Source organism: Chenopodium album, chromosome 16 (genome assembly GCF_948465745.1).
Source record: "Chenopodium album chromosome 16, dcCheAlbu1.1, whole genome shotgun sequence".
NCBI classification, from domain to species: domain Eukaryota; kingdom Viridiplantae; phylum Streptophyta; class Magnoliopsida; order Caryophyllales; family Amaranthaceae; genus Chenopodium; species Chenopodium album.
Window position 1 is genome coordinate 38635229 of NC_137849.1, and position 144179 is coordinate 38779407.

At 35.4% G+C, this 144179-nt stretch overlaps 12 protein-coding genes, 1 long non-coding RNA gene and 1 pseudogene across 16 annotated transcripts; 4 read left to right on the forward strand and 10 right to left on the reverse strand.

Moving 5' to 3' along the window:
• Nucleotides 1-431: 431 nt before the first annotated feature.
• LOC145586466 (putative methyltransferase PMT10) lies at nucleotides 432-5242 on the reverse strand. Its single transcript, XM_081643307.1, has 9 exons — nucleotides 4673-5242; nucleotides 3272-3421; nucleotides 2909-3179; nucleotides 2463-2573; nucleotides 2062-2221; nucleotides 1564-1821; nucleotides 1264-1386; nucleotides 980-1057; nucleotides 432-841 (listed from the first exon to the last, which is right to left on the reverse strand). The coding sequence occupies exons 1-9, from the start codon at nucleotides 5222-5224 to the stop codon at nucleotides 643-645; spliced, it is 1902 nt and encodes a 633-aa protein (XP_081499433.1). The 5' UTR covers nucleotides 5225-5242; the 3' UTR covers nucleotides 432-642.
• A 4585-nt stretch (nucleotides 5243-9827) lies between these two features.
• LOC145586467 (putative calcium-binding protein CML44) lies at nucleotides 9828-10503 on the reverse strand. The gene has a single exon (XM_081643308.1). The coding sequence runs from the start codon at nucleotides 10341-10343 to the stop codon at nucleotides 9870-9872; it is 474 nt and encodes a 157-aa protein (XP_081499434.1). The 5' UTR covers nucleotides 10344-10503; the 3' UTR covers nucleotides 9828-9869.
• A 7245-nt stretch (nucleotides 10504-17748) lies between these two features.
• On the reverse strand, nucleotides 17749-20033 carry LOC145585248 (F-box protein SKIP2-like). Its single transcript, XM_081641966.1, has one exon. The coding sequence runs from the start codon at nucleotides 19769-19771 to the stop codon at nucleotides 18038-18040; it is 1734 nt and encodes a 577-aa protein (XP_081498092.1). The 5' UTR covers nucleotides 19772-20033; the 3' UTR covers nucleotides 17749-18037.
• A 1948-nt stretch (nucleotides 20034-21981) lies between these two features.
• On the reverse strand, nucleotides 21982-35472 carry LOC145586469 (UDP-sugar pyrophosphorylase-like). Its single transcript, XM_081643309.1, has 17 exons — nucleotides 35101-35472; nucleotides 34889-34993; nucleotides 32540-32656; nucleotides 31160-31300; nucleotides 30669-30768; nucleotides 28410-28537; nucleotides 28264-28335; nucleotides 28101-28165; nucleotides 27818-27878; nucleotides 25540-25657; nucleotides 24568-24692; nucleotides 24185-24261; nucleotides 23869-23974; nucleotides 23719-23778; nucleotides 23027-23107; nucleotides 22673-22912; nucleotides 21982-22455 (listed from the first exon to the last, which is right to left on the reverse strand). The coding sequence occupies exons 1-17, from the start codon at nucleotides 35197-35199 to the stop codon at nucleotides 22288-22290; spliced, it is 1863 nt and encodes a 620-aa protein (XP_081499435.1). The 5' UTR covers nucleotides 35200-35472; the 3' UTR covers nucleotides 21982-22287.
• Nucleotides 35473-38663: 3191 nt separating this feature from the next.
• Nucleotides 38664-40301, forward strand: LOC145584232 (polyphenol oxidase, chloroplastic-like). The gene has a single exon (XM_081641128.1). The coding sequence runs from the start codon at nucleotides 38664-38666 to the stop codon at nucleotides 40299-40301; it is 1638 nt and encodes a 545-aa protein (XP_081497254.1).
• A 953-nt stretch (nucleotides 40302-41254) lies between these two features.
• On the forward strand, nucleotides 41255-47254 carry LOC145586470 (uncharacterized). Of its 2 annotated transcripts, none has more exons than XM_081643311.1 (5): nucleotides 41255-41458; nucleotides 42252-43389; nucleotides 43495-43717; nucleotides 45201-45283; nucleotides 46921-47254. In XM_081643311.1, the coding sequence occupies exons 2-5, from the start codon at nucleotides 42292-42294 to the stop codon at nucleotides 46999-47001; spliced, it is 1485 nt and encodes a 494-aa protein (XP_081499437.1). In that variant the 5' UTR covers nucleotides 41255-41458; nucleotides 42252-42291; the 3' UTR covers nucleotides 47002-47254. The 2 variants fall into 2 exon arrangements, with proteins under 2 accessions (XP_081499437.1, XP_081499436.1); XM_081643310.1 differs by having other exon boundaries at nucleotides 41256-41458; nucleotides 42184-43389.
• Nucleotides 44429-48532, reverse strand: LOC145586471 (NAD(P)H-quinone oxidoreductase subunit M, chloroplastic-like). The gene is made up of 3 exons (XM_081643312.1): nucleotides 48029-48532; nucleotides 47246-47455; nucleotides 44429-44664 (listed from the first exon to the last, which is right to left on the reverse strand). The coding sequence occupies exons 1-2, from the start codon at nucleotides 48479-48481 to the stop codon at nucleotides 47279-47281; spliced, it is 630 nt and encodes a 209-aa protein (XP_081499438.1). The 5' UTR covers nucleotides 48482-48532; the 3' UTR covers nucleotides 44429-44664; nucleotides 47246-47278.
• An 809-nt stretch (nucleotides 48533-49341) lies between these two features.
• On the reverse strand, nucleotides 49342-59314 carry LOC145586472 (uncharacterized). 2 transcript variants are annotated; one of them, XM_081643314.1, is made up of 10 exons: nucleotides 54216-59313; nucleotides 53836-53965; nucleotides 53548-53698; nucleotides 53344-53416; nucleotides 53087-53161; nucleotides 51987-52077; nucleotides 51615-51885; nucleotides 51497-51539; nucleotides 51323-51426; nucleotides 49342-50295 (listed from the first exon to the last, which is right to left on the reverse strand). In XM_081643314.1, the coding sequence occupies exons 1-10, from the start codon at nucleotides 59224-59226 to the stop codon at nucleotides 49882-49884; spliced, it is 6363 nt and encodes a 2120-aa protein (XP_081499440.1). In that variant the 5' UTR covers nucleotides 59227-59313; the 3' UTR covers nucleotides 49342-49881. The 2 variants fall into 2 exon arrangements, with proteins under 2 accessions (XP_081499440.1, XP_081499439.1); XM_081643313.1 differs by having other exon boundaries at nucleotides 51497-51885; nucleotides 54216-59314.
• Nucleotides 59315-60914: 1600 nt separating this feature from the next.
• On the reverse strand, nucleotides 60915-66235 carry LOC145585249 (protein kinase STUNTED-like; annotated as a pseudogene). Its single transcript, XR_014100610.1, has 10 exons — nucleotides 65816-66235; nucleotides 65016-65113; nucleotides 64490-64748; nucleotides 63412-64137; nucleotides 63076-63324; nucleotides 62815-62978; nucleotides 62651-62727; nucleotides 62334-62481; nucleotides 62091-62240; nucleotides 60915-61574 (listed from the first exon to the last, which is right to left on the reverse strand). The product of XR_014100610.1 is annotated as a protein kinase STUNTED-like (transcript).
• Nucleotides 66236-74707: 8472 nt separating this feature from the next.
• On the forward strand, nucleotides 74708-84968 carry LOC145584233 (uncharacterized). The gene is made up of 4 exons (XM_081641129.1): nucleotides 74708-75196; nucleotides 75281-76275; nucleotides 79733-79995; nucleotides 84838-84968. Exons 1-4 carry the CDS (start codon nucleotides 74708-74710, stop codon nucleotides 84966-84968), a joined length of 1878 nt encoding a protein of 625 aa, XP_081497255.1.
• Nucleotides 83771-86875, forward strand: LOC145586473 (glutathione S-transferase TCHQD-like). The gene is made up of 3 exons (XM_081643315.1): nucleotides 83771-83883; nucleotides 84972-85262; nucleotides 86034-86875. The coding sequence occupies exons 2-3, from the start codon at nucleotides 85054-85056 to the stop codon at nucleotides 86626-86628; spliced, it is 804 nt and encodes a 267-aa protein (XP_081499441.1). The 5' UTR covers nucleotides 83771-83883; nucleotides 84972-85053; the 3' UTR covers nucleotides 86629-86875.
• A 2544-nt stretch (nucleotides 86876-89419) lies between these two features.
• On the reverse strand, nucleotides 89420-93067 carry LOC145585250 (wax ester synthase/diacylglycerol acyltransferase 4-like). Its single transcript, XM_081641967.1, has 5 exons — nucleotides 92709-93067; nucleotides 92045-92620; nucleotides 90958-91308; nucleotides 90211-90348; nucleotides 89420-89970 (listed from the first exon to the last, which is right to left on the reverse strand). Exons 1-5 carry the CDS (start codon nucleotides 92925-92927, stop codon nucleotides 89824-89826), a joined length of 1431 nt encoding a protein of 476 aa, XP_081498093.1. The 5' UTR covers nucleotides 92928-93067; the 3' UTR covers nucleotides 89420-89823.
• A 3206-nt stretch (nucleotides 93068-96273) lies between these two features.
• LOC145585251 (wax ester synthase/diacylglycerol acyltransferase 4-like) lies at nucleotides 96274-109241 on the reverse strand. The gene is made up of 4 exons (XM_081641968.1): nucleotides 109149-109241; nucleotides 98478-98828; nucleotides 97861-97998; nucleotides 96274-96726 (listed from the first exon to the last, which is right to left on the reverse strand). Exons 1-4 carry the CDS (start codon nucleotides 109239-109241, stop codon nucleotides 96559-96561), a joined length of 750 nt encoding a protein of 249 aa, XP_081498094.1. The 3' UTR covers nucleotides 96274-96558.
• Nucleotides 109242-131217: 21976 nt separating this feature from the next.
• Nucleotides 131218-136249, reverse strand: LOC145585252 (uncharacterized). The gene is made up of 4 exons (XR_014100611.1): nucleotides 135928-136249; nucleotides 135279-135326; nucleotides 133865-133981; nucleotides 131218-132708 (listed from the first exon to the last, which is right to left on the reverse strand). It is a non-coding gene; the product is annotated as an uncharacterized LOC145585252 (long non-coding RNA).
• Between the last annotated feature and the right edge of the window lie 7930 nt (nucleotides 136250-144179).

A 144179-nucleotide genomic window follows, 5' to 3' on the forward strand; every position in this document is an offset into this window, starting at 1 on the left:
TTATCTTTTTAAAGAAATCACAATTTGCATTCACTTTTTAATAATATACATTTCCACCTTACACGTGATATATATATATATTTTTTTTCATCATTATGGGTAATACGAGGAGTTTCAATTTATTTTGCTAAAATAAAGAAAATGACTTGTTATTTTGGAACAACCTAAAATAGAAATGCAACCCCCATCTGGGGGTGCAATCTCGGGAGTAAATTTGACAACTCCTGTCTATTTGGTTAGTTATTTTTCTAATTACTGTGAAAAAGAGCATAGAAGTAAGCATCAAGGATTAAAGAAAGGCTGATAGTCTAAATGCTGAACATTATAGATCAATAACATAACTACACAACAAACTTTTCTTGGTTGAATGTTTACAAGGTACTGAATTTGTTTTGCCTTGATTAAGGCTACAGTTCAGTAAGTGTAATCTTTCTATGCTCCAATCTTTGGAGGTGTGATCTCAAAATTCAAAGTATTAGTATGATACGATTATGCCTATTCAAATAAAAACTATGATACAGGTGTACTACAGTGGGGTTAAGCTATGCTATATTGACCCCTAGCTCGTTAACAACAATTTATGTGATAAATTGAGGAGAGAAAAAGTTGCAAGATGTTTCAACAATTATTAGCTAAAAGGGGTTATCGTTTCTTGCTGCATCTCAAGATCTTCCAACTAGCATGAGGACCCTCGCCTGTGTCATGAAGAAAGCATACCCAGCTCATTGCAGCTGCAAGCTCTTGAAGCTCATCCAAAACAGAGATTGAGTCTCGTACATAAATTTTGCCATCTGGTCTTAGTATACGATCCATTTCAAGCATGATGGTGGATATATTGCATCTGCACAAACGGAATAGAAAAGGAACAACCATTATTCTGTGTGTTTTTCCTGACTTCACCAACATTTACCAGAAAGGGGTAAAAGAATAAGCCAAAATTCCTTCTTGTAAGTAACACATGCTCTGCTAAAATTCTAACCTTTTCCTCTCAATGGAAAAGAGTCCAGATGCATGCAGCAAGTCATATGTCCTTGGGTAAGTATCAAATGCCTCGCACCTAAAAAGCACAGCACAAGCATCAAAAAACATCAATCAGATATAATCAAGTTGCAATGACAATCTTAAGATGGAGGGAGTAATACATTATAGACAACATGAGCATTGAGCATATAACCATGAAATTTCAAGTACCTATAAGTAAAGGACTTGGAAGATTTAGATTACAATAATAAGCTTTGTTAAACCAAAATTCAGGCAACATACCAGTCATGCATAACTCCAAGGAGACCACGATCATATATTACTGGCAAGGTATTGAACCCACTGACTGGGACCACATTCATAACCCAGCAATTAAGATCAAATTCATGTAATGCCGCAGCAAACCTATCAAAAACACATTACACAAGTTGCAAAATCTGCAGACTACAGCATCCAGCAATTATATGTGCAAGTTAACAGAATTAAATTTGGTGATTTTTAAGCTCTGTTTTAATACTCTGTATATCAGAAAGTGCTATGAAGCTTTAAGAAAAGAAAAGAAATACAGAGAGGAAACTATACCCTCCAAATCCAGCCCTCATATCCATTACATTCCGTATCTTCAACTCCCTCCAGCGAAAGGCACTAATATAATTTTGTATAATTTCCTTCCAATATTTTGACTCTGCCTTCATGAGTTCCTTTCTGGCAGCGAAGGCATCCATCTGAATTGTCTGCAGTCTATCTGGGGGGTGATGTAGGCGCTCAGGCCAAGTGGACACATTAGCTCCAGATCCATTATTAGGTATCTTTGTAATGCAGGCCTTCAGGCCTACATACCTGTCAATTTTTGAGTTGAATTTATTGAGGTAGTTGCAGTTTCAAAGTAGAATAACATAACATTGGACAGTGAACAGTGGAAAAGCAGAAGAAAGGATTAAATAATCAGAATCTTGCTCCATGCATCCTGGACAGCTCTCCTTGTTTGTATAATATGGCTCAGGAGAAGTCACAGGTTGCTTCTCCTCCACTCTCATCATATATGCAAAAATGTGAGGGTCAATAATAAAGCAAAGTTACCAAACATTGTCTGGATCATCTTTCGGGTCACAAAGTGGAGGTTGTGCTCCAGCTTCACGATTCAGGTAACAGCTGTTATTCAAAGGCTTCCTCCATATAGCAATATAACCTTCCTTTTTTATCAGTTCCCAGCAAATGCGCAATGTAAGATTCTCCATTTCTGTAGATATGATAAGGGAAAAACAAAGGCATTCTTACCTTGAAAAGTACCGACTTCAAGAAATCTCAACTAACAACTCAAATATTGACCCAACTGAAATTTTGTTTTGAAATGAAAGGTTTCAATCACACTCAGCCTTAACAGCAGAGAGGAGAGGGGGTGCAACTTTGAGATAAGATTAACAGTGGTACTTATGACTTATGAGGCATGACATCTAGGTGCAACTACATAATACAGGTACCTTTCCACTGTTCTTGCAATTTAACTTCATGCTTATAGACTGGCTGTGCTGCCCAAGCAAAATATCCTCCAGCTCTCAACATTCTATTAACTTCAAGAAGCAAGATTCCATCTGCCAAATTAATGAGCAGATTTAAACTTACATTGAGAGGGGGGGGGGGGGGGGGGGGGAAAGCACTGCACACCTACAGGCATTCAATTATCAGTTCATCACAATACAAAATAAAAACAACTGTAAACCTATTTAGCATCAAGGACAGCCTGTCATGGTCACAAATCTCACAATTATACATTCCAAATTTAGAAACTAATCAGAGAGCATATAATGATTGTGGCACATAGCTTTAATAACTAAAAAAAAAAAAAAAATCTTATATGCCTTAAGAGAGTGTCATCTCAATGAAGGTGTGAATAAAAAACAAAGTTTAGATGACAAAAAAAAAATACCATCACGTGTCCAATTTATTCTGCACCTTGAACAGTGAATCAAATCAAAAGCTTGACTTGGATACAACAGACGGTGTGTAGCAAAAACTGATACCATAGCTGGCACACCACGCTCAAGTGCAAATTGAATCTGGTTCTCATGAACATCTTTTGGAGCTATAGAAAGAGTGCTAACATTACGCTGCAGCAAAAATGCACCAAAACTAGCCACCCCACAACCAATATCCAAGACAACTCTGGTATTATGGCCAAATTTTATGTCAGGAATCATCTGCAAATCCAGCACCCACCAGACGGGGTCAACAGCAGATAATTCCATATGGATAAGTAAAAACTTTACTATGTATTGACAAAACGTTCAACCTGTGAAATTTGATCCAAGTACTGATCAGCACCGTGAATAAATTGTGTGCCACCACCAGGAAACACAAATTTCTCTCCCTTAATTAATATCCAATTCTGGCCTCCTTTATCTTCAACCAGCCGTGTGTGAGGTATATTATCAAACCATACCTACTTTAGAGTAATGTTAGATGGAAGATATTCCTCAGGCCAAGAAAAGAAGCAAAAATAAAACAAAAGAACTTCCTCTGTTATTTTAATCGAAAATACGCAAAGTAATCCTTTTTGAGAAGTTACAAATATTTTGCAACATTGCATCACTCTGCTAATGGTTCTCTCTATCTACTTATCACATGGATCCCTCTATCACTCTCCTCTCCTTCACGTTGAAGTGAAAAGGGAATGCATTAAGTACATAATAGTATCCCTTGGAGATGCTTTGGCCACTACCCATTTCAGAATCTACTGTTCGAAAAAGGAGTATCTAGTGTGTTTAAAAGGGAACATAAGGAAGTTGTGTTGATGTAACTGGGCATATAAAAAATAGAATAGAGAATATTAAAGGATAAAGAATTCCCTTGAATTGTTCTGCTCAATGATAAATTCTCTCAAAAGAACATCTTCCAATCATTTTGTATTCCAAATTTTTAATGGCTCAACCAAACTACTGACTACACCTTCTATTATACACTACTTCCTAATCTTACTGATGTGGGTCGAGCATAATGTTACTAAGGCAGCCAACAGCATAAAACTTAAATCACAGATCATGTGACAGCAACAATTACACAGCATTGTAATGAATGGTGCCATCAAAGGCTCTGGAATCTAATACATGCATTCTGTTGGTCTGACATATAAGGAAATTGACATAGCATAGTATGAAAGCAGGAAACAGGTACACACACTGAACCACTCCGTACAACTGAAACGTTTGGTAGAACCATAGAGCTAGTTATTGAAATAATTCAAGATTGTAATGTTAAATTAATGGACATGTTTAGTTAAATTGATAATCCTTATCAGATTATCAAATTTTGGATGACAGAAAATTGGATAAAATACTACACTTTAGCTAGCTCATCATTATATATTCATTTCAGCACCTCCCCAAACAGCTCTAAAATACGTCCTCAATTCGACAAAACACAACTTCATCAATGCAACAAACTATAAGAGTTTAGAGTAGCAACAAACTCAAATTGATCATTCTTTTCTTTTGGAGTATCAGGAGCCACTAAGGACAGTGATGTAGCCTAGACGGCGAATAACACAGGGATCACAGGATACAATCCGAGTACCTCCCGCATAGACTTTAACCAATTAAGCTAGTTTACATTCGTAACCAAATTGATCACTCAAACACCCAAACATCATAATCAAAATTAAAGAACATTAAGGAAAATCATAAATTCAATATACCTCATCACGGCTTTGAGGCCACGGAATCGGAGACCGGTATTTCGGAGAAGCAGGAACCAAACAATCCAAACCTTTCCCAATCTCAGGACAATGCCGCTCAAATTTCTCCCCTCTTTCCGTCGAATTCAAACGACGAATCGCATCAACATTATCCAAACAAGGAATAAATTCCCTCATACTCTCATTACACACCTTATACTTCTCCAAAACCCTAACCCTAACCCTAATTTCCTTCTTCTCGTTTTCTCTCTCCTCGTATTTCCGAGTGATATTAGCAAGCATTTCATCGGCGGATAAAGGGTTGATCTCCCCGACATTGAAGGTATCAACCATGGCGCCATTTTCGTCGACAATGCCTGTTCTCTCGAGCACTGGAAATGGCGGCAATGGCGGTGAAGGAGTGAGAGTTTTTAGGGGGAAAGGGGAGGAAGAGAAGGAGGAGAAGAGGAAGAAGAGGGAGATTGAGAGGAGAGAGAAAAGAGTGATTTTGATGAAGGTAGGAGATTTGAGAAGGTCCTTCAATGGAGGTGGGTTGAAGGTGTTCGTCGTCATCAGTGGACAGTGGTTTCGTTGTCCTTCAGGTGGTGATGGTGAAGTAGATTTAGTAGGTGGGTCCTGGTGAATACCTAATTGTAGGGTCCATAAGTCCATAACTGATTAACTATAGTTTGTTAACATGTTTTTATTTTTTTTTAAAAAAAAAAAAAAACTATCACTTAGGTCCCGTTCTTTAGAGCTGCTTTGCTGAAATCTGTTCCGCTCCAATCTGCTTAAAATTAATACTTAGGGCCTGTTCATATTTACTGAATTGAGCTGAACTGAACTGAACTGAACTGATTGGAGCTGAACTAAACTGATTGGAACTGAACTGAACTGAACTGAACTGAATTGAGCTGAAATAAATATTTTATGTGAGAGGGAAATTAAGAGCTGAACTGAACTGAACTGATTGGAACTGAACTGAACTGAACTGAACTGATTGGAGCTGAACTGAATTGAAATTAAGTAAATGTGAACAGGCCCTTAATATTGAATTATTATAATAATAATAAATATTTAATAATAATAATTAATATTTAATAAGAATAATAATAATAAATAATTAATATTTAATAATAATTAATAATAATAATAATTAATACTTAATAATAATAACAATAATTAATTATTGATATTTAATAAAAATAATAATAATAATTAATTATTAATATTTAATATTTAATAATAATAATAATAAATAATTAATATTTAATAATAATAATAGTAATAATAATAGTAATTATACTAATAGTAATAATAATACTTTCCCTAAAAAAAATAGTAATAATAATACTTATAACTAATAATATTAATTATAATTACAATAATTGATTTTTATAATAACAATTAATATTAAGATAATAACTAATATTTAAAGATAATACTAATTTTTAATTTTTAATAATAATAATAATTAAATAATATTTAATAATAATAATTAATATAATGATAATAATAATTAATATTTAACTTTAAAAATTTAATGATTATAATAATAATGCGATAATATTAGTAGTAGTAGTAACAATAATAATAATAATAATAATTATTATTATAATAATTATAATAATAATTATTATAATAATAATAAATAAATAAATACTAATAATGCGAGAAAAGAGGTTGACATTGGATTGGCCGGAGGGAACGACGAGGCCCTCAGACCCGCGGATGTGTTACTTTATTCCTAGGATCGTGGTCGCGATGTCTGTGTTGATTTGACAGGGTCTTCTCCTTTGACACAGTCAGGGCTATTTGACTTCATTCCTGGGCGGGTTGTGGCTGATGCAGCTCATCGGAAGCGGGTTAAGTATGAAGCTCGATGTCAGACGATTGGATATGGTTTCATTCCCTTCTCCTTTTCTTCGCTTGGGGAATTAGAGAAAGAGGTTGTTGCGTTACTGAAGCGGATTGAGAGCTTCTCGACGACGCAAGACATTGGGGCTCGTGCTGCAGCTCATATCTTCACTAGGGTAGGATTTGCAATAGCTAGAGGAGTGGGGGCCCAGATTGTATCTCGGCTTCCCACTAATTTATTGTAGGTTGTATGACTTTTGTTTTTTAGATAATAATAATAATAATAATAATAATAATAATAATAATAATAATATAATAATAATTAATATTTAATAATAATAATAAATAAATAAATACTAATAATAATAATAATTAATATTTAATAATAATAATAATAATTAATATTTAATAATAATAATAATAATAATTAATATTTAATAATAATAATAATAATTAATATTTAATAATAATAATAATAATAATGATGATGAAATCTGCTATGCTCTTCTCGGCTCGGCTCTGCTGAAATCTGTTATGCTCTGCTCTGCTTTGCTCTGCTGAAATCTGCTTTGCTCTGCCCAGAAGCTCAAAAGAGCAGGGCCTTAACCCGCTATTTTTATAAATTCTATGCCATGTCCTTAGTTTTTGAAATTTCTATAAAATAACCCGCAAGTTCATTTACGAGGCGTTTGGTTGGAAGGATGGGAATAAGAGGGATAAGAAGGGAGGATTGATTGGTGGGACATGGATAAATAATCTTTATCCCATGTTTGGTAAGTAGGAGAAAGAAATTAGGAATAAGTAATAAATTTATAAAAAATACCCTTACTAACTTCTACCCTTCTCCTTACCTTTTCAATTTCATTAAGGGTAATTTAGTCTTTTAAAACTCATTTTAATCCCTTCCCCTTATACCACCCCCCCTAGTTATAGAAATGGAGGGATAAGTGGGTGATTTAATCCCTATCCCTAACCCCCTTATAATCCCCATCCCTCTAAACAGACACTACATTCCTTCCATCCCTAATTTTATCCTTGTCCCACCCCTTTTATCCCCCTAAACAAACACCCTCTTAGTAACTAACTATACAATATCCTTACTCCAAAAAAACTATACAATATCCTTGTCCTTATCCCACCATTAACAAATTCTTTTAGTAGGGCTCACTCTCAATTTTTTTTAATCAATCTGCGTGTTAGACTGTTTAGTAATTGTTCCATAAAAAGTTGAAGGGCTATTTTGGCTCTAAAAGGTTCAATTGAGCTCAGATTTGACAAATATGAGACGTAAATACCTCGTATTGAGTATTAAGAAATGTCTCAATTTGCGTGTTTACATTTTAATATGTAAAACGAGGTATTTAAATTTGTTTTTTTCGGCAAATCTAAGCTCGATTTGGATTCTTAAGGACCTAAATAGCCCCTAAAACCTTTAACGGAACATTTTACAAAGCGCAAAAATCAATTAAAAATATTAAAAATTTGAGAGTGGGCCCCACTAACGAAATTTATTAACGGTTTGGATAATGGCAAGGTTACTATATAGCCACTAAATGAACTTGCGGGTTACTATATATATAAAAGTTTTAAAAAGTAAGGGCACATGTACAATGTAGAATTTCTAAAAGTAGCAGGTTATATTGTATAATTTCCCCCTTTTTTTTTGACAAGCTATACTCTGTACTTCCGTAATTTATTGCCAATATAAATTGAAAATCTTGCACAAGTTGATTCGGTTTAGGTTAGCCAGCAAGGTTTAGAATGAGAGAAATGAGTAAGGGCTTGTTTAGTTTATTTTATTTTTGCTCATCTAAACTAGTAAATTTTGAGCTTTACGATAATCAATATAATAAGGAAAAAATATCGCATGTGTTTGGTAACTACTAACTAACTTATTTGAGCAAAATTATCTTATTTGACCAATATTAACTTATTGACTATTAAATAAGCTAATTCAAGGTGTTTAGTGGGAACCTTAATTATTTAATGAGCTTATTCCACTAAATAAGCTTTTTTTCAAAAGGAAAATTGCCCGAAATAATCCGACCTTTTACCCGTCCGCTGAAAATAATCCCACCTTTGGATTATTCCGACCTTTATACCCTATCCGCTTAAAATGGTCCTAGGTGACCAGCAACCGGTTGAAGAGGTAATTTTTTTTTAATTAGGTTTAATTTACACGTGTCACTACTTAATTTGTCCAAAATTAACAAAAACAATTTTTTTTTAAAAAAAGTAAAATTAAATTTTTTTTTTTAAAAAAAAACCATTACCTTTCAGCACCACCATCCCCACCACTACCCAAAACCAAGATCCCAGAACCACCGCCATTGATTCGCCGACCCGAAACCACCGCCACTGACACACCAACTCGAAACCACCTCCACTGACGCGCTTACCGGAACCCCAACCCACCCCAAAACCCCTTTCGAAAAATCGAAAACCCACGACAAATCAAAAAATCTGGGATCGGGATTGGGGTTGGAGAGGTCGGAGCGATTGGAAAAGGGACGGTGGACGGGGGAGGGGCTGGGATTGGGCCAGGAAAAGGATTTTCGAGGGTTAAGGGTTGCCGGTGTTTCCATTTTCGTGGGGGGGGGGGGAGGATTGGTGGTTCTGGGGGAGGGGGAGTGGGGTCAGTCTCGCGTCGGATCGAGGGGGGTGGTAGGGGCTGACTGGCCGGAGCCGCGTGGCATATAACTACGAGTATGTCAAAAGAAAAATGGAGAGTTTAACTATTTATCAATTTATTTTACAGCGGAGTAAAGTTTGACTTTTGCAGAATATATTTTCGCCGTTATTTATTTATTTTTATTATATATATGTATTTGTATTAATAAACTTATTTTAAAAAAAGGAGGAAATATATTACCTCTTATGCGCAATTTTGAGGTATTATTTATGTAATATAAAATATTCCAAAGTTCCACGTAACATTTAGCGGAAGTAGTATACGAGTATATTCCATGCGTAGAAATTTGGATGATTTTCTTTTTGTATGATGTCCAACTGATCATGTCATCATTGCTTGGTCAATATTGACTTATTCATTTCAATTTCTTCTTCCGCCTGTTCTCAGCAGCTAGTTTCAGCTAAGAAAGAAAACGTCCATTGTTTATTATTGCCATCCTTATGAACTCCACAATATATGATCTTAACAAATACATACATAACTAATTTAAGCAATTGAAACAACACCACCTAAATGAAAGAAGCCTAAGCTAGATTGTATTTCATAATAAGACAAGAATATCCACTAATTAAGCTTCAATGTATGACAACAAATCACAAATTCATACCAAACAATGATATGAAATGGATGGATTTCATTTTTAGCCCATATTATTATTGTTACACAAGTTCAATGTGCAAGCATCATTGATTTAAACTCACTAAAATCTACAAAACCATCACTATTAACATCATATTTACTCATAATTCTATCACAATCTAAGTTATCCCACATTCCTAATTTCCAAAGCACACTTTGAAGCTCTTGAGGAGAAATAAGTCCATCACCATTCAAATCAAACACCTTAAATGCCTTATACAAATCTTTATCCACTTCTTCTTCCTTCACTTCATCATTCTTCTCATTTCCAACATTATTATTGCCCAACAATATCATGTCATAAAAGTACGAAAACTCATCAAAGTCCAAACCTTCCTTACCCACCAAAGAGGCAAGCTCGTCTTCACTAACGTGTACACCGGTCTTATCTAGTAGCCAAACAAGCTCGTCTAGGCTTAACAAGCCGTCTTTGTTTTGGTCGAGGGAGTTGAACATTTGTTGGACGTCGGATGTGCTTAGAGAAGCCATGGTAACACAAAACATCTATGAGAATGCTAGGAAGATTATAATGTATGGTATTTTTTTCAAGTTGTTATGACTTGTGTTTAGATTAGATAGACGAACATGTATTTATATATACAAAGAGAAATGAAGGATATGAATGACATAGCTAGAAACGTACAAAACGTTAGCCAATATTGATGAAATCGTTAGAAGGTATGCAACCACAACGAAGCTCACTAGGAAATTTCTAGGAAGACGATGAAAACCGTGGGAAAACAAATACAAATTTCTTTCTATTTTTATCTCTTAAATTATATAGTAAAATTTATTATTACTTTGATGAATATTTATTTAATTGTATTGTAAAAAGGAAATTGAACTTTCAATATTATAGTTTTATGCCTAATAAAACAAATGAAAATAATCAATATAATCTTCCTCGTTGAGCTGAATATTAAGCTTTTAGCTCTCTTGATCGATTACGACTATTACGACTTACGAGTATAACATGGATAAATTTTGCAAAATTACAAATATAACCCTATAATTTAATTAACCACTATACAAGTTTTTTATTTTTTGAAAAGCAATCGGGATCGGGATTTTATTAATTAAACCACTATACAAGTTTAGATAAACAATATGTGGCCCTACCACATTGGAGGAAACTTTGTAGTGTGTGTTAGGCACACTCCATGAAATATCATTTGTAGAGGATCATGGAGGGATGGTGGTCCCTCCATCTTCCCCCGATAAGACCGGAGTTCAATCCTCAGTTCCTAACCCCCAACACTTCTCCTGTGATAGAAGGGGCATTTCATATCTTACCGTTTTATAAAAATTTCTCCGTACTATTGATGTTCTAAACATGTTTATATATGTTTTATATCCTTTCTACATAAATTTGCTAGGTAATTAAGAAGAACACTTTATTTAATCAGTACTTGTAGATTGATAAAAATTTACAAGAAATTTTCACGAGGTATCTTTGGATTTAAAAGAATCCAATAAATGTATAGACAACACGTACTCTACGAATATCATTATTATTTAATAAATACATAACATAATATAATAGCACACCCATATTTGGCATCCGTAGAGAACTCTACTTAATTCTTGATTGTGCTTAATATCGAGTTCTCTACGGATACCTTTATACTTTATTAAATGCATATACAATTCTTATGTGTCAAAGTAATACACTTAAAGAAAAAAAAAAGGAAGAAGTAATGAGTTTGACCTACAAATTCAAAAATAAAATACGATATAAAATAAATGTATAATACTCCCTACAAATTACCACCACCAAAAAAAAAAAAAAAAAAAAATCGTATGCTATGCTTACAGCATTAGACGTCAGGAAAAATAAAAAACACCGACCACATGTCCACATCTTTCTTTATCGTCCAAAATTGGGTAATCTACATCACAAAGACGCTAAGTATGATTTCCAGCCTAAATTGAATGTGGTCTACTCATTATCATACCATCAACAGTTTCATGAAACCGTCTATTTGTGTTAAAAACACAGTTTCATGAGATTTTTTCGACTATACATAACGTACCGTTGAGTATTTAAATCCAGCCATGACAATTACAAACCTTCTCGAAGCTTTAAACAAACCGCCCATATTAGTTTGAAAACTATTTCCTCATCTACATTGTACACATGACATATCATAATACTTTATACTCCGTATATTATTGTTTGGTACATCTAGATTTACCATCTAATATATATATATATATATATATATATATATATATATATATATATATATAAAGGGGAGTTTTTTCCCAAGTTTTTAGAGAGACACGTTAGATTTAATTTTTTCAGCGAGCTATAATAGGGATGACAACGGGTCGGACTCGGAGCGGATTATGCTAAATCCGACTCCGACCCGACAGGAAGTCGGAGGTTAAATCCGACTCCGACTCTGACATCCGAGTCCGACTTCAATATCCAACCTCCGACTCCGATCCGACCCGACTTCGAGTTTTTTTTTCATTATTCAATATACTTTGAGATGTTGGGCTATTTGGGTCTTTACAACCCACACCCAATGCCACCATGACCCACACAAAAATCCACTATCTATTAGAGTCGGTGTCGGATAATCCGTTAAAGTCGGACATTTGTCGGAGTCGGATTTTTTTCTCGGATTTTTTGTAGGATCCGGCTCCGACCCTCCTCCGACTCGGAGTCGGATTATTTTAACGGAGTCGAACTTGGATTAATTTTTTCTCGGCGGATATTTTACCTCGGATCGGGGCGGAGTAGGGTCGGATCCAGACTAGATTGTCATCCCTAGCCATGAAAGATGATACTCCCTTCGTTTTTAAATACTTGCTCCATTTCTCCATGCGCGGAGTTTTAGTAGAAATTGAATAAAGTAATAAAATATGGAGGTAGTGGGGTAGTTGAAAAAATAAAAAATTGTAAAAAGCAAAAGTAGCGAAAGAATAGGAGGAGAAAGAGTATTATGTTGAGTTCACTAAGTATGAGAAATGAATTAAATATTGTAAAAGCTTTCCAAAAAAGGAAATGGAGCAAGTATTTAAAAACGGCCGAAAAAGGAAAGTGGAGCAAGTATTTAAAAATGGAAGAAGTACATTTTAGAGGTAGCCAATTAAATACGAGATTATTAATTTCTTTTAGAATTAAATAACTTAAATGACACGTAAGCAAAATTGGCGAATGAGATTTCCCAGATTAAATTAATTAAATATACAATATTATCTTTTGATATCAAATTTTTATCTAAATATATAACAAATATTAGCGCACGCGCGCGCACACACACATATTTTTTAAAATAATTCAAACAAACCGTGCAATGCACGAGCTTCATATAGTATAGTCATATACATAACATTTTTTACCAAGCCAAACTTAGTCTAGTGAAAAGGAGAGTACCTTCCAACCATGAGGTTGTGGGTCCAATCCCCACTAGTGATAATTTGTCGAAGTGAGATTTCCTAATCTTCCCCTCACTCTTTTAAATTGTCTACCTTGCTAACTTGGGACGGAAGGACTTGTGAGAGGTTCCGGCCCGATAGGGCCCTTCTCCTTACCAACCACAAGGGCCCTTCTCCTTACCAACCAAAAAAGAAAAAAAGGTGACACTTATACAACGTTTCTTTTCATTTTTTTAATGCACATTTTATTAATTGGGTTTACCATACTATACGTTCTGTTACATTAAGTATATTATTTATTTTTTTTTTTAATTTTATTTTTTATTTTAAGACATACCAATTACATACTGATGAATTGATGATGACTTACATTTTCTTTACCAGCATAAAACCGCTACTGATATTTTAACGGTCAATATACGTAAAATTGCTAACACCAATACAATATTTAATTACTTCATAGGTCTTTAGTAACTAGAAACAATAAAGCGTGAATGGATTTCTACAAGCTAAAGAAACTACGACCTCATACTTCTTTTATACAAGCAAAGAGAAAAAAGGACTCAATCTAATACTTCGTAATAACTTATCATAGTATCGTCACAATTTTCTTTTACATAAAAGAGGCATATTTAAAGTACGAATTTTGGAGAATATTTGGCCTTCCAAGAAGCGAAAGGCGTATGATAACAAAATCATATATTGTGGATGTCGATGTGACAAACGCAAGATGAGGCAAGTTTATTGTAGTTCTAGGAAGAAGAGATACAAATTACGTGATTCAATTTGTAGTCCAAAATAGAATCACGAGTGTTAGGATTGAGGAAATAGGGATGGAAGCTGCAGCATGCCTGCAATAGATAAAGACGTCCATGAACTAGCTTAGTTTGTTGCTTGGTACAACAAACCCACTTGGCTACTCAATTTTGTCATTTACTCCGTACTAGATTAACAACAACATTTGCTAACTAATTTAGACCTCGACTGTCATGGAAAATAACGCACAAGAGTACATACGACAACATTATTTTAAGGCGTTGTAAAGCCAGTGAAATACTACCTCCGTTTCATATTATTTGCAACGATTTGACATAAAGTAGAGGGGAAAAATGTCAAATCGTTGCAAATAATATGAAACGGATGTAGTAATCGAATTAATCCGTAAAAAATAATTAGTTTTCAACTTAAACAATCTGACCGATCCGTGATCCGAACACAAAATTGACCCATACCCGACCTGAAGTGGAGTTAACCTGAACTTGACCCGATACCTGAATTGACTCGACCTGAATTAACCCGACCCGAAGTTGACCTGATACTCGAATTAACCCGACCCGAAATTGACCCGAACCCGAAGTGACCCGACCCGAAGTTGACATTGATTGACCCGAACGGACCTGAAACCCGAAGCGACTCGAACTATACTCGAAATGACCCGATCCAAAAATAACAAATGCTCAAAATGATCTAACTGATTTAGGGCTTGCTTAATTACTTTACCCAAATAACCACCTATTGAAATTAACCTAAATTAAGTAGTATAATATTGTGTGTATAATACTGTTAAAATGTGTGTGTAATTTAGTACTCGTAATTCATAAAGAGTTCCATTTGATTAAAAACACTAGTTATTGTTATTATTAGGAAAATTTGTCAGAAACAACCTTTTAAAGTGTCCATTTTATTTAAAACAACCTTTTAGATTTTTTTTTGCAATTTCAGACCACATTATAAATTTTTTTTATCAAAGACAACCAAATGCTACTTTCTGGCGTTTGACTCTATTTGTCCCGATGTTAACCACTAGTGTGCAACGCACATGAACTCGTATATTGCTTAATACACCAATTTTCACTCCAATTCACTCGTACTAAAAGAGGGATGAAAGAGAAGCAGAAGTTTTAATAGGAGTTAATTGGAGGAAAAAAGGGGTATATTAAGCAATGTAGGAGGTCACGTGACTCGCACACTCGTGGTCAACATCGGCAAAAATTGAGTCAACGCCGGAAAGTAACATTTGGTTGTCTTTGATAAAAAAATTTTATAATGTGGTCTTAAATTGCAAAAAAAAATTTAAAAGATTGTTTTAAATAAAGTGGACACTTTAAAAGGTTGTTTTTGACAAATTTTCCTTATTATTACTATTACTCTTAACTTCTTCTTTTAAGTGTTACATTCACTTTATCTAATTTGAATTTTGAAACAATCCAGTCTTGTGTATATAGTACTGTTGGAATTGTCTAATGAATATATTATTAATATTCAATTGTTATACTTTATACTTATTGATAATCATAATATATCATTGGTCAAATTTCTACATCGACGACATAGACGAAGATTAATCAGACCTGAATTGACCCAACCCGAATTTTACCCGACTTAAACTTGATCCAACCCGAACTTGACCCAATAATTGAACCCATAAACTGACCTGACCCGAACTCGACCCGAATTACCATTGACTCGAAACTGACCCAAAACCCAAATTGACCCGACTCAAACCCGACCCGAATATTGATTGAGCCGAATTAACCCAACCCAAACTGGCCCAACCCGAATGACCCGTTTGATAATTCTCTTGCTTATACCTTTTGTATAAATCTAGGAATGGCAACGGATCGGATTCGGGTCAGATGTGGCTAAATCCAAATCCGATCCGTTTAGTAAACGGACCCAGGACTCGGATCCGAATCTGAATCCGAAAAATTCGAGTCCGATGATCCGACTCGTAATTTTCGGATCCGAACCTGGTCCATTTATATGAACCTCCGAAATGATCCGAATATTTTTTTTTTTAATTTTTTTTTTGGTAATGTCATATACCTATAATTGTTTGTATTGTCATACCAAGTAAAGTATAAACATACCATATTTAAATTATGAACTAAGTTACAAAATAAAATTTTACTACAAGACAAGCAAACAATTGTCCCAAGTTATAAAGCATATGCTCATACTCTCGGACGAACTCGGATCGGACTTCGTCGGACTTTGAGCCGTGTCCAAGTCCGATCCACCTCCTATTCGTATTCGGATCTATTTTTATCGGATTCGGACTTATTTTAAACGGATTCGGTTCGGATCGGAACGGATTCGAATCGAACTCTAATTAAATTGCCATCCCTATGTATAACACTTGTATGTACAATTGTATATTTAGCTAATCCGGATTGGTTTGGAGCTTTGGACTGTGTGAGGTTCCAAATTGATAGAACAGTTCTTCCCACCCAAAAAAAAAAACCCCAAAATTATTTGCCACAATAGAGCTACCCCAATAAGTCTTTCTTTCGACGTTCTTACTCTGCAAGCATCTGAAGAAGTATTTTGAGACTCCTGCATGCATCTTTAGAGATCACCTGCAGTGTTCCATGAAAAGCTATATGCTGCTATCAAATATGAGAAGTGGTGATATGTGATCTTTTTTTGCTGAGAGCTTTTACCATATTTGGTTGCAAAGAAATCAGAATGTTTTCAGCAACAATTACCATAAGCTGATGCTGTCGTAAGGGAGATAAAACCCTAAGATGCTTGTCGAGCAATTGAGCAGCAAAAGCAATTAATGCTTATTTAAGCCTATTAGAAATTATGGTTATAATGTTGCTCCCAGCCCTTCCTAGAAGGTAGGGAAAAGTTTATGCTGATGCTTTTGCTAAGAACTTCACTCTTTTTGCGGTTGAGGTTTCGAGTTATTTCTGTACTATACTTGTTTCTCAAAAAAAAAAAAAAAAAAAAAAAAAAAAAAAATTCTGTACTATACTAAACTAAAGACTAGGTTGAGGTTTTGAGCTATTTCTGTACTATACTATACTAAACTAATGACTAGATTATCATATCATGACACAAGTTCGAAAAAGGCCAACCTGATTCAAGACTTATTCACACAGCCTGAATTCTTCCCAGTTTGAGTCCCCTAAGGCCCAAAATATATTCATTGGTTGCACCTCCTTGAAAGCGGATCACATCAGAAGTGACAGCATCCTCTAATCGATTGCAGCATATATGGTCTCGAAACTTAACTGCAGGAATCCTCTCCTATATCGAATTACCATGTTCATCAATAATAAAGTCAAGTAGTCCAGTATCTTGGCTACTTAGGTCAGACCCGTACATTGAACTAGTACATAGCTCATAGCTGGACCTTGGAAAAAGAATTCAACCCATCTAATTGAAGAGCTGAAAGTATTTTTACATTTAATCCCCATAGAGTTCAGCTCTTTGATGGGCAAAGGTCGTCTAGGCTTTGCATATTCCTGAAAGTCTTGGCAAAAACTTATTCTGATTTGAAAATCGGAAAGACCAACAACACAATGCAATGTAAAAGTAATGTCCACAGGGGGTGAAAGAAGATCAACTGAACTGCCCCACTTGAACTGCCCCATTTGACACATCTCATAAAAAAAAGGGGTCAAATAGGGCAATTCCACAGGGATGGAGGGAGGAAATTTTGAATACCTTAAAATAGTAATATGAGTTCTCATATGAGCCACATAAAGACCTTCCACATTGACAAAGCTTTGACTTGAAAAAAATCAGTTGGGATTGATATGATGGCATTACATAACATTCTTCCAAAATCATCACAAATTACTTGAGCAAAGTAATCAGTAAACAAGATTGAGCAACAGACCTTGTCGTCCAATGGAAAATTTGCAATTACAAGCCTTCATACGGCGTGTATATACTTCCACAAATCATAAACTTTTACTCATAGATGTAATGCTTATGTACAGCAACCCGGATAATATAGACAATTAGATAGCATTATAGCTAAAAAACATTTAAGTAACAGAAAACTTCAGAATTGCTACTTAGCCTTCACCTACCAGACATCCATGGCGCAGGAATAAGCTCTTCTCATAATCAGTTGGAACAAATCCATATGGAGGCACTATTTTCCTCAGCGAAGGCCTTGAGAACACCATCCAAGCAACAATGTCACGACTCATTTCACGACACCAATTCAAGTTGATTTCCTTCAACCTTACACAATGATAGACCACTTCTTTCACTCCTTTGGAGGTTACTCCGGAGCACCCCATAATATCCAAATACACAAGAGCAGGACACTTCTTTGCAATCATCATCAACCCTTCATCATTGAGCCCTGACCCGGATGCTCTGAGAAATTCTAATTTACGAAGTTTTGCATCCATGCCGAGACTTTTAATTGCCCCACATCCATTCATATGTAAATGCTTCAAACTAAGGCAGTTGCGTAAAATTTCACCAATGCCTTTCCGTGTAATACTAGGACAATCACTCACATCTAGTAGCTCCAGGTTTGGGCAGGAGTATGCAATTTTTTCTAGACATTCATTGCTCAAAGTCTTGTTGGAATTCAAAATAAGAGCTCGAGTCTGTGGGTTGGTAGCATTACTGACAGCAAATTCTTGCTTTCCCATGTCTGTTTTCTCCATTTCCAGATTGTCCAACAACGGGCAATTTTTAAGCATGGTAAAAAAGCCAGAACTCGTCACCCTTGAGCAGAAATTAAGCTTAACAGTATTAGCCTTACGAAGGAATTTCGATAGATCAATTATGGTTCTATCTGTGATCCAGTAAACACCTTCCAACGCCAAATATTCAAGGGAGTGATAAGTACGCAAAAGCGACAAAATCCCAGAAAAGGTAAAGTCCTTACAATGGTACAAAGTAAACTTCCTCAAAGGAATGGAAGCTTTGACAATCGAAAACAGCAATCCATCCGAAACAGCCATATACGAAAAATCAAGCACAGACAAGTTCTGAGCACAAGCAAACGAATGAGCAATCTCAGGAACACCCAAGTCCATCCCTAAAAGACCAACAGATTTCAAATTCCTACAATTTTTGAATGCAAATGCCATCCCAACTTGAGTAACAAAAGTGCAATTCTTAACTACAATCTCCTCCAAATTCAAGCATTTCTCTGAAAGACTGATCACAGATTTATCAGAAACAAAGTAATTTCCAGACAAATTAACCTTCCTTAACTTAGTTAACTTCGAAGCAATCAGATCAATTCCATCATCAGTAATCCCTAAACCACCCCCAGAAACATCCATATCCCCATCCCCAGTTACACAATAATCATCCTTAGGATCACTAACATCCAACTCTTCCAAATTAGCCATAAACTGCGAAACAACCCCCAAATCGGAATCATTCATAATCGAAAGATTACGCAACACGAGTGATTTTATAGAGCTGAGAGATGATCTGGGAAGTTGTTGAATCGCATTACAAGGGAAATAAGTGTGATTAGATAGATCAAGGGATTGAAGTGGAAAGTGGGCAAGTGAAATTAATTGAAGAATCGAACTGGGTTCGCCATTAAATTGAGAAAGAGAGATAATTTTGAGATTTGGAAATCGATGAAAGAGTTTAGGGAGGAAATTTGAAGTGGGGTTTGAGATAATTAGGGTTTGTTTAAGACGATTTGTGATTGAAAGAAAGGATTTTGAAACAAGGGATAAAGGTTCTAAATATAAATCATGGTCTAACAGTGAGATTATTTGTTCCCAGATTTCTTCTGGGACATCAACCATATTTCGATCTTGCATATTTTTTTTTAATGAAATTTCAATCAATACTTAAAAATTTTAAAGAGAAAAACTGAAATAACCTGGAATTTGATCTGGGGTTTTGATTCGAATTGTAAGATGAATTCGAGAAAAGTTGAAGATCTGGGTATTTCAGCATAATCTATCGGAGTGAGATCATATTCTGTAGTACAGAAGATGAAGAAATGAAGGGGAAGAACTGGAGAACCAGCCAAGCAAGTGTGAGTGTGACGAAAATTGTACTGCAGAATGCAGTACTATAGTGTTGTACACTTGTACAGTATTTTTCATTTTTCTAGGATATGAATTATGGACACGTGGTGGGTCTTATTCGTGATTTTACAAACCCAATTGCAATTGTTTATACGGTACATATTTTTGGAAAACAACGAAAGTATGGAGTACTGACATTACTATAGAGTAGACCTGACAATTGGGTCATTCGGGTCGGATATGGATCGAGTCATTTCAGATCGGGTCTAGTACAGGTCAAAAATTTATCGGGTTAAGTTCAGGTCGGGTTATTTCGGTTTTTGGGTTGATTTTGGGTCATCTGATAATCGGGTTGGGTCGGGTTTTGGGTCAACATTTTGGGTCGAGTTCGGGTCGGGTCAAGTTTGGGTCGGGTTAAGTCAGTTCGAGTCGGGTCAATCTTCGGGTCCAATTTTCGGGTCAACTTCGGGTCGATGCATTGGGTTAAATTCAACTCTATATACATAGTATATATTTATATATTTTTTGACGAGAAACTCACTATATTTATTAAGTCTACTTTTTCATGGAATACAGTAATTGTTTGACTTTAGATTATTTTGTAATTTCATTTGGTATTGAAATTATGTTATGTACGCATTATTATTGTACTATTTTTTTTTCTAGACTTGTGAGAATTGTGACTTTTATTTCGAGCTTTAGTTAATTTTTTTAATCTTATGGACAAACTCCGTAGAATAGTCGTTAAATTTCAATCTTTTTACAATTTTTTAATAACTTACAGAGATAAAAGGCCAAAGAAATCAAGAAAAGTAATGCTCAAAATATGTAAATTACTTACACTGTTACACATTACAAATTAAGAAAAAAAATTAAGTCAGTTTGATTATGGTTTTTTTCTATTTCAGTTTGCTCAGCTCAAGTCTTTAGCTTAAATAGATTCTGGTCATTTAAGGTATAAGATAATTTTGGTTCGGGTAACTTTGGATTTCGAGTCTATTTGGGTCAATTAATTCAAGTTAAAAGTCGGGTCACTTTGGGTATCGGGTCAACTTGGGGTCTCGGATCACTTCTGGTCGGGTCAATTCGGGTCTCGGGTCAACTTCGGGTCGGGTCATCTCGGGTTAAGGTCGGGTCAATTCCACATCGGGTCGGGTATGGGTTGGGTCGGGTTGATTCGGGTTTTGGGTCAATTTCGGGTCACTATTTTCGGGTCGATTTCGGGTCATGGGTCGGGTCATTCGGGTCGGGTCATCGAGTCTGGGTCAAAATTGCCAGGTCTACTATAGAGTTGTCAATTTGGCTCGATGGATGGGTTTTGGGTTGAGTCAGGACTCGGGATAGAGTTGTTAGTTTGGCTCGATGGAGGGGGATTGGGTCGAGTCGGGTTTAGATTATGTTAAATTATTATGTACCGTATTTATAGATTGAATATCAAATTGTGTAAAATATCAAGTTAGATGGTATCTAATTACGTAGTATGTTGAATTGATTTTTAACATCTATAGATCTTTAACTACTCCGTAATACTTTCTCTATTCCATAATGTTTTTTCCATTGTGAAATTTTATGGAAATAAAGAAATTTGGGACATTACATGATTTGCAATTAATGTAGATTTCATGGAGGGCGTTTTCCACCCTTTCTTTTTTTTTTTAAAAAAAAAGTAAGAAGAAAGACCCTATTGAGCCGGCACCTCTCACAGGTTAAGTCAGCCCAGTTCCGTAGGTCATCGCTTGAGAGTAGAGGGGGGAGGTAAGGGAATCCCCCTACTCCCAAGCCTTTTGTAGTTGGTAGGCTTCGAACTCGTGACCTCAAAGTCACAAGGTGAGTTCCCCACCAACTCCACCAAGCTTTGCTTGGTACCCTAGTTTATTAAGGAGTTCATAATTCAATATAAGGGGCAGATATAATACTAGTAACAATGTTTTTGTTGTATTCAGCTTGTGTGTCATGCTAATACTTACGGTGTAGTTGTCATCTTATGAGGTACACCATTTGTCAAAAAAATGTACTAGTATAAAGAATGAACTATATGGTTCCACGAAATTGAAAAAATAAATACGAAGTATATATCGTCATGTTTGTATCAATTGTATGTGTACTTGGCAAAAACCTATGATGAATGAACTATGATGAATGAACCACAAGCTGAGTATTCATCTACAAAAACAATTTTTAAGCACCCTTTTGACCAATATTTAAGGTGGCGTACAATGAATGAATAAATGTACAATTGAAGGCTGCTATGGGAACTTCACACACTAAACTAAAATTCTCTTTATTTAGTAAAAGAAAATACATCAAGGCTTCAAGGAGTATTTTCCAGGTTCATGGAAATTTCCTTCAAGTTGCTCCAACTTATTTATTTTAAACCCTCTGATCCTAATTTCTTCAGGAATGGAAGTGTTCTTATAATCAACATTTTCTAAGATCCAACTTGAGTTTTGCACCGAACCTTCCACTTTCACCTGAAAAGAGATTAGAATAATGACCAAAAGTGAGAATATAACCAAAGAGAACAAAATTGGAAATTTGTTTTCCCATCTTTATTCTTCTATCTAGAGTGCAGGTAGATTTGGGTGCTTAAATCATACTTATTCTAAAAGAGAGCTCACATTGTAATGGGTTTTTGGAGTAACCTAGACTAACAATGCAACTTGCCAAGAATTATGAATAAGTCCATACCTCGGCACCATCAATTGAGTCTACAACAAGAGCTCCATCTAAGGAAAGTTTTTCAATGAAAATATTTTTGCCCTTGAGAACCATGGTAGACTTCTGTGAAATGGAGCAATTTTCTTTAATTTTTCTTTTCACGTCTGAAAATGTAAGTGCCCATTTTGGCTTCCACACAATGCGAGGCCAGACCTCCACTTCTTGTCCACTAAACACATGCATTATTGGGTCACCGATTTGGACACCCGCCTAACAAAGAAAGCAGTTGATTAAAAGCCGGATCTAATAGAGTTTTCATAAATTACTTGTGAGATATCACACCCTCATGGTGGTAACGATTAGCATGATCAACAAAATAGATACCTTTCTCAATATAAGGCTGTGTGCCCTGTAGATAGCCATTTCACCAGAAGTTGCACTATGGTATGGATTACCCTTTGGAACCTTCACCAATAAGAGAACAATCAAAATCGCATCGGTCTTCATGATAACAAATTGACACTCCCTCAGTTCTTTTTTTTTATCTACCCATTTACTATTTATTTGGTCAATTTTTTAACCTTTGGCCACTTAGATTTTAGTCCTATTGCATAATTTCTGACATTCATTAAAGATGATGCAAAATTTGGAATATGAATTAAAAGTGCTTTCACTGAATAAAACCACACAAACCATTTCTATTGAGGTTTCATAATTCATCATCAGAGGGCCTAATATTTATATTGGAAAAGCTATCAAGCATTCAATCATGCAGACCATGTGGAATTGTGGATGAAGTTTTAATAGATCCATTTAGTATTTAATTCCATGCTCACTCTACTCTTATTTTGTTCCCTCTCTGAGTCTCTTCTTAAATTAGGTTCACAGGTATTTTTCACTGTGAATCACTAGCACATAAGCAAACCATGGATTCCCTTATATGAAACTTCATGCTCACTCCACTCTCTTCGGCTTACTTCTCAAATTCGAAATCTATTTGGGGAAGTAGAAGCAGCTAATTTTTCATCATCTTAATTCCTTATATCACTTCAATTGTACAAGTAAATACAATTTACCTTCGCGGCATCCTCAGGATTGTTCTTCACAGGTGCATAAGCAAGCCATATATCCATCACCTAAGCAAAAATGAATGAAACAAGCAAATTTGTGTCAAGATAATCCCAATAACAAGGATGATTATTACATATAGAAAGGCTGCAACTTACTGTAAACCCAACCCTTGCAGTTGGAGGCAAAGTCTTAGGGTAATCTTGCATCATGCACTCCAATCTCGTAGAAGACTTGAAGGAAGTTTTTGTAGCGTCCTTATACCTACACAAGGATAGACTTTGGCGATTAAAACCTCACCATCATATTAACTGGAAACAAAACAGTGTAGTAACAAGAAAAGTGAGAGTATATAGAACTTCTATTTCATGGGCAAACAAATTTTAGTGAAATAAGTAAACAGCAGTGAGATGTGTGACAGTCTGGAATAGAATTGAATGACATATTGGCAAATTTCAGGAAACAGAAGATTACTTGGGGTTTACAAATTCTTTGATGGCACCTCCTGTCTTCTGAAGTTCCTCAATGTATGATTCAAGTTCCAATATTAGCTGCAGAGTAATGTCACAACCTCATTGGTCAAAATTATTAGAAAAGAAAGCAAAGCAACCAATATATGTAGGCACACAACATATTCCAGCCCTCCCCCCCCCCCCCCCCCCCCCCCCCCCCCGCTCCCTCCCTCAGCAAGTTAACAAATCTCTACCAACAGCATAGAATACCATTTAACCACCATCCTATGTATCTAAAATCATTCAGTAAATGCACATGCGCCTTACCTAAATGCAGGAAGAGGCAGAAAATAACACTTTGGGAGGGGGCATGAGGATAGGAAAGAAATTCGGTTCAGACTTTACCTGATTAATATTTCCGGGAAAAGGTGAAAACCCATTCTCAGAGTTGACATCTCCTTCAGGATTGATAGTTGCTCGGAGCAGAGGGTCAAGTTGATTGTACTCAACATTAATCACCATTGTTCTCCCTGAAGTTCACCTTACACAGTCAAAAATTGTAACATAGGAACATACTGAGTACTGCATCTACAAGTACATTAATCACATATATGTGATTTAATCTTTATTTTAGAATACATGCCAATATCACAATACACTTGTAGTGAATGGCCAATATCTTTATTGTAACACAATGGCAATAGCCTTGGCATCGCCATGGAGCATTAATAAACTTATTTGGTCATGAAAAGCACGGAAAATACATGAGGAATGTTAGAACATAATAAGGTCATTGTCTTATAAATAAATACTATTCAGCTTTAAGCACAACAAAACCAAAGGAGAACAGACACTGAGAGATTATTGAACTCAAAGATGTGACAATGTGACATCATACATGCTTTAGTGGGAATGGAAAGAGTACTTATCAAGTCACTTTTGGCAAAATAAATGCTATATTCTTTACCAAAACGAAGAAAGGTACAATTATCTCTTTCAACATCCCATTCAATATGAATCCAATGCTTAGTCAATAGGAAAAGATAAGCATGTACACTGGTCACCCATCACTTGTAACACCTATTAATATTACTGCATCCCAATATCCCATATTAGTTTGCACACTTGCTTTCTTTGATTGTCCTAAATTAATAGCACAAAGGTCTTTTCAAGTGCACTTTTACTTTCTTCATCTCTCTGCAACCATACTGCATAAGCTCCGTGCCAAATTCAAGTGTGCAAATTAATTCCGGATGTAGTATTTAGGAAGAGTGTTAAATTGTAGGAGTTAAAACTTATGCACCAGATTACTATAAGATGAATGGAATGATATTGTGATAAATATGTTAAATCTAATCCAATAAATTAACTAAATACCATCAGCATGTGTAAGCTTAGCAATGCCTCCAATAGCTTCTTTTGCTTTTCGTGGAACTGCAAGAGAATTAACCTGGTACTGTCTAATGGCACTGACTCCCAGTGATGCTGGAATTGCCTACAATAGCAAAATTATAAAGAAAAGGAATGAGCCGACAAAAAAGAAAGTGAAAAAAAATGTGCAATCAATGTTTTTCTGGCTCTTCATTAGCAGTTCACAGACTTCACACTTATGTTGATGCAAGGGTGTGAAACTGTGAACTATAGAATAACACATAAGGTCAGGGTTCAATGCCGTTGGGATTTAGGAGTGAATCGGAATCAAACCAAACAAATTTTTGACAGGAAAATGAGAAAATGAAGTAATGAGCATTTAATATGGAAAATAGCAGGCCACTAGGGCTGGAAACATGACCCCTAAAAAAAGTTATATTAAGTGAAAATACTGTCCCACAAAATTTCCTCAAGCTCTTCATTTCCTGAGCAAACTTGCATAACTTTTTTTTTTTAAAAAAAAAGCACACAAGGACAAGGTCAATGTCTAATGCTGTTGGGAATGACTTGACCTCAAATAAGATATATTCTCGTCAGGGAAATAGAAGAAACAAACATTTAAAAAGAAGGTCAGCTGGAGACATGCTGAGTGGAATATTTTGACTAATTCACGAACTAACCAAGACTCAGTTAGAAGTACCTCTTAAAGCACAAACACCCTAATCTTTAATTTATAAGATAAATAAAATATCGCACGTATTGAAAGTCAAGAAACAACTACAGTATAAGATTTACCACTTTATAACATTAACCTAAATCCACAACAGGAACCTATCCTAAAATATGCCGAAAATGTGAAAACACCCTATATCATCATATTAATATAACATTATACTCCCCGTGTCTCAAATGCTTGTTAGTATTCTAGAAAGATCAAAATCAATATACTTCCTCCGTTAATGGTTAATTGCAACATATACTAAAAACGGATGCTAAACATTAATTGCAACATTTCCAAATTATTCCATTTATAGTAACTTTTTTTAAACAAAATTACAAAAACACCATTACTCAAAATTTTATAAACTCAATTACCTACTTAAATCATAATTAATTAAAAACTAATCTAATCTAATTTAAGATCTAAAATTTAACATATCATCAAATTTCTCTCTCCTCCAACATCTTACCCACGAATATCATCTTCCTCCTTCATCATCTTCACCATAGATCTTTCTTTCTCCTCCTATATCACCACCATAGGTCTTTCTCTCTCCACCTTCATCATCTTCTCAATTATCTTTCTCTCTCCTCCATAGATCTAATAGAACAAATTTTCGTTTGGATTGAAGTAGTTTAGCTAAATTGGGGTGGGTTCTTGAGTGGTTTGTTGGTGATTCTGGGGTTGGTTCTTGGGTTGTTTGTGGAATAGTGGGTTGGGTTCTTGGATGATTTGTGGGTGGTTTTGGGGTGGGTTCTTGGATGGTTATCGTGGCGGTTCGTGGGATGTGGTGGTTCGTCGAATCGTCGGTGATTTTGGTGGTTAATGGAGGTGGTTTTGGTGGTTCATGGAAGGGTTTCGGTGGTTCATCGGAGGATTTGCTAGGTTCGTGGGTGGATTTTAGTGGTTCTGGTGGTGGTTGTTTTGGGTTTGGTGATGGTCGTTCTGAGTTTCGGTGGTGGTGGTTTTGGGTTCGTGGGTGGATTTCAGTGGTTGGTGGTTGTTCGGAGTTTCGGTGCTGGTTCTGGGTTAGGTGGTTGTTCTTGGTTTCTGATTTTTTTTTTTTTTTTTTTGGGGTAGGATTAATGTTTAATTACATGTCCTTATTTTTAATTTGTCAAGCTTAAAAGTTTTGCCTTGGAGTCCGCGCACAACCCCTTTGTTGCAATTAACCGTTAACGGAGGAAGTACAAGGAAATAACAGTTATAATTGTTTTCCCCAATTTTTATTCATTGATCTTTATTCTGCACTAGTTAGGTTGTCATTGAAGCAGGAATCTACAATTGATATAATTTTTATTCTTTTATCTTAAAGTATAATCCGTCAACAAATCAAATTAGCAATTATTCCAGTGATGCATACCAATTTCCTTTAGGGAATTGGCAATTGGAGTAGGGATTGAGACGCTAGAATTTGTCCCTGTACCTATATAGTCACTACAGATTAACTCCCGGTGCCAATCAATTTTACAATACACAATCAAGCACCTATATCAATCTAAGAAACACTGCTTCCTGTCAGACCAAAGAACAAGGGGGGAGGGACCAATGAGCTAAGCTAACCTTGAAGAGAAGTCCATTTGTATCTTGGAAGAACAAAACCCATTTTACACCAGCATCATGCCTAATTACAAGGCATTCCAAAAACAAAAAACAGAATTCAGGCTTCCTCAAGTTAACAAATCAGAATTAAATGTGAGTAAATTCTTAAAATAACACAAAAATTAAATGCCTTGGGGAAAGGAAATAGGTTAGAAAATCAAGCAATTGATATAACAAGAAATTTATAGCTTCTCTAACTGGTAATACAAAAATGTATGAACCCCACAATAAGAGGAATATATACCATTTTTTTAGAAGGCCACTTGAATACAAAAGTGAATGTACATCACCATGACCATGAGGTTTTGTCTGCCACAACCAGCAGCAAGAAAAATTTAGTCCAGAAGAGGTTACATAACTTATGGTTATATACAATTGATTCCTATACGTGACAATATATTTAGCACCTGAATTCTGTACTTATTTTGTGGGTCCACAGCAAGCCTGGCATCATTATCAGCCAAACAAGCAACTTTTTCCTGAAAGAGTTCCCATATGAGCTTCTTATAAAATCAATATTCAAATAGTTCAAACCCAAAATGTTTAGCATTACCTGCTTGATAAGTGTGACTTGTGATGGTTTCATTCCAAAATAAGCATTAGACTCCAACAGCTCCAATGTACGTGCATGAGTGTCATCAGAAGTCATAATAGCAAAAGGAATCTCCTTTTGAGGTTCACCTACAAATTTAAGGAAAACTTTCAGTATTAACTAGGAGTATACAAAATTATTACAGAACAAATTGGTTCACTTGGCCCCAAGACATTAGTCGTACATAAATAAAATACAAATGCTTCTAAACAGATATTAGCCCATCTGTCACTACTTATATCTCAGACAAGCTCATTCTGCTTATCAACTTTGTTGTCCCATAATCTATATACAGTATCGTCTGAATTTATCATTGTCCTCTCAGGCAAATAAACATCTCAGCAGTGGGATAAATCAGGAGCATTACAATGTAAGAGGACAAGGCGACCCCACTCAGACAAGAACGACTAAGGGTGGGAAACCTTCTAGTCTTAATTTGTATCAGCTACACAAATGAGATAAAAAAAAATGGAAAAAAAAAACTTCAGCGGCACTAGATGACAAGGAGACCTTAAAAATTGCTTTGTTCCTATATCTGGTTGACTGGTTCCTCCCTCTCAGTATGTAAGAAGTCTTGGAACTCAAAACTTCTTTCATGATTTCTAACAAATTTAACAAAAACAAAAACATTGGCGTTGCCACCACACATTTCATTTGCCTTTTCTACCTAAATCCCAGATACTTCATCTAAGAACCAGACATACTGTACAGCCCAGCATATATAGATTCCCTTGCTCAACAAATCACTGAGCAGTGATATGGGTCATTGATTTCTGAAAGGAAATTATGATTTACTACGTATTTTTCATTATGGCCTTGGAGATTGGACACACTTTTTATTGAAAAACTAGCTGGCATCAGAAACTGCAAGTGTAATTAGGCCCTGTTCACTTCACTTTATTTTTGCTCAACTGAAATTATTTTTACTGAACTTAAATTAATTTTACTGAACTTAAATTAATTTTGCTGAACTAAATTTTTTTTTACTGAATTGCTATTATATTACTTCTTTAAGATTACTGATTTTTACTAAACTGAAATTATTTTTACTGAACTGAACTTATTTTTGCTAAGCTGAACTTCCTATTTTTTTTTTTTAGGAAAGAAAAGAACTTACTTTTACTGAACTGAAATTACTTTTACTGAACTGAAATTATTTTTACTGAATATTATATTTTTAAGGTGATGTGAATAGGGCCTTAGTGATCTTGTAAAGAAGTTGTCCAAGAAATGCCTTCATTGAGGCGGAAGTTCAGTTTTGAAATGAATACATATAGTGGGAATGAAACATGGTCAGGGGGAAGTAATTAGCTATTAGGTTGTCATAGACAGAATCACAAGAAAATACAAATGATGAATTGCCTCTTCAATATGGCAGATGGACAAGTGTAAGAGAGTAAGGTACATATGTGACCTGCAAGGTGAGATAATATTTGATGAGGATTTGGTTCCCACTATGCCTATTAAAGTTGTTACTGATGTATACTTGGCTTCACATTTGTTTTGGCACTCAGATACTTAGATTTTTAAGAATCTGAGATCTAAACAATAGCTTCACAAATTCAAGGTGAGAGATGTCTGTTCATAGTACAAGTGAAACAGGGAAGGAAAATAGTCTACTGATCTACCCCCTCGTCAGCCTGTCTAGCAGTTTGGTAGTATTTCTTTAGTTTCTTTCAATTAATTAATATCATCCCCTTAGCTCAAGAAGGATATTACATAAGCATAATACCCAAAGATATTGCTTGGCCCTCGGATAAATCCAGATCCTAACATTGGAATAATGGCTTGCTAGTCTTCACTCTGAAAGTTCCTATTTCAATGTGATAATTAGAAGTGCTACAACACCAACAGACCGGCAGAATGAAGAAACAGGATAAAAACCATCTCACATTGGAAGAGAACATCAGCTCCTGTTGGAGCATGCAGAAATTAATAATATACACAACCTGAAGCAGTTAATCATGGAAAGTGTTTATCTCTATCTAGATACCAAAGTGCATTTTTTACTTCCCAACTTGCATTATCAAGGTTAGTATGATAATGTTCAAGGATCTGTTAGAAAACCTAAAGCTAGAAAGAGTCATCACGCATGCAAGAGAAACAAATGGACTCACTGTCAAAAACATGGAAATCGACTTTTACCAAATATATAACTCTGCCTGCAAAAGACTAGAACAGACTTTAAATTAATAGTAGAGAGTATTTTGCAGCACCAACCTTCGGATAGTTTGCAACTAGCTTCTTGAAGAGCAAGAATAGACTCTATGTACAGTTGTAAGAAGCATGTTCCAGTGGAGGTTTCAGAAGGAAGAGCAACCTGCAAGTGCACAGAGAGCAATAGATTCTAAATTAATGTGACTGAGATTTTACATAAGAACACATCTATGCAACAAATTTGCTTTCCAACAACAATAGCAAAAGAAAAAGTCCAAAATTTTCATGCACCCAAAAAAATTTGTTGTTGGACATAACAGACTAGATACCACAGTATAAAGGAGATGTAATGAAAGTGGAAAAAGGAACATATAAAGTACATATCCAGGAGGAAATGGTGAAAGAGGGTTGTTAGTGTCTTCCAAATGTAAATCGCCATTATATAGGTTGCGTAAGAAAATTCTGAAGCAAACTCTTCTAGAACCACACTTGCTTGCTTATCATATTTCCTTAGGGGGGTGGGGGGGAGTTGAAATTTGCAGAATATTTATCACCTTGATTCCGTTGTATCCAAGACGTTCTCCAAGTCCCCCAGCAACAAGAACAAATGCAGCGTTTTTTGCTTCCTTGACGCCAGCCTCCTCATATTTGATGAAGTTCTCGTCAGCAAAAGTCAGATTTTCACCTGTTGGAACCTATATGAATTTTTTTTTAAAAAAAATGTTAAGAAAAAGAAGGATTATACGTAGTATTAACAGCTCAGAAAAAGGAGAACAAGTAAAAGAGGATAAGCAGTTCTCTAAAACGGAAAAAGTAACTAACAGATACAGATTAATCCAGTTTTGATAAACTTATCAACATATCAATCAGCTACTTCCACCAACAAGCCACACAAAGCAACTCTACATATTTCCTATCCAATCAAAACAAAGAACATCAATTGTCCCTTCTCAGCACATCAAATCTTTATAGTAAACAGATGCATGTTGGACTGTACAAAGTACCAAGTTCAATCCTAGGAGGTAGTACAGCTATAATCGAGAAAGTAGTGACCCAGAAAAGAAAAGAGAAATTTATAAAGCAAATGAGTCCTTTCCCTTCAAAATAGTCTTTATCTTTTCCCTTCGTATGACTCTTCAGTGACATTGTGTAATTTTGTAGTACCTAACTTAGACTGAAAACATTGTATTACACGAGTACAGTTGCTGTAATGGCTATGTTGTTTGCAGTTGAGACAAATTCCATGCATCTCACTGTGGCTACTGAGGCAGCGATCTCCCTTCTTTGACTTCCTTTTTACCACATGATATTACATACATCAGATTATTATTTAAACCCAATTTCTGATTGATACACTATGGTCTCTGCAACTCTGCCTCGCTCAGTGGCTCTTTCCCTCTCATTTTGTACTCTTAAATGCTTCTTCTTCAGATCTACTCCAGCAATTTATCTTCAGATAATCGAGATCTGATGGTGATTTTTTTTTTTTTTTAACTTTGTAGTAAATTTCTATTTCTTTCACTATGTTACACATAGAATCCCTGATTGAAACTTCTGGTCACTAGAATGTTCAGCCACTGAAAGATTTCAGCTAGCTTTTATTAATGGCCTTATGGGAATGTCTGGATTCTGGAATTCGGATATCATCTACCTAATTCATAATCAATTTTAAACTAGGTGGACAGATCTAGCAGGAAGCCGCGCAACACCCTGGACTAGGCAAAAATAGCTTGCTATACTGGCTGGGAGAGTGATAGTCATGAGACTCATAACTGTAGTCTACACATTAAGGAAAGACATACGTTGAGGAACCGAAACTCAAAGGCAAACAAGTACGCAATGGTAGCATGGACATAATAGATATTAGGAGCAAGTAACATTTAAAAGTGAGGAATCAGAGAGTTTGTTCAAATCAACTGAAACTCAAGACTTACAGAAGGTGTAAAACCATCAAAGGGATTCTTTCCAGCCTTTGAATCTGCCAGAAGTTCTCTAGCATTTTTTATATATTGCACAAGACCACCAGGATAACTGGCATCAAGGCGAGCAACCTGGAAAAACAGCTTAGTAACATTTAGAGGTTGTAAAAGATAACAAAGAAGATATCACTACATTAAAAGCAGTATCTGCAACATAAAGCACCATAAGGACATCAATTCACGGTCATCTTCTTCATAAACATGTTTCATAAAAAATCAACTTTAGAATAAAATAAAGCCCCTATCAAGCAATTATGCAAAAATAATATAGAAATTTTTTGTAAAAAAGATGAGAGAGACAGAGAAAGCAATATATGCACTCCACCATTATATTCTAGTTCTATGATACTCAACGCTTCATTTCACTTCAAGAATCCGCGTTGGATCCTCAATACTACACCATAGGTCAACTTAGACACTTCGTTTTAGACCAAAACCATTGAAATCCTTCAAGAGTCGGACTATTAGAATGTACACATGTCAGACTCAGACATGAGCATCCAAGTCCAGGTAACATAGGTCAAGTTTGTAATACAGCCTTTTTAAAAAAAAAAAAAAAAAAAAAAAAAAAAAAAAAAATTATCAGTTGCAAATGTTCTCATCACAAGGGCGCCAAGGAATTGCCTCCATATATAAAGCTTGCCAGGAGAAGGAAGGGAGGGATTGAGCATGCCATCAAACTCATATACCCTAGGAAACAACATGCATCAATGTGGAAGCAACTCTAGAAGCCATAGAAGGTTAAATCTTTTTAGTATGTTTTCATTATTAATACTCCAAAGAAAATAAAATCTTAGACTACGAGTTAGGAAGTAGCAGCTTAGGACTGATAAAACAAACAGTTGCAGGCTAGAAGCCTAGAAGCAGTAGTAACAAGAAGAGAAGAACATTTTGATTGTTTCTCAAATCTACATTGGTCTAGTTTATTTAAACCAAGATTAGTGTTTTTGTTCAGAACTTATGCAGTCACCATAACATTTGTAAACAGCAGCTGCAGCATGTTGACAATTGCTATCAATTTCAGGCCAGATTAACCGATTTGGTGTATGAAGGAATCTGATCTTTAACTGTTAGTAAAAGGGGCCTAGCTGTAATATACTAATATTACAATAATTTAGAACAAACTAGAAGGTAACTAAAATAACATCTGAAGTCAACTGCAGGAAGCAGTTAAGAGCTTCAATCAATCATCTGCAGGACGGTGACAAAGGTAAAGCTTACCCCTAGTGAATTTAGGACCGAAGTTCAGATTTTAATAATAATGTGACAACTTTTTTTATGATGATTAGCCTAAACTCTAAAGTGAACCCTGAGATTAGAGAAGTCTATCATCTGAGTTTGGTAAGTTAAAGATCGTCCAAAACTAGAGAACCAGTTCCCAACCTCAACCTGTTCCTTTGCATGGCCAACAGGAAATAGGGCTACAGCTGGTCAGCTAGGAAAGATGAAAGACTATGAGTAGAATATATATATATATATATATATATATATATAACTTTGGTTTATAATGGACCAAACAAGCACACCCACATAAACTATCCTTTGCTTTAGTTGCTATGAAGTAGCAAGCTAGCCAAACCCTTTTCAATTACAAGTCTGCAAACAGTAACCTTTTCCAAGAATCCAAGTCCCCCCTATGTCTTGGATGAGACTATGAGAGTCTCACTAGAGGCATCGGTTATGGTTCCATATGGTATGGTATGACATGAGGTGTAACAACTAGAAAGCCCACACATTAAGGCCGGACAATTTTACAGGTAGAAATGCTTGAAAGGGAATCATGAAAATGATAAAATACAGTATAAATTTTTTTATATGTAGAATAATCTAGGGGGACAAAATTTCATGTAATCATCTAAATTACATATATACGAGTATAACACAATTATAATTACTCCATAATTATTGCTAAGAGTGAATTTTGAGCTCGCATTTGCAGTAATAGTATGGAGTAGCAGTTTTGAAATTCCACTTTTTTGGGGAATATATACATGGTACATCCTAACAAAAAAAGTAAAATACTTTTCATACCTAATTCAAAGTACGAAATATATAAAGGACTCTATACTAAAATGATCATTCACAAATCACAACAAGTGTATCAATTATCAAGTAAAATTATGTTATATGCAGCGAATTCCTTAACAATGATCTCTAACCAATGTGGCCGATTAAAGTGAGAAGAGAAAGTATCAAATATCAATAAATCTTTAATACCCGTAAAAAAAAAATTAAAAAAAAAAAAAAAAATCTTTCATAGTAAAAAACATAGAAAAAAAAAAAAATCAGATTCAATGAATTAACCTGATCAAAAAATGCTCGTTTCTCATCATCATCAACACCAGGTTCAGGCCAATTATCAAACAAATGACGCTGTCCATTCTCAATCAACACTTTCGCTAATTCAACCTGAATTCAATTCAAATAAAATGCTACAAATTCATTACCAAAATTACACAAATTAAACTTCAAGATTTAAAAAAAATGATGATAATTGAGATGAAATTGATACTCACGTGATTAGGAGAGAGAATTTGGAGGTTTTTCTGGAGATTAGGACAATCCAGTTCGGAAATGTCGAGGTTTGAGAGTTGATCGGCGGCGGAATCAGCCATTGGAGAGCAATTCAGGGATCGGAGAAAGGGAGATATCTGATAAAATTATCTGGATTTAGAATATTCGAATCAGGTGGAATTAAAAGGTGCTCTCTAAATAACTTTGATAATTCTAAATCAATTTAAGACTTATGTTCGAGAAAATCCCAAATTCATTATGATAACACGGAGTGCGAACTTTTAAATAAATCGGGTGTATAATGATTTATAAAGTTAGTTTTTAATTTTTATAAAATGATTTAAAATTGTCTAGATCAAATTCAAACGCTCTATAGCGATCTTATTAAGATTTTAGGAGTATTTTTTTTGTAAGATTTATTTTATCATATTCGTATGATTTATTTAGGATAAAGATTAGGAAAATTTATCTTTTTATAAGATATTATTAAAGTTTATTAGGATTTAATTTTTTTTTAAAAAAACCCTCAAAAGGGAGCTTAAATTAATAAATCAGATGAAACTACATCTAGAATACAAGGCGGGATTACATTATTCCACACTCTTTGACCAACTTCTCAAGGTTGAAAGTGAGCCAATTCATGTGCTAGTGTGCTAACGACCACTTGACACTAACAGAAGAAGAACATAAAGCTAAAATATCATCAATAACAAGATGAAAGGAACTAGAGCCTACTGCTTTCTCCTTTAGAGCTTGAATAACACTGAGACAATCCCCTTCAACCACAACCTTCCTTACTCCCTGCTGAATTGCGAGCCTCAAACCCCAAATAATAGCATTTGCTTATGCTATTTTAGTATCCTATTATGCTATCGGGCATGAGATTGTATGCAATATGATTATTTTCATTAATAAAATTAGAGAGATGTCTTTGAGTTTATGAAAACATGAAAATTGTGAGTTAGTTCGAGTGAATCGAATTGATTTCAAAACGTTATTTTTCTTTCGAAAATATCTAAATTTACGTTGTTTTTCTTCTTGTTAAAGTTGAAAAGATCAAAAATTTATCGAATTAGGTTCACCCTAATGATTAAATTACCTCAAAATAGAGTTGAAGTTATCCAAAATTGAATAATAAAGGTTTTTTTTCAAAAAAAAAAAAGATAAAAGTTATGCTACAACTATTCAAATGAGTTATGTTATTCGACTAACTTATATTAATGAAATTATTATTAGCTTGATTATATATTGTTATGTGATATCATGTAAAAATGAGTTAAGGTAAAATACAGTCCCTAAACTTTGATATTTATATCATTTTAGTCACTCAACTTTCAAATGAGGCAAAATGGTCCCTCAACCACCCAAGCCTCACCATTTCTGGTGGAAGAAAAGCTCAGTCAATAAAATTTAGGGACTTTCAAGCCAACTAAGCAAAGTTTAGGGACCATTCAATATTATGTGTCATTTATTTTTATTTTTTTTAAGCAAAAGTTTAGGGACTTGTGGTTCATTTATTCCAAAAAGTATACATCAACCTCTAAAATTATATACTCCATATTAATTTGGTCTTAAACTTGCATATGTAAGGTTAAACATCAATACAAATAGCCAAAACGTCAATTATTGGGACTAATCATAGTTTCATTATCTTGACTTTGGTGTCTAATCTTGTTGCATCTTTGTCGAATTGTCGTGACGGAAACTTATAGCCAAATGGACCCATGAGGCCGCCATGACCCTTACATGATATGGATTGGAAGTACATAATAAATTAATAACAATCAACTTATACACGTGGAAATGTGGTATATAATGTAGTATACTAGTTTTGTACCTCGTGCGATGCCCAACTTATTTATTGAATTTTAAGATAAATTTTTAATATATATATCAACTTTTAAAATATATCAATTGATACAAAATTAGTTAGGAATTGATGTGCTTTTGTAATGATTTGCTATCTAGTAGGCATGTAATGACTAATAATAATGTTGGTGGAAATGTTCGATTTAATACATTAAAAAAAAAATAAAAAAATTAGCAAAAAATAAATTAAATAAAATAAATGTTCAAAGCCTGTTGGGTTGACCCGAACCCAAAACTTTGGACAAGGGTTGAATATTTCTTGACTCGTAACCTGAAGTGACCCAATCCAAGATGACTCATGACCCAACCCTAATTAAAAGGTCTACATATTAATAAAGTTCTATTAGATGCTGAAGTATATTATTTTAACCAATTAGTATATATTATAAATGAATGTTTTACACTTTGAACTACTTTTTTCGCTCCAAAAAATATTATGATATAAAAAATTAATTTATATGATAATTTTTGAGAATTATAATCTAATAATTTTTTTTGAATAAAATTATAATTCAATTTTTATAGCTGAAATATTGGTATTTAGTCGAAAATAAAATTCTAAATTAACAATTTTATCCTGAAATTCTATCCAAATATAATTCTAAACTAACTTTTTTATCTTATGAAGTCTATTTAAATCTATCCAACATGGCGCGACACTTGGCAAAAAGTTGGAATGTCAAGTGTCGCTGCATCGTGACCTAGCTAAAAGTTTAGCTTCATATATTAGTTATATGATTATTATGTTACATTTTTAATTTAAACAAGTTTTTGGCCCGGGCAATGCCCCGGGTCATTATCTTTGTATTACAAATGAGGTTTTATAATTAAAATTATGTAATAAAATACAAATATAGATTAAATTAAATTATATTTGTTGTAAATAAAGAAGTAGTCGGGTACAAATAGTATAAAAATATTTAAGTAAGATGATAAAAATAATCTCACAAACAATGGAACAATATCGATGCGTCGTGATGCAAATCACTCACTTGAAAACGAATTTCCGACGCAACCAATGTGCTTAATTGTATTAGCTGGCACGAACCCTAAGGTTAACACACCATTTCCACATAAAGACACTTTTGGGTGGAATGTTTGAGTCAAGTAACTTATGCCTAATAGAGAATGTGTTTAGACTACTGTGTTTGATGTATTTTTCAAATGTAAAAATCATCAGAAAAAAAAAGACTTCTTCTATTTATAGAGAAACATGAAAGATCATAAAAGAAGAATCCCAAACATCAACGGAGGTGAATAATCACCTTAAGCATTCTCTTAAATGAGGGGTTATGAAAATTACTTATTAAGAGAATATTGGTGGTGATTAATCACCTTAAACACCATCTTAAATTGGGTGTTATAGAGCAACTCCAATGGTTGTAGCTAGGGACTTGCTTGCAATTTCAATAATTCCCTAGCTAATAGCTTGACCATTGGAACTAGAAAACTCAATTAGCTTGGCTAAGCAAATTAGCTTGGCAAATAAGCTAATTTGCTTGGGAATTAAACTTGCCAAAATAAAATGTTCATTGCACCAATTAAGCTCTTTCCATGTATTTTCTATCCAACAACTATTACTAAGCTAATAGCTAGCCATTGAAGCAAAAAGTAGCTAAAATGATAATTAGCTTAAAAGCTAATTGTCAAATTAGCTTGCCATTGAAATTACTCTAAGAATTACTCAAAAAATGACATGACGCCATATCATCTACCTAGCCCTAAAACAACAAATAATATTGATGACAACAATAACATCATGCTCGATAGAAGAAACTTACTAGTCGGATTAGGAAGTCTTTGTGGAGCTACTACCACCACATTCCCTAGTGATTCCACCACACTCGCGGCCCCTATTGCCATGGATGTCACTAATTGTGATGTTTCTGGAGATGAATGTTGTCCTCCCATGCCAAAAAACATTCTCAATTTTAAGCCTCTCGACAACCAAAAATTAAGACTTCGTCCTGCTGCTCATTTAGTGGATAACGAATACTTGGATAAGTATTCTAAGGCTATAAGCTTAATGAAGAAACTTCCTGAAGATGATCCGCGTAGCTTCATCCAACAAGCCAATGTGCATTGTGCATATTGTGTGGGGGGACACTATCATCAACTAGGGTTCCCAGATTTCGATTTTCTTATACATGACTCTTGGTTATTCTTTCCTTTTCATAGGTGTTACATATATTTTTTTGAAAAAATTTTAGGCAAATTAATTGATGACCCATCATTTGCTTTGCCTTTTTGGAATTGGGATCATCCTGATGGTATGTATATGCCCTCTATATATACAAACCCGACGTCAACCTTGTATGACCCATTTCGAAATGTAAGTCACCTTCCCCCAAACTTAATGGATCTTTCTCACGACGGGGATGATAATAATGAACTTACCCCAAAAGAGTTGATAGACTCAAATTTGGCAGTTATGTACCGCCAAATGGTGTCGAATGCCAAGAACCCAACATTGTTCTTTGGTAGGGCATATCGAGCAGGCGATGAGCTACCAATAGGAGCTGGGACAATCGAGATGATGCCACACAATATAGTGCACAATTGGACAGGAGATCCAACCCAACCTAATGGTGAGGATATGGGTATCTTCAATGCTGCAGCTCGAGACTCAATCTTTTATGCCCACCATGCTAACGTGGACCGAATGTGGGTGCTATGGAAAACCCTAGGGGGTAAGAGGAAGGACATTGAAGATCCCGATTGGCTGAATGTTTCATTCCTTTTCTATGACGAAAATGCCCAACCAGTACAAATAAGGGTTCGAGATTGCTTGGATCACAAGAAACTCGGATACATATACCAAGATGTTGATATCCCGTGGCTTAATTTTAGGCCTAATTCTTCTAAGAGTAAGCAAGATAAATCGTTGTCTGTTGCAAAAAGGAGGGAAGATTCAACATCAGGGATTACACTTCCTAGAACTTTAAACTCTACTATACGAACACGAGTGGCAAGGCCACAAAAATTAAGGAGCCAAAAGCAGAAAGAAGACGAAGAAGAGGTGCTAACGATTAACTTGGAGTTGTTGCGAAGGGATAAGTTTATCAAGTTTGATGTATACGTTAATGAAGAAGATGATCCTCCTAAGAGGATAAGTCGTGTGAACGCCGAGTATGCCGGATGTCTTGTGAGTTTGCCGCACAAGCAACACAAAAATAAAGATCATAATAATAAGACTTGTTTGACAATAGGGTTGACAGATTTGATTGAGGATCAAGGAGTAGATGACGATGATAGCATCGACGTGATATTGGTGCCTAGAGCTGGATCAGATGCAGTTGTCATCACCGATGTCAAGATTGAATTCATTTCTTGATGGTGGTTACATCTACTGAATTACTCTTAACCTATTGTCATCTACTCAATCTCATATGGTCTTATATCTAATTAGATGCAAGTAACGCATAAATAAGTCTTATTGCGACTTGTAATATAATAGATAATTTCACATAAATTTATACTTGTATATGGTAATTATGGGAGAAATAAAGCATCTATATATCATATCATACATTGTTTATTCGAGGTTAGTATATGGTAGTTAAACATTTTTATAATTCAGCGGTTGTGTTTCTCAACGTGATATAGCATATGAATGAAAATAATACCTCCGTTTCATATTATTGGCAAAGATTAGACATTTTTCCTCTCTATTATATATTATATCGTTGCAAATAATTTGAAGCAGAGATAGTAAAAGCAATAGATTAATCGTGTTTGAATTATATTGTCTACCTAATTAATAAAGTGTTTATATACACTGTCACACATATCGAAATTGGCATGTAGTTCAACACTTATTGAAATTTTTTTCCATACAAAGTGAGAAAAGAGTACTTTATTAGAATGGAGGTATATTTCAGGGAAATCATCTTGACACATTCCATTATGAGAGTGTATGTTTCTATACTCTTCTCACATAGAGGCCTGCTAATATCAATTTAGGATGTGATAAATCATTTTTTTTTACAAGCTCTACACAAATCATTTTAGTTATTGTACTTCGTATAAATTTCAATTCTATTACAAAAGTTCCACTTAATAGATTAATTTCAATCAGTGGCCTAGATCAACCCATAATTTCTCTTAGATTTCTAAATTAGACCAACATAATATACTCCCAAAGTCCCAATCAACCTTTTTTTTTTTTTTTTTTTTTTTTTTTTTGTGTGACACAAAAGTCCCTATAAACTTTGCCAGTACGTACAAAAACTACAATTTCGTGTTGTACTTAGGTTTTTTTTTTTTTTTTTTTTTTTTTTTTTTTTTTTTTTTTGGTTGTAGATATCCCCAATAAATATTTACTACAGTACTTGCAACTGTGCAATTGGACAAAATTAATACGGAGTACTTACTCTTCAGTCTTCACTTACTTTTCTCACTTTTGTTTCGGCTTCTCCCGCGTTCTCTCTCCGGCAACACCACTCCCACCGCCGGCGACGCTGCCGTCAACCGGTCCTCTTCAATTTCAAGGTTAGCTCATAATATTAGCTAAATTGTAAGTAGGTAAAATAAATTTGCCTTTTTTTTTGTTGTTTTAAATAAAAGATTATTTGTGAAATTGAAATTTATGTACTTTCTTTTTAATTACATGAATTATTGGTTATGTACATTGTTGAATTTCTTACCAATTGGGTATTATAAAGGTGTAATCTTGCTTATATTTTCTTCAAGATGTTGAGTTGTGTGAATTTGTATTAAATTTTGCATTTTGCAAGTAATTGAATGATCCTTCCTGTATTTTGTTGCGCCCCGAATTTTAGGGTTTATTTTGATTATGAGTTTTATGGTCTGTGTTTCTGTGTATGTGTGTGCCTGTGAATTGTGGTCAATTGCCGGGATTTTTGAATCAATATTGGTTTGTTTTTGAGGATTTATACGGCTTATTTCAGTTTCGGTTTGGTTCCGGTTTTTACCCCGGTTCGTTCGGTTTTGTTTTGGATTTGTTAATGTGTTTTATGGTTTGTTTGTGTTTGTGTACATATATGCTTGTGAATTGTGGTCTATTGGTCATTGTGAGGGAAGCTGAATAGCTGTTACTGTGTCCTAGAGTCAGTATCAAAATGACCCGGACGTCTATTGTTTGCTTTGGTATCTTCTGTTTTGTTTTGATTTTTGTCTTGTGTTATATCTATATGTTTATTGTTTTTGTATTATGAAGTATATGCTTGTTAATCATGGTCGATTGGTAATTACAGGGAAATTGGAACATTGTTGGTTTTCGAGGATTATATAGCTTTGTAATCATTTGGTTTGTATTAGGAAGGTGACAAGAAAAGGGAGGAGAAAAGAGGCAGGATTTGGCCATGGATATGGCGATATTTGAAGGATCAGATCTTTTATTAGACATGGAAACAAACGCTTGTAATAAAAAAAGACGGAGGGGTGAATCCTTTGTTACTGCTCAAGATAATAAAGCTGATGAAGATTACGTTTCATTTTTGGAAGGTTTACAGCAGTTTTGGGAAGCGAAGTTTGTGGAGGATGACGATGTTGATCCAACATATATGGAATTCTTGGGAAACTTGAAGGAATACAAGAATTCATATATGTGTGATGTGTCCATAGAAAACGGTGTATTGTTCCCAATCTATTATGAAGATGAATACGAGTCACCTAATCTAATGAAAAGGAAAACCCCACAACCTCGTAGTGGTACTGTTATTCATGAGAAAAGGAACTTACATCGGGATGTCGGTTTAAAATCAACTCGGAAAAATTCTGGTGTAGAGGATAATTCATGTGATGTATTTCCCAGGAGCTTAGATGCGGCTGAAAATCCTAAATCTGGTTGGAAAAAATCCAAAGCTGGGAATGTCTATTCTGATGGATTCAAGAGGAAAACTCCTATATCTTGCAGGGGTGATCGTGCCAGGGAGAACAGGAGATTATACGTTGATCGTGATCAAAGGAGTTCGGATTCTAGGAATGATCATCTTGAGGAGAATAGGAGTTTAGACATGGATAGTGATCAGATCAATTCTGATTCTGAGAATGTCCGTGCTTATGGAAACAAGAGGAAGACTCCACATTCTAGCAAGGGTGATTGTGTTAGAGAGAATAGGAACAACGTGGATAGTGATCAGATACTAGGTCCAAAATATTCTGGATCTGGGAAGAAGATGTCTATAATAGTTGATGAAACTTATGAAACGTTCTTGAATAGTCTCCACATCACTGAGGACTCTGTGATCTATGAATATGAGGACCAACAGCGAATCTTTTATGAACCCAATGATCAGCAGAAAACTGGTGTTAGAATTAAGAAAGATACAAGACCACCATCATCAACTCGTAAACCTACAACACCAATTCCAGGACCACAAACTCCACCTTCTAGAGCAAAAATTACATCACAAAAGAAATCAACTCCAACAGATAGCCTTAATACACTGAGCACATCTGTAAGTGTTCTTTTAGCAATATTCCATTTCATCTAAATAGTGCATTTTTTCCCCCACCTCTGACATTCACACTAACTTGTCTATTATCCTGATGCTTTCCCATAGAACGAGACGTGCAAAAAGGGGAAGATACAACGAGTAAATTCTTCTGCGTACTGGAAGAAAGAGTTACATGATTACCTAAGAAATCCCTATGAGAGAAAGGAGTTTGAGGAGCTTTGGGCGGAATTTAATACTAAAAAGCCTGTGTTAATTTATAGGGACTCCCGTAGCGGTGGATCTTACAGGCCGGGACATATGAGCAAATCTTTGCTTGAAAAATTTCCAGGTAAGTTTGTTCTTGGTTTGGTTGATTAGAGTGCTTCTTTTCTGTCTTCTCTTTCATCACTGCAGCTTAAGAAAGCTGGGAAACTACTTAATTAAAATTGTAAACTACTTGGTCCAATGAGTTAGTTATTACATGAGATCACTTATGTGAAAGGTTTTTTCTGAATGATTTGTCTAGCTGTTATAAATGACGTACATTTATTTGTTTCACTAAATATCACAATTTTCTGTTTTTTGAAATATTGACCTACCTGTAACTCTGTCAATAAGAATGAAGTATGAGACACTTAAGGTGGTAAAGCAAACGGATAAATTGGTAATACTTTCCAAGACAGCACTGGCATATGTGGCTCTTACTCATAAGAAAATATCATACTTCTTTCTCTTTCTTTTTTTGAATTGCCTGTAGTGTGATGCTAATATGCTATTAATGCTGTCACTTGCATGTCCTTCCTTTTCCGTGGTGCAAAAGATTAATTGTTTCAGTAAAAGTTGAGTTCATGTGTACTTTTAGACAAACAATTCATATATCTGTTGATGTCAACTTAAAAATTCCTCCATACTATATTATGGTATCTGATGTCATTTTGAATGTAAGAGTGCTATGTGTTCTTCCTTTTGCTACCTTGACAATAATTGATATTTGTAAAATAATAGGTAGATAAATTCACCATCCTGAAAAAAAAAAAGCATTTTTACTTGGCTTTGCTGATGAAACAATAATATAACCATGAATAGTGTAATTTGTGGAATAACGAATAACCTTTTAATCCATGAGGACCATGACTAAATATATGTGGCTTGTATCAATAAGTAATTAATTACAAAAACATAAGCTGTTTCTTTTGTTGCTACTAAGTTTCCTACTTTATTAACAATAAGCATAAGGGTTCAAATCAACTTAATTTCTGAAGTCTCTTGACTTCTGGTGCACATTCAACATCCTATCTGCAAAACAGTCAAACTGGTGTGTTAAATCATTTAAGAAATATAATCTATACTCGACAAAATTAGGATCCATGACAAAAGCTTTTTTCAAATCTTTTCCATCGCCATACCACATTAGTACAAAGACAATAAACTCATTTCTATGCAATGTTTACAATTGGCATAATCTTTAAAGGATGATAGTTTTGAATCACTGGTTTTATTTTATTTTATTTTATTTATTTATTTATATATATTTGCTTAGGTCTTGAGTTCACTTGAAAGAATATATGAATATATCTAAACTCCAAACCTGAATATACAATAAAGGAAAATAGGCTTATTTATGCTAATTTTGTTATCATGTTGCTTTTGTGGCTAAGCTGGTTCCCATGGTTTGAGTATAATATTTTAAGGCATTGAAACAGTTTACTACCCTTTTTCTTTTTTCTTTTTCAAAACTACATACTGTATGATTTTTCTTGCTTATATTATCCTGCAGATTTTTGTCTGTCTTGTCTGTCACTGCATCATCCATTTGCTTATCTTGATGTCAGATCTGCAACTTGAAATAAAAAAGGTGCAATCCAATCGCCCCAAGGTTTTGAATCTCCTACGAATGTGTAGGTTTTATTTGCAGGTAACAACTCATTTATCTCGTGTTTGTTTTGGTTATCTTCTCTTCCTCTTTCTTGAAGATTATGTCACTAACATCAATTAGTTTGAGATTAAATTTATTAGCCCATGCGGTTCTTGGGATATAAAAGCCCACCAACATAACTTGGCTTCTTCATATGTTAGTAGTTTTTTATGTCAGTATGGAACTTTTAGTTCGCACCATACCCAAACAGAAATAGTATGGCCTTGATTCTAAAACAAAACTGTAGAGCCATATTGGTTGTAGATTAGTAGACATAATTGGCAATGGAAAATCTCTCTTTGTTGATGATTTTAGATGATCATCCTGTTCTTCCTGTGTGAAATTTCTGGTTTTTAAGCGATAAATTGTGTATATTAGGGGTCAAAGGTGAGTCATTCAGTCTATTTTACTCCATACTTAAGGGCCTGTTCTCTTCAGCTTATTTTCAGTTCAATTCAGCTCCAATAAGTTCAGTTCAGTTCTTAATTTCCTTCTCTCATAAAGGTCATGTTTGATAATTAGAGTTTTGACCAAAAATTTGCTTATTTGACCAAGTTTGAGGTTTGACTACATAAATCATCTAATTTGGTTGTTTGATAAAAGAGCTTTTTAAATGAACTTATTGAGGCAAATAAGTTAATTTGTAAAGAGCTAAAAAATAGAGCTTTTTAGATTAGCTTATTGAGTAATGGATGTCAAAAGACAATTTTAATCCTAAAAGTTACTCTAATTCACATTCTTGCCCTCCCAATTTCTTACCCTAGTCAAGTAAAAAAAATTTATCAATGTCCTAAATTGTCATTTCATATGTTCAACTAACAAACAACTATAAATAATAAGCTAATTTTACCAAACAACTCTACATAAAAAGCTCCTATAAATCAGCTAGTCAAAACAGCTAATGCAACCAGCTAGTCAAAACAGCTACTGCAACCAGTTCTTACCAATCAACTAACCGCTAATTACCAAATAGGGCCAAAATATTCAGTTCAGCTCAGCTCAGCTTCAATAAGTTCAGTTCAGCGCAGCTCAGTAAATCAAAACAGGGTTCATTATACATCATAACCACTGGGTTTTTGTATAACCTCTTTGGACTATTTTGCTTATCAATGGGCAAGATCTTACTGAAACTGTAATGATAACTTCATCTGTGAAGTAAATAATTTCTCTGTCAATTAGTTGTCTTTTTAAAATAAAGGATATAATCTTTTGGAAAGTTTTATTTGTCACCAATGTTCTTGTGACTACTTCCACCTATGATGTTTTATCTACCTTAACCAGGGGAAGGAGGTAGCTTGAAGAAAGAAAAATATCTCTATTTAATGAAATGATTTGGAATTTGAAAGTAAATGTTAGATAGTTTAGCAAGAAAACAGCCTAAGATGACTGAAATTTACTATTCTGATGCTCATAAATTATGGCAAACCGCAAACTGCACTAGACATTTACAGATGCATGGTCTTATTCCAATGAAGTGCATGCTGCCTAGGAGCATTTTAGCTTGAAGATATTTTATATTTAAATATTGAGAGGAGGTTGCTTTTTAGCAATGCCTACGTTTCTTTTTCTATTTAGCTGCAAAACCACATTGTTTTAATGATTGTTTTCTAACAATTAGCTTTTATTTTTGGCACCAGAAAATTCCTTCAATTCCCGCTGGAGTTTGTGAGCCTTGGAAGGATGACTCGACTAAGAAAATTCTGCCCAGATCATCCTGAATGACTATAAAATGGTTTCACTTGACTCTGGTTGTGCGGCAGGTTATGGTTTATCTTGTAAAAGTTTTGTATCTGATTCTGATTTTTGCTCCAGTGAACCATGCTGATGTACATGAATGTTAAGCTAAAGGAAGAAATACTGAGTATATTAGTGAATCATCTGGCTCATTGAAGATCCCTTTTTGTATTACATCAAAACAAGTTTCAATGTGTTGCAATAATATTGTTATATCTTATTACATACCTGTTTCTGGTTCCCATTATCTTATTCTTGATATTACTGTACATCTGGTAGCTCATTGCTGTTGAATTTCATTCGCGGTTTTCCCATGCTGAAGTTCAATACTCTTGAATTCATGTTGTATTTTATCTCACCGTCATAGAGCATCTTTCTGATGTAATGCTCTATGTCTGATCCAATGAGGCGAAGTGTGTATTCTGTCAGAGGTGCACCCTGGTTTCCGATCAAAGATTATACTGTCAGAAAAATCAGCAGTATTACTGACTCAAAAATATTGGACAGTATGTAATTTTTTGGCACTGCATATGTATAGAGTTTTCTACAGATTAGTGATTACTGATTCAGACCTCTGTTAGCAGATTGGACCTAAATTTTCCTATTTTTGACTCCATCAGCCACTTCCTGTGAGTTTTCCAGTAAAAAAATTCTTAGTTTCTTTCTCAATTTCAGTATCAAATATTATACGAAGTCCAGTATAGGGTTACATCTGAGACATTTTTTAGAGTTTAGGATACTAAGTTATTCTTCACTATCTAATATTTAGGGGGGGTGTTTGGCTAATGGCTTTTTGTTGGCTTTTTAATGTGGCATGACCGGTCGTTTATTAACAAATTTAGGGAGTATCTTTTCACTGTGTACAATAGAAATTGGCTGTGATTAGAAAATTTACATTCCAGAGTTAAAGCTGTTGGGATGGGTTATGGAAGCACTTGAATTTTCTAACTATTTGATTACACTAATATGATTATAATTAGCCCATTTGGCTGAGGAAATTAGAGACAATACCTCATAATGATCGACGAGCTCCTGGAAGTAGTTGTAAACCTTGTTGCAGCTGTCATCAGTCCACAAGAATTCATTAGTTGGATCAAGAATAAGGGTGAGTTTATCCATCTGCGTCTGATCCATTGCGCAGGTTTCAGGGTCAATGTAGGCAGCATAGATCCTAACATGCCTGGTCACACTGCTGAGCCACTGCCCTCCATATTCTCTTGCCAAGTTTCTGTTCTTGACATTCACTTGGGGTTCAATTGGCGTCGGTATTTTCTGCTGTTGCTTCATTCCTTCTTGCTCTTCATTTTCATTTTCTGCCTTCAATTGCTCTGATTCTTGAACTTCAGCTTGCTGTTGAGCTGAAATACGGAAGCTGAGCCTCTTTGGCAGGGCTCGTTTGCTTCGGATGTTTGAAGAAAAGGTAGGGAGTTTAATTGAAGGTATGTATGATGAAGCAGCTGCCATAGTTAAACAAGTTGCTTTGGTTATTGTTCTGAGGCATTGCTTCCAATGTATTTGAGTCCTCTATTTTTTATTTTTATTTATTTTTATTTTTATTTTTTTATTTTTTTTTTGGATAAGATGTAAGTTGTGTTGTCTTCATTTGGGGGGAAGGGGTTGAAAATTTGAGATTAGATGAGAACGGTACAAATTACAATATGACATTCCGTAAAGCTTTTTTTTTTTTTTATTTATTATTATTATTATTATTATTATTTTTACAATTATTTAGATAATAGAGAGTATTTTGAGTGGAGCAAAATACTCCAATGAATTAGAAAAGGCCTAAATGTCAGTACAATGTAGGTAGTGATATTTGTGACTTAGTACCATTATCGAAAAATTACTCCCTCAGTCCCTCTTAATACCTTTATGGAAAAATCACTACCTCGTTTTTTACAATAACTGTTAAATATAAGTGTGTATTGCTTTTTCTTTTCATTTTGATGATTATAGAATGATTATTAGTTAGTTAATCATTAAATGAGGAAAAAATAATTGTAAATCTTACAACCGGGTGTATACAAAAAATTTCATTAATGATAATATCATTTGCATTTTACGTGATTTTCAATGCACAAGACTATTAATGAGAAAATATCTTATACTTCGTATGTATTAAAGTTGATATTGTTATAAAAGTAAAAATTGAACCAATGGTAAATTCAATTCCAAAGTATATTCTTTTCTACTCACAATTTCATTACCATGTAATAGACATTTATGAAGAAAAACACGAGTCTGTGGATGAGATTGTATTGCTAGGGAGAATAAGACATAACTTAACTTTGCTTGTCAAGTTACACTAAAATTCGTTCCTATTATTCTTTTTTTTTTTTTTTTTTTTTTATAAAGGCAATGCACTAGCCCTTGATGTCTGTCTAAATCATATTGCTTGTACGGTTGTACCGTTTTACGTAAGCAACCTATATATCTGTTATTTGACATAAAGAGCATCAAGAGCAGAGTGTGTAATGTGGAAGAAATTGGCTTGATGTGTTTAATGATCCTCCAGCCTTGTAGCAACACAAATTCAAACAAGCTCAAGAGGAAATTCTCAAATGATTGGAAACATTTTCCCTTTTGTAAATCTCACTAATTCATTGATCATTACATAATGTACAAATGTTATAGTATAATCTCTACAACTTTACAAGGCGGTATATTGCCAAATAAAAAAGAAATAAAAAAAGTATACTACACAATCCCTCCTCTCCCATGAGCACCCCAAGAAAAAAGGAAAAGAAGAGGAAATGCATATAAACAAGACATTTACAGATGACTGCATCTCCATGACATTCCTTGTCCTTTCAATGACTGCAGTTAGTGGCGTGTTTTAAGGACTAATAAAACCTAGGATTTACCTAAAGCCTACCCAGTAAGCGAAGAGGCTTTATCAGTTCGTCAAAATCATCCAACTGAGAATTCTGAGGGCTGTCCTCAGATAAGAAGGTGTGCTCACTCGTCGGTCCATCCTCTTGTGCTTCATCATCACTAACATCAAGGCTGACAAAATCACCCAAGTCTCCTTGAAAGAGAACACTACTGACTTTGTTGGGTTCCGCATGATTCTTAAGCATAATGGGGTTTGTCTCAGGATCTACAACCACTGAGAGACCAGAACCAAAATAACGTCCCTTAGCATTCTTCTGATCTCTCTGGCCTTTCCGTTTCTTAGTCTTTCCTTTCTTTGGATGGTAAAGTTTGCATTTTGATCCTTGAGGGCAGCTACCAGAGGCTTCAAATTCGGGGCAGATGTAACTGTGCTTCTTCCGGCACTGCAAGTGTGTAGACAGAGATTTGTTCTACTTGTTTCTATCAGGTAAGTCGACATGTGACACTCACAAGCAAACAGAGAAGTTTGGTTGAAGAAACCAATAAATGAAAACATAATAGTCAATTTGAAATCCCAAAACACAACTTGAGATACCCTTCTGATAATAGTGTCACAGGACTTGATTTATCCATGCCATGAAATGAATGGTTAATATAATCATGATGCTAAAATAGACTCCTGCTATGATAGACCTAGAACAAGCTGGACAAGAAAATCTGATAATATCCAGAGAAAAACACGACAAACAATGGCACATCCACCATTGCAAAGTCGAACCAGAATCCAGAACCCATATATGTGAAGATGTATGCACTACCTCCAACTAATTTAGTATCCTAAGATTAGTAAGATAGAGCCAGTAAGGAAATGACAGGCAGGGGAGGAAGATAAACCTTCTGTACAAAGGTAATAGCATTGAGATAAAAAAAAAAAAAAAAAAATATATATATATATATATATATATATATATATATATGCCACTTTACTGTGCCTCTATTTTCTTTTATGTTCTTATTTTCTTAATATAATTTTCAAAGTAAATGTTGTTTAATCAAGTAAATATTAATCATACTTTCAAAACACAAAAACTACACAAGCAGTAGAGTTTGCATCTTTGCAATACCAAAGAATTTTCCTTCTAATCTAGTTTTGGAAATAATGGAGCGTTTAATAATAGAAAGACATGAATGAAGGGGGCAAAAAAGAAACTACTTTGCAGAAAGAGGATAATGACTTGACAACAATGACATCATATTTTACCCCCCTTGTCCATTTTGACACTTTTAACTCGTAAACTTTAGCCAACAATATGGGAAAGGCAAAAGTCAAATTAATGTGTAACTAAAGAAAATTATTTTAGACAACTAAAAAAGGAAAGGTGGACAAATGCATTTGGACAGAGACAAAATGCAAATGGCTAATGACTTGAAAAACAAAGATTTAAATATATTGATGTTAGCAATTAATACCTCATTCCCTTCAGCACAATAGCCCCTGAGGAAGCTCTCACATATAAAGGCTTTTGGATTCACATTGACATGACGGTAAGGACACTTCTCATTGGAGCATAAGCCTGCATGAGAAGGCAGTCAACATTTATGCTCGTTGTGATACTAATCAAATGCATAAAGATAGAAAACCACCTTGCAGGAAAAATGAACAATCGGGCATTCTTTCCGGAATAACCTGCATCACAGATATATAATTAAGCAACAATGGTCCAAACACAATCATCCAGACAGAGGGCATAGCATGATAGACCTTATGAGTCAATTTGCAATCCGGATCGGCACATAAACCCTTCAAAAATTTGGTGCAGACTGCAATTTTGGATGGATCGTGTATAAATGAACATTTTCCTTCACCCTTGTTGCATTTACCAAATCTAGTGAAAAACTGGCAGAATTTACGTTTTTTGGCTAATCGCATCCTAGCAGTGTGCAAACTCCATCGAACTTTTTCACTAGCCAAAATGCGAGTGCGCCTCTTTGGGTCTCTAACAAGTTGGTTGCCATTGCCAATCCGAACATACCTACCAAATAGGAAGATATTTATCCAAAACCAGAGGGAAAGAGTGAGTTTTATTCCAAGAAACAACATTCCTGCAAACAGTTGCTAGTAGTATTGACATACTCATCACTTCCAATTATTAGCCTCTTTGGCACATAAGTTTTTCTGACATCCTTTTCTGTCTTTGAAGCAGTAAAGTCTGATGCTTCCTCATCTATTCAACAATTTATGGTTAGTTTAAATACTATTGAATATCAATCATAAATAGCAGATGAATTCTTAAAAGAAGATTGAGGGAAAGGAGGAAATCAACAGGAAAATCTGAAAGGCAAATTAGTACCATGTGGATCACAGTTCCAAGCAGCTATGTAAAGGAGCATTAACATTTAGCAACACAAGGCCACCCATTAATTTAGTTAAACTTATATATAGAGCATTAGGATATCCTCCAGCAACAGTAAAATTTGATATCTATATTGAGCAAAGATGAACGTCACTCACAAGTCACACCCTTTAGCAGAAGAAATATTGAATGCCTACAACTGCAACTAAGCGGGATGGGAGCCAACAATTGACTCACTACCACAAATTTTAAATAATCAGAGCTTAGTAAAACTGCACTTTGACACACTCAAAAGCTGTCCATGACCATCCTCACACAAGATTAAAAACAACTCTAACCATGGCCTTCTATGACCGCATATTGTGATTCTTTAGCTGTATCCTCTATCAGGACCTAACTGTTTATGCTAGCTAATTTTCTAGTGGAATGACAGTAGAAACCATCTAGCACATCCCACAATTCCCAATAGGCAACAACTACACAAACCACATTCTAAAATACAAAGAACTGAATAGATGCACAATGTTCGTATAGCACTAGGTGACTATGAAAGCAAGTTGCTAGGAAGAAGCATATATCAGCTGTTGATCCTCTGCATCCCACAAACCCCTTCCAAATACAAGGATGCACGTGTGCTATACTTGGATATAAATATATTGATCAACTACTATTAATGACAGCATGAGAATCAACTTCTACCTCCTGATTTTGACATAGCTATGAATAGGCTACCAACTACCCCATTAATATACCTCTCGCTGGATAAATTTTAAGAGTCTATATTGTAATTGAATCAAAACCAAAATTTCTTTTTGGCTCTTAACCATATGATGAAGGAAATTAATGAAGTAAAAGAACAAGGGCAAAGTAAACTAGAAACCTGAAATCCTTTGAAGTGTCCTCCTTGAAGGATCCATACGGTATCGAAAAACGCCAATACGAAATATTCGTTCTCCTGTTCATCACAAATATTTATAACCAGATCAACTAGAGTGGTGAAGGTTGCAACAAGACCATACCAAAATACACAATACTTAACCAGGGGGATAGGGGAAGCCCACACTACGAATAAGTTATTTATGTCTCAAAATAGATTACAGAATACTTCATGACCAAAGAATCTTGTAATCAACCTACCTGCTTTAGAACTAGTTTGTAAGGATCCAGATTTTTGTACAGAATTCATTGCAGCAACTGCCTTAGCAGCTTCCTGTGATGGTTAATAAACAAACTAGTAAGACAAAACGGAGTATAATACCCAATTACACAGAAAAGACTAAAAGAGCCATAGGAAAACAATATCATTTGTAATCATCACATTGAAATAATGATTTGACTAACCTCTCCAACCTTCTTTGAACGCTTTTCCATGGACTTCGACCATTTTAAACTAGTTCCAGGAAGACTTATGACCTTTGATCTTCTTAAAGAAAAGCCACGACTCGACCTTACATACACAGCACCCCTCTTTTTGGAAGAAAGCAGTTTTCGACTAAAAAACAACCACATAATTTCAGTCAGACAAATGCATCCACAAGCAAAACCATTGAAATAAAATCTAATTGATATAGCATATGCTTTCAGCAAATAGGAGCATTTTAAGAGCTGGCCGAGTTCAGCCAGTCAAACCTCCAATAAGTAGCTCTTTTCCAAGGTAACAAGTGGGACAGCAGTCTCCTTGATCTCATTGAATCAACACCTTTACCACAGGACTTGGACTCACCCAACTTCCAAACAAGCGAAAATTTTGTAGATTTAACTGCATATTATAGAAAAATTAGTATGGAAGATTTAGCTGCATATTATACAAAAATTAGTATGGACTCTTTTCCAGGTAGTAGATTATAATATGACAAAGAAAAAAATTTACACACACAGACAGAAGCTAAAGCCAGATGGAAAATTCCAACTAATTATTAAAAAATATTACAAACATAAACTACTATGTAGTAATCCAGTATTCAGTTAATGAACTAAAGTAGTCAGATGGGAAGGCAAAAATAAGATACCTTTATTTGATAGTCTTTTGGTAAAACTTCTACCAGAGGAAGCATGAAAAGCCCTTTGAGAAACTGACATGGGATTTTCTTTATTTACCACAGCCAATTGCTGAATATTGCCATCAGAGGAAGCTCTAATGAGTTGGTTTTTTCTTCTCTTGAAGTAATTGACATCGGAAGATGTAGCTGTGCCCTTGTCAGTGTTAAGCAAAGATGATTGTGAGGACTTTAAAGCAGCAATCAATTGATTTAATTTGTGCTTAACGTATATCATCTTCTCTGAATTCGATCCAACCAAATCTCCATCACTCAAAATAACAGGATCCTCCAAATTTCTGTTCACAGCAGTTTCAGGATCCATAAAGGAATTCAATGCAACATCAGGAGATTTAAGTGCCTCTTCGCTGTCAGTTCCTACAGAGTGATCCACATGTAAGGAAGACATGCATTGTCCAGAGTATACAGCATCATTATCTGATGTCTTACTACTGCAGGGTAATGGAGGTGTTTTTGGCATTTCAATGGGGGCATTTCGCCCTCCTTTCACAAGCCCATCAGGTAACCCAGTAGACTCAATCATCACAGAGCCCACAATCTTCCTGATCTTGTCTGTCTTTTTTGGCCTTGGCTGATCGATGGATGCACCAACAGCAAGAGAACCTGAAGTGGATGCACCAACAGCAAGAGAACCTGAAGTGGATGCACCAGAAATGGGATTTCTTACAAGACTGTTTCCTTTTCGTATGTAAGAAGTGTCCTGAACCTTCACGGCTTTACTAGACAGTGCCCTGTGTGGTGGAGGAATTACCACGGATGGCTTTTTCGCAGGTATGTTAGCTGTTAAGTTACTTGTTCGATGCCATGTACGAGGTTTTACTGGAAAAATCTGTGACTTAGAGGGTTTAATCACGGCTGAAAGATGGCTGGTGGAAGGACTTGCTTCAGAACTGGTTAGCACATTCTTCCTCTGTCTGATCATGAAATTTGAGCTGGATATTGTGGTATTTTCCTGCTTTGATGACATCAATGCACCTTTCTGAGCAAATGGCTGAACACCTGATGTTGCTGATATACCTGGCTTCGAGCTTTTCTTACGACTTTCAGGAAGCAGATTGACCTGGGAAGTAATCGAGCTCTGTTTTGCAAAAGGTTTACTTGATTTTTTGTCATCCTTACACAGCTTCTCACCTGAGGTCACATGAATCACTGGACTGGCAATTGATGTATTCAAGGATGAAGGAAGAAGAGAACAAGCCTCAGTTAGGCCCGAATTGGATGGTGTATCCAACATATCAAAGTTAGCAGTAACTCCGCCATGAGTAGATTCAGCATGTGACTGCAAACAACCAGACAAAGAGGACAGATTAGAATTTAGAGCAATAGCACCATCACAATCCAAATTCATTGCCAGAGATCCTTGCTCTGCATCCCTGGTATGATCAGCCGGCAAGCACTGCAAAGTACTCTTTCTCTCAATTGTTGTCAACGTATTGAGCCCATTTCCATCATCAGCTCCAGCCGTCATCAAAATCTCCTCTACCTTCTGATGACACCCGGATTCAGGTAAATTAGCCAGCTCTACATCTAGTGGGGTACTCTCTTTGATAGATAAACATGAATCTGTGCACAGGAAGTCAGAGATTGAATTGTCAGCTAAGCTACATGTTTCTGCACACAAATTGTTGGCTGCTCTGTCAGCTGCACCTTTCCCAGTAATTACAGACTTTTGTAGTTCAAATCTCTCTGAAAATTGTGGTGAATGATTGGTGGAGGGCTCATCAGCTACCGGTGTCAACGATTTTCCAGACACGGGTAAATCAGAACTCTCAGACTCTGGTGCATCAGAGAAAACTGATTCCAATGGATATACTTTCCTTTTCTTACCAAAACTAGAAGAATGCTCAATTAGATCTAAATCAGGAGGGTGATTCATGGAATTCATACCCTTTAAACAACATCCAGCAATTTCATTCCCATGTGCAATATCTGATTCGACACATGCTGACCCTGAAACTGCAGAGCTATGTTTCTCCACAGGAAGGGTTGCATTCTCAATAGGAAAGCTTAAGTTCACAACCAATTGACACGATTCCGATATTCTCGGATCTAAAGAGTTTGGCTCAGTTTTGGATTTTCTCTTTCTGTTGAGTTGAGAGCTATCCTTGTTAACAGGAACAGCCAACACACCACCTGCATCAACACAAGTCTTTGAATTGTCTTCTTTTCCTAATGTGGTATCATCATTGACTAACATGGTCTCTGAACCTTGACAATGTTGCTCCTGAATGTCATTTGTATCCCTGACATCAGAAGCACTTTTTTTTACATGTTCTAAGCTAACGGTAACATCATCATCGTAACTGAGGGAGGTTCTTTTGTCACTACAGACATCAATTGAGAAACTTTCCAACTTTTCATAATCCTCAGAATACTTTGATTCTGGCTCATGATTTCTATCAGAATACAAACTCCCTAATGATAGTCCAATAGTAGCATTTTCAGGTGAAGAAATTACCTGATCTTCACAAGACTTAACAGCATCAGTCAATGGGCATGATAAATCCACTGTATTTTCTTTGTTTGAGACATTAGCTGGAATTGAGATAGAACTCATGTTTTCTACAAAATCCAATGTATCCACGTTTCCACGACAATTGTCATTACTATCCACATTGTCTCCAACACGTATCACCAACTCAGAGGAACCTTCCTCATAACCATTATTGATGACCAATACAGGAGCCATATCCTGATCCTTGACACTGTCCTTTTCAATATATACGTCTGAACTAAATTTCTCCACAGGTTTTGTCACGTCCTCATCAGGATTAGAGATTTTCTGCTCATCTTGTAACATACCCTCCATGTTTCCATGACCTTCAGAAAATCCAATCCTCAGGGATCCTGGTGAACCAGGAAGATGTTCAGACATTCCAATCTCCCTCATTCTCTTAGAACAATCAGATGCTTCAGAAACAGGATGACCTAGAGCTTCCCCTTGATCTGAAGCAGCAGAGGATTTACTGACATCAAATTTGCCCATATCCACTAATATGTTCTGAGTTGAATCAATAACATTGCCGCCACAAGAAGACTTTGGCTCTAAATTCTTTACAGAGACATCAGAAGGCATAGAGCCATCAGCTGGATGAATGGCTGAACAGTCAACATTTACAAGCCCACTATCTGTCTTTGTGGACACTGATCTAGATAGGCGGGAAAGAGGACTATTGGCTTTCCTCTTCTTCCTAACAATAGGCGAAGATACATTATCTAATCCAGCTTTCTTATTAACCTTACCCAAAACCTCACCTTTCGAATCTGCCTTAGAAGTAATACCTCCAGACATGCTACTAGACCCACCTGAAGACGATTCTGAGCGACTACCGTGTACCTCTACATTATTTGGATTGCCAAGTCTCTTCATGATAGGAGACACTCTAACCCTATTCTTAATATCTTTCTCTTCCCTTTTAGATACAGAAGAATTATCAGTAAGACTCTCTACTTTTGGCAGACTATCACCATCTATTCTAACACCTAAATCAGTCAATGAGTCATTCACATTACATTCTACCCCAGAACAAGAAGGGGCAGCCATGATCGGCTTGGCCACTAAAGCATTTGATTTAAAAGACACGTCAAGCTCGACAGGGTTTCTCACTCTCTCTTCACTCACCCTACAATCTAAAGACTCTGCATTCGACTCTTTTCCTTTGTGTGGACTAGGAGTTTTATTACTGGCATTATTTTTATCAAACCTATTCCTAAAACTACTACTATGTTGCTGCTGTGGTTTCCCTGGTTGTATCCTAAGAAATGCACTCTTCTTCTGCACATTCTTCTTAGGAGTACCGCGATTACTATACTCTTGAACCTCTTCCTTCCTCCCTCTATTACTTCCCTTATCATCAACCTCAACCCCTCCAATCCGAAACTTGATGGGAGACCGAGAAACTTCCCTCGAACCACCACCGCCACCACCACCCCGCCTCATATTCACATTCTCCTCCAATACAACATCATCCCTACCACCCCTCACCAATCCCTCATCATTCAACGACCCTCGACGACATTCACTACTCCCCGAATTCAACTCAATCTCCTTCCTCACCGGCATCATCTCAGGATAATACTTTTCATGATGCTCAAACTCGCGATCACGACCAAAATCCCCTTCCAACCTATCAAAAACCCCCAAAACCCTACGCTCATCACCCTGATCCCGGTCCCGTTCCCGATCGCGCCTCAATTGATACTCAACCCCATCAGAATGATGAACCCTAACACGAGATTCTAAACCCAATTCCTCCCTAAACCTAGGAGGACTTTCAATCTCACGCCTAACCCTATGAACAAATTGAGTAGGAGAACGACAAGCACCAGGCGACATCGGCGAAACCCTAGAATCCGACATCGGCGAAACCCTAGAAACCGACATCGGCGGAAGCGGCGGCGGCGGCGGCGGCGGGAGTTGAGATAACCGAAATCGAAGCTGATGATCAACATCAACATCATCAATCCCATGATGATTATGATTATGATGATGATGGTAATGATTAGGAGGGATTACCCGAGTCGGAGATCGAAACCCATCTCGATGTTCATCTTCCAGAAGACGGCGATGATGAAGATGAGGCTGTTGGTGGGGGTTATGGTGGTGTTGGTGAGGAGGGGAGTTGATGAAATTGAAGGGGGTTTCAATGGGGGAATGATGAGAAGGTGGTGGGGGTGGAGGAGGAGGATGATGAATGAGGCGAGGAGAGAGAGGGTGGTGATGATGATGGGGTGGTGGAGGAGGAAGGTGGCGTTGCGGTAGAGGTGGGAAGTTATGAGGGTGGTCGTCGGGGAAAGACGGCGGCGGCGGCGGAGGAGGAGGAAGGTGAGGGAGGTAGCGAGGGGAGGAGGATGAGTCGATGAGTTGAGGGTGGTGGTTGTGTTGGTGGTGGTGGTGCTGTTGTTGCCGGGGTTGTTGGTGGTGGCGGTAATGGTGGTTGTTGTTGTGGTGGTGGTGGTTCATGGTGGTTTTGGGGGGAAAAGAGAGCGGTTATTTGGAGTGGGGGGTTTGTTTGAGAAGTAGAGGAGTTGGAGTTGTTTACAAGAAGAGTGGTTGGTAATGGTTTTGTTTAGGGAGATTGAATTTGACTAGGACTATAGGAGGAGTCTTTGATGATTTTTATTGGTCAACATTTCAGTGGATTCAGGGATAACATCATGATTAAGGGAACAAGGGTTGATATTTTTAATTTTTTTTTAACGGCCGTAATTTAAGGGTTGATACTTGATATTAAGCCGTGGGATTAGGGGCTTTGATACACTATTACACTTGTCGTGTTTTGGAGAGGGTTATGGTCCTGATAGTGGTAGCGGGTAACTTTTAGCGGTCGAGTAGTGAGTAGCTGTTAAGGTAGCGAGTAGTGATCAACTAGTAGTGGGTATTGGTTAGCTGTCAAAGTAACGGTTGATATTATGAGTGTTTGGCAAAAGTAGCAATTGCAATACCAAAATTTATCAAATTTCATATAAATATTGTTTTGAAACTAATAAAAATTTGTCAAACGCTACCCACTACTTCTAAACGCTACTATTTTTACCGTTAGAGAAAAGCTACCTAAACCCGCTACCTCTATCACTAACCGCTACTAGAATCATTACCTTGCCAAACACTCTTAAATTTTTCAAGTAGTTTTGACTGGTCAAAACGCTATCCGCTACCTCAAACGCTACTACTAAACAGGGCCTATACTATAGATGTCATTGGGTTGGGTTAGTTTATGACACAACACGACATAAGTTAACATGAACACAAGCCCCATACATCAATACAGTATGACCATGGTTTAGACATACATGATACATTGATATGTTATTGTATGTGTCGGGTCATGGGTTGTTTTTTTTTTTTTAAGAAATATGATAAACACGACACTATAAAAAGCTAAAATAAGTTATATTTGACTTAGGTAGGCAAATAATGGCACATGTGCTTTTGGGTCGTGCTTGAGTCACACTTTTGGTAGGTTACTTATGCAAGTTTTGTACATCTATTTAATTTATTACTCCGTAATACACAATCACTAGGAACATGTAGCAGTAGTAGTACTATTTTATGTCGTTTTATGCTTAATCAACATCGCTCTTATTTATATAAGTTGTGTCTTATTTCAAACACACTCAAACACCAATTGCAAACTCCAGATTAGAAACTATTTCTTTCGTAAATTTTCTCTTTTCTTAAGAATCACCTAAGAAACCCCCATTATTGATGCTCTTATCACTGTTATCAGGCCAAGGAAATTTTGAAAGGACTCCAACAAAAGATAGTGGTTAACTGGTTACATGATTTAGTAGACATTACATGGTGCTCCATAGTATTTTATCCCAAAAATATCTAGTCATAATTTTTTTTTTGACAAAGTAGTCATAATTTTTAAGGTTGTCAAAAATGTTTTACTTGTAAAAAAAAAACTTGAAAATTAAGAAGATAATCTCTTATCTAGTTATCTTGAACCATCACTAGTTTTGTGTGGTTAGGAAAACAATTGATTGAAAATGAAGTTTAAGATAAAACCATTGCTATCGTGGAGAGGGAAAAAAACAAACAGGTCCAGGATTAGCATTTTGCAATCAATAAGCTCTACCAAATGAAATGATATCTTTCCTCTAAAAAAAAAAAAAAAAAAATGAAATGATATCAACCATAAGAAAGAATGTGCAATATCACTTTAGTTACACAATCAATCTCAACTATTTCATTTTTACTTTATTATAGTACAATATGTTACATATCTATGTACAAGATTCGGCCATATATTAGAGCACTAACAGTCTAACAGGCCTTTTACAGCTACAGTTTCAGCTTCACAACTTCATTTCACTATCTATCTCACACTTGACAACAGAAAACATACCAAAAAAACCCACCGAATAATGCACCATTTCACGCAGTCAGATATACTGTAAGTAAACCCGACAACTCCTTTGTTACTGCATATACAAGCAAATTAGGCCAAGAACTGGTAGAAAATATTTGTTGAACTCAGAAAAAGGGAAGAAAAGGATATCATATACAGAAAAAATTGTGTTGTCATGTATAGTTAGGATCTCCCAAGAAATATCCGAGTATCAGTCAAGGCTTGATGAGCGACTCCACCTGCCTCGGAGGTACTCTTCAAGTGAAACATGTTGCTCCAAGCTGCTCACGGAGAGAGAATCATCCTCGACATCAAGCAATGCTAGACTAAGGTGTGACTGGAGATCAATCTGTGTAAGACCATCCTCGTCCTGCCTGTCAATGTTGTCTGAAGCATTGACTTGGAACCTTGCCCATTTTATAGTATCAGGGTCACCTTGAAGGAGCTTCAGTATCTGTCTCAACCAAAAGAATAGCAAATTAGAAAGAATGAATACAATCGTTCAAATAAACACAAAATTAGAAATTTGGAAGGAAAAAAAAAAAAAAAAAAAGGGTATATGAAACATGTAAGATACGAGGGAATAAATTTGTGCCAATCTATCTCACAAAAATAGTGATATGCTTCTGTATGACTCTACTAAATGAAGTTTTAAAGGAAAAATAACTTCCGAGTAAAAGAGATACAGGTTGACCTTATTTTTACCATAACTATATTCAAGGGAAAAAAGACATTCACAAAAACAAAAAATATGCAGCTTGTAGATATTTTTTCTCTCTAAGGATGGCAATGAACAAAGCCTGACCCTCAGTCCTACCTCAGGGAACTTCCCAGATCAGTCACAAACTTAAATTTTTACCAATACAGTACATGGAAATACAGCTTGTGGACATAAAAATGAGACTTTAAAGTGCTTTAGTCGTAATCCTTGTAAATTCAACTTCTAAGCATAAATCAAATTGCAACTTACAACTCTCATGTGAGGCCGAGCTCGTGGTGTCCGTCTGATGCAAAGGGTAGCAGCCAAAACCATTCGTTCAATCTGGTCTTGGTTATAATTACTGCCCAAGCAAGGGTCTAGCAACTTGGAAACTTTACCGCCATTTAGAATTGGCTTAGCCTGATGACAATGAACACTCATTATATTAAGATGAAAAATCAAAACATAATCACAGTGGAGAGAATCCATACAGGAACAGGAAGAGTAACCTACCCACATAACTAGGCTCTCTTCACCTTTTGGTAACTCATTGCTTATGGGTTTTCTTCCTGAGAGAAGCTCAAGAAGCACAACCCCAAATGCAAAGACATCAATTTTGTCCGTCACTTTGCCGTACATGAAGTATTCAGGGGCCAAGTAACTGCAAAGATTAAACACATTTCAAATTATACACCGACAATTAAATTATTTAAACATGAAGGAAAAGGTGCAAAATTATAAAATCATGTTTCAAAAAGTTAGAAGCATGTTCGCATGTAGTGATGGTTACAGAAAACAAAGACAAAATTTAGAAGTTTCCGAATACAGACCCAAATGTTCCAGCCACATCCGTACATGTAATATGTGAAGAAGTTGATGCCCACTTAGCAAATCCAAAATCAGAGAGCTGAAGACAGTAGAAGCAATAAGTCCATGAGCATCCATAAAAAGAGAAACCAGAAAAACTTGCACATCAAGTTACATAGCTCATTACCCGTGGTTCAAAATCCTTAGACAACAATATATTTGATGACTTCACATCCCGATGAATTATTTGTTGACTGCTATTATTGTGAAGATAATAAAGCGCCTCAGCCACACCCAATGCCACCTTGAACCTCTCATTCCAACCAAATGCAACAGGGTCCTTTTTGTCGCCTGCAAATAATTATTGAACTATTTATTGATATCACATCCAACTATACACAGCTTCTAATAACATCATGATTAAAGAAATGCTTGATCAGCAAACTACCATGAAGATTCTCTTCGAGGCTTCCTCTGGATAAAAGATCATAGACCAGTAGAAGGTTACTATCCTCAAAACAGAACCCAAAGAGGGAGATTATATTCTTATGATGTAAGGAAGTAATTATCTCGATTTCCATCATAAATTCCTGTAACACGTCCTCAGAAGGTTTTAAGATTTTCACTGCCAATTCTTTGCCATCAGAAAGAGTACCTCGATAAACCCAACTACTGCCTCCTTTTCCAATCAAATTATCTGTAAGCAACAAATTATAAATCATTATGCACTATAATGATTATCTACATGATCATTGAATGGAAAAAATGGTGTCAGAAGTCAAACCAGGCATGAAGTTTGATGTTGCTGACTGAAGCTCCTCATACTTGAATAACCTACATGTTGAGGAATACCTCTCATGAAGACCTTCCAATTCTCTGAGTGCACTTCTAGAATCTTCATCCAGAGTGTGAGATGGGACTTCAGTGCTAAATGGAACCATAGCATTATTCTGTACTCCTTGATCACAGGAATCTGCATCATGCTCCTCACGATTTTGTTCAATTGAAGACGAGATTACAGTGGACATATAATGTCTGCTGGGCAATGATGTTGCCCATTGCACAACGGAGATATCACATGAAGAAGATGATGTAGAGCCTTCTCTTGCAGACAACAATCTACGTCTAAGGAGTGGCCAACCTGGTCTAAGTTCAGGCAATTCTTTTACCAGCAGCGAAACTGAGCTTGATGCTGCTTCCAACTTCTGGAATGGAACTAAAGCCTTAGAGTTGTCTTCTTGATTATTATCACCAGGCTCTTCAGTCATGCTGGTGCAAGGGAGGGAACTATTTGAAGAAAATGAATGAGAACAAATACAACAAGTCTGTGTTGTCACCATTTCTGGACGCAAAGCGTCAATTTTTAGCCTGGTTTGCTCCAAATCTGCATCTATACCTTCATCACGTCCCACTTTAGGTGAAATATCTGCATCATCATTGTTGAGTATTGAGTTGATAGTTGATGATCTTTGAAGTCCTTCCAAGATACTATTCTGCTGATCATTGGCCCCTGAATAACATGAAATATTCAGATATCTATATATCTACTAAAATTCAACTAACCCAAATGATCAACCCACACCCAAGCTGTATCCGACCTGATGGCCCTTTTTTTACCTGAATTGAAAATGAATTGACCCAACATGAATATTAATAGGATTGAAATTGATTTATTCCTTTGTAAACTACAATTTACAATAGACATAAATGTGACTAGACCCCATTGACCCGAACCAAATGACTCATTAGCTAACTTATCCCAAACTGAACCCAATCCAAGTTATCCTCTTCTACCTCCAAACATATGTGACGACATTCAGAAACAACTTGAATACAAACTAAGTGGATAGACTGCTTACAACCTTTCGAATCCTTGCGTTTTCCTGCAGCAGATGCAGTGGCTTCTCTTTGGAAGACAACTTTCCCATTACGAACAGCAAGAACAGAACAGTCCTTAGGTAATTTCTTGGCACAATACTTGGCCACTGAAGTAGATGAGCGGATGCTGTGATGTTTAACAGCAGTACCAACTATAACTTTATCTGCAGCATATGAATTCGCTTCACGGACTATAATTTTACGGACTGATGAACCACGGCAAATCTTCAGCTTTAGATCAACCTACAAACAAAAATACCAATTCTGCAACTTAGAATCAGCCCCACAAAATTCTACTTGTGCAGGACTCAGTTTGCGTTAGTAGGCTCTGTATGATCAAATCTTTCGAAGAAATTAGCTATCGGATTTTTCATTTGTTTGATTTGTAAGGTAATTCTGTTAAGAAATTAAAATACTTCTCAAACTATTTTCCTCCTCAAAAACACAGCCTTTACTTTGTTTCCTTTTCTACCAAAATTCTGCACAGCCAATCACAGATCAGACGCTAACCTGTTTCAAGTTGCAAAAACCTTCATATACACCAAGAACAGAATCAAATGCCTTCACCAGTGAAAGAAGCGATGATTTACCATCATTATCAAAAATTTCTGTCCATAAGTAAATAAATTAAGAAAACCAATTAATCTCAAAAACCTCTAATATCATAAATTACAATTAAACATACAAGAACAAAAAAAAAAAAAAAAAAAAAAAAAAAAAACAACAACAACAACAACAATTTCCCCCATAACCATAAGAAACCAAATATTTTCAACAGTAAGTTATACGTAGTACAAAATGAGAAATCAAAGAGAAACACCCACATTTAAAATTCACCATTACTGCCCATAACATCAAATTCAATGACAAAATCATCCAATTTTTAGTTTTTATTTTTGTTACAAAGAAATCATTAATTCCTGGCTTAACCCCAGAAATTTTTAAACATTTTAGAGTAAAAACAATGAGAAATTTTGGAGAAACACCCAAATTTGATATCCACCATTGGTGCTCATGACATTCAATAACATAATATCACACCCATAAAATTCCACCTAAAACCCAGAAAAAATTGCGCTATTTTAAGAATACCCAGATAACAAAAACACTAGAAAATGTCAGAAAAATACCTAAAACTAAAATCCACCCTTGGTGCCCACAGCATTCTAATCCAATATCATAATCAGTTTAATCACACCCACCAAAATCTACTTAAAACCCAGAAAAATTCACATTAATTTAAGAACACCCATACAACAAATTCACAAAAAACTTCCATAAATTAGTCAAAATGATAAAGGAAAGTTTACCATTTGGAGCAAGAACATGAAGAGCAAGCACAACATCACCAGGTTGAGCAACTTTAACAAGAGACCAAGTAAGCAACTCTCTGCTTAAAGCATCCATCTTCACCCCGACAACCACCGTCTGCGACGGCCCATCGCCGCCGTCATGATCAGTCGGAATCATTGTCCGGCGAGAAATTATTTAATGAAAAAATGTCAAAGTATATTGAGAAATGTTACAATGATGATATTTTAGTAGCTTGTAAAATTGGGTTAAGTCCATAATATATGATTTAGAATCAAATATTTATATAAAATGGAAGATAATGAAGGTGAGTTTGGTTTGGGGTTTAAGGTTTAACCGCCGTCTGGTTGCTTTTCAAGGTCGAATAACAGATTAGAGGAGAGAGAAAGAGAGCGTAGTGAGTACTAAATATACAGAACTATTCTTACTTTCTGGTTGGATGGAGGCACTTTGTAAAATGGGAAGGTGGCTTGGATTTTTCGATCAGCTAATTGCATGTTGCCTAATTTGTGGGGCTTTTTTTGGGTGCTACTTCTTGTTTTTATGTTTTTTTTATACGATTTAGATACATGTCTTTTACTTTTGTTGATTAAAAAATAATGTAGATGTCAATTATTGAATTATTAGCAAATAGCAACGTAATATAAGAGCAAGTTCAGCCCAAAGTCTTGAGACTTGGGGTGAAATCATCATTTTAAGTTTTAAGATTTATGTTTAAAATTTTTCTCATTTTTCTTCTTAAATCTCAAGTTGAGTCTTGAAATTTCAAGACTCAACTTAAGACTTGAGATTGGGACCCACCTCACTTTTATTTTTATCATTTTTTTTTATATACTTTTCTACATATAGTATGTCATATATTTGAGTTTTAGGGTTCAAGTGGTAAATTTGTGCAAGTCTTAGTAAGTCTTAACAAGAATTTAATGACACAATTTTCAATGGGGACCACCAAATATGATGTTACATCCAAGTGTTAAGAATTGGGGCTAAACTTGCTCTAAGATCAAATTTGATAACGTATAAGTTAATGGTATTCCAATGTTGGTTACAATCTTTGCTGGTAGTACTTCCACCTAAGAATAGGATTGATTGTAAGGAAATTTGGTACGAATTATGTTAAGTTAGGCCTTCAAAACTTTAGGTTCTTTTAGAAACAAATTCGATAATACCGTTAAAATATGAATTATATATATATATATATATTGATTGTATAGAACTATAGATCACTCAATATTTGCATGATCTTATATATAAAAACAATAAATAGGATTAGGAAATACTATTAAACTAGCTAGGTAGTTATATATATAGAGTATTAATTATGCATATTTTTTATTTCTTGACATTCCAATAGTGGCCAAATGGGATAATTTTTTTCTTTTAGTAACAGCCAAATGGGACTTCAATATAATTAACTACATTAGAATTAAACTTACACTAGTATAATCTTCATTCTTTAATAGATTAAATTGGAGTTATGGAAGCTATGTGGGGTTGGTAGGGTCTAAGCGATCATATAGGTAAAAATGTTGACTTTATTGGGGGGCTATGGTACATACTACATAGTGAAGGGATGAAGGAAGGCTGAGGGGGATGTTTTGCTCTTGCTTGTCAATAGCAACTTACATAACCTAGAAGACTAATGTGTCAATCAAAGAATCGAGTGATGTCTAAGTATACATTACCCATTTTAGCAAGATTGCTTATTTATGACTTGTAGTCTCCAATTCTTATCCCTTTATCTTAGATTAATCTAATACGAAGTACAAAGTATTTAGCATTTTCAAACCATATGAAAATTTTGTATGATTATTATCCATTTCTAGCTTTTTAATGTGCTTTGTATCTGCTGAAACTTTTTTATTGTTTATATGTGAGTTGTCCTACATTGAAAAAAGATGAGCGAAATATCATCTTAGATTTAGAAAATTACTCTTGTAGACCTACTATGTGAGACTTCCTTTGAGCTTATAAGTGATTTGAACACTCCTCTACTTATTCACTTCATCTTAATTTCAGTTCAGTTTAACTAATTGTGTGTTTTGCTCAATTCAAACATTTAGTTAAAGAAAGAGTAAAATTGAGTGAAACTTAACTAATTTGATCTTGTTTTATCTTAATTTCTAATTTGATTAGATTTTGACATTTTTTTGTAGACTAATTAATTATCCAAAAAAATTTTATTACTCTTTTATATTACTCTTCAAATATTAAACCTTCATAATCATAATTATTCTAGTACAATTTTAAAGATTTTTTTTTAAAGATATAGTAAGAACAAATAAAGTTATTTAATTTGATCATTTCTGAAATAAACAAATATTTAAATTGAACTCCACATGGCCTAAACTTAATCAATTAACCTTACAGTTAATGAATCAAGTACGAGTAGCTTAATTATTGTTGTACCACAATTGCTTAGCATCCATTAATAGTTCTCCCAAGAAGCTTGGATTCATTTATAAGGTGGGCAACAAAGCAAAGTTAACCGACCAATTTCCCTCGTGACTTTCACAACGGACTCATTTAGCAGTTGGACTTGAGGCTCCAATGAACCGTTACATGTGACTCCTTCAATTTATTGCATTCTTTACGCGTGTCCTCTCCTCTTTAGCTCATATTTTTACGTATTACACTTAAGATGGTCACACGTAATAAGACGAAAAATGTTATTACGTAATATGCAAGTTAAGCTAATTACATAAAAATCGTATTCCAATTATATATTACAAGTTAAGCGACATACGAAAATTCATGTGTGTAAATATATCAGGCTCGATTCTCTCTTTTTTCTTTTCAAATGGAAGGGTTTTATTTTTAGAAAAAAAAAGACAAAATTGAGAAGGGTATTTAGGGAAAGTGAAATTTATCACCCAAAATCCCTAATCACTTTATATATAGGATAACAAGATACATTTTTTATTTTTCAACAAGAATTACTTGAGTTAGTTATTGATGCCAGGAATAGACTTTTGTTTGGGCAGGCAACCTGGCAAGGGTCTGGGCCCCCTCAGTATTTTGGAGTTGTTCATTAATTAGTATTATGTGCATTATGATGCACCTAGAGTTAGGTATACCACGTCTATAATTTTGAATATTTAGTAAAAAAGAAATTGAATATTTTACAAAAAATAAACATTTAGTAAAAAAATATGAACACGTAAAAAAAACCGAACATAAACATGCAATTTTTATGTTCATATTTTATAAAACAATGTTCATTTTGTATAATATAAATGTTCAGTTTATATTACAAAACTATTGAATTATTACGAGTCAGACAAACTTCTTTTTAAATTTGTTTGACTTGTAATAATTCAAAATTTGCGGTTGTTCAGATTTTTTTACTAAATGTTCAAATTTTATTGTTGTTCATATTTTTTTTTACTAAATGTTCAAAAGTATAGGCGTGGTGCATTGCGATTGTTCAGATTTTTTTAGTAAATGTTCAGATTTTTTTATTAAATGTTCAAAATTCGCGATTGTTCAGATTTTTTTAACTAAACGTTCAAAAGTATAGGCGTGATGCATTGCGATTGTTCAGATTTTTTAACTAAATGTTCAAAATTTGCGATGTTCAGATGTTTTTACTACATGTTTAAAATTTGCAATTGTTCAAATTTTTTTTTACTAAATGTTCAAAAGTATAGGCGTGGTGCACTTATTTTTAAGTGTACCATGGTGCATCTTAAAATTTGCGCATTATAAGTAATTTGTTGTCTATTTATTACATATAAAATGTTGTGGCAAAGTAGTAAAATATTGTTATTTTTGAACAAAAATTTATATAAGAGATTAAGGCCCTGTTTGGGAGAAAGCTGAAGCTGATTGAGTTAGCTGATTTTGACTAGCTGATTTTATTAACTGATTTGACTAACTTATTGTATTAACTGATTATATAAAAGTGTTTGGTAAATAGCTGATAGCTTAAAGGTGTTAGAGTATATGAAATGACCAATAAGCTAATTGTAGGGTAGGTAGTTTAGATAGGATTTTAAATTAAATGAGGTTATAAGTGTCATTTCACAATAATTAATGAATAAGCTAATTGAAAAAGCTCCTAAAATGAGCTTTTTCAAAAAGAGTTTATTTAGTGGAATAAGCTCTTTCAATAAGCTTACTACCAAACACTTGTATTAGCTTGTTTGACTAGTCAATCAGCTAAAGTTAGTCAAATAAGCTAATATACCCCCAATAAGCTTTCTTCCAAACATGGCCTAAACCTTTGGCCCTCCTACCCTTTTGGCCCAAGATCCAAATGGAGTACATACAAGTACCTACAACAATGAGCTGAGAATTGATTAATAGATAGAACTACGTAAGAGTTTTCTTGCTTATTCTAACTTAGTTAGAGTATATTTATCTTGAATCTATAATTATATATTGATAATACGTATATTAAATAATGACTAGCTATTCTATGTATTACTTGGTGACTCTTACGAGTATTTTTTGAGAATAACTTTTATGTAATGATTCATACTCCGAAATAAATTGTTGTGAATCCACCTCTGTCACATTAATACTAGTCGATGAGAAAATATCCAATAAAATGGGAGTACTAGATCTATGTCACAGTCTATAACCAAAAGTTATAGCAACAAATTAAGGTGAAATGTCCCTTTTTATCAAGTGTTTATTGAGTGATAAGATTTCAGAATCATCTCATAATCATATTCGTTAAATCATCAGCACAATATAAGTGAACAATTATCAAAAAGATAAAATAAAAAGAGTAACAATGAGTATTCTTGTGATTAAATAAACATAATTATAGCAGATAACAATTTAGTTTTAGGGTCTGTTCACATTTATTAAACTGAACTGAATTGAACTGATTGGAGCTGAACTGTACTGATTGGAGTTGAACTCAACTGAACTGAATTGGGCTGAAATGAATATTTTATGAGAGAGGAAAATTAGGAGCTGAACTGAACTGGCCTGAACTGGACTGAACTGAACTGATTGGAGCTGAACTGAATTAAATTGAATTGAACTGAAATTAAGTAAATGTAAACATGCCGTTAATGTATTCTGATTCCAATAATCATCAAGTGCACAATTGATTTTAAACTTTTTTAAAAGGTAGTTGGTCATAATAATGATATTATTCCACTAGAATTAGATTAGTTTGTGGATTGCTGTTTGGCTCCAAATATTTTCACCAGAAGTCGCATCGGAAACTTAAAATGACGTATCAACTAAAATTTGTTCCAAACATCAACATGGATTCATCTGTTTCACCTTCATTTCATACCATTATCCATTGGTGTATAATTTTAAAACTAGTAGTTAGATAGATTAAACTTACATCTAATTTCATGGTGAAATTATTACGAAATACATACATTACCAAAAGTTTATACTAAGGATTAGTTCAGCATCACCATAATTATTAGATAACAAACAAGCCCTAAGTTACTTATGGCTTAACATAATAAAACTTGGCAAGAGGCATACTTTATATATGATACTTCTTTAATTCTTTTGTCCCTTTTTGTTGTTCCTTACTTCCTTTTTAGGTCAAATGTCTCTAAAGTTTGATCATGTTTTGAATCTTGTTAATTTTTATTGTTTGGTAAAAAAATTTTATTATATAATTCAATGTTTGACTACACTTAACATATTAATTTTAGTTTTAACTCATTATATACAAGTCTTGATATTGTATTTATCAATTCCGTTGCACATAACATATATGACATGAAGTTTAGTAAATATGTTATGGGATAAATCATATAGTGAAATGTAATTTTTATGATTAATTATGTTGCATTTGTTTAGTTTGAATTTAGTTGTCACAAAACTCACCTTAATTACTAGATAACAAAAACGGTAACGGTATCGAGGAAAATTTGAACTTGTTTTTAAAAGATGGATTAATTATTTTTAACATATATACAATGAAACAACATTAATTCATTGCCACATAAAAAATCTTTAAAAGGGTCGAATGATGTCATTATTACTTGAAGATGATTTATGTGCTTCAAAAGCAACCATAGCAAGCTTCAAATTCAATTACTGAAGATTGGGAGAAATATCAAGGGCTTTCGTAATCAATATATTTGACACCATTCATCTACTTGGGCTATTTCATTCACACATTACTACGTTAGTCACTACTTAACATTTTTAGCATGTGAGTACCATTACTAACATTTTGATGTGTAAAAGGTAGGTATGTCTCCTTTAATCCTTTTCATGCATATAATGACATGAATGGAGGATATTTAATTAGGTTTGCTCTTAGAGTTCATATACTCTCGCATCCCAATAGAGTGGAAGCAGAATCAATTAAATCGGGTTTAATACGAGTCAATTTAGTCGAGCTGTATTAGATAACAAATAATCCAATCTGCTTGTCGCGTTTGGATTAGGGATGGCAGGTGGGTATTAAAATGCGGGTCCCGCACCGCATCCGCCCTAGTTGGATTGGGTAAGGGTCCAGCTTTGGCGGGTAAGTAGGCGGGTATGGGTATAAAAGTCATACCCACCATGGGTAGCGGATAGGTGGTGTATTTGATGCCATACCCATCTACCCGCCTAGTTACCCGCTTAGTTATCCGCCAACTTATTATTACTTTTATTTTTTTATCACAAATTGATTGGTACCATTATGTATTTACAACAATTTAGATATGGCAAAATGACATATTTATAAAAAATTAATAAAAATAAATGTTGTTAGGTTGGTAGGTAAAAAGCGGGTGGTGAATCTAGGTTTTTACCCGCTTAGGCGGGTATGGGTGTTAAAGTTTTACCCGTCGCGGGTAGTGGGTAGGTATAAAAAATTTTGGCGGGTGCGGGTATGTATTGGGGAGGGGGTACCCGTATCGCCCAATTGCCATCCCTAATTTGGATTGGTTAATATGATATAGTCATTTATACTATTATTAAATCTCATGGGGACAACATGTTGACGACATGTGTCACTCCATGTCATAATAAAATCTATTACATGACACCACATGGATGATGACATGATGCCACATATACATATTTAGACCATATTTTATCCCCTCATAACCCTTGGAATGTCCAATTATTATGACCATTATTGTATTTAAACCACATTGATTTCCCGCAAATTATTTCCTTTTTACTCTATTGTATTTGTTTTTTATTCCATAATTTATGTTATTCAATAACTTAATTAACATTTATGAGCTATAGCTTTTCATTAAATTGGATTCTAAAAGTTTTAAAACTTATGGAGTATTATGTAATTGCTTTTAAAAAAAAAAAAAAAAACTTATTATACAATTCCCTACTTAATTGTAAAACATATACTACTATATCTCTTTTTTTATCCCATACTTTTTTTTTTCGAATTTTTATTTTATTTAAACTTAAGATAATATTTTCGAGATATTATTAAAACTAAAGGTATTTTATTTTTATTTAAACAAAACCTGAGGCATCGTCCGTACCTTAAATTAGTTTAAGATCAATAGCTAAATAAATTATAGTGAGCGTAGATCGCTCTTAGTCGTAAAATTTTTGGGACTAGGTCAATTTCGATTCGGTCAAAATTGAGCAATTTGTTTCAAATTCAATGTTTATGGGTCGGATCATCTTTGGGCTGGTATAGGGTTTTTAAAGAAGGCAGCTATTGGGCTAGGTCTACTTTTATCCAGATCTGGGCTGACTTTTCAGGGCTTTTCAATAGTTTAGGCCTTGCTAGGTCGGGCTTCTCAGAGTTTCATTCTAATCTACCATCTTATCCGCTATGCTTGTTTAATGATATGAATTGTGTAAGATGGGCCCAAAATTATTTTCACCAACCAAAACTCCGTATGTCACTGACTATATGTTTCCGTTAACGTATAAGAGATAAAACAGTCACGTGGAATTTAGTTAATCCATCTCATTGTATATTTTATTAATGTTAAATTTTATAATTTTACTCGTATAGATTTGAGATATAAATGTTTTAAAACACGTTTTGGAGATTGTGAAAAGTCAAATAAGGTACTAAAAATTAGGGATAGAGGAAGTAATAAAAAGAGGTTTATGCCAAATAGCTAAAATGATAGATTGATGGCCCCTATACTAGAAAGTTTAAACTTTGTTTAATTTTTTTAGGCTCCATTTATTTTGACCGAAAGCATTTTTCAAACAATTCAAGTACATGACTTTGATTTTCCCATTTTATGTTGTGTGTATAAAGGATGGAAAGCAATGACTTTTTCAAGGTGGCAAATAAGGACCTGTTCATATTTACTGAAGTGAGCTGAACTGAACTGATTGGAGCTGAACTGAACTGAATAGAGCTGAAATGAATAGTTTATGAGAGAAGGAAATTAGGAACTGAATTGAACTAAACTGATTGGAGCTGAACTAAACTGAACTGAAATTAAGCTGAAGTGAACAGGCCCTAAGTTTAGGTAAAAAATTTCTATTAAGTTCTATATTCATGACGCTATTAAAAAAAATAATAAAATAAAATAAAATAAAATAAATATTGTACTATGCGTAAGAACTAACGGCTTGTTTGTTATCGCATATTTAAGTGATAGATATTATAGGATTATTATAATATTTATCGCAGAGTAGGATATATTTGTATATATTTGTGATATAGTTTGTATTCTTATCGTACTAGGTTTCCTAACAAGATTAGGACTAGTATTGTAACACTATATATATTATTCAATGGTACACACACCAACCCAAGGAGTTTTCCCGAAATCTAACATGGTATCACAACTTAGGTTTTTTTAGGGTTCCACAAAATTTTTTTTCCTAAAAGATCCGATCTACTCTTCCGTTTCCTCTCTTCTCACGTGGTAATTGCATTACCAACCATTTTGCCTTTCCTTATTGTTCACTTGCCGCACCATTAACTTTGTTTCCAGTGGCAAATTTTGACTTTAGTTTCTTTAACTATGGCCAAAGATGATGACAATATCACCCCACCTCCACCTCCTCCCCCTCCATCCAATGATTACCACCCTGCCAATGCTATTAGCAATATCAAGAATGAGGTGCCTGAAATTCTTGACCGTGACAAAGGGAATTATGGTAGTTGGGTTGAACTCTTTGAGATTCATTGTCATTCCTGCAATGTAATCGATCATATAGATCCAAAATCTCCTCGTCCTACGGACCTCACAACGGCGCAGTGGAACCGCCTTGATTCGATTGTGAAAAAGTGGATCTATAATACAATTTCTGCTGATTTACGAAGCACGGTGTTGTACAAAAACGCTACGGCACAGGAAACTTGGGATAGGCTAGCTAATATTTTTCAGGATAATGGAGAAATTCGTGCTATTTATCTTGAAAATCAGTTTAACAATCTTTTTGTTGAGAATTTTCCAGATGTGTCTTCTTATTGTCAGAAATTGAAGGAACTCAAAGACCAACTAACTAACGTTGGTCAACCCGTGTCCGAGAGAACTTTGGTGTTACGTCTTTGTGCAGGTTTAATTGACTCAGACTATGATGGCGTGGCTTAGTCCATCACCCAAATTCGTCCTCTTCCCGGATTTGATGAAGCAAGATCAAGAATTTTGTTAGAAGAGTCTCGTAAATCCGCAAAAGATAACTCCGGGCAAGCGTTTCTTACACAAACAAACACCACCACCACCACCGCGGCAGCCGCCCAGCAGCAGCAGCCACCGCAACAGCAGGGCCGGGGTGGTGGTGGCGGTGGCCGTAGCAGCAGCAGTAAGGGGCGGGGTGGCAAACCAAAAAGCAAAGGCAGGGGCCGTGGCCAAAATCAGCAGCACCAAACGGCCCAGGCCCAAACCACCCCACCTAATCAAGCAGGCCCAACACAACAGCAGCTATGGGCGAGCTTTCAGCAATGGGCCCAGCAGGCAACTTGGGCCAGACCACCTGCGCCCTTCCCAGTCCAACAGGAGCAACAGTCCATACTCGGACAGCCCAACAGACCACAGCAAGCTTATGCAGCCCAGTACGGGCAGCTCATGACTCCAACGGACTTGGCGTCATCCTTCTCTACGATGACTCTTCCAAATCCCGACAATCAGTGGTACGTGGATTCGGGTGCCACATCTCACATGACGAATAATGCTGGTAATCTCTTACCCCTGTTTAATTTAAGCACTAAAAATCATATTTTAGTTGGTAATGGTCATCGTATTCCAGTAACAGGTTATGGTCATGGCTCCCTTCCCCACCCTAAAACACCTCTTATCCTTCGTGATGTCCTCCTAGCACCTCAAATCATTAAGAACCTTATTTCAGTTCGTAAATTTACTACTGATAATTCCGTGTCTATTGAGTTTGATCCTTTTGGTTTTTCTGTGAAGGATCTTCGTACGGGGAGACTAATAACGAGATGTGATAGTTCGGGAGACCTATATCCAGTCAAAACCACCAAGTCCACTCCGTCAACTTGTCTTGCTACCTCCCTCACTGCTGTTTCCCCATCTACTTGGCATAGCCGTCTAGGACATCCTGGAGCTCAACTTTTTAGCTTTCTTAAGTCTAAAAATTATATTCATTGTAATAAGGAGCATGACTCCCAGTTTTGCAATTCATGTCAATTAGGAAAACATACTCGACTTCCCTTTGATAATTCTATTAATACTACTATTTGTGCTTTTGATATTATACATGCCGATTTATGGACTTCTCCTATTCGTAGTGCTCAAGGCCACAAATACTATCTAGTCTTATTAGATGATCATACTCATTTTGTGTGGACCATTCCATTAAAATACAAATCTCAAGCTTTCCAATCCTTTATCAATTTCCGGAAATACGTTGAAACCCAATTTGAACGCCAAATTAAAAGCTTTCAATGTGATCATGGTAGGGAATTTGATAATGACCCCTTTAAGCAAAAATGTATTGACCATGGGATGCTTTTTCGTTTTTCTTGTCCACACACTTCTTCACAAAATGGCAAAGCCGAACGTATGATTCGCACTCTTAATAATATTAAGCGTACTATTCTTTTTCATGCGTCTCTTCCCCCTTCATATTGGTTTTATGCTCTTGAAACGACCACTTATTGATGAGTCTAATTTATATATATTTTATTCCCCATCCCATGGTCATATTTGTGCTTATTTGAGCTCTACGGAGCTATTTTTTATTACTAATATACGTTTTCTAGTGTTTTTGTAGAGTTGGTATTATTTTGTAGGAATTTGCAGATTTATGACGATTCCTGAGCTTATTGAACCACTACAAAGATATTAGAGACGGAGCGTATTTTATGACCGTATATTTTAAGCCCAAGACCGAGTTAAAGGTATTTGGTTCGGTGATTAAGGGCTCGGTTTGATCGGAGTATTAATTTTGTTACAAGTCCAATAATTGAATATCAAGAAGGAGATTGGGCCAAGGAATTAATCAGCCAATCATACAAGAGATTGTATGGTGTGAAGCTGACGGCCCCGAACAAATAGCCCAGCTCGCTGCTATGCCCCGTGTTGCTGACTTGGGCTTTACTCCAGCCTTTATTATAGTCGGTTTGCGAATTCTCAATATTCTCACGCTTGAGTGGGATTAAAAGTCAAACTCCTTTTTCCTTTTCCTATAAAAGGAGGAGTAGTTACGTAGGTTAGTTAGGCAAGTTTATTAGTTTAGTTTTAAGTTTGTTAATTTCTTATTTTTTTACTTTTACCATAAGTTTTCTTTAGTTTGAGTTTAAGTGGGATTTCATAGTTTTATTCTTTAAAGTTACTTTTGTTTCTTTTAGTTTTCATGTTTTACGCAGCTTTTTGATTAGCTTTCACAATATTAGCTTTATTTAGTTTTCTTAACTTTGCTTTTTATTTTCTAGTTCTCTTTATTGTTATTAGTTTTAATATTATTATTTACTTTATTTTAATTCTTGTTTTTATTTGTTTGTTTTAATTGCTTTGTTTAGTTTAGTATTAATTATGCACGAGTAGTTTAATTTCTAGGGTTGTGGGGATCCATGAATAATATGAAGGGGTAATTTATTACTGTTAATCATCAATGCTTGATATTAATATCCTATTGATTGATTTAATCCTCTGCAACTAGATTAGCGCTGGTTTAATTGTATGAGTTATGCAATATTGATTCGAGATTCGAGAGATGAGAATTAATATTAAGGCCTAGTTTCAATAGGCAATTTAATTTATAAATGGTTAATTCGAGATTCGAGAGATGAGATTTAATACCGGTAAATTAACTTTGTGATTGTAATACGTAGCGAAAGCCCTTTATGATCTGGTTAATTGATGCATTGATGATTGATTTTCATGTTTTACCCTGAAATATTATTTATTGGTGAACCTATGCCCTAGGCCTTTTAATATTTGTTTTCTCCCTACTTTATTTTCCTTACTCATATTCTTCGTAGTATAGTCTTTAATTACAACAACATTGGTTACCCTGATAATTTAGATTATAATAATTAATTAGAAATAGAAAGACTAGTTTCCCTGTGGATTCGACCCTACTTCCCTATCTACTTTAGTTAGAGGACTTAGGTAATTACTTTTGATTAGGTGACTACGACTTTAGCCTGTCACTTATCCACTAAATATTTTGCCCACAAAAGCTCTTAAAAACAATACTCTGGCTTTTGCCGTGTTTGGAAAAACTCCTTCGTATGATCACATTCGTATCTTTGGGTGTCTATGTTTTCCTAATTTATCCGCAACAACTCCACATAAACTAGCTCCTCGGTCTACACCATGTGTTTTCTTGGGCTATCCTATTGACCATAGAGGGTATAGATGTCTTGATCTCACCACAAATAAAATAATCATTTCCCGTCATGTCACCTTTGATGAAGCTACTTTTCCTTTCCGAAATCTAGCTCATTTCCGTAGCCAAGACTATGATTTTTTAGGGGATGACTCTCCCTCACCCCACTTATTGCATCCCCTCCTTAATAACCCAAACACTGCTCAAACCCGAAGCCCAGCTGCCAACACAGTGAGCCCACACACCTCACCTCACCTGCAGCCCAGCTCCGCGTCACCTACCCAAGGGCCCAATCCCGTGATTTCTGCCCAGCAGCCCAATACCGAGTCTTCTGCCATACCACACTCTCCAGCCCAGCAGGCTACTCCGCAGGCAGGCTGCGGCAGTCCTGGCCTAGCCGCGGGTAGCCCGCGGACCCCCCTGCCCACACCTACCTCGGCCAGCAGCCCCGGCCCAGCCACAGCAGCCTACTCCCCGCCACCCATGCGTGGAATTCCGCCCATACAACCCACTCGGCCACCACCTCCCTCGCCCCGAGTCACCCGTAGCCAACGGGGTATTTTTAAACCCAACCCAAAATATTGTAACCTCACAGTTCAACCTTCGGGTCCCCATCTTCACAAATCACCCCTTCCAAAGTCCTATAAACAAGCTTTAAATGACCATAATTGGAATGCGGCGATGAATGATGAATATAGTGCTTTAATTAAGACAGGGACATGGGAATTGGTGCCTAGGCCTGCGGGGGTGAACATTGTTAATTGTATGTGGCTATTTAAGTATAAATACAAGTCTAATGGTGACCTTGAAAGGCACAAAGCTCGTCTTGTATGTGATGGCAGGTCGCAGGAAATTGGTGTGGATTGTGATGAGACTTTTAGTCCGGTAGTTAAACCGGCCACTATTCGTACTGTTCTCAGCTTAGCCCTGGCTAGAAAGTGGTCGATACATCAACTAGATGTCAAAAATGCCTTTTTACATGGTGATTTGCAGGAAACTGTTTATATGCATCAACCTCCGGGTTTTCTTGATCAGAAAGCGCCCAATCATGTTTGTCGTCTTCGCAGGGCCCTATATGGTTTAAAGCAAGCTCCCAGAGCTTGGTACCAACGCTTTGCAAATTTTCTCATTAAGTTGGGCTTTGTCATTGCTAAGAGTGACACTTCTCTCTTCACTTTCCGACAGGGTGATGATATGGCATATTTGCTTCTTTATGTTGATGACATTATTTTAACTACCTCATCTGACAGGTTGCGTACAAGGATTATATCTCAGTTACAAACTGAGTTTCCTATGACTGACTTGGGTCCTTTGAGTTACTTTTTGGGTATTGCAGTGACCCGAAAACCTTCTTATATGCTACTTTCACAGGAAAAGTATGCACAGGAGATTTTAGAGCGCGCAGGTATGGGCTCATGTAAACCTGCGGCTACTCCAGTTGACACTAAGTCAAAACTTAGTGCAGATGCAGGACCACCATTTCGGGATCCGACTTTGTATCGCAGTTTAGCAGGTGCTCTTCAGTACCTCACTTTCACTAGGCCGGATATTGCCTATGCGGTACAACAGGTGTGTCTTTTTATGCATGATCCTCGGGAACCTCACTTTGAGGCATTGAAACGCATTCTGCGTTATGTTCAGGGTACCATTGATCACGGCTTACATTTATATCCGACTATTTCTCATCGACTTATTACTTACACTGACGCTGACTGGGGAGGTTGTCCCAATACCCGACGTTCCACATCGGGCTATTGTTGTTTCCTTGGGGACAACCTCGTGTCTTGGTCATCTAAGCGTCAGCATACTTTGTCTAAGTCGAGTGCAGAAGCGGAATATCGAGGCGTCGCGAATGTTGTCTCAGAGGCATGTTGGCTTCGTAATCTTTTACTTGAGTTACATTGTCCTCTACGGCAGGCTACTATTGTCTATTGTGATAATGTCATTGCTATCTACCTTTCTGGCAACCCGGTACAACACCAACGCACCAAACATGTAGAGATGGATATTCATTTTGTTCGAGAAAAGGTTGCTTTGGGAGAAGTTCGGGTTTTGCATGTTCCTACTAGATATCAGTTTGCAGACATTTTCACCAAAGGCCTACCACGAGATTTATTTCTGGATTTTAGGTCCAGTCTTAGCGTACGCCCTCCTCCCGCTATGACTGCGGGGGTGTGATAGATATTATAGGATTATTATAATATTTGTCGCAGAGTAGGATATATTTGTATATATTTGTGATATAGTTTGTATTCTTATCGTACTAGGTTTCCTAACAAGATTAGGACTAGTATTGTAACACTATATATATTATTCAATGGTACACACTCCAACCCAAGGAGTTTTCCCGAAATCTAACATTAAGTGAGATGGAGATAATGTTAGTGAATAACAATAATGCCTCATATATACTTATAAATTCGTAAAAACATGTAGAGGCTTGCCGATAACATAAGGACAACTAATTTAACAATTAGTCAATATGTTAATATGTATCCAAAACTCGTGGTCATCTACGTAGTATATACTCCCTCAGTCTCTTTTTATTTGCATAATAGATTCACTTTTTTATGAGAGCTTATTAAGTTGAATGAAGCAAATAATAAGACCCTTTCCAATGGTGAGACTCAAGTGAGTATTTTTAAGAAGAGAGAGAATATTTTTGCAATGTATACCAATAAGTTGGTATCTAAACTTAACAAGTCCAAAAAAAGTTGCTAAGTTTATATACTCAATACTCAATTTTGAGTCTCATTTGACAAAAAATGTGGGCCCCTTGTCAATATTGTAATATATTTTGTAATTTATTTAAGTTTTACCTTTTTTTTAATCTTACAATATTTGATATTAAAAAGGAAATGGATTTGGTGAGCCATAAATTGAAAGTGACATTTGCATATTTTAGAGAGTCTCACTATTGGAAAATTAGGCTTCACATGAGTTACTAAATTGAAAAGTGAGTATGGTATCACCATTGGAGGCATAATACAACTCATCTTGTATTCCAATACTCAAATTTGAGTCTCACCATTGGAGATGATCTAAGGGACAAAGGGAGTATATATATATATATAAGTGAGTAAGTGGTAATTATGCAAGTAATTAATAAATTAAACCTAATTTAATGAAAATGAGACCGACCACCACCGACCATTTAGAGAGATAGGCCCAACTAGTTCATAAAAAAAAAACCGTAATGGAGGCTGTACTCGAAGTTGCTTTCATTCAGTCGTCCCACATGAAAATTTGAGCTACTTGCGTTTGTGCGACACTCTTACCCACGTCATGCTTCACATTATCCATTTGTATGCCTTGCTTTTGGCTTAGCATTTCCACTCCTTACCATAAAATATTTAAATTTAAATTTACTATATGATGATTAATTTAAGTTTGAGTCGGATGATATTCTAATTAGAGAGAAAGAAGACTCTCCTGACAGAGAGATTGTTATATACACTAAAATCTACCTACACCCATCTAAGCTAAGGTTAGTTTTTGCTTTTCATTTGATGATTAAATGAAAAATAATTATCAAAATGAGAGCAAACAGTCATGGGTATACGGTACACCCGGGTGTATAGAACAATTTCTACTCCTGACAAATGTTGTGTTTTAATTGACATGAAATTTTCGATTAAGATAAACAATTTTCTTATAGTTAATCCAAACACTTGTTAGTTGAATGTATGTAGAATATTATGCTTTCACTAAATTTGTAATGTTAAGTGAGTTTTACTGCCTAGCAACTAAAAGAAGAATTTATTTGATCGAGTATAACAATTGAAATCCTTCAAAGCTCAACTGTAAAAGCCAACTTTTTCAAAGGAAGTAGAATTTATATGTACATTTCAACCAAACTACTTGATACGGAGTAATTTTTTTTTTTATATTTTTAAGAACTCTTACTTTGTATGTCAACCTAACAACAATCATATGTTTTCGTTCTCAGCTCAAGCACAACCATTATTTTAGCGATTGATTAAATTAAATTAAAGAAGTAATTTTTTTAGGGAAGTTATTGAACCCATTACCCATATAGTTCTATTTCCTTAGAAAGTAAGAAGTTTATAAACTACTTGTTTGGTCGGTCATAGAGAGAATTTTAAATCGACTAGAATTTTCAATTAGTGAGCCAGAGTCTACATAAAAATATAGTCATATGGTAAACAACTTTTTTTTGGAAACATATATCCTGAAGCAGTATGACCTTTTATGTTTTTGTCAATCAAACAACTTTACATTTTAAGGATATTTTAAGCTCATTTTGACAATCAAACAAGCAATTAAAAACAAGCAATCAAACAACAATTTAGAGTTCGTTTGGCTTTGCTTTGGTTTTCTATTTTTGGGTTTTTTGTTTTTTAAAAATATATGATATATGTCATATAATGAATCAAAAATTATTTAGACTTATTAAAATCAAGATAATTTTGAAAACTGACAATAGAAAAGTGGAAACACATTTTTCTGGTTTTTTGTTTTTGATTTTTAGTTTTTAAAAAAACTGAAAACTGAAAACCAAAAGTGATGCCAAACAAGCCCTAACGTTCCATTTTATTTTTCCGTAAAACATGATTTATGTGAGGTGGTGAAACCTTCACTTTCCATGAGTTCCACCCCGTTGGCCAAATGTTTGATTTTTATAAGGGAATTTGATGGAGGGGCTAGGAGGTGGATGAGTTTCACTCCCCCATGAGTCCATTACGTAGGACCTGTTCATTTCAGCTTTATTTCAGTTCAGCTCTAATTAATTCAGTTCCTAATTTCCTTTTCTCACAAAATATTCATTTAAGCTCCAATTAGTTCAAATCGGTTCAGTAAATGTGAATAGACCCGTAATTATGTAGTACGAATCAATTTTTGGTAAGGTGTAACTTAGTAGAATATTCAATTTAATTAAAAATTATTAGATGAATCTATAAAAATAGTTTTGTGTTATACTTCACATGTATCATCGGATTATTAAAAGTTTTTTAAAACCCTCTAACCAATAGATCAATCTAACCTATAAGATCTCCGAATATGCACAAACTATCCATTTTCGACCTGAATCCATGAATGATCATCTCTAAAATGGAGCTCATACATTCAACTTTTTAACTAGATCCTGGGTTCGTAAAATTTACATGAAATCAACAAAAATTTCCCAAAATTCCTATTCTTTCTCCGATCTTTACTTTCAAAAATTCCCCTCACTTTCCTCTCGAGAAAAAAGGAGAATGGGCCCACTCATTGACAGCGATACTGCCCACCTTCTCCTCATCACTAATTTATTCCTCTTCCACTTGAACACCTCCATATTACTTGTATATAAAAAAAATTAAAAAAAAATAAAAAATATAATATATGCTCTGTTTTTAGCCGTCAGCAAAGTCAAGCTACAAAATTCCACTCATTTCAGGTAAGTTTTAAGCATACCCTGTCTCTCTTTTTATTCAATTTTCATCTTTAATCTTGTTATTGATGTTGTTTTACATGATTATTGAATTTTTGATGTGGGTTTTCTTGTTAATTTAGATTATATTTCATAATTTTGTTGTAGCTGTGCATAATACTCAATCATTGGATTTGTTAATTTTCTGGGTTTTTCATGTTTTATGTTGGATTTTATTTTGTAAGATCATATCTTAGTTTGGTTGGGAAATGAGAATAATTTCAGTAGTTTTTTCGGATTTAATTGTATTAATGTTGAGAAGAATTAATTTGGGGTTTTAGTGTTAATATGTAGTGAAATTTTATATAAAATTATAAAATTTCTAATGATACTGCTCAATCAGATGAATTTCATGTTTAGACTAGCATGCTACATATTCTCTTGATGCTTGATGCTTTTATAATTGGAGGAACTTTTATTGGAGGAACTTGATGTATAGAAAGGCATGCCTTTTTATTGGCGAAAGTGAATAAGTTACTTTTGTGTAATTAGTTTGATAGAAGTAGAGTATCATATTGCTGAAAGTTTTCTATCTAATTTAGTAATAGGGTCTTCACTGATTACTAAGAGATTATGCCTGTTTTCGAGTAGATGTGAACTTCATGGATTAAAATTGACGTACTAATGAAGTTGAACATCCTATATTTTGTCACACAATTAATATGGTTTGCTCACTTGGAGGTGATATAAATATTTCTAATTATGGATTCTGTTTATTATTATATGGATGAGGTCATGGTGAAAGTAAGATATATAATGCTCTAATATGTTCAATGTAATGCCAATACCATTTGCTTGAATCTTATAATCAATGTGGTATAGCTGTCTATTGCCTATTATATTCGCCGGGAGGTGACGGGGGATGAAGTTTTTACTTTAGTTATGGGACTCCTGAGTAATGACTGTATGGCAATTTTAAAGTGTTTGCTTCCTATATTGTGTTCATTATCAGACTTTGTGTACTGTTCAGAAATCTGTGTCCTAAGATTATTTACACCCTTCAGTTGTGCATTGTTTCTTATTTTGGTCGTGCTCGTCCCTTTGCTGTTTAACAGGAAGCTTGTTAGTGTGTGATTGATCGGATAAGTTTTGAGATACTACCTACATTACACCCTTGGAGTTTATATTGATGATACAATGCAGTTGTATCATCACCCCTTCTCTGTGGATAGCCAAAAGGTGAGGCTTGCACTGGAAGAGAATCAAATTGATTATACATCATATCATATCAATCCTATCACTGCCAAGAACATGGATGCATCATTCTTCCGGATGAACCCAAGTGGGAAGTTGCCTGTGTTCCAGAATGGTTCTCACATTCTTTACAACACGATTGAGATACTGCAGTAAGCTATTTCTTTTGCCACTGCCTTTTTTTTTTTTTTTTTTTGTCAATTTTCAATAACTCTAGCAACAAATTTTTTATCCTTGAAGCACTCATATAGAGTTCAATGGACACCGTCACTGTATATTCCATTAGTTTGAGAATATGTCTTTGATACATGTTTGTTTTTATTGCTGATTTTGTACTTAATTCGGTTATGCTATCCTTAGTTCAGGGTATTCAGTTTTGGATGTCTATATGTTGTTATTCTAGGACGTTGTAGATGTCAAATACTCAAATGTACCATCACCGTAATGACTCTAAAGAGGTTCCCACTTATGAGGTAGGGGGTGGATCACATTTGCGTAGCTTTTTCCTATACGATTGTAAAGAAGCTCTTTTAAGTCTTGCAAAAAGACAATATCCATTTAACCTTGATCATAAAGGTAGACCTCCTACCTTTACAATTTAGTGAAATACGAAGTATTTGATATTGTCCTTTGTAATTCTAGTTGAAATATAGCCCATCAGAAAGTTTCATGTATTCACGTGTCCTAGAAGATTTTCTTTCAATTATGCAAAAGATTTATAATATTGAGTTGATATATAGGATTCTGTAGCCTGTTCTGAATTCTGATATGGTTTTTGGTTGATGATTAATGATTAAAAATCATGTTACTTTAGACATAAAGTTCACTTGCAACTTTTAACTTTTACTTTAAATTTTGGCAAATAATAATGTGAGTTGAATGATGGAAAAGTTGATTCCATGGAACTCTCCTTTGGATTTCAGGTACATTGAAAGGATAGCAGCTGTCTCCTCAGTTGGGGATGGCATTAAGCTCAGCAGCAGAGAAGTCCTTGAATGGATGCACAAAATCCAGGAGTGGAATCCCAAATATTTCACGCTCTCTCATGTCCCTGAGAAACACCGGCTATATGTTTCTAAATTCATAAGGCGAGTGATTATTGCTAGGATGTCAGAGTTTCCTGATCTTGCAAGTGCCTATCACCTTAGGCTCAGAAATGAATATGATACAGAAGAGAAGTTGAAAGATCCAGAGGTAATAAGGAGGAGTGAACAACATTTGGTTAGGCTTCTTGATGAAATAGAAACACAATTGAGCAGTACTTCTTACTTAGCCGGAGAAGAGTTCACCATGGCAGATGTTATGCTCATCCCAATATTAGCTCGTTTGGTTCTCCTAAGATTAGAAAATGAGTACATTAATACTAGGCCAAACATTGCTGAGTACTGGAAGATGGTGCAACAAAGGCCTAGCTACAAAAGGGTGATCAGAAAGTATTTTGATGGTTGGAGGCGGAAAAAATCATTGACGAAAACCTGGTGCTATATTCATATGAGGAGCTTGTTGAAGAAATATTGAGTATACAGAGGTTTGAAGATAATAAAATTTCTGAATTTTTATTCTTTCAATGTTATAAATTGGGTAGGGAGTCCTATATTTATGTTGTACAGAAGACACTTCAACCATTTTTTCTTTTGATTTTGTAATCATTTTGCATTTTGTTCAATTTTGAAGGTGTAACATGGATATGTATGTAGATTTTCGAGCTCAAATTAATTAAAATTGTTTTGTAAGTCGATTTGAAATAAAACGTAATTACCTTGTACTATGTCAGTATGTCTATAACTTGAACTTGCCCTTCTTTTCTTCAATGGTGGGTTTTAAGGCTTTTTTTCCCTTCACCTTTTTTTATAAAATTTTGTTCACCTAAAAATCTAAAAGGTTATTCAACATGAACTTTATACGGAATATGTTTAGATCAAATCTCATTTAAAACGGTTAAATTTGATATGGTTGAATTTTTATATTCTTGAAATAATGAAAAATTAATACTTGAAAATATGCATGGACTTAGACATGGAAAACTGATCCATAGGTCATAGCTGATTACATGACCCGAATTACTCGACCCAAAAACTGATATGGACATGAAATGTGGCCCAAACCGACCCAAATTGGAGCTGTTTTGACTTGATGCCCGAAGAGACCTGATCCAATTTTACCCGATATCCAATTTTACCTAGTCTGAAAATTAGTTGATACACGAATTACTGATCCATACAGACTCAATACCCAATGTGACCTGAAGCGATATTACCTGATACTTGAAATGATTTTATCCGAAATACCTGATTGACCAGATTCAAACTTGACCTGAAATCTAGACCAGAAGTCCATAACTCAATTTGACTTAAAAATGATTCAATTAGAACTTGTCCCGAAGTCGACCAGACCCAACTTGAATAGATCAAACTTGACTTGAAGTTTCAATTAGACACTTGTCCAATTATCTAGGAACCGAATATTCGATAATCAATACACAGTTTGACTCGATCTAACCCGACCCAAATAAATATTAGATCTAAAATGACCTAATCTACACTCGACCCAAATGTCCAGTTTACATGGACTCATGTAGACAAGTCCAACAACATATAAAGAGTTACAATAACATTTGATATATATTCCTTCCGTTTTTATTTAAGTGTTCCACTTTGACTTTGACACTATTCATATGCATCGCTTTGACCATTGTTTGTGCTTTACACGTAAGACAAAATATAGTCATAAATATGAATCGTCTCAAAACATAGTTTTCAAATATCAATTTTTATTATTCATACTTATTGATAATTAAATAATCTAATATATTATTAGTTAAAGTTATACATTGACAAGTGAACCAATCAAAGAATCAAGGTGGCACACTTAAATTAAAATTGGAGGGAGTACTCAATACTCCAAATCTCCGATACTCTCGTAGTACAATAAACGACAATAACACAAGTGAGTAAAAAATTTGTACCAAATACACAAGAACCTTTCCAAAAAAATGAATTTGTTGAAAGAATTTGAGCATAGGAGATTACGAGTACGTAAAAAACCCTAAATTTCCCCAATTATAGTAAAAACGAGAGCATTTCAGACCAATGTTATCTGGGCAGAGTGGCTAATTGTTGGCGAATTTGGTATGGAGATTTTAAACCTTAATTTCCGGAATTCAGAAAAAATTATGGTGAGCATGCAAATTCTTTATTTTGTTCATGAATTCATTGGAATTATTTGCGACATTGATGTTAGGTTCTTAATTAATTACCTAACTAATTGTAATCGTACATGTTAATAACTTAATGCTGAAATTAATCTCTACTATTGTTGTTAATTGTAATGCTGGAAATCCAATTCTAGAATTTGAATTATGATTTTAATATTTAGGTTACAGAGTATTAGCAAACTTTTTAATGCTAGGATTTATGTTATTTGGTTTTAATTGAACTTGAACAACGAAAGGAAAATATTAGAAATGATTTTGAGAAGAACAGAAAATATTAAAAATAGTTTTGAGAATGAACAGAAACTATGAAAATTAGTAACTATCGGAATTATATGGTTAAGTCAACATGACCTACATCCACTTGGCTAGGAGCCTAGGAGGGACAATTGTATTACCCCATAGTTTTATGTAGATAAATATAAAGTAAAAAGGTAACCCTTTTGTGTTTTACAAGTTTGCAAGACTTGATATAGTTGGTTGAGGATTCATCTTGTAACCTTGATGTCCACAAGGTCGAATCCTCCCAACTGTAGGTGCTTAGGGAGTTAAGGGTGTAAGTATCTTTTACCCTTCTATGATTGGGGTTTAGAAGTCAATAGGCGGAGTTAATGAAATATGCTTTATGCCCTTAAAGCCATATATGAGCTAGTGAGCTACCAATGTTGAAACGCTTCAACCTTGTGAGAAATAACATGCAGGGATGTTAAATACCCAAATTAAACTCCAAGCAAAACTTTACTTTAAATTGATTGAGTTATTTTCTTCCTGTGACGGCTCTATGCTTCTAGAAGAAATTAGAAGACTTAGGCTTTTGTTTGTAATGCCAAATTGTCATAGAGAATTCAAGGCATAACACAACACATTTCTTATAAGTATAGTATGGTAAAATTCCTAGATTTTTATTGGAATTTTAACAGTAGTGCTACTTTCTTTTAAGGGTAGTTGAGCCACATTTGACATTGATCAGTCATCCAAATTTTGTAACCTTACACAAATTGGATCATAATACGAAGTTAGCACCAGTAGATATCGCCTTAAGATATTTTCATGAGATTATTATGGAGCTTTTGTTTAATAGTTTCACAAAGCTGTGATGAGAGATAATATTGATCTAAGTTGACAATGTTTGAGCACAATAGTATACAAGAACAAGGTCCTAATAGCATATAACATTGAGGATTTCATGTAATTATCCATTATGCTATCACAGTTCCTCTTCCAAAATGTCATTCATGACAATGAATTATGCATAATGCCACACTGATACAAGGAGAAGTGTACATATATATAGCCATGAACCACTTATTTTTTTTTGCTTAAAAGTTTCTTAGAAAAGGATCCAAATGCCATCCTCTTACTAGACTAGACATAGTAATTGCTGATGAATAGAGCAAAGAATTGCAAGGCTTGAGCTAATTGAAATGTCATATATGAGGTGAGTTGCATCATTCCCAAATCAACACCTTGAGGATAAACTTTATGCTGTTTGAAGTTCTTTTTTATTGGCTCTTTGAAGCTGCCTCGTACGCCAGATCAAAAGCATTCTTGATGCATGAGGTCAGCTTCTGTGAGTCTATGAGGCCCTTTTCAACTCCTACTCCAATCCTCACAGTTTGCATGTAACTCATGATTGTTATTACTAGGCTCTGCAAGTCCGCAGAGTCATTGTTAGCGGTGGATGAGGGGTCAAGAGTTAACTAAAGCAGTAAATCTGTACTGATTCTGAAAACTGTTAATCTACATGAAGAAATAAGCAATTTGTAGTTAAATTGAGGATGACATAAGATCGATCAAGCAACATAACTGACAACTGTTTAGGAAATGATGTTTAAGTTTTGCATTATCAATCACTTAAAGTGATGGACAGAAGTATTGTGAACCCTTACCTTAGGAGTGCCGCAAACCATGAAGTATATGCCTTTGACAGGATGGTTAACCAAGGCCACTTTTTCAATTGGACCTATCATATTTGTCATTCCCATGCTTGATTTATTCATTGTATTGTAGATAAGTTCAGCTGCTGCCTGAAACAGAATGTATTTTGTTTTGTTTATTAGTCTTTCTTTTTATTAGTATAGTCAATCAACAAAATGCCATTCTAATATACATGCTTGATTGATTAAGTATACAAAGGGAAGTTATCGGACTGGTTCTGTTGAGTTTTGGAAACCTATAATAAGTCTAGTGTCCTCAAATTTTATACTGTACACCATCGATACTCAGAACTGCTTAGTTTCAGTAAGTATGGTAATAAGATTGTTCTTTATGCTATTTGCTTACATAAGACTAATTAAAAGATATTTATGTCAGTATTTTAAGATAAGCCAATATCACTTGTGTATAAATTTCTGATCGTCAATAATGTGCATTTAATCTGGACTTATTTTCAAATATAGGTAAATGGAGACGGAGATAAATGTTCCATTTCATGTGTGTTGATAAAAAAAAAAAATCATTGATGTGGAAACGTCTCTGAAGCATGTTCACCTGTGGCTGAAGTTTGTTTGCTCACCGAGAGAATGTCTACTAAGGCAAGTACACTTTTATCTTGATCTAAGGCATCCTGAAGTCTAATGAAAGCTTAAAAAAAGACAGCATGTGCATAAAGAAATATGATCATTAAATTCATGTACCTCAGGTCCTTTGCATTTCCTTGCAATCTCTAGGCACTGAGCTGTGAGATAAACTGCTGGTGAATTTCTGAGCCTCGTAATCTGTTGCTGTGTTTTATAGACAAAATCAAGGGGGTTGGAGGAGTTATCATCAATTAGTTCAGGAATCGCTACATGCAAAAATGCAAATTGGTTCCCCCACATCTTGGTACTTGCTGTTTTCATTTCCTTAACTGAAATATATCTTGTGATGTTCCTAGTATTGAGCAGCACCAAAGCTGTAGATTGTGAAATGCTGGATTCTGGGTCAATTTCTTGCATGTATACTCGAATCCCATGGAAAACTATGCCTGCAAGAATGTCATTGATTGTCTGCAGGAGTAAACAGAACAGTGTCAGTACCAATGTTTTTTGTTTTATTGCTTGAATAGATTGTTAACTCCTTCAGTTCTCTTAGCAAATCCTATGCCAATCATTATAGAAACAATCCTAAAATATTGGGTGATCTTGCTTTTATGAAACATTGATGAATACTAGATTGAAATAAATAGAGTACTTTTAGTACTACTTTTCTTGAAAAGAATTGTTTGTCTGCAACTACTTTGTAGTACTACATCAATTAGAATTCATGTTTTCTGAGGCTAATTGGCCTAAATCTATTTTCATTTGGACCACAAGGGCACAAGGTAGTTCATATTTGGTGGTTGTTTTATGGGATTTTGTGCCTTTATTGTGGGATCATAAATTTTTGTTCTAAAGTTTAGGATGCATCATCCAAGTTTTGGAAAGAATTTATGCCTCCTTATAATAGTGCTAATAAGGCGTCCAAAAAATCAGCTAAAATACGGCCTTTACCATCTTTCTTGGACTGAAACTATTTGTATTTATTACAAACTATTTTTACTGATTAAAAGTTATTTCTTACGATTTAAGTATATTTATTTGATTTATTGCTGTATTAGTTTTGTCATATTGATACGAGTAATTTTTACTGATTTGATTTGCACTTACTAAATAAAACTAATAAGTACTACGAAGTAATATTATTTCTTAAACTGCTTTAATTATACTATACAAAAAGCAAGAAGAAATAGAAAGGACAACGTACCGTTCCTACTCTTGCTTTGATTAGTTTAATGTGGTCTAGGGATAGTTCAATAGTAGAGATTTTGGTTGGTTGGAAACCCTGACTCTTTCCGGACCTGATGGGTGTCTTATCATCTGGATTGCAAGTGCTTTTCAGAAAACTCCATCCAAAATCATAGGCTCCTTTGAAGATTGCAGATATAGTTTGTGGCACCCATTCAATAATCCTTGTCGAATTGCTGCTCTTGTTTGCTGAGCTTGATCGAGTTGAAGGGAAAGTTAATGGAAGAGAAGGATTATCTGCTCTTTTCACGCAGGAAAGAAGTGCTCCCATCAGAGAGTAGCCGTCACCAAGTGCATGGTGAAGCTTGAAGATTATATGCCCAGCTGCTTTGCTTGTTGGGTACTTGAATATGTGAACTTCCCATAAAGGCCTATTTTGTGGCAATAAGTCTGAACTAGTTTTCGTCAGATATTCGTCGAAGTATTCGTTGTATGATTCAACTGATAGGCCCTCTGGGAAGCTGGGAATTATAAGGTGATCTTGAAGGTTCACTTCTACTTTTTTCCATTGCTTTACACCTTTCTTGTCAGTTATCTGCTTGAAGTAATTTTGCTAGTCAGTAACACTACTATTTTAAAGAAGAAATGAAAAACTAAAGGAAGATATGAAATGTATTTATTACCATAATAGAAGAAAATCTGGGGTTGATGGGAAGGAAAACATCTCGTAGTTGTGGAATTGCACATGAGTCATCAACGGGAACTTCAGATTCCAGAACTGCAAGGATGCAAACTGACAGTGTTTTGCTGTTGAAGTATTGTCCGGTAGGAGATACTGGTTCGGATGCATCCTTTTCCTGCAGGTTGCTTCTTTCTGTTTTTATTTGCAACTTAGACTTCATTTTATCTTATATGGATGTATTACAACCTTTTTTTACAATGGGTTATGGCTGTAATATTGTTGCCTGATACGCTGTATGATATCAATGAACACGTTTTTTTTCTTTTCGTTTGTAGGATCTAGGATGTGAAGGTGAGAAGTGGAACTACGTTAGCGGAATTTATAGGACGAACGTTTGAAAGGAATGTAGAAAAGGTGCTTGTTTCACTGCTTACGAATGTAGAAAAGGTGCTTATTTCACTGGTTATGGTCATGTTATTTATTATTAATTATCTCAATCAATCATGGAGTGCATAATTTTCTTTGAATTCAACATCATGCATGTAAATACGAGTATTAATTTCAACACCTAACTGCCATGATTAATTTGTTATACTCGTCAATTGTTACATTTTTTCTTAGTACTCCTTGGCACATGACACTGCATCATTATTAATCTTACTGCTTGTGAGGTTCAGGTTAGCTAATCAAATATTACCTTTTAAGTAATTCCTCATATGCTAAGGATAACTTGCTGAATTTAGTAAAATGGCTTAGGTATTGACCAAAGAATGATAGCTGTTCTAATAATTACTCTGCAATGCTGCAGTATTGTTGCCTGAGAGGCTATGATACTGCATTACCTGCAATACATTCAAGTGTGTATGTATAGGGTGTCTAGACTGTCAACTATGAATTACTCATATGCCCATATTTGCTGTCTGTCTTCATGGCACCGTTTTATCCCTGCAGTTTTGCTATCGGCACCATTATAAAGTCGCCGTGCATGTAAAAGTTACGTTAAGCAAACTGCTTGTGATGCAAATTGTGTTGCTTATCTATAGCCCGGTTTATTGTGTCTTCTGGCCGGCTAGGAGTGTTCAATTTGACATGGTCTTGATGAGAAAACTGTAGTCTATGTTGAGGGCACTAATGGCGTTTCACCCCCTTACTATGTGTCTAACTGTTAGGCAATTAGCCGGATATTGATTTTTACCTGGAGATGGTGATTACTTGTAGACTTGTAGTTAATAGGCGATTAGTCGGTGTCGTAGTAATTGCTGAAAAAACAGGCACAGGTTCCGGCACATGTAATGCTTTAATGTTAGGGGGAATTCTAAGTCCATCAGCCTGATTTACATCCCATGTAAATCAGCTGGTATTTTTGTCTTTTACACATTTATGTCTGGGGTAAATGTGTCAATTCATGCTGAAGTTATATAAACGATAACTTGATGGGTTTTTGTTGACTAACGAGGGGATTCTTGACTAACGCCTTCATGAGTCTAAGACCCAATGTATTCAGCCATTAAAGCAAATCCATAAAATTCAATCTTCTACTAGACCCAGTATATTTTCTAATTGACACAGTTGGAGTCAAAAGATGGTATACCAAGGCATTATAATTGAGTAGAAAATAAGATATCATATTGCAGTAAACAGATCCTCTAATTTCGAATTCCGAAAACAATAAAGAAATCCGAACAAGACGAATTCCAGAACCAAATCTACTCTACAAATTACTTACAGCCAAGACTCCAGGAGAAAGGCTTTTATTTTAAAAATATTATTTAATGGTTAAAGTAATATGTGACCCCGTTAATTTTACGGCTATTTCACCAAATGCTACTGAGTAATTTAAAAATTCATCAAATGCCATCGGACTTTTCAGAATTCATCAAATGCCATCCAGTTTTTTAAAAATTCACCGAGTGCCATTAATGACCAACGGCCGTTAACTCCATTAGTCATTAGGGGTTAATCATGACACATGTCATGATATAATTGGTCAATTTATCTTAATTCATTATAATTTTTTTAAAAAAATTAAAATAACAAAAAAAAAAAAATTTAAAATAAAACCCCAAAATTTCCCCAGCCACCCCTACCACCGCCAAACCCTAGCCCCACCCTAATCTCGCCGGAAAACGGCCGGCCACCACCTTATCCACCAAAAATCGGTCGGCCGGCCCTTTAGTGCCCACCTGACCCACCGTCGACCCCCAAACCACCCACGCTACCCGCCTTAACCCCAAACACCACCCACACAGTCGCCCCGACCCCAAAAACCACCAATAAAACGCCCTTCCTCCCTTCTCCCACCGTCGAAACGACCGATCGAGGGTGGGGAAAGGAAGGAGGGACGATTTTGGCGACAGAGGTAAAGGGAGGGTGGTTGATTTTGCTGATTTTGGTGACGGAGGTAAGGGACCGATTTCGATAATGGTGGTTTATGGGGTCGGGGCAGTTTGTGTAGGAGGTTTTGGGGGTCGGCGGTAGGTCAGGTGGGGCGCTTAAGGGCCGGCCGGCCGATTGTTGGTGGTTAAGGTGGTGACCGGCCGTTTTCCGGCGAGATAAGGGGAGGGCCTAGGGTTTGGCTGTGGTGGGTAGGTGGCTGAGAAATTTTGGTTTTTTTTTTTGTTTTTTTGTTATTTTAATTTTTTGTTATTTTAATTTTTTGTTTTTTTTAAATTATGATGAATTAATATAAATTGACCAATTATATCATGACATGTGTCATGAATACCCCTAATGACTAACGGAGTTAACGGCCGTTGGTCATTAATAACACTTGGTGAATTTTTAAAAAACTGGGTGGCATTTGGTGAATTCTGAAAAGTCCGATGGCATTTGGTGAATTTTTAAATTACTCAGTGACATTTGGTGAAATAGCCGTTAATTTTAATGTTACTTACGGCCAATTTCCCACCGTTACCAAAATCCGTATAATACAATATAATACTCCTAAAAAGGACAGTGTATAGCCCACATCAGCTACTAATTGACGAAATTTTGTCAATTAGGCTGATTGCCTGAGTCCATGTGTTGAATGATCAATTGATCACAGTTTTGTACTGAATATTGACTATTGAAGCAGGCCATAACAATTGAAAATTAATGTACTGGGTTCATTGACTTCATTCTACGTAGAATTAAGGGGATAAGATTGAAGTGCATCGAAATCTGAACCAGTTACTGCTGTACTATTTTTTGGAAGTTAAAACTTAAAAGTAATCATCTGAACAGTTGCCACGATTGTGAAAATCATAGTTTGAGTTGGGTGAAAAAAAAGTGGGCATTTACTTAATATTGATTGATGCAATTCATTTTTTATCACCTTTTGGTACTTGTGGTCCTTGTGGATGTCATACGCCAACTTGTTTGGTTAATTAAAATCTTGAAGGGTAGTTTCAAAGACTTGAGATTGAATTCCATCTATAATAGTATTGTCAAATATGACTTTCTCAGTAGTTTCTCTATTTCAATCTGCAAATCGAGATCATAGCTATGAATTCCCCAACCATGAATACTAGTTTGCCGTTCTATTTGCAATTGTATGTTGGTGTTAGTATAAGCACAACAAATAATACGAAATTTTGAACAAATCATAAAAGCTTTGGTAGCATGCCTTCATAGTTCGTACCGAGTAACAAATATAAGAATACAAGTGCACTAGATAGTAGATACCATTAGTAATACCATTGCATTTTATTTAGTTTGTTCTACATGAACAAGAATAAGCATATCAGATAATTATTAGTGAAGAAGAGGAGAGCTAACTGATAACTTGAGCAGAGTCATATCAATCCCATACCAACACCGCAACCTCCACAGAGATCTATAGACCGATAGTACATATACGAAGTATTTTGTTACTCGACTCCCTTATTTGGATATTCGGTCTTTGTAGCTGCCTCGTATATATGCTCGAAAGCTTTCTTGATGCATGATTCCAGCCTCTGTGAGTCTATGAAGTCCTTTTCAACTGATAATCCTATCCTTACAGTTTGCATGTAACTCATAATCGTTACTAGGAGGCTCTGCAAATCAATAACATTTCTATTAGTGACAGAAAAGGGCCAAAAGGCTGGCTCACGTATTTGGACTGTCGAAACAGAAAGATAGAGAACAGTATGTAATTAGTAACCCATTGGTTGTACGTTTTTTCTTGGTATAAAAGACTCGCAACAAATGTTATCTACTTCGTATACTACGTATATGATTTGCAGGTCTTAGAGATCAATTCTAAATTTTTTAACCAGCTAAGTTAATTGACATTTTTAAAGCTACTAGTAACAACCAAGATAAAGTAGAGGAGAGTACTTGCCAAGTTGCCATATGAAATGGTTAGACTTAGACGTCTTGACATATAAGACACACATAATTGTCGTAGGTGCTAGTGCTATTAATCTATTATGACTTCTTGATCCAAACTAAGCCTAGGCACAACGTTTACTAGGATTGGGCCTACATATTTTTTTTTTTAGAAAAATTGGTACTGGCCTAGACCAAAGCCCATACTGATTAGGTTGCAAAAAGTATTTATTTCCTTCCCTCCCCCCCTCTCTTCCTTTCTTTAGAAAAATACACCAAGTTTAGGGGGTTCTCTCAAAGACTCAAATGTAGAGGTGACCATTAGACGGGGCGGGTCAAGACCAAAAAAAAATCAACCCACTTCTCGGGTTGGGTCTGGTCGGGCCAAGTCTTGGGCCGAAATTTTTGTGCCCAAATTCGTCTAAAATGATCGGGTTTTTTCAGGTCATTTTCGACTAGAAAAAAAACAGCTAAAAATGCATAAAATCGGCTTCCCAAATCCGCCCTTAAAACTTTAACTATACTCTCCCTATATTTTAAAACTTTAACTATACTCTCCCAAAGCCCAAAAGATGTTTATTTAGCATAATTAGTGAATTTAAAACTTTAACTATACTCTCCCCATATTTAAAAAAAAAAAAAAAAACAAAATATATACCTTTTATCCCTTAAAAATTGGGTAATACAAGTTTATCTCTGAGATACAAAATAATTGTTTATCACATGACATTTTCGTAAATAAATCAATAATTTTTTTCTATAAAAATAGGTCCATACAGTAATGATAACTGAATAAAGTTGTTGATTTATTTACCAAATTGCTATGAGATAAACAATTTTGTTCATCTATTATTGCGTACCTGAGGAACGCCTCCAGATACAAAGTACATGCCTTTAATTGGATGATCAGCCAACGTAATTCGTTCAATTGGACCAATCATGTTTGTGATCATTAAGCTTGCATTATTCACAGTTCTATGCATAAATTCAGCTGCTGCCTGAAAAACCAATAACCATGCATGTTTCAATTTATTTATTTATTTATTTTTTTTTTTTATGGTTCTTATTATCAAAGTTTAAACAGTTTTTTTCATCAATTTGTTTCTTGATCAATAAACTTTACAAACTTCTAAAATGAAATAAAAATTAAAGTAATATCTGCATAAAGTTTTAATTTTAATTTTGGAAAAATAATATGGTCAATTTTTTTTATACTTTCTCCGATATTTTTTTTTTTATTGCATCATGAGTAATTTCACGCTTATCAATGTATTACTTTGTCATTCAATATTTTATTTACATAGTATTAATTCTACTTTTGTATATTATAAAAATTTGATATTTAAAAACTGGATCCCACATAACGACGTTTTTCCTTATGAATAAATCATAAATGATGGTCTCACAACATTATTATGTGAATACGGTAAAAATCTTTATAATTCAATAAAAGAAAAACGGAGGAAGTATTATGTACCTCATGACCCCTGCATTTCCTTATGATCTCTAGGCATTGAGCAGTAAGATAGATTGATGGTGAAGTTTTGAAACTGGTGATCTGTTTTCGAGCGTCATAGACAAAATCGAGGGGATCGGAGCATACGTCGTCGTTTAATTCAGGTATCATTATATGCAAGAAACCAAATTGGTTCCCCCATATTTTGTTTTGTGTTTTGTTCATTTGGTCAGTGGACAAATAGCCTTGGACGTTTCTAGTGTTGAGAATCACTATTGCTGTTGATTCCGAGTTGCCGGATTTCGTGTCAGTTGCTCGCATGTATCTTCGAACCCCAAGAAAGATAATGCCTCCAAGAATGTCATTTACAGTCTGCAAGATTTATATATATATATATATATATATATATATATATATATATATATATATATATATATATATATATATATATATATATATCTCGTAATGTCAATAGGCTATGCTCTAGCTATAAACTGTGATCGAAGCATGGTCTAGTTTTAGGTGGATGGCCAACTAGCTATGGATAGATAGCCACGTACGGCTTATTTTTTTGTTTTTAAGGAAAGGTACACAAAAGTTAGGATAATCTTCTTAGTCTCGTACTTATTTTGTCCTTAAATTTTTGCCCCATTACGCTTATCTTTTAGTCACTTTTAAAACTTTCACCTTTAATTGTCATTGTCTATAAGAGTGTAAGAGATAATATAATCATGTAAATCTTTTTTTTTTTTTTTTTTTGATGCAAATCATGAAACTCTTATTAGATTTGTGTCATTGTATATTTTATTAATATCAAGTTTTTATAATTTTTTATGAAAATAGAAACCGTGAAAAGTTAAATGAAAAAAAAATAAATAAATACATAAATTTAAGGAAAAAGAGGGAGTACTACGTACTCATTTTTTGTTTAAAAGGAAAGATACACAAAAGTTAGGATAATCTTGTGAGCCACGTACTATGAAAAATAAAATGAAATATTGTAAAATCATAATCCCAACTTTGGATTATTCTAGAATAATCTGAACCTTAGGGGATGTTTACTTTCTTCAAACCCAATTACCGGTTGAATGGGTTATTATTATTATTATTATTATTATTATTATTTTTTTTTTTTTTTTACTTTTTTCAAAGAGACACGTGTTAAGAGTTTAAAATAACCAAACTTAAAATAATTATCTACAACTAAATTTTAATTTTTAAAAATAAAAATAAATTTAAAAAAAGTTTTTGATTTTTTTTAATAAAAAGCAGGGTTATGTGACTGGGCCACTCCCAGCCACATCACCGCCAGTCTACTATTGCAGCAACCAGGCACGCAACCCAGTCACCACATCAGCTTGTCGTCGCAGCCAGGCAGCAGCCCAGTCACCATAACTTATCGACGATTCTTGCACGCTCCAGCCGCCACCACCACCACTCAAAACTCCATTAAAACCACCCCTTGAACTCTCATTAAAATCGTGCAACTCTAGCCACCACCACCACTTGAAACTCCATTAAAGCCACCTCCTTCACTCCCGAAAAACCCCAAACACTCATCCCCCACCATCGAAAACCCTAGCCGCTAGGGTTTCGGGGTGGGGAAAGGAGCGATCGGGGTTTATGGGAGTGCTGGATCGAAGGGGTTTCCGTGGTGGCTGTGTAGGGGGATAGGAAGGGGTTTCGGGGAAAAGGGGAAACGACAAGGGAAGAACAACGGTTCGGCGAGGGAGGGGCTACGGGTTGGGGCAGTGGTGGTGGAGGTCAAGGTGGGCCGATGGTGGAGGGGTGCTGGTTGGCTGGTTTTTCTGACTTTTGTTTTTTTTTAATTTTTTAAATATATTTTTTAAAATTTTGGACTAATCAGGACCTGACATATATCAAGTGATCTGATATAATAGGTCATTGACTTTATTTGTTGACCTGTTAGGGATTAATACAACAAAGTTAGGATTATTATTTACAATTTTTCCAAAATAAAATGGTCCTGTATAGCAAGAACTAATAATAAATAATAAAATAAAATAAGAGAGGTAAATAACTTACTCCGCCTATCTTTGCTTTGATCAATTTGATTTGATCCAAGGAAAATTCCATATTCGACATCTTCACTGGGCAGAACCCTAAACCGCTATTTCCAGATCTAATGGGTGTCTTATCATCTACTTTGCAAGTACTTTTTAGAAAACTCCATCCAAAATCATAAGCTCCTTTAAAGATTGTAGAAAAAATTCTAGACACCCAACTGATAATAATACTCGTAATATTGTTGTTATCTGCAACTTTGGAACTTGATCGTGTTGATGGAAAAGTTAACGGAAGGGAAGGATCATCTGCTTTTTTTGCACAAGATAACAATATTCCCATCAAAGTGTAGCCATCACCAAGTGCATGGTGAAACTTGAAGATAATATGTGCAATTGCTTTGCTTGTTGGGAAGTTAAGTATATGAACCTCCCATAAAGGCCTATTTCGTGGCAGTTGTTCTTCGTCGATTTTTGTTAGATATTCATCAAAATAATCGTCGTATGATTCGATTGGTAAGCCATTTGGGTGACTAGGAATAATCACATGATCTTCGACGTTCACTTCTACCTTCTTCCATTGTTTTTCTCCTTCATTGTTAGAAATCTGCTTGAAGCAATTTAGTTAGCTACAGTATTTACTAGGAATAAATATTTGCTAGCTACGAAATTAAAATTGCCTTATTGAGTATAGTTTCCTAGTTACGTTACTTGTATTGATGTATTATGATTAGTAAAGATTGCAAGCATGGTAATAAGTGGACTTTGAGAGGATAATTTGCCAAAAACCATCCTCTTAATTTTGTATAATAATTTTCAACAATAAACCTATTTATTATATTATTTTTCAAATTAAAGAAACTCCCTCGAAAGAAAGGGCTTCCTTCCTACTCGATAGGCTGCGCCACCGTTTTTTCGGATGTTGCTCACCGATTTCTGGCCGGTTTTTGCTCGTAAGAATGGTTGACGATCTGGTTTCTCGTTATTCGAAACTCAAATTGGAAGATGGTGGTGGTGGGATTGTTGATCTTGGGGGAATTTCGTCTGGTGAACCCCAAGAGAACCTAGAATTATTACTGGTTGGAAAACTTCTGACGAAAAGGCTTTTCAATGTGGAAGCTTTCAAAAGAACGATGTTGAAAATTTGGGCTCCATCCCAGAAATTGGTAATTAGGGTTTTACGACCCAACTTATTTGCTTTCCAATTCTTTCATTGGAGGGACAAGGAGAAGGTATACAAAGGACGACCCTGGTGTTTTGACAACACCCTCATACTTAGGGATGTCAGTGGGGCGGGTCTAGTAGGAGACCTGCCCCATCCCCGCCATGGGTGATGGGCAGGGGTGGATTTTAAGTAATACCCGCCCCATACCCGACCCATACCCGCATTACACCCGACCCATATCCCATATGTACGTAATAACATACTTTGTATATATATACAGCAAAAAAAAAAAAAAAATTAATGACTTAACTTGAAGTTTCTAGACTTCATGAGAAAAAAAAACCCAACCTTACTTCTCATTCTCAACCCTAGCCGTACTATCACACTATTCTCTCCTCTCTCCTCTCACCTTACTTCCTCTCAAGACCTAATCCTCTGAATCTCGCCGCTGAGTTGTGTGCCGGTCAACTCTCCGACCAACAATCCGATCGCCGGAATATTTCAAGCTCATCCACTTGGTAATTTTTAATACTTTTTTTTTCCCTTAATTTCTTTTTCTACACTTTATGTTCTTTAATCATCGATTAAAATTTTACTAGTTAATTACTAGCTTCATACAACCGTGTTATGGTTTGCTGTAATTTTGTTAATTGTTTTGATATTTTTCATAATATTTGAGATTTTTGGATTTTTTTGTTAAATTTCTTTTTTTGAGGTTTTTATGGGTGAAGTTTGTTATGTGGAGATTTTTAATTTTAGAGATTAGAATTCTGATTTTTTTTTTGCATTGTCAACTATTAATTTCCTTTGATTAAGTCGATCATTCAAATGAGTACTTTTCAAATTCATTTGCTTTGGTTAAATGTGTTCAAAGTTGCTATCTTTTGTGGTAATATGTAAATAGTGTCTTGATTCTTGTATTACAATTGGTAATTGTTGATGTTTCCGATGTAATTGATGGAAGTGGAGAAAGAAAAATTAGATTTTGGATGCTTAAAACTACAAGTTTGATTATTACTTTTAATTAAGTCACATTGTATTTGCAGATTGTGGAGAATTCAAGGATGATGAATATGCTAAATTAGTGGAAGAATTAGAGGAAGAATTTGAAACATGGGATATCGATTCCGGAACAAGTGGAGTTTGCATCGAATAATTCAAGGCGTAATGGATTTCTTATATGTATTTTAACATACTTGTAGTATTTTTAATATTTGTACTTTGGACAATTTGAAGTTACTGTTTTTTTTTTCTTTAATATGTTAAGTATGTACTTTTTATTTGAGCTGTAGGCAGTAGGCCTGACTACTGTAGTACATAATTTTTTTTTTTGAATAGATTTAAATATTTTATTTGTGGTTGATTTCAGGTGGGGATTTGGTGGGGATGGGGCGGAGATTAGGTGGGGCTGAGACGGGGATGGATATCCACATGAGGATGGGGTGGGGATGGTTTTGAAGTTAGACCCGCCGGGGGGGGGATGGGGAAAATTTCCAGACCCATTGTAGGGATGGGGATGAAAATGGGAGGCGGGGATAGGGATGGGAATGCCAAAACCCGCCCTGCCCCGCCCCGTTGACATCCCTACTCATACTGCTGAAAGAGGTGGAGGAGGACGAACAACCGGTACATGTGACCCTTCGAACCTCTTCGTTTTGGTTGCGAATTAAGGGGCTCCCTTTTAATTGCCGAACGAATGACCATGTTAAAGGAATTACCAGGGGGATGGGCGAATTGATGGAGTTGGAGGAGGATGTTTTGGGACTGGATCGATATAGGAGAGTCCGATTGCTAATGGATATGACAAAACCATTGAGACGCTTTCAAAAGATCATTGACAAAAAGGGGAAGGAGGTGACTATTGAATTTGCGTATGAACGATTATCGTTCTTCTGTTTTGCCTGTGGTATAATAGGACACTCTGAGAAGGATTGCTCCACCGTGACTGAAGATGATAAGGAAAAAGGGTTAGAGTGGGGTACTTGGATCAAAGCCTCACCATGGAAAGGGCGCTCAAAAGAATTAGAGGAAGTTAGTGACATTCCCAGTTGCAAGAAGGCTCTGTTTGTAACTAGGAGTAGTGAAAGCATTCAAAATTCTGAAAAGGAGAGGATTTCAAATAGTGAGCAGAGAGAGGGTCTATTTCTGAACAATGTAGGGCATGATGATGTAGTAGGGGATGAGAGTGGGCTGGGAACGAATGCAGAGGTGGAGTATTCCCAGTTTGACAAGAATGTGAGCAGTGTGACCACTTTGTGTTAGGACCGAAGGACCCTAGAGAGAATAATAAATTGGGTAAAAAAGTGAGGAGGGTGGATAAGAAAGAGTACTGGAAAAAGATGGGGCGGAAGGGGCTCTCTCGAAACTTAAAAGATCCTTTGATACTAGCAGTATGGAAGCAGACAAAGGTGGAGGAGACAGTAAGAAATCAAAGTTGAACTTCTTAGACTCTTCAGATTACATTATGTCGGCGGAGGTTGGCGAGGACTAACCCTGCCACTCATCATGAGTATACTATGTTGGAACTGCCGGGGGATGGGTAAGCCCGAGTCAGTTTGACGACTCCGAAAATGGAGTTTGAAAATTTCCCCTGATCTAGTTTTTATTTCAGAAACAAAGATCAGTAAAGAGGCGGTGGAGCAAGTTAAAGGACCCATCGGTTTTACAAATGCTTTTGGAGTAGCGAGTAGAGATAAAGCGGGTGGATTGTGTCTTTTTTGGAGCGAGGATGTAATAAATTGTAGTTTAGTCTCTTATTCACAAAACCATATTTGCGGAGATGTTAAGAAGGATGAGAAGGTGTGGAGGTTTGTGGGCATCTACGGATGGCCGGAAGTTGAAAATAAGTGTCATACTTGGTCTTTTATTAAGCACTTATGTGAGGAATCTCCTCTGCCTATAGTTCTTGGGGGTGATTTCAATGAAATTATCTCTTATGAAGAGAAGGAGGGCGGTTCGAGTAGGGAAAGGAGGGAGCTTGCTAATTTTCGTGAGACTTTGGATGTGTGTGAATTGCGTGACATGGGTTTTGTGGGACAATGGTGGACTTGGGCTAGAGGCAATCATGAAGGTACTTGTGTTCGTGAAAGATTAGACCGGTTTGTTGCTTCTCCTTCATGGGTACAACTTTTTCCTCAAGCTAATGTGGAACACCTTCTTCGCTATGAATTAGACCATACTCCGATTGTCCTTAGAACGAAGGAACATGAGGGAGGAAAAAAGAAAAAGAGACGTAGATTCAAGTTTGAGATAACTTGGTTATTAAATGAGTCTTGTGAAGAGGAAATCCGAAGGGTGTGGGAATCGACTTATGAGCATGATATGTTGAGTAAATTAAGTATGATGGGAAGTAGCCTCATTCGGTGGAGTAGGAAGAAATTCGATGACTTGGGCAGTAAGATTGAGGCAGCAAAAAATGCTTTAAAGGAGGTTCATTAACTAGAAATTTCGAAAGAAAATTGTGAGAGGTGTTCGGAACTGGAAGCTGTCCTTGGTGACCTTCATCGAAAGCATAAGGCGTATTGGTATTTAAGATCACGTGTCTTGGAGGTTAGGGATGGTGATAAAAATACAAGTTATTTCTATCACAAGGCCTCGCAACGGAAAAGCCGCAATACCATCAACAGATGATCATAATTTGACGTTGATGAGGCCATATTCGAAGGAGGAGATTTTTGCTGCACTCCAACAAATGTACCCTTGCAAAGCCCCAGTGCTGGATGGTATGCATGCTATTTTTTACTAGAGATTTTGGCATATAGTAGGAAATGATGTTGTGAACTTTGTTAGTTCAATTTTAAATGGAGATGCTCCCCTTAATGGTGTCAACAAAACTAACATAGCTCTAATCCCGAAAATTAAAGACCCTACTTTAATGTCAGAGAAACTATTAGCCTTTGTAATGTCTTGTACAAGCTTGTTTCAAAGGTTATTGTTATGAGGTTGAATCACATAATCCCAGGGGTTGTTTCAGAAAATCAAAATGCATTTGTACCGGGTAAACTCATCACAGATAATGCTCTTATTGCTTTAGAGTTGTTTCATACGATGAAGAAAAGCCGGGGTCGGAAAGGTACCATTGCATTAAAGCTGGATATGAGCAAAGCTTATGACCGGGTTGAATGGGGTTTTTTGAGGAAATTATTGTTAACCATGGGCTTTGATGGTAGGTGGGTGACCTTGGTTATGGAGTGTGTTACGACTGTGAGCTATTCTTTTACATCAACGGAAGAGTTTGTGGTTCGGTGTCCCCTTCTCGGGGACTTAGGCAAGGATACCCCCTTTCTCCTTACCTTTTTATTTTGGTTGCTGATGCCTTTTCTCATATGTTGATTAATAAAGTGCAGAATAGAGAAATTCATGGGGCAAAGGCAAGTCGGAGCGGTCTTGTGATCTCACATCTTTTGTTTGCAGATGATAGTTTACTCTTTGCTAGAGCGAATCGAAGGGAATGCGTAGTGATAGTTGAGATTCTCAACCAGTATGAAGTAGCATCCGAGCAAAAAATTAATTTTGAAAAATCGGAAGTTTCGTTTAGCAAAGGAGTGAGCGCTGAGCAAAGGAGTGAGTTAATGGGAGTATTAAATATGCGCCAAGTCGAAAGGCATGGTAAATATTTGGGGATTCCGACAGTAGTAGGACGATCAAAGAAGGCCACTTTTAATGCTCTTACAGACAGGATTTGAAAGAAATTGCAGGGATGGAAGAAGAAATTGTTGTCTAGAGCCGGTAAGGAAGTTCTCCTCAAAGCGGTAATTCAAGCAATACTAACATATTTGATGGGGGTCTACAAGATTTCGAGTTCGATTACACACAGTATCAGGGCTGCAGTGGCAAGATTTTTTTGGGGTAAAAAAGATCAGAAACGGAAGATTCACGGGAAATCTTGGGATTTTATGTGTAACCTGAAATGTTTGGGCGGAATGGGTTTCAAGGACCTAGATGTTTTTAATGAGGCGCTTCTCGCAAAACAAGCATGGAGATTAGTACATTTCGAAAACTCACTGTTGAGTAGAGTGTTGAAGGCAAAGTACTACCCCAATGGTACTTTTCTGGATTCATACCTAGGATATGGGCAACTACTCGTGGAGGAGTATATGGGGCACAAAAGCACTGTTGAAAGAAGGTATTTTGTGGCGAGTCGACAATGGTTCGAAGGTTAACATTTGGAGAGACCCCTGGCTTGCTGATGGTGAGGGTCGGTTTGTAACTAGCCTGGAGGTGGATGGTTTAACTCAGGTAAGTGATCTCATTGACCCGGAAACTATGGATTGGAACGTTGATACTATCACTGCTAATTTCAATGAAAGAGACCAACGTTGTATTTTTGCTATCCCCTTGAGTTCAAGAGCTCCGAGTGATACTCTTACTTGGGCTTTTACGAATGACGGACTATACTCGGTAAAGACCTCCTATATGCTGGGTAAGGGCTGCAATCTGGATGATTTTCATCATGCTTGGATTGACATTTGGAGCTTGGAAGCCTCGCCAAAAGTGAAACACTTTTTATGGAGGGTCTGTACTAATACCCTGCCCACAAAAGGCGTGTTGAAGACCCGTCATTTGTTGGAGGATGCAACTTGTTCCTGGTGTGGTATGGCTGATGAGACGAGTTCTCATGTGTAGTTTGATTATGTGCGTGCTGCAGGGCTGTGGGAGGAGAGTGGATGTGCTGATATGTTGCAGGACATGTCGTGTTCAATGTGTGATCTGGTAGTCAGGTGGAAAGTCTCTCACGCAAAGAAATTTCAAAGAGCAGCTTACTTGATATGGCTACTATGGTATGAGCTCAATCAATGGATTTTTTCAGGTAGAATCACACCTAATAGCATAATTCTAACAAGGCTTGAGAGAATGATTGAAGAGTGTGGCAAGTATAACACTATGGTGTACAAGGGTGCCTCTGTGAAGGGAAAGAAAAGCTCAAAGAAGTGGAAAGCCTCGCCTATGAATACTGTTAAGTTGAATGCAGATGCTTGTTTGGCTAGTGAGGGTTGGGTAGGAATGGGCGTTGTTGCGCAAGACCATATGGGGGTTGTCCTTCTTACAGCTACCAGGAGAGTTAAGGCACAATGGCCAGTTGAAATAACAGAGGGAAGAGCTCTCCTTTTTGCAGTGCATCTTGCTTGAAGGTTTGGTTATGAAAATGTCATTCTCGAATCGGACTGTCAAGTATTGATCAACAGGCTTACCAAGGCTGCTATATATTTCTCTGATTTAGACAAAGTGCTAGAAGATCTCTTATCTATTTGCTGCAATTTTAACTCGTTTTTGTGGTCTCATTTAAAAAGAGATGGGAATAATGTTGCCCATAATCAAGCCAAGATCGTTCCTAATGGTGTTGAACAAGTTTGGGTGGATCGCTGCCCTAGGGAGGTTTCCTCGTATGTACTCTCGAACACTTTGTCCCTTGATTACTAATATTGTTCAGCGGTTTTCCTCAAAAAAAAAAAAAAAAAATTCAAATACTTCTTACCAATTTAAATCATGTTTTTTTCACCTTAAAATAATAATATTCTGAAAAATAAGTTTAGTTCAGTAAAAATCATTTTTAATTAGTAACTTTATACTTCGTAATAAAGAATGGGTAAAAAAAAAAAGAGATTTAATTAGTAAAAATAATTTTCATTGGAAATATAATTCTAGTTCAATAAAATTAAATAAAAAAAATCCTAATTTCAGTTTAGTAAAAATAATTTTAACTCAATAATAATAAGGTGAAGCTCAGGAAATTGGGCCTTATATTTTGGATTTCGACATACCCACAACACTTGACATTGACTCCTCTTTGACTCAATTCTCTCTCACTAGCATGGTTGCATGCACCACAACTTCTGCTCAACTTATCGTTATTGATTGCTACTTCTCTTCCTTCCTCAGTCTTACTTTCTCCCCCTTTCACCGCTGGAAGGTGGTTTTCGTGATGGTTTGGATCGAGTTTCTATAGTGGGTGCATGTTTTTGAGGTAGTTAGCTAGGTAGTTTATGGCTAGAGTGGGCTTTTGGAGTTACGTAATTCTGGGGAGGTTGATGACAAAAAAATCTGGCTTCAACCATCACTTTAACTACTTGGTTGTGTTAGTCCTTTGACATGCATGGTTTCAACACTTAGATCGTGTTCACTTTACTTTAAAATAATATTATATTCTATAAAAATAAGTGTGGTTCAGTAAAAATTAGTAATTTTAAAAAATATTATAGAGAATTAGTAAAATTAATTTCAGTTTAGAAAAATAATTTAAGTTTAACAAAAATAATTTCAGTTCAATAAATATAAGGTGGGGTGAACGGGGCGTTAAGAGTTAATATGACAATAATAAGGTAGGTCGTGGGTTCAATCTCAGTCAAACCTCCTTTTAAAGTGAAATATTTAATGCTGAGTTTGGACAGCCCGTGTTACATCTATGTTATTCAAGGCCAAAAGGCTTTCGTATGAGGAGGCCGGACATAGTATTCCATTTTCCTTTGTAATATCAGAATAAAAAAAACAAGAAATATATATTACCATAATAGACGATAGTCTATGGTTTTTGGGAAGGAAGACCTCTCGAAGTTGTGACAAGGAATGTGAAACATCGATGATAACTTCCGATTCCATAATCGTAAGGATATTAATATCTATCACTTTTTTTTTTTGACAAAAGAACTTACAAATAAACAACAAAGAAACTAAAAACGGAAACAAAGTAAATCACGCCGACGCGCCTTCCTTGCCAAACAGTGAGCTTGAGCAACCATAGACCTTGGAACCTTCTGAATATGACACACAACCAAAGCACCAATAACTTCCAAAATCTCTTGCTGAATCCAACATACAGAAATATCTTTGGGAAACTGAGATCGAAGCAGATCCACCACCGAAGAACAATCAGTAAAAATTTGTAAAGAGGAATACCCACGCTGCCTGGCATGGCGTAAAGCAAACAGACAAGCTATCAGTTCAGCCTGTAACGCAGAATTAGAGTTACAAGCCTGCGCCCCACCCCCGAGTTGAACATCAGAAGCCAGATCCAAGAATACCCATCCAGTACCCGCATTATGACTGGCAGAACTCTAGGCCCCATCAAAAGTAAGGCTGACAGAACAAGCATCCGACGCATTCCCTCGAAGAACTGCAGAAGATATATTACAAGAAAACCCAGGAGGAAATGCAGGCGTAATATTAATATCATATCTGAACGACCTGACCTCAGAACACCTATCCACCCAACTAGAAGCTAGATCCATAATACAATTAGGGGAAGAAACTGCAGAACGAAATCTCATAGAGTTCCGAGTAAGCCATAGGGCCCGTAACAAACTAAAAAAACGATCTAACATCAACCAGTCCTTATCATGAAGAAACTTAGAAAGAACCTCAGGAAACCACTCTTCAAAAGGCTGTTCTGGGGACATATTCAAGGCCGATCCACAAGGCTGGTTCTCCCACAAACTCCAAGTAAAAGGACAATCTCGAAAAAGATGAGAAAGAGTCTCCATATCCTTATGACAAAACCCACATTTGGAATCCAAGGGCAAACCCTTCCGAGCAAGCAACGAAGCAGAAGGCAATGCATTATGGATAATCTTCCAAGCAAACATTTTCCACCTTGGAAATAAAGGAGAAGCCCAAAAATGCCTCCACCAACTTGAGTCAAGAACTAAAGGTGATCGGTGATCCCCATTCTCATAACACAAGGACCACACATACGCAGTCTTCGTGGAGAACATCCCGTCCCTAGTAAATTTCCAATAAACAAAATCATCAATTCTTTCCTTAGGCCGTTCAAGGCCCAAAATAAGGCCAGCAGTACGGGGAGGAAACAACCGATGAATCAAACTCGTTTTCCATGCGTTCGAACGCACATTAATCAAATCAGAAACAAAGGATAGGACACCCATCCTGTTCACAGAATCCTTAAACTGAACGTGAACCCCTGGCACCCAACTATCATCAAGAATACTAATGTTGGTACCAGACCCCACTTTCCACACCAAACCATGACAAAGGGTTTGAAAACCCTGTAACACACTACGACAACCCCAAGACGGCCTGACCGTCTTGGCAGTGCCATGAGAAGCCAGCAAAGACGGATACTTTGCTCGATACACCTTGGAAACAAGCAGTTGAGGATTATGCATAAGTCGCCAAGACTGCTTAGCCAGGAGAGCAGCATTAAAACAAATAAATTTCCGAATACCCAAACCTCCCAGCCCCCGAGGCAAATAAAGAGCAGAACAAGGAGATAACGCTATCCCCTTAGAGGAAGGAGAAGAGCGCCACCAAAAACGAGCTAAAAGATTATCAAGTCGATTACAAACCGTAGAAGGCACTTTAAACACAGAGAGGATATGGTTGAAGGAAGCAACACATATAGAATTGATAATAACCAACTTCGCAGCCGCTGAAAGGTGCAAAGAAGCAAAGGATGAAAGGCGCTGAACAAGTTTATCAACCATAGGCTGGAAAACCTGACACTTCCCCCTGCCCATATCAATAGGCATGCCCAGATAAGTACCTAAGGAGCTCCTAGAATCCATACGCAACACAGAAGCCAAATAATCCCTATAATCCGATGGAGTATTAGAACTGAACTTTACAAACGATTTTTGGAGATTAACCATTTGGCCCGAGACAAAACAGAATTTGTTAATGACAGCCATCAAATTGTCGCAAGCAGAAGGCGAAACTCGGAAGAAAAGCAAGGCATCATCAGCAAAGAAGAGATGGGAGATAGGTGGGGCCTTACGGGAAATCTGAAGTCCTCAAACTAAACCAGAAGCCTCGGCACGACTAATCATTAAAGAAAAAATCTCCATACAAAGAACAAAAAGATACGGGGAAAGAGGGTCCCCCTGTCTGGGGCCGCAACGAGGAAGTAAAGTCTGTGACGGACAACCATTAACCAAGACTTGGTAGGAAACCGTTGTAACACATTGCTGAATTATATGAACCCAATATGGAGGGAAACCAAAAGCTCGTAAAACTTGCCACAAGAACTCCCAATTAACCCTATCATAAGCCTTATTCATGTCCAACTTAAGCGCCGCTGAACAGAGTTTAGAAGCCGAGGAATTCATATAGGAAAGAAGTTCATGAGCAAGCAGACTGTTGTCCGACATTAACCTACCAGGAACAAAGGCACTCTGAGATCCTGAAATCAAAGAAGGCAAAAATCTCCGAAGGCGATTCGTTAAACATTTAGCAATACATTTATAAAGAACATTGCAGATACCAATAGGACGGAACTGAGAAGGCTCCTCTGGGTGATCCACCTTAGGCAGTAAAATCAAAAAGGTACGGTTCCATTCCTTAAGAAGATAACCATGGGCAAAAAAGAACTGAATGGCCTCCGTCACTGAGGTACCAACCACTGACCAATGGATCTTAAAGAAGGCTGCATTATACCCATCCGGGCCTGGAGATTTGTCATCACCAATATGGAACATAGCATCTTTAATTTCCATATCAGAAAAAGGTAACATAAGCTCCTGACAAGCAGAGGAAGACAGAGTGGGAAGCTTTAAATCTTCCCAGTCGAGGACCGGAATTTCAGCGGAAGGGGCATGACATTGGTAAAGGTTCGAAAATTGATCAGTTAACATTAGCGAGATTCCAGCCGGATCTGATACCCAATTACCCAAAACATCTTTCAAGATGATTATCTTATTGCGTTGTTTACGAGCCTGTACCGAAGCAAACAAAAATCGAGTCGGAGCCTCACCCAATGCATCCCATTTTACCTTGGCTCGTTGTTTCCAATAAAGAAATTCAACCTGGGCTTGATCTAAAACCTCCTTTCTTGCTGAAATAAAACTCATACGATCTGACTCAGTAGTCAAAGGACTAGATAAAGAGCAAATGGAAGTCTCTATCTTCCTCCAGTCAATACCCCGCGATTTCTTATGAGCAACACACCAGGCCAATAACAAACGACGAATAAAATCCAATTGACGACAAACCGAAAACATCTTAGACCCTTGGGCATTAGCTTGCCAATTGGTACCAATCAGCAAGGAAACTTCCCGAAATAACAAACACCAATTCTCAATCCTATAAGGACGCTTCCTAGTTGAGATACCTGGACTATCACGTAAAATAATCGCCCCATGATCAGAGAATAAAATAGGTTGATGGATAAGCTCAGTCTCAGGAAAAGACTCCAACCATTTCCTAGAAGCATAGGCCTTGTCAAGACGCTCGAAAATCGGGTTATCTAATTGGCCATTAGTCCAAGTGTAAGGAGGTCCCGAAAAAGGTACATCCATTAACTCCTCATTTAATTTCCAATCCAAAAAGTCCTGACGACCAGGAATATTAAAAGACCCACCAACTTTTTCTGTCAAGTATTCAACTTGATTAAAGTCTCCTAGTAAAATAACATCGTCAACTGTCCTAAGAATAGCATAAACCTCATCTAAAACAGAACTACGATCAGAAATGTGAGGTGATCCGTACACAAAAACTACATTCTTTACTACTTGACCAGGAACATGGATTTCACAAAAGATTACATTAGGTGAAACTGAAATAGGAACTACCTTAAGGGGAGCAAACCAAAATACAACTAAACCCCCACTAAGCCCATTAGCATCCATACCACAAAATCCACTAAAAGCTAAAGAGGACAACTTTTGTACAGCAACAGTAACAGTAGTAATGGTTTCAACTAAAAACATAATATCAACACCATAAGAGTGGACTAACGAGGCAATATACGGAACCTTAGGGGAGTCCGCTGCTCCAAGACCCCTACAGTTCCAAGCTGCCACATTCATAACAACCGTGGTGGCCTAGACCGGGGAGCCACCGATCCCTCAGAAATTGAACTTAAAACACTACCCAAATGGTGTTGACTTCTCTACGTTTTTTAAAAGCGTTAAGACACTGCAAAAAAGGAGAAATACTACCCTCACCACCTAAGTGTGCCGTTGAAATATTCTGCACTAAAACAGACTTTGTATAGGGCCAAAATTCCTTAACCCCGAACCTCATTTTATCACAATTCTTAATTAAGTTGAGATTCAAAGATCTTGTGCCCTTTACTAAAGGCGGTGAAGAAGGTTCAACCTCACTACTTGGTCGTTTCCTAGAACCATGATGCTTAGCCCAGTCCCACATCTTTTCTCCGCTCCTCCGTGGTTTCGGACCAAAACATGGTAGTCTCTTAAAAGGAGGCTTCGGTTGTTTGAAAGGATGTGATCTTTGTGAGGAAAATGACATATTGATACTCCGAGGTTTAATTGTGGAACGGGGTTTTCTAGACGGTGAGTAACTGGATGAGGTTGGTGTATGACTGAGTTTTGTAGGAGGAGAGTTACAATGTATTGTGGGATCAGAGTGCAATTTCCTCTTTTTCGAAGGGGACAAGGATGGAATAGCAAACATAAGGGGCCTCTTTCTTGATTGGGTACTCTGGGATCGGGGTGGAATAGTGTCACTTTGCTGTTGAGGTATTGTCCGATAGGAGATACCGGTTCGATTACTCCATCATCTTCATGTTGGTTGCCTCCTTTAGTAACCACTCTTCGCAATGTTGACTCCATTTTTCTTATTTGGATGGATGGATTATGTATAGCTTCCTAGCTATATATATGAGATCAAAAGTAATTTTTTTTCCCCTTTCGTTTTTGTTAGTTGTAGGTTGTGAATTTGTGATGCGATGAAGAAGCCAATGCAAGGAATTTATACTACGGGCACCTTAGACGATATTAGTTATAATTGATAATAATTCTACCTTTTGATTATTTCAAAACAGTTCCACCTTTGACAAGGATCTTTTAATGTTATAGCCTTTAGGGGTGGGGGCTAGCCTTTGCTGGCCATAAAGAAGATCAGTCATTGGTTAGAAACACGTGTTGGCGTGTATTTACATTGCAAAAATGTATTTTTTTTATAACTGCCGACAAATGCTACAATTAGAGTTATCGTCAAAAGCTGACCTACTAAAAAACCGACCCGACCCGATTATTAACCGATCCGATTGAACCCAGAAAATAATGGTGACCCGAACTTGATATTACTCAACCTAAAATCGACCCTTAACGAACTAACCCGAGTTAACCTGAGTATTTGAGACCCAAACCAACCTGGAGATAACCTAACCTGAATATAACCCGTAAATTATTAAGCTGAACCGAGATTGACCCTAACCCGTTTTAACCGGTCAAATTCCGAATTTAACCCAACATGTTACTAACTCGACCCAAATTTAACCTGACTCGAATTTTACCCGACCCATTACTAACACGACCCGAAATACAACCCGATCTGTTACCTTGAATTTGGAGTGATTTCTCCTTGTTAAAGAGAAAAGGTGATGCTGAGAGGTGGAGTAGGCGGCCGAGCTGAGGCGCAAATTTGTGGTTTCCACATTCTTGATCTTAGGAGAGTACGATTTATAGGCATAGGAGAATCTCTGAATCTTTGGAAGGTTGCACTCTAAGGGCGAGATTGACAACATTATAGATTTTTTATTTTTCGATAAAACCTCTAATGTGATTAATTTTTTTCCAGATTATCTTCAACATTTTTTTTTTGTAACAAATCAATTCATTAATAAAAAGCTATTCGTCATCTACAAATGAAATCTAAATTAACAAATACATAAAATTGAATCAAACTAGGGTTTCCTTCATCAAAGCTACCATCGTTAAAAAGATCTTGCATTGTGGTACATCTCTCGCACACATCACTGGAATATACAGGCTTTTCGGAGAGACGGTCTAACAATTTATTGTAGCCGTAAGGATGATTTTCATCTGATTCGCTTGAACGCATTCGAAAATTTGACAACCGTTGCGATCCTGAACAAATCTTTACCAACGAACTGACAATAGGGAAAAAGATGATTACTTTTTTGATAATCCCTAACACACAAACAAACCCTAAACGCAAACAAACAACTAAACTAACAAAAACTAACGACTCTACCATAGGAAGACGGACGAACATCTACACTAGTGTAGATTTATTGAAACCTAAATTGCAAAACTAAAGAAAATTAACGAAAAAGGGTCGAAAATAGTCTAATTTCCGAAGAAATTAGACTATTTCCGACCTAAACAATCAAGATTTTTGAGAAACCTTATAAAAGAGGAGGAGAGAAGAGAAGAGAAGAGGAGAGGCATCTTCAACTTCGTATATAAGCTATATGAGGTGATTAAGTAGAGTTGTCAATGCTTTTTTTTTTTTTTTAATCAAATCAGCAAATGTATCTTTTTTTTTTTTTTCCTTCTCTTTCTAAATTTATCTTCAACTTCCATATAACTATATAAGCTCCTTTTATTATTCTTTTTTTTTCTAATTTTATTATTCATTTGCCTATTTAATCTTATTTAAATGTTTTAAATAATTTCAATCAAATGTTTCAAAAAAAAAAAAAATATGCCATTAAAATAATACATTGACTCAAATATGAACTTATAAAAATAAACAAGTTTAGATAATTTCAAATATAATAAGTTTAGAAAAAAAAATAGTTAATTAGTTTCAAATAAAATAACTTGGGTATCTTATTCAAGCTTGTTTTGTCTTATCTAAACTTATTTGAACTTATTAACTCAAATATGAACATATCTAAAATTGTTTGCCCTTAAATGAGTAAAAGCATTATATTGTGAATAGAATAGGGACTGAACTTATTTTAACTTATCTAAACTAAATCTATTTTATCCGAATTTATATAAACTTATTGTGTCCCTAAAGTAAGAGGAAACAATGTGAATAGATTAGAAAATGAGTGGAAACAATATGAATAGATTAGAAAAGGGTTTGAACTTATATTCTAAAAATCTAACATAAACCTATCTTAGGCCCAGTTCACACTTCAACTTATTTTTGCCGAACTGAAATTATTTTTACTAAAATAAAATTATATTTGCTGAAGTTAAATTATTTTTACTGAACTTAAATTAATTGTATTGAAGTGAAATCATTTTTGTTGAACTGAAATTATTTTTACTGATTTTCTATTATAATTCTTCTTTAAGAAAACTAAATTTAATTGAACTGAACTATTTTTACTGAACTGAAATTATTTTTATTGAACTGAAATTAATTTTACTGAACTGAACTTATTTTTGCTGAACTGAAATTATTTTTACTTAATATTATTTTTTTAAGGTGAAATGAACAGGTTCTTACTGAATTAATATGAACTTATTATGTGTATCTTATCTAAACTTATTTGAACTAATTAGCTCGAATTTAAACTAACTTGAAATTATTTATCTTACAATAAATGAAGAAATTGATAATGATTAAACGTAAATGTCATTACATGAACTGTTAACAAACCGACCAAAAAATGTACCTGAACCCGATATGACCCGACCTAAAATCGACTCGAAACCCACATTAACCCAATATTTATTTGAGGCCCGAACTCGAACATGACTCGACTTGGAAGTGAACCGACCTGATTATAACCCGCAAATTATTGACTTAAACCGAACCTAACTTGAACCCAAGAATGATCTGACCTGATTATAACTCGCAAATTATTGACTTGAACCGAATTCGACTCGAACCCGAGAATGACCCGACCTGATTATAATCCACAAATTATTGACTTGAACCGATGTCAATTCAAACTCGAGAATGACCTGACTTGATTATAACCCACAAATTATTGACTTGAACCGAACCCGACGCGAACCCTAGAATGACCCTAATATAACTCATATTAACCCGTGAAAATCCGACGAATTAAACTCGACCTATTATTCACCCGACCGGAATGTAACCCGACATGTTATTGACCTAACCTAATCCCGACCCAAACCCGATATGATGTATGACCCGATGTGACTCGACTCAAGCACGACCCAGCCCGAACTCGACCCTCATAGGTTACAACAATAACTAGAATTGACGGAGCCACACTTACCCGACCTGTTTACCCAAATTGACAGCTCTAGCTACAATCATGAAATTATGATCTCTCTATTGGTTGTTGCGTTCACTAACTTTCAGGCAAGCATCATATTTTAGTTGGGATTTTACTTGGGAGGTTTTATATTAATTAATTTATAAATTTAATAGATCACAAACTTAATAGAGATAACTATAACTTTATAATGATGATATGTATGCAGTAAAAAAACATGTTCATTGTTGTGCAACAACAGAAGCTAGCCTTGATTCTCTGATGGCGTGCAGTCTCAGTTCACTTTACTCACTCTCGAAGACCTCAACCTCGATCTCAACTTATTCATTAATAATCCGTGACATTCTCCTCTATTTGTTTCTTATTACATGAGCCACATGTCACTCTCATTTATTTGTTTCTTATGGCATGATGCCATCATTATAAAATTATTAACAACATTCAAACCTGCAACTTCTACCTCTAAAACTCAGTGTCTTACTACTAAATTATACCACATTTTATGTTCTTTATTGAATACAAAATATTAATTTAATTATAAAAAAATTAAATCATTAATTTAAATGTATACTAATAATCAAGTAAATCAACCACATATATGACCTGGCCTGGGGCATTGCCTGTGCCAAAAATACTACTCCCTATGTCCCTTATTGTTTGCCCCATTTGACTTTTCATGGTCTCCAAGGTACGTCTTCAAACGAATATATCTCTATTTCAATAAGCGGAAAAATTATAAATACTTGATATTAATAAAATATACTATGAGACGATTCCATCAAGATCTCATATGAATATATTATCACTTATAGATTAATGATAATTTATGGTTAAAGTTATAAAAATTTTGACCCACATATTTGCTATGGGGCAAAAAATAAGGGACGGAGGGGGTAGTTATTATTCAAAACTCAAACAAAAGTCAGAAGCAACAAGATCTTCCACCACAATTGGACAACCCCCAACCCAACTGTTGTCGAAAACTCGAGAGGGTTAAGGTGTGCCATAACGTGAGCTACACTATTCATTTTTTCTTTTAAAGGGGGTTACACTATTCATTTCTCTATAAATATGACAAAATGAAATATTATCAAAATAACTAAAAATAAAAATAATCTCTCTAACAAGCGTATTAAAGAAGGAACCGTCTTTTATCTTGCCATTCACTAAATTAATGAGCTTTATTCTTGTCGATTTCCGACCCAACCCAATTCCAAATTTGTATTACAGAGAGTTTACCCGAACCTGACCCGACCCAATGACCCGAAATAGACTCGATTTGACCTATTATCATAATTTGTAATAATCCAGGCAATCCAAACCACTCAAACTAAACGGCCCAAATAATTTGAAATTTAACCCGAATCCGACCCGTTGACTCGGAATGACCAATACAGCTGTAGGCCAGGCAATCGCTTTCTATTACCATGTGCCTTGCATTACATTAAATTGCCAAGATGCCAAGTATCATGGCCGCCTTAGCTTCAACAATCCCCACCTCCATTTGCTACGAACTTGCTTGCAGGCTGCTTATAGTCTCTTACTACCTCACGCTCATGATTTCCTATCACAACATCCATTCCCACTCCATCATCACGTTTAAAATTTTAAACAAGTCTTCATCTATACAGTTGACACTAAATGAAAAAATGAAATAGGATTTCTTTCAAAATCAATCATCAATCAATTAATTTTTTTTTTTTTTTGAAACCATCAATCAATTAATTATTAATACAGCTACTCCCTCCGTTATGACTATTTACCACTTTGAAATTTTTTTATACATCACAAATAATACCCAAAGTTGCAGATAACCATTAATGAAGGTAGTATATACATTTTCAAAAATTAAAAAAAAAATATAACTACATACTAGAACTTTTAAAGACATACCAACCATGACACATGTCATTTCTTGATGTGTCATTCGCAATTTTTATTTTTTATTTTTTATTTTTTTTTTGTGAAAAAATCTTTTTAAGTAAACTTACAATGATTCTTAAAAAAAAAAAAAACTTTAATGAGGTAAAAAAAAAAAAAGTTGACTAAAAAGTAAAAATAATCTAGAAATGAATTAATGTCCAAATCTTTAATTTTGGAAAGAATACAGAATCAATCTCATCATTAGTAGAAATATCATGGACACTACTTTGGGACATATTTACTAGTGATTGAGTGAACACTACTTTCGTAATTAATTTTTTTTTAACACCAATTTGGTAAATCGTTCTACATTATGATACAATCCATAATAAAAAAAAAATAATGAAAGATTGTTTGTTAGTTATTTTTGCGAATGTAACTTAAAGGCTTGCTCTCTTCACGTACTTACAAAAAAATATAATACTCCTTCCGTCTTTAAATAAAGTTTCCATTTGGAAAATAACAAGAAAATTAAGAAATGGGGAAGTACTAAAACTACATAGGAAAACCAAATTGACAATCATTTGCACAAAAAAAAAGGGAGTAATAATGCAAATAATAAGAAAAACTAGAGGGTACTTTTGGCATTTCATCTAATAAAAACAAAAAAATTGAGGGTAATGGGTGATTTCAAAGGAACCATAAATGGAAAAATGGGAACTATATTATATTTAGGGCCACTAAAAATGAAAATAGGAACTATATTTACTATTTAGGAACCGAGGGAGCACAAAATATTACATAATAAAGGAAATAGACAATGTTGTATCTAAATAATTTTACATGTGTAAAGAATATGATATTTAAAACAACCCCGATAATTACGAGGTCTAATTGTATAAGGTAATTATGGCTCAGGTCACTTTGGGTATAGGGTATATTTAGGTCAATCACTCCAGGTTAAATCAGGTCAGGTCACTTCGTGTTACGGATCACTTTGAGTCAATCATTTCGGGTTAAAATCAAGTCGGATCACTTCGGGTTTCAGGTTAATTTAGGTCAGGTCACTTCAGGTTTCGGGTCAACTCCACTTTGAGTCGGGTTGGTTTGGGTTCTGGTCATTTTTGGGTCAATGATCTTGAGTCCAATTCCGGGTCGCAAGTCGTGTCAAAATTGTCAAGTCAAGCCTTTACCAGAGGAAACCTTGAATTTGATAGGAATGATGTCCTTTGAACAAGTGTTTTATTCCGATAGAGGGTTCGAAATTATTAGAAAGCTAATTATTCAGTGAGGTCAAGTGATCGAAATTCCTAGTTGGAAGCCGCTTCCGATCAGTAATATTAATGTATAATTAATATTACAGCTTAATCCTGACTGAACCCTTCGGGTCACACCCAAGCAACTAACGATCCGTCACGACGAATTAATCCGAAAGGAATTAATAAGTCGCTCGAGTACTATGAACATAGATGTCGGAAATCGAGCTTGGAGTATCGAGACCGAGCGTCGGAAGTCGAGTCGAATAAATAAGATAAAGAGACGATAAAAATCAATTAATCAACAAAGTATCAAAATACCCCCTAGCATCGGAATTCCCCGAGCAAACCGAGTGCTAGGGGCAATGGTACTAGCATAAAAGCTAGCATGCACATTGCACCAAGCCAAGGGTGCTAGGTGCGCATGGCTAGCAGGCAGCTGGCGCGCGCATCACTAGCAATGCTAGCAGTATCAGCTGTACACAAGCGTAGCAGCAGCCCGCATTGTATGCGTGGCTTGCTGCGCGTATGTGCGGGCTGGTGCACTGGCCAGCAAGCCATGGCGCGCGAGAGATGCTGGCAGCAGCGCCTAGCAGCCCGCATCAATGCGAGGCTTGTTATGGCGTACTGCTGGGCCGTACGACCAGCTGGTAGGCCCAGCCAAGGGGCCAGGCAGCCAGCTGGGCAGCCTTGGCGCCCAAGGCTGGCAGCGCCAGCTAGTGCGCGTTTAGTGGCTCCGGTTTAGGGCATGTGTGAGGCGGTTGGGGATCCTTGGGGGGCAAGGCTTTGGTCCCCCCCGGTCCTCACCTATTCTCTCCCTCCTTGTCTTGACACTTGTTGATTAATTATTGCTTTGCTTTTTTCTTTTGTTTTTGAATTAAAAATAAAATGAAAAAATGATTTTTACCAACTCTCCCACATTCACTACTAGAAATAGGCCTATTTTCGACGAACTGGTTCCAACGGACACGTAATTCCGTCGGAAAACTCGAAAATTTCAACGGACTTTAATTCCGTCGTAAATTCACGACGGATTGTTAAAATCCTTCGGAAATTTACGGCAGAATAAAAATCCATCGGAATATATGGCCTTTTCGATGGAATATTCGGTCAGAAATTACATTTTCCGACAGGAATTTCCGTCGAAACATATTAAAAAAAAAACACCTTTTTAAAAACTAAAAACCCTAAATCCCCCGCTTCTCTTATCCGCCCCTAATCTTTCTTTTCCCCCTTCTCCTTCTATCTCCTCTTTTATCCTCTCGTTCCTCTTCCCTCTCTCTGTCTTCTCTCTCATGTTTTCTGTCCTTTTTTTCTCTTTCCTTTCACCTTACTAGCTACCACCGTCCATATCTCCTTCTGTCCCCCTTCTCCTTCTTTATCTTTCACAATCTGTCTCCCTTTCTTTTTCCCCTTTCTCCTTCTGTTCTTTCACCTTCTCACCTCTTTCTCCCACCTTACTACCACCGTACCGTCCATATCTCCCACCACCACCGCCGCAACAACAACACCAACAACATCGACATCAACAGTAACGACACCAACACCGACATCAACAACGAAGGTTTTTAGGTCAAATTCGACCATGAAAACTTTAGATCTAGAGTTTTCATGGTCGAATTTGGCCTTATAAACCCAATTTTGAGGTTTTTTTTTGGTCAAATTAAGGTATGTATCTCTTTTTTTTTTCTTAATTTTGATTTTATTTTGTTAATTGTTTTTTGGGATTTTTTTTTAAATTTATGGTGGTGGTGGTGGTGGTTGTTGGAGTTCCGATTTTGGGGGTTGGGTTGGCGATGTTGTGGGGTCAGATTTTTTTGATGTTTTTTTTGGGTTGCGGTGTCGTGGTGGGCAGATCTGGGTTTTGGGTGGGTGGGGTTTAAATTGGGGCTGAAGGGAGGGAGGTGGTGGTGGGTAGATCTGGGTTTTGGGTGGGGATTTTTTTGATTTTTTTTTTGTTTTTTTTTTTGGTTGCAGTGCGATGGTTTGGCGGTGGGGGCTAGTGGTCTGATAGTGGGTAGTGGAGGTGGTGGTCTGTTTGGGGTTAAAGTAAGTTAGGGGTTGGAGGTGGTGATATGCCGTGCCGGTGGTGGTGCGGCGTATTTTTTTTTTAATTTCGGTTGAAACGGTTTCCGACGGACTTTTCCGGTGTCCGAAAATCTCTTTCGATGGAAAATTCCGTCGGAAGATACCGTTTTTCCTACCAAGGCTTTTCCGACAACCACTTCTAACGGAAATTCCGTCGGAAACCCCTTTTATGACGAATTTCAGGGTGTTTTCAACGGAATTTTTCCGTCGGAAATGGGCTATTTTCTAGTAGTGATTGATGGGAGAGTGGAATGTTTGTGGGAATTCTCTATCAATACCCATGTATTGGGATTTGAGAGAAAACCTTTAAGTTCAATAAAACTCGAGTAAGTTTATTTTTGGTATAGCTCGGCTAAACTCCGAGTAGAGACCGGACGGGTCGAGTTGTGGGTGGATTTCCGTTGGAGGTCTACACACGTGCGGGACTCGAAGCTTTCCAAGTAAGAACTCGTTGAGCGAGCGAAGGGCGCATTAAGGGTAATATTGTCTTTTCTCTTTATCTTGTTAATTATGCTTTTTAGTTATATTAATTGTGAGCGGGTCTTAGGGTCGGGTTTTGTTCTGCGAAAAGTCAGACTTTCCGAAACCCAACAGAATTTGTTTCATATTTGGCTAAATTTATACTGGATCGGATGATGAAACGTTCTTCCGATATTTTCTAGATCTCAATATGAGGGAAAAAATTGTTGCTTGTTGCGGTGTTGTTGAAGTGCTGATAAGTGATACCAAGTTCATATCAGGGCTGAGCATGGGACCGTACCATTAGTACTAACAGTTCGGGTAATCGATAACCAATATCACTAAAAGTGATATTCATAAACCGAACCGATAAGTTCGGGTACCCAATCAGATATCCAATAGTTCTTCTGATATCATTTAACACTAATTAACAACAATAACACATGATCTTTACCAAATTATTAATAATTTTACTAATCATTGATATTATAAAGTGATTATGAATTAAAATAAGAGTTTAGATTTTGGAAAAATAAACTTATGTAGAAAAAAAAAACAAAAAATAAGCAAAATAAAACTGTAGGGAATATTTCAAGCATCCCACACTTGAGCTCCACTGTGATCATACACTTAAGTATGGTGGCGTCCAAAGGGAAGGAAGCTAAAGCAAAAGAGTTGCCAACAAGTTTTAAAGGAATTTGAAAACTGTTCACAGGGTGAACGTTACACCCCTTCACAATCCATGAGATCGCTAGCTCCATAGTGGTCTGGAACCATGACTGGATATTCGGGGATGAAGGTACAAATCCAACCTAAAAGAGATTGAACCTGCTCTAAAAATAGGCCTCTACTTTATTCTTTTCATATTCATGTGCGCTTTCTGACTAACATACAACCAATATATTAATCCTAAACATGTTTAATCTATGTTGGTTGAATATTAATGCACAAATAAATCTATTATTGGCGATCACTTGAATTAAAATCATAATAGCTAGCCTAAATAAAATTATTAATATCTTATTAAGCGCGATTACAAGTACAAATTCCCTTTAAACCTGCAAGAGAGGGCGTGATCAAGCAATAACAATAATATATCAAGCAACATAATAATAAATAACACAACAAATCATCATCATAACAATATTCAATCTCATCAAAGCATAATAATATTAGCAAGATCCTAGGCATGATACTAACATGATTAATAACCAATCATAGCATGTCACTAAACAATAAAGATCAAAGCTTTAACCCTAACATGATACTAACATGATAGAAGAAAATAGGAAGCAACCTAAACATGATACTAGAAATCAATAAATAACATCCTAACATGATACTAAGAATTAATATAATCTAAGCATGCTTTCTATAGAAATAGAGAAATAAAATTACTTGTTTGTTGCCTAGTATATCTTTCAAATAACAAAATATACACGTTAGTAACTTCAAGGAAAATATTAAATCAAACAATTAATTTAATAATTAAAATAGGGATTTGGGACCAAACCCTCAGAAATTATCAACCTTTCACATCTAAGGCGAAGGCAACTTCGAGCTTGGCTAGGTGTGTCTAGAACTCGTGAATGCGGTATTTTTATTTGAAAAGAGAAGTCTTAGAAAGAGGGAGAAAGCATAAGCTTCTAGCTTGAGAGAGAAGAGAAAGAGAATTAGATGATTGTTGATGATTTAAAAACGGAGAATATCGACCCTATTTTTAGAGAAAATAGTCCGGAAACGATAGAAAAGAGTTAGAATTCGAATTGGAATAAAATTGCCTCTGTAGCAAAACGACAGGGTCCAGCGCGACGCGACAGCTCTGTCATCGTGCGACAGTCTTGTCGTGGCGTGCCAGCTTTGTCGTTTCGCGATGGTTCACGCGTTTTTTAAAAATCTTATAGAATCCTTAATCTAATTAAATTCGATTAATTAACGTCCGTACTTATATTTGAAAATTTAATCTCTTTAAAACACTTGTTTTAATCCAAATAGAATTCTTTATTTTCATAAAAGATATAATTATTAATCCTAATCCCATTACAACTCAAAATAACCTTCTAGATTATTCTAGAAGATCAATCCTAATAACTTTAGGAATATTAATTAATGGGCCCTCCACTAGATCATTGAGCCATAAAACAATTTCAGGCCCAATTTAGTATTTTAATCATAACTTCCTCATTATTCATCGGAATTGGGCTTATAATATATCGTTGGAAAGCTCTTTTCAAGCCCAATCCAACTACACTATTATTGGACCCTTATCATGAACCAAACTAAATTGGACGTTTTTTCATAAATAGAGTACATTTTCGAAAACACAAAGAAAAGATATTTTATTAAAACCACCGCATCACAAGACTTTTAACACTTTCACTTCGTTCGATAATCAAATGATGCGAAAGATATTCATCACTGGGTTTGGTTTTTTGGGGAGACACAATTAGGTATCTACAGGTAACCGTTAATTTTAAAATGATACCCAATAACCATACCTGATAAAAAATTATCGGAACGGATACCTGAACTGTTATGATTATCATATCAGATACGTACCCTAATTTTCGAAACGATTACGAATCAGATTTTGGATTTTTCAGGAAGTTTTTGTAACACCCCCAAATCTCTCTCTATGGAAATACTAGTATAATACGTAAAATTATACCGTAGAGATAGACTTAGGAGTGCTACCGCCTCGTGATTACACAAGGCTACTCAAAATACTTAATTCAACAACAAAACTTGCAGCGGAAAACTCAACTTTCTTTTATTAATGCTTATAAAAATAGTAACATTGTTATGAGTACTCAAAATAAAGACAAAACCAACATTCCTAAACTAGGTGAAGCAAATCCTGGGACTCTCATATGCTCATTCATGACTCCACCTGAAAATAGTTAACACTGCTTACCATTATGGTAAACAGGGCGAACCAAAACAAATAGGAAATACGGATTAACAAAAATATGCTAAGTATGATAAGTGCAAGATAATGTAAATTCAATTTATTTGCAAACGTGCTTTTAAAATCAATTTCAATAATTAATCATATAAATTCTTAACTCATGATTCAAAACCAATTCTAAAATATTCTCAAAACAATTCCAAAAACTTAATAACTCAATAATAATGATTAATAAAATCAATTATTTTCAAAAATCCAATTTCCTCTCTAAGTGTGCACACCCCCCAAGCTAGTCTCCTACTATTTCAAGGTTATTCTTGGAGAAAGATTAGATCATACAAAGTCCATAGTCTTCAATGAATCCGCGTAGTGGGATTAAGATAATAAACATGCTGGTAAAGCTTTTTAAATAAATAAATCAATACATCCTCATAAAATTCCTTTTTCAATAAAATCAACCTTTATAATAGGTTAACTCAAAACTCCTTTTGCATTTAATTTCAACATGCTTCAAAATCAACATTTTAATAAATATTTGAGAATTAAATCTCATATAAATATCTTTTCAAAATCAATAACTCTTCCTCTAAAAAACTTTTTATTTAACTCATCAAACTTTTCAAATTAATTTCTTTATTCAAACCATTCAAAACATGATAAAATCAATCCTTGAAAAATACATTTATTAAAACAAAAATTAAAATCAATACCTCCAAACATACTTTATTTCATAAATCATAATTCAAATCAATTTAATTCAATCACCAATAAATCATATAAAACATGCTATTCAAACAATCACTTTCAAAAGTATATAGCCACCTAAATGTACCTTGATTCCGAATATCAATCAACACTTTGCACTTTCGAAGTTTAATCACGAATACACCTTGCAATTAACATAACCATAAGGTTATCACAACATAAACCCAAATCTAATATGCATGGACTATAAAATTTTTTTAAAAATAATACTTTAATATAAAATTATATCTTTGAAATAGGTATTTGTATTTTGGAAAACTTATTATGAAGAAAATAAAGGAATAGGATTAAAGAAAATTGAATTTTTGTTGGAAAGAATAGGCAGAACTTGCAGAGACTATAACTCCGAATTGGGTGATTTTTGAGCCTAAGGATTTTTTGAGAGGAACAATCTTCCGTGAAACATTAATACCTCAAAAGTATGAAAAGGTTTAGGGAAAAGAAAAATAAGAGAGAAGAAGAGAGTTGGGTTTTGGTGTGAAGAATATGAGAGGTATGAAAGGGGTATTTATAGGCTCATGAATGAAAGAATTATGGTATGAGAATGTAGAAAGAATTATGGTAAAAAGAATTAAGGAAATTACTTGGAGAAGAGAGTTAAAGAATTATGAAAAGTTTAATATTAAGGTGACTAAGAATAATTAATTTAAGGAAGGTGTGTTGTCATGAAATATAATATGGCAAAAGAGATAACTTGGAGAATAATCAAGGAAGATATAAGGTAGGAAAATAAGGTGATCAAATATTTAGGAGAAGGAAAAATAAAATTAAGGAAAAAGAGATTTTAAGGAGATAATTAAAATACAAAAATTAACAAAATAATTTTGCTCAAAATATAATACGGTGGCCGAAAATTTGAGCTTTCCTAAGCTCATATTTTCGGACCTCCCTTTAAATATTTAGGAAAATATTTTGCAAGTTTTTAAGGAATAAAAATGATTGTGTAAATAATATATTTTGTAGAAAATAATTAATTACAAAATACCAAATTAAACTAACTTAATTAACCAAGAAAAATCAGATTTTCTACATTTAGAAAATCAGAAATTACTTAGCTAATTAAATAGGATTTTCGACCCTTTTAAATAAATAGGAAAATATAATTTTTTGCTTAATTAAAATATCTGAAATATATATAAATAATCCGGTTTTTAAAATAAAATAAATGGATAATAAATCTTATCCAAAATCCAATAATAAATGATTTTTAAAATACTTGAAGCGCCAAAATTTGAATATCATTTTGGCTCCAAATTCAAATAGTAAAATAAATTACTAAAATACCCTTTTAAGAGAATACTAATTAATTAATTAGAAAATACATTTAAAAAATACGAGGTATTACAGTTTTACTCAACCCTTTTTCATATATACAAATGAAGCCAAATTTAAGGTTTGGCCACCATTGTGATAACCATCATTATTAGTTTATTACTACACGTTTTCTCTCAATCTCTCACTTGTTTGTTTCACATTGACAAACTTGACAATCTTACCTTGTAATCTTTTATTTAAAATTTGTGTCCATACAAATAGTACAATTAAGAAAAATATAGGAAATCCTTTAACACTATATAATAAAAACATAAATAAATCATGTGTTCATTTGAAATTTAAGGTTGCGCGGGTATGGAGTAATATTTCCTTCACTTTTTAGTTGATACGTTTTCATTATTATGTTTGCCAACACATAATTTTAACAATTAATATCAATATATATCAACTTTATAAAATTATAAAAAGTGAATATTAAGAAAAATTTATAGTATATTTTATCATGGTTGTAAATAATAAATTAAAAACTAATAAAAGTATAATTTGAGCCTGCCCTAATTGACATATTTGATAAACGTTTTTTCGTATATCATCAAGTGTTTCTTTCAGTGGCAGATGCAAGCTAATTGAGTGGGGTCTCTTGACCCACTTGAGCATAAAGGTTTTTCTTTTTCTTATAAAATTGGTTTTTTCCTATAAAATTACTTCTCTCTTCTTCTATTTTAATTGCTGGTTATAAACTTATAGTGGGTTTTTTATATTTAATTAGTATCAAAACATTGCTTTAATGACTAAAAAAGTATAATTTAAGATTGTTAGTTTGGATTTAATTTTCAGATTGTCAAAGATTATAAGTTAGGGTTTTAATTTATTAAAGACTTGATTTTTAGGGTTCTTATACAAATTGATTTGGGGGTTTTGTTTACCTAATTAATGATTCTACTGATTGATTGGGCATAAGCGTAAACAACATTGCTGATTGTGTTTGTACATAAGCGTAAAGTCGTAAACAATACTTGAATGATTCAAGTACTGTTTACAATTATGCCCAATTAAACAATGAAATTGTATCCCATTGGGAATCATTCAAGTATTGTTTATGCTTATGTACTCAGCATTGGTGATTGTGTGTTTTTATGTTTGTTTGGCCTTGCCTTTATTTTGGCCCTACGACGACCCATTTCTAATGGTGAGTAGTGGGGACTAAGTAAAGAGAAGGCTAGATGATGAAGCTATTCATCTTGGGGCATGAGTGAAGAGCGAATCTTGTTTAGTTTCTACAGGAACATGATATGTTTTATTTGTTTTAATTGCTATATAGTTTCTCATAAGACTAACACAATGTTTTAAATATTTGATTTGGGTTCCAAGTTATAGGTTTAACTTTGTTTGACTTCAGTTTTGTTTGTTGGATTATTGGACTTTGACTTTGTTTTGAAAGGTTTTGAAAATGTCTTCCGCTGTGTATATTTGATAAATGCCTTAGCCGTTATCACGGTGGTGGTAATGCCTTGGTTATTTCCTATTTTGTATTTTAAAAGGGTAAAATAGGTATTTTAAAAGGGGGAAAATTTCCAGGGTGTTACAAACTGAGCCAGTAATGAAATAACTTTGTGATAAAGCTTCCTTCATACATTCATCAATGGCGGCCATAGAATCACCACCGTCACCCATCCCAACTAAACATGAACCTTCGCGAAAAACATCTTAACTCCACCCACCAATGACATCACCATTATCAACGTCAAAGTAGTAAAATTAAATGAAAACCCTATGAATAAAGGGTAAAATTAAGGGCATGGTCAACCCTATAAGATAGGGGTGATTATGTCCTCTATTGAAGTTAAATAGACCTCAAAGATTCATCTCCACATATACCGTTCGAGCTTAGTGATATAAGCCATTTTGAACCATTTTTTTATATGACGTGTTCCAATTTAAACTATTTTTTCTCTCCTCCCACTTTCATTCTCTTGTTTACCACCATTATCGTCATCGGTCGCCTCTTTCTCTCTAATCCATGTTAGAATTTTTGGGTTCTTGCTTTATCTTGCTCATAATTTCTCGAGGGTTAACTAACGTTATTACATTGTTAAATGTCATTACCTATAGTTGGAAAGTTGAAAAAGTCATCATTGCACTTTTACCCAAATACCCTAACTTAATGAAGACAAAGTCAAAAATACCCTCTTTATTGATAAAAGTTGTCAATAAAATAGATTAACTTGTATATGTAGGAGTTTATAGGTACTATAAAGCGGAAAAACATGAATCATATTCATAAAGCACCTAATCCCAAGATCGCATTCATAACACACAAGACATACAATCATAACTTTGAAGCGTGAATTCCACGTAGCTATTCGACAGGCAAAACAGGAAGAGAATAGAGCCCCAAGCGTTGCTTCTCTGCTTAGTCCACGGGATTCGAAAGAGCCGTCCACCAATACTAGATTGATCAAGTGAAAGAGGAAAACCGCGATCACCACCTTTAATGGACTAACCGACCACCACGAACCACCACAACCGGCGCCGAGGGAGGAGGAGAGAACCGTCACTACAAGAAAACCGACATTTTGCGACAGCTTTATTCTATCGCAAATACGCGAAAAACCGTTGCAAATTTAAGTTACGATGGCCAACTGTCGTAACTTTTTTGTCGCTATCAATGATGTCGTAATAAAAAAATATTACGACAGTTTGACTGTCATAAACAAATCTACGACGGTTCTTGTTAATTTCAACGACAGTTTCTAAAGATGTCGTTATTGTTTTACGACAGTTTTAAACTGTCGCAAAAATGTAAATTTACGACAGTTAAAAACCGTCGCAGATAACGACAGTTTAAAAACCGTCGAAAATTGCGACAGCCATAAACCGTCGAAAAAGTGAAATACTACGAAAGCAAAAAACTGTCGCAGAAATCGTCGTTGGTTACAACAACGTTTAGACCGTCGCTATCTTCTTACTTATGACAACCTAAATTTATGGCAATATACGAGAGATAAAAACTATCTTCCTTACCAACACTTGTTTCACCCTAAGCTGAGCCTATATCCATAGCACTAATAATATAAATAAACGTAATAATGCATAAATTGAGCTATGTATTAATTGCATTAAAGTTTAATAGCATTAATAATATTTAGCGAACAAAGGTATGCACTAAGTTAGAAACTTAACATCCAAAAGGTTAGTACTATACATATAGCATACAAAAGGTTAGTACTAACAACATAATACAAAAGATTAGTAGTACACATAACATGCTTAAGGTTAGTACTAATAACATCTAACACCTACGAGCTAACACACTGGAGTCTGGTCACTACCACCACCTCCCAGGTCTGAGTCATCCTCTCGCCTAGGATGGAGAGGTGGAGTAGGAGTGCAAGAAGAAAGGTACTCATGGCCAAACTCAGACCATCCCTTTAGCATCTGTGTAATGAGAACCTTGTTCGCTCGTTGTGCCTCCTCCCTTTCTTTTTTTAGTGCCTCTTGCAGCCTGACATCGAACAGAGCATGTATGTCCTCCAAGCGCACGACAACCTCTTCTTGTACACGGGCTTCCACCTGAGAATCAATTGAAGGACAGTATGGTTGCGACGAACCGTCTCCACGACAAGGAAGGGGTTCGTAGAACAACGATCACTCTGACCTAGTCCCTTTACCAAACCCCGTTTTCTACCGCTGTACACAGTTTGGTCTAAACCGTAACCAAACCAAACCAAATCGCATTTTAGTGGTTTGGTTTGGTTTACGGTTTATAAAAATATGGTTTGGTTTCGAATTTTTTGTAAATACGGTTTAGTTTGGTTTCTCAAAAATTATAAACCAAACCAAACCGTAAACCGTATTTTAATTTTTATATAATTTTGAAATGAATTAAAATAATTACTATATATTAAAAAAATAAATAATAATAAAAACATGTAAAATAAAAATACAACCACATATACAAGTAAAACCCTAGACTTATCGGCACTCCCATACTTCCTCTATTCTGCTTGTTCTCACGATTTCAGATTTTTGTTTCGTTTTTTTTTTTTTTTTTTTTTTTTGGTTTAATTATTTACATCTCCATGAATTGTTCAATAATAAACATTACTAATGAATTTTTCTATAATTAACATTACTCTGAATTGTTCTACATTGTTCTAGTACTTTTAATTAATATTAACATGAATATTTAAATTGTTCTGTAATTAACATTAGTAATGAATTGTTCTATACATGTTCTAATCGATTCAATATGTTTATTAATTATTTTTATTTATTTTAGAATCTCTGTAACAACGTCGAGTTTGGGAAAAATTACGTCTCACCATAAACCGCAAACCAAACCGCACCAAACCGCATTATTACGGTTTGGTTTGGTTCGGTTTCAATACTAATATGGTTTGGTTTAGATTGAAAATTGACCAAACCGTAATTTTTGGTTTGGTTTGGTTTCGACTCAAACCACACCAAACCAGACTGTGTTCACCCCTACCTACCACCAACTGTCTCCCAGTACAACTGGTTTGGGTTAGGTTGTCAACCCTGAGTAGTGCATTCTTCCACCTTCTTCACATATGCATCCTGCAACAATACAAAAACATACATTCAGAGTTAAGTTTCTAACACTCGTTAATACTTACATCATTTTACGACATTTTAGTTTGAACTTGCAATAAAGGCCATATGCTTTCCTACTTTCCTAAATCTCATAATTAGACTGAATTGAACAAAGTACCCCTTAATTCATGTCTTAAATGCATGCATACAAGTATCTAACACTTGAAATGAAACTTTTAGATCATATTTCTAACGATCTAGGTTGAAGTTGCAACAAATTAGCTCAAAGTGGGCATATATGGATACATGCTTTCCTAAAATTCTTATATACAATCAAATGAATGAATTAATCCTTGTACCATCTCTTATATGAATGCATAAAAGTTTCTAACACTTGAAATGAAACTTTAAGACCATATTTCTATCATTCTAGGTTCAAGTTGCAACAAACTAGCTCAAAGTGGGCATATATGGCTACTTGCTTTCCTAAAATTCTTATATACAGTCAAATGAATGAATTAATCCTTGTACCATCTCTTATATGAATGCATACAAGTTTCTAACACTTGAAATGAAACTTTAAGACCATATTTCTATCATTCTAAGTTCAAGTTGCAACAAACTAGCTCAAAGTGGGCATATATGGCTACATGCTTTCCTAAAATTCTTATATACAATCAAATGAATGAATTAATCCTTGTACCATCTCTTATATGCATGCATACAAGTTTCTAACACTTGAAATTACACTTTAAGACCATATTTCTATCATTCTAGGTTCAAGTTGCAACAAACTAGCTCAAATGGGCATATATGGCTACATGCTTTCCTAAAATTCTTATATACAATCAAATGAATGAATTAACCCTTGTACCATCTCTTATATGCATGTATACAAGTTTCTAACACTTGAAATTACACTTTAAGACCATATTTCTAACATTCTAGGTTCAAGTTGCGACAAACTAGTTCAAAGTGGGCATATATGGCTACTTGCTTTCCTAAAATTCTTATATACAATCAAATGAATGAATTAATCCTTGTACCATCTCTTTTTTGCATGCATACAAGTTTCTAAGACTTATACGAATTTATATAGCTAACATTTCTACTAATTATAGTTCAAGTTGCATAAAACTATCTCAAAATGGGCATATTTTGCATATAATTCATATATTACCGTGATCTCTATGGCCCTCTTATTAGCTGGCACTTTTCCTTTACCAGGAACGTCCTTGAAATGGGTCTTCAAGAACACTTCGGGGGCGGATGGGGGAACTCCACCAGCACCCTTTGCCTGTTTACATTCAAAGACGATAGATTAGTATTAAGTTGTATTAGATAACAACTAAATATCATATTAAATTAGTGTAGACATTATTATGTTTAACCATTTTCTTAGCATGCTGAACCGACGAAATAGAACCCTGGAAGTGTGACGGTTCAATAGGATTAGATAGAGAACTGCCTCTTCTATTCTTTTTTGCTTGTTCAGACTTCTTTAAGAACTTTTTATCCTTCCAAATGAGCCGAGCCTAACACAAGGGCTTGATACGATTCTAGAAGTCATCTCCAACACAGACATGGAGCTCCCCTCGTACAGTGGTTTCTGGGAAGCCTCTAAAAGGTTAAAAAATTCTTTGGCTTGATTATTAGGCTCTTCCTCAACATCGTCAGTTTCTGTATGACCTAATGTTTCATGGTTGTTCCCAAGAGCATCAATGACCATTTCACGGTATGGATTGTGTTGCTCATCAGTTGATTGAGGGAACCCTTCCCCGTGAGAAACCCAATCATAGTATTCAGGTAAGAACCCCTTCTTATACAAATGAAGTTTCACCGTGTTAGCGGGTAACAAACGTTTATTCCTGCATATCACACAAGGCCATCTAACTTCATCTAACCCCGGGCTCTCGGGATTTGCTTTCCAAAAAGCAATGAAATCGTCAACCCTATCCAAGAACTCGGACCTAAACTTACGACCATCAAATCTATCGTACATCCACCAGCGCTCCTTCCTTTTCATGGTGACAAATTCTATAACACTAATCAAAATTGATAAATCACAGAACTTAATCACAAACAACAATAACGAATTCATTTGAATGTTTCTATGATATGGATTTAGATTTAAAATGATGTCCAAAGATCCTTATCACTCCAACCTTACCCATCTTAGACATCTAACCCCACTAGTGAATGTAATAATACTACTACATTAGATATTAATCATCACCTATCATGAAGAACCTCAAATTTGAAAAAGAAATTCCAAGGTTAAATCATGACATTCACTATCGTATACTTTTACCTTATATATAATTTATACTTTTTCAAATTTAAACATGGAATTATTTTATAAATGATATTTTAAACTATTACATACATACTAACTTGAAACAATATGCATACATACTTTAACTTGAATTTAAAGCTATAACATACATACTTTTAGTATAAACTTTTACATACTTATGAACACTTTAAACGAACTCATACTCATACTTATCCTATAAAGTAACTCCTATAACTCATACAAATGTAACAAAAAAATTTCATAAGAATCATACAAAATAAATTTATGCACAACTCACCTTAGAAGGAACCAACTCGAAGCAAAAGCAAACTAATTTGCTTATATCCTACATAAATTAGCAAAAATAAATAATTAACTATGAACTATTATAAATAATTGTGATAAAAATAGTAAAAAATAAGTTACAAAGAATATGGATGAAAAAAATAGCCAAGTCTATCATGATTCATGTCATTAAAGACGATCAATTGGATACCCATCATTATTCATACAACCACCAGCACCAATTTTTCTTGGAGATATGGCTGAACTATCTAATACCAATAGTTTATTCAAAAAAAAAAAAAAATCTAATACCAATATTTCAATAAACTCCCATCTCACAAAACCATGTTGCCATTCTTTTTATCTTCTATACATAAGCTTTCAGCAGAATAAACTCAAATCTTACAGAGATATATTACTTGAAGTACATTGTATGCATTTATGAATAAAAGTTAGTGATTAGAGCTTAGATTTATAGCAATGGACATATAAACTCAGCAATTAAGGTAAACAACTTGCACACTAGAAGATTCCAGATCTTGTTCAATTTGGGTTGCATTCACTCAGCAAATCAATTTTGCATGACAAATTCATAGTCATTCTCAAATTCCAATAGTAATACCAAAGTACAAAAAAAAAAAAAAACAAAGGTCGATTTTTACCTCAAACAGGCGTCAAGTGGGAACTCTAGTCCGGCGTCTGGGTAGTCGGAACTCCACCGTCGGTGAGGTTGCACACTGGAGTCAGGATAGGCGGCCTACCTGCGTCAGAAGAAGCGGCACTCCGGTGGCCCTCCGATGGCTTTAGGCGAGCAACGAAAAAGTTAGGGTTTAAGTGATAAAATGATAAAATTAAAATTAATTAAGTAGAATAAACATGAAAGGGGATTATCTACTAGACGATTGCGGAGGATCAAATTCCCAACGACGGTTCGACGAAAGGAGCGTTACAGAGTTCCCTCTTGCTCCTCTCTCGTCGCGGCGTTTGTTTAGGGGAATGAAGTGAAAGAGGGGAAATAGGGTTGTTTTAATGAATTTATTTTTTAAAAAAAAATTCAAAAATCTACGACAAATTTTGCGACGGTTTATGACTGTCGCAACCTTTAGATTTCTTTAAAAAAATAAAAAACAATTTTTACGACAGTTATTAACTGTCGTAATCCCGATATAAAATCAAAAATAAATTCATATAATTTCAACGACAAACAAAAAGTCGTAAAATGTATAATAACTGTCATAATATGCGATAACTTTTCAAACCGTCGCAAAATTAAAATTTTACGACAGTTTTTTTTTTACTGTCGCAGCTAAACTGTCGTTATTTAGGCAGATTCTAGTAGTGCGTGAGAGAGAGGAGTATGAGAGGGGTTGGGTTTCGTGTTTGCTAATTAGGGTTTGATAAAATTAATCATTGAATTGCAATCCTGAAAACCCTAAGCACTTAGTCTATTTATAATCCCATTATAATTAGACCAAGTCAGCCCAAAACCCTCCATATCACTCCATATGGCCGACCATGCTAGGGGATGAGGCCCATCATGAGCCTCATCCTCTCGTGCTCGATCTAGGCCTTTTGTGTGACCTTATAGGATCCGGCCAAGTGGGCTTTGGCCTATTTTACTAGCCCAAAGATCAATAGTACCTCTAGCTATGATATAACGACGACCCAAATGTACGAACTTAATTATCTTCATAATTTGATCCATTTATATATCTAGTAATTGCACATGACGAACACATAAATCCTTCAATCTCCCACTTGTCTGAGACAAGTGTGCAATATTCAAATTCCTTAAGTCAATGTGTGTCGATTTGATAATATGATTGCATCACATGTCGAGATCATATTATTCTACAAATTGTTTCTTGAAATCTGAGTTCGAATTAGAAAACCAAATGATTACCGAGTAATGCCTTTGAACGCGGCCACGTATTTTCTAAATTCTCCCTCTTCAAGAGACCATGACACATTCCCTAATTTAATAGGTAGACTCAATCCAATCTTGTAGCAACAATGCTCTCACTCAACTTTTGAAGTAACCAGGAAACATCCTTTATAATCTCCAGTTACGGGTAGACATTTGAATGTACCACGGTTAAATCAATCATTTAATAGAATCAATGTTCCACTCATGTCAAAGGAATTCACTAATATATCCAGAAGCTCTATACTTGAACTACAAAGTAGGTCAATAGTTCGATCATGCATCATTCATGCATATCCAAGTGATTGGCCGAGCATCACTATGCCCCTATAACCTATGAAACTGTGCTATCCAATCAATCTTACATGCTAGTCCATTTATTGAAATCATTTATGTCCACTTTAATGATTTCGAACTAGGAACTTAAATAATATATGAATTTTGTTTACTTGTGGGGTTTCATTCACCAGGTGATCAACCTGATGAGCCCATCAATTCATAATTATTTTAGACATTTTATTTAATTTCCAAAACCATAATTAAATAAGAGAAATGAAATTTCTTTTTAAACATAATTCTGCAAATATCTGCATTCCTTATGTAATATGTTTTCTCAAAACATACACAACTTTTGGGAAAGCAGCTCCAATGTTAGTATGTATTTCAAATATTTGCAAAATAACACTATGATATATATCTATCAATCTAGACTAAACGTTCTTCAGATTTTATACATACTATCCCTTTTCATTCTTCCCCTGTTATCAGACAATAACCACCACTGATGTAATTCAGGCGCAGGGAATGAGGAAAGATGTAATTCCATATAAAAGCATACTTTCTGCCTTATCATGAATTACGCGTGAAGAAGAAATTCGAGGGTTGTACAGGTAAAATAAATAGATAATTGAAGGAATATTCTACTTAGTTTCTTATGTCTCATCAAAAAATAATTGTTACATTCCATCTTCCGTGTCTCAAAAGTCAAAACAGTCCTCAGTTATATGTGGAGATCGAGTGATTATCATGATTAGCTTTTTTCTTTTCATGCATATTTAATTCTTTTCACAACAAATTCTCTTACCTATTTACTACTTCTTACCCTCTAATCTTCTTTTCACATGCTGGCTTCATTATAAAATTGCAATAAACCTATTTAGTGGCAGTATAACTTGTAAAGTTTTAACTGAAATTTGAATCACGTAACCAATAGAATTCATAGGCATAAAGCTTTCATGATAATTATGAGGTGTGTGGTTGGAGCCAAACTCCCAGATCTTTTCTTGACTTTCTTTATCCTCTGACTTATAGTGGGACAAAGTCACTACTTTAGTGTCACTTTGGGCTAAGGAGTTTGGTGCTTTTAAGAGCTCCTCAGTTAAGGAGTTTCAAAGAGATTGTGTTAACCTATAGCTCTAGATTTTTCTGTTAGAAGGACAGCTTGTCCTCTTTTAGCTGGTAACACAATCCATTTTTTCCATTATAAAGAATAAATAGTCTATTGACCTTTGTATTGTTTTTTGTCCATTTGCAAAACAGTTGAAAATTTAGTGTTCTTTGGTTTTAGATTACACTAGCATGTGCCCTTACTAATGCTACATTGGACTGAATCAAAATGACTGATTGCTTTACTCTTATTAATCTGGAGTAAATGGTTGTTTCATTTTGGGTCATAAAGATACTTTATTTATTGAAGTAAAGGTTATTGCATTTTGGGTCATAAGGTTATTATAAACATCTTTGTTATCACAGAGATTAGGTGCAGCCATCTGGCCGTCCCAGGCTAAATAGGATATTAGTTAAAGCATTGAATATTGTTGTTGTATAAACTTATGAATTGGGATCATTATGTATGGATGGAGGGTAGTTAAGTATAAGATTTGTTATTTTCGTTCATATGTTGGGGATAATAATCCCTTCTTTACAGTTATCTTTGTCTGGTTAGGATAGCCTAAGTATGTCTGATTAATTAATTTAGTTTGATTTGTTCTATGAGCTTTGTTTAATAAGCTAAAAATGTTCATTTTTTTTTGTAGAACTAAATGCTCATTGATGTATCAATTGAAGCTGGTGAAATTCGTGCACTTTAATTTGTTTTCAGAAGTTGGTTAATTTGGTGGATTGTAGAACAAGTTTTTTATTGTGTAAAATATTTTTTATTGATCGACACTGAAATATTTGGAAATTTTGTTATTTTTACCTCTTGATTCTGATGAGTAATTGGTTTGAATAATAAGGCAAATAAGGAGTATAAAACTTGGCCTTTCATTCAAATTACCATTTAAAAGAAATTGTAATTCTAAACTCATCATTGCTTTGCAAAATTAAGCTTTTATACTCCCTGCTTATTTTTATATATTTTTTTTCTAAAAAAGTAATTAAAACAAACCCCTTGATTTATCCCCACTTAAAGAACAGATTATAATAATGTTTTAATCACTAAAAATATGCCCCCCATAATGTTTTCCTTTTTGTCTTTAAAACCAATAAAGTCAAAGTCAATTTGAGTCAAGTCATTAAAACAAATATGGTTTAATTTGTAGTGCTTGGTCAATAAGAGAAGGACGATTAATCAAGGACAACACCTTTGTTCAAGTTCTACTTTTCGATAAGTCTATCAGACACAGAAAAAATTTCATACTAACGGCAACTCAACAGGAAGTTGATGAGCTTAGGCAAACCTTGCTAGTTTGACCGAGATGATGAAGACCCTTGCTCTTTGTAGACACCCATTTGTGTCTCCCCAAAACCAAACCCAGTGATGAATGCCTTGCACGTTGTGTTATTATCGAATTAGGTAAAAGTGGTTCGAAAGTCGAGTGTTGCGGTTTAGTTTTAATTAAATTCTTCTCTCTCTGTTTTTGAAAATGACCTTATTTATTTGAAAACGTCCATTTCAATTTATTTTGGTCCATGATAAGGGTCCAATAATGGTGTAGATGGATGGGGCTTGAAAAGACCTTTCTAACGATATATTATAAGCCCGATTCCGATGAATATTGAGGAAGTTATGGCCAAAATACTAAACTGGGCCCGGTTATTTATTTTAATACGGCCCAATGATCTAGAGGAGGGCCCAATATTAATTGTTATTCCTAAAATTATTAGGATTAATTATAGTTTTCTAGAAGTTTCTAGAAAGTTCCTTTTAATTCTAATATTGTTAGATTTAATAATTAATTATCTTTAAAAGATTTTTATTTGGAATAAAATATGGTTTTATTATCTTAAAAATATATTTTATCTTCTGTACGGATTCCGTAGATCAAGTTGATTAAAGATCGGATTCCGCGTGAAGAAAAACGCGCTAATACAGGCTGTCGCCAAACGACAAGTCTGTCGCCGCGCGACAGACCCTGTCGCGTCGCGACAGAGTTAATTCCTGGCGACAGCGTGGAGTTTTATTCCTTATCAAATTCTATGTTTTCCGGATTATTTTCATTATAAATAGCGTCCGAATCCCTGTTTTCAAAAATCATTCACAATCATCAACTCTTTCTCAATTCTCTCTATTCCCTCTCAATAATTACTTAATTCTTTTCTTTCTCTCTCTTTCTAAACTACCTTTTTTTAAACAATATTCCGCATTCACAAGACTTAGAGTCTCTAGGCCAAGTTCGAAGTTGCCTTCGCCCTAGACGTGCAAGGTTTGATAATTTCTGAGGGTTTGGTCCAAAACTAGTCTAAACTTTATTTAATTTGATTTTAATTTAATTCTTTAATTCTTTAATTATTGTTTATTATTTTCATTGAAGTTTACTAACTTGTGTATTTTGTTATTAGAAAGAGGTACGAGGCTTCAAAGTATGTAATCTTATTACTCTCTTTCAATGTAGAAAGCATGCTTATTATTGTCTTATAATTCCTAGTGTCATGTTAGGGTGTTTTTATTGCTTTCTAGTATCATGTTTAGGATGCCTTTACTCTTTCTAATATCATGTTAGTACCATGTTAGGTTTGAAGCTTCGATCTTTATTGCTTAGTGACATGCTAGGGTTTGTTATTAATCTTGTTAGTATCATGCCTAGGATCTTGCTATTATATTTAAGCTTTATGCCTTATCATGCTATTATCATTATTGTTTATTGTTTATTATTATGTTGCTTGATTATATTTTATTGTTATTGCTTGATCACACCTTTTATGCAGGTTTAAAGGGAATTTGTACTTGAAATCACGCTTAATAAGATAATTATTAATTTGGTTTAGGCTAATGTGATTTTAATTCAAGTGATCGCCAATAATAGTTTTATTTGTGCATTAATATTCAACCAACATAGATTAAACAGGGTAGGTTTAATATAATGTTTGTATGTTATTCGTAAAGCGCACATGAATACGAGCAGAACAAAGTAGACCTATTTTATAGGGCGGGTCCTTTCTTTTGTAGATTGGATTCGTACCTTCATCCCCGGACCCTATTTGGTTCAAGACCTTATGGAGTAGTTGATGGTCCTTTTGGATTGTCTTTTGGGTTTACAAGTTCCTAAAACTTGTTGGCGACTCTTTTTGCTCTTTGTCTTTCCCTTTGGAACGCCACCGTACTTTAGTGTATGATCACAGTGGGGTTCAAGTTTGGGGTTATCGTAATGCTTGAAATATTCCCTACAGTTTTTGGCGACTCCACTGGGGAGGATTTCTATTTATATTCCTGAAATTTATTTAATTTTGGCAATTATTTAGAATGAGCGGATGAGACTTGAAAAATTCTAAATATTTCATGTGCGTAATTTGATTAACATTATTGTCATATGCATTAAAAGGTCCTCATGGGAGTACCCCATGAGTCAATCCATAGGAATTTTACACGTAGGAAATTTGGGAAATATCTTTCATGACTAGAATCGAAAAGATGATGCGAAATCTGGAAAATTCGAAGGACACAGAAACTTGCCAAGGCATGTAGGAACTAGCGTCTAGAAAACAGGGCTTGTCGCCCGTAAAAAGTTTCTGTCGCCTGGCGACAGAAGCTTTTTTGCGGCGACAGTCCCTGTAGTCTGGCGCCAAGTTCTTCCAATACCGAGCCAGGGGTCTGTCTTCTTGCTTTGACCATTTCTAGTGTTGTTGGCTCGATTTTGCTTATTGATTGAGTCATTTTCTCACTTTTCTGAACCCATATGTGTTCTACATATGGAAATAACCCTCTGGGGGTTCCTGCTTCACCTGCCCAATGGAATATCCCACGATCATGTGCAAAGTTCAGATTTGGGTACGTGTAACGTTTGCGAATCCACCAAACCATGGAGTCGAGTCCGAGTTCATCTCGCACTCGCGGAATCCTGTCCATTCGCTCCAACCCTCCCGGTAGGCTTGTGTGCAATGCATATGGATTCTTAACCATGGACCTTTTTTGACTTAACCCATATCCTCGAACTTTAGAGAACTAGAGCCATGGTTAGGTTGCAAACTCATCTTGTGACTATGTGAACTACTTGTGCACCCTTGCTTGTATTTATTATATGTGCTAACCGTTTGTTTGACTTGTGTTAAAGACTAAATAAATTGACTAATGACTAAAAGGACTTTGTCTAATTAATTAATTAATTTTGAATTAATTAAAGGCTAATAATTTAATCGATTCGACCTAGTACGACTTTAGGCATGTCCATTTAGAGTAAAATTACTGGAAACAGTCCAGATTAATATTCCAGCAATGGCATAGGAATTTGGACTGTGGCGCTGCAGTTTAGCGTCTGTCGCCTGGCGACAGTTTTGTCGTCTGGCGACAGGCTCTAAACCGTAGCGACAGTCCTGTTGTTTTTAGCGACAGTCCAGTTCTTTTGCTCGAGTCATCACGACGAGTTTAATTAACAGTCTACTAATCGGATTAATCAGTTTGTTAATGGTTCAAACCATGTTTAAGTCTTTAATTGAGCTTAGGCACTTAAAGTCCCATGGTCATACACTAGTAGTCAAAGCATGTCACTCACATACACATAAAGCACACACATAACATGTTTGTCACATTATGACCATGTCTAGAGAGTCTTGAATGTGTGTTTTCAATCATTTTTTTTAGGGGGGTAAGTCGGATATTAATCCTCCATTTTTTAAATTCCAATTTTTTTTAAAAAATTCCCTTAAAATATATACCCCATTTTTTCACTTTTTCTTTTAAATCTTTTAAACATAAAGTCAAGTCAATTAGAGTCAAATATTAAAACAAATATGGTTTAAATTACAGCGCGTGGTCAAGAAAGGAAGGGCGCTTAATCAAAGACAACACTTTTGTTCAAGTTTTACTTTTCGACAAACCAGTCGGTAGGAAAAGGAAAGCTAAGAAGGCAATGGCTAGTCAAGAAGAACTTAATGAAGTCAAGGGACAGGTAGCCAACTTGGCTAAAATGCTGCAAAACCTATCGCTGCAAATAAGTAATCCTGAAAAACAAAAACAAATGGACCTAATCCAGGAAAGCTTGGGCAAATTGTCCAGCGACTTTAGATTTCAAGAGATTAGCTCCCAAGGGGTCTCGGTGGATAAGGACCTTCTTCCACAAAAGTTCAATCCCAATGACATCCCTAAGTTCAAGGCCATGGATAACCCCTATTTTCATTTAAGAGCTTTTGAAACTGTAATGAGTATTAAGGGGATAGATAGAAAGGCATTTCATTCTGTATTTTCACTATCCTTAGAAGCTGTATGTCAACAGTGGTACTTTTCACTTGATAAAGAAAAGAATTCTAGTTGGGAATCTATTGTGAGCGTTTTCATTGAAAGATATAAATACAATATACAAGTTGAAACCGATCATAGAGAATTAGAAATGCTGAAACAAAAAGAAAACGAGGGTTTTACCTCCTTCTTTAATAAATGGAGGGAAACCACTGCAAAAATGGTTGAAATGCCTAGTGAAAAGGAATCCGTCAGGATGTTCATTAAAAACCTCCAAGAGAAATATTCTAAGCATCTCAAATATCAAAGCAACTTAAATACTTTCAAAGCGGTATATGACATTGGAATTAACATTGAAGATGACCTTGCTAAACAGA

What these genes read in the sequence shown, in the direction of transcription:
- LOC145586473 (XM_081643315.1), top strand. Translation starts at nt 85,054, where the DNA reads ATGCAGTTGTATCATCACCCCTTCTCTGTGGATAGCCAAAAGGTGAGG. An exon ending in AACACGATTGAGATACTGCA is followed by an intron (nt 85,263 to 86,033) that starts GTAAGCTATTTC and finishes TTTGGATTTCAG; the next exon opens with GTACATTGAAAGGATAGCAG.
- LOC145584233 (XM_081641129.1), top strand. Translation starts at nt 74,708, where the DNA reads ATGGCCAAAGATGATGACAATATCACCCCACCTCCACCTCCTCCCCCT. An exon ending in TCAAAGACCAACTAACTAAC is followed by an intron (nt 75,197 to 75,280) that starts GTTGGTCAACCC and finishes GGCGTGGCTTAG; the next exon opens with TCCATCACCCAAATTCGTCC. An exon ending in CAACTTTTTAGCTTTCTTAA is followed by an intron (nt 76,276 to 79,732) that starts GTCTAAAAATTA and finishes CTCATCTGACAG; the next exon opens with GTTGCGTACAAGGATTATAT.
- LOC145586469 (XM_081643309.1), bottom strand. Translation starts at nt 35,199, where the DNA reads ATGGCTGATTCCGCCGCCGATCAACTCTCAAACCTCGACATTTCCGAA. An exon ending in AACGAGCATTTTTTGATCAG is followed by an intron (nt 32,657 to 34,888) that starts GTTAATTCATTG and finishes CTGTTTTTCCAG; the next exon opens with GTTGCTCGCCTTGATGCCAG. An exon ending in CAAATGGACTTCTCTTCAAG is followed by an intron (nt 25,658 to 27,817) that starts GTTAGCTTAGCT and finishes TTGCTATTGTAG; the next exon opens with GCAATTCCAGCATCACTGGG.
- LOC145585250 (XM_081641967.1), bottom strand. Translation starts at nt 92,927, where the DNA reads ATGAAGTCTAAGTTGCAAATAAAAACAGAAAGAAGCAACCTGCAGGAA. An exon ending in TCAAAGCAAGAGTAGGAACG is followed by an intron (nt 91,309 to 92,044) that starts GTACGTTGTCCT and finishes TTACTCCTGCAG; the next exon opens with ACAATCAATGACATTCTTGC. An exon ending in GGAAATGCAAAGGACCTGAG is followed by an intron (nt 90,349 to 90,957) that starts GTACATGAATTT and finishes ATTCTGTTTCAG; the next exon opens with GCAGCAGCTGAACTTATCTA.
- LOC145585248 (XM_081641966.1), bottom strand. Translation starts at nt 19,771, where the DNA reads ATGCAAGATCGAAATATGGTTGATGTCCCAGAAGAAATCTGGGAACAA.
- LOC145584232 (XM_081641128.1), top strand. Translation starts at nt 38,664, where the DNA reads ATGACGCCATATCATCTACCTAGCCCTAAAACAACAAATAATATTGAT.
- LOC145586472 (XM_081643313.1), bottom strand. Translation starts at nt 59,226, where the DNA reads ATGAACCACCACCACCACAACAACAACCACCATTACCGCCACCACCAA. An exon ending in GTTCAAAGAAGGTTGGAGAG is followed by an intron (nt 53,417 to 53,547) that starts GTTAGTCAAATC and finishes TAACCATCACAG; the next exon opens with GAAGCTGCTAAGGCAGTTGC. An exon ending in ATTGTGCTGAAGGGAATGAG is followed by an intron (nt 50,296 to 51,322) that starts GTATTAATTGCT and finishes ACACACTTGCAG; the next exon opens with TGCCGGAAGAAGCACAGTTA.
- LOC145586471 (XM_081643312.1), bottom strand. Translation starts at nt 48,481, where the DNA reads ATGGCAGCTGCTTCATCATACATACCTTCAATTAAACTCCCTACCTTT. An exon ending in AGCTCGTCGATCATTATGAG is followed by an intron (nt 47,456 to 48,028) that starts GTATTGTCTCTA and finishes ATCGGAAACCAG; the next exon opens with GGTGCACCTCTGACAGAATA.
- LOC145586466 (XM_081643307.1), bottom strand. Translation starts at nt 5,224, where the DNA reads ATGACGACGAACACCTTCAACCCACCTCCATTGAAGGACCTTCTCAAA. An exon ending in GGCCTCAAAGCCGTGATGAG is followed by an intron (nt 3,422 to 4,672) that starts GTATATTGAATT and finishes ACTCTAAAGTAG; the next exon opens with GTATGGTTTGATAATATACC. An exon ending in ACTTGGATCAAATTTCACAG is followed by an intron (nt 3,180 to 3,271) that starts GTTGAACGTTTT and finishes CTGGATTTGCAG; the next exon opens with ATGATTCCTGACATAAAATT.
- LOC145585251 (XM_081641968.1), bottom strand. Translation starts at nt 109,241, where the DNA reads ATGGAATCGGAAGTTATCATCGATGTTTCACATTCCTTGTCACAACTT. An exon ending in GGAAATGCAGGGGTCATGAG is followed by an intron (nt 97,999 to 98,477) that starts GTACATAATACT and finishes TTGGTTTTTCAG; the next exon opens with GCAGCAGCTGAATTTATGCA. An exon ending in TATCTGGAGGCGTTCCTCAG is followed by an intron (nt 96,727 to 97,860) that starts GTACGCAATAAT and finishes ATTGATTTGCAG; the next exon opens with AGCCTCCTAGTAACGATTAT.
- LOC145586470 (XM_081643311.1), top strand. Translation starts at nt 42,292, where the DNA reads ATGGATATGGCGATATTTGAAGGATCAGATCTTTTATTAGACATGGAA. An exon ending in TTTGCTTGAAAAATTTCCAG is followed by an intron (nt 43,718 to 45,200) that starts GTAAGTTTGTTC and finishes TCTTGATGTCAG; the next exon opens with ATCTGCAACTTGAAATAAAA. An exon ending in TGTGTAGGTTTTATTTGCAG is followed by an intron (nt 45,284 to 46,920) that starts GTAACAACTCAT and finishes TTTTGGCACCAG; the next exon opens with AAAATTCCTTCAATTCCCGC.
- LOC145586467 (XM_081643308.1), bottom strand. Translation starts at nt 10,343, where the DNA reads ATGTTTTGTGTTACCATGGCTTCTCTAAGCACATCCGACGTCCAACAA.